Source organism: Pseudocercospora fijiensis (assembly GCF_000340215.1).
Source record: "Pseudocercospora fijiensis CIRAD86 unplaced genomic scaffold MYCFIscaffold_7, whole genome shotgun sequence".
NCBI lineage: Eukaryota > Fungi > Ascomycota > Dothideomycetes > Mycosphaerellales > Mycosphaerellaceae > Pseudocercospora > Pseudocercospora fijiensis.
Genome location: NW_006921538.1, coordinates 2300651 through 2403904, shown reverse-complemented (window position 1 = coordinate 2403904; position 103254 = coordinate 2300651). Strand labels below are relative to the sequence as shown.

Sequence of the window (103254 nt, the reverse complement as noted above, 5' to 3'; positions counted from 1 at the left end):
AGCGTACCTATACTTACATCTATTAACTACTCGGAAGGTATAGGTCTAATAGTTGTTGCTATCGACTCGAGCGGAGAAGGCTATAGCGAGATACTAATATAGTATAACCGTAAGGAGCTATCTTTGCGCTACCCTATCCGGTACGACTTAGGGCTATAGAAACCGATCGAGGCCTAGTACGATACTAGTAAACGAGAATGCCTTAGAGTCTATAAGGCTCTAAAGAAGTTCCGACTATAGCTCTTTAGTATATTCTTTCGCCTAGAAATCGATACTTAGACGCTAGTCTATTAGCTTAACCGTATAGCCTCCGACCTGCCTAACTCTACGATAGCTCGGTAGGTTGCCTAGATCTATTTGTTTAACTTCGACGTCTTCTACGTTCCTAGCAAGAAGTATACTAAACCGGATAGCCTTTCTAGAAGGCCCGCTATAGAAGAGGATATCGCCGAGATAATAGACGAAGAGGATATCGATATAGTAATTAACCGCACTTTCTTCGCTACCTTCTATATTAATGCTATACTAGCGATTACTAGGCCTGCTACTAACGACTAACCTAGTAGCTAGCCCGACGACGACCCTAATACTAACGGCTATAATAGCGATAACTAGGACGGTACTAAGGCGGATAGACTAGACAGGGATAATATCCTTAATAGGGTCTACTCCGATAACTCCTATTATATCGCCTACTTTCTAACCTATACGAAGAAAGCACCTAGTCTATTAAAGAGTTAATACTGCTATATTATTCGCTACTCTCGGAGGTTCCTTATTAAGGATCGTATCCTCTAGCGATAGGCTATAGTTAATGCACTACTCTAGCGTATTATTAACGACCTAGCAGCCCGATAAGAAATCCTTCGTTCCGTTTACGATAAGCTCGGCTACCGAGCGGTAGAGGGCACCTTCGATATCCTTCGTCGGCGGTACTAGTAGGATAGCGTATAGGCTAATGTCTCCTATTACTATAAGAGCTGTCCTAAGTGCAATTTTAGGAATAGCTACCGACGTCTAGGAGAACTACGTATTCCTACTACCTAATTAGTCGGGGAGCGGTAGTATAGCGATAGGGTCTATCTTAGCCGCAATAATAGCTTATACACTATTCGAGAGGGTCTTTCTCGATAGCCGGAGGCCTATTATTTCTATAAGGGCTACGGTGCTATTAATACTCGTAATATAGCTACCTTCCTATTTAAAGATCTGTTTTACCGCTAGGGAACACCTTACGAGATTATCTTAGACAACGCTACGAATAATATAGCTAAAGAAGTTTAAGCGCTACTTGTTTCGTATAGGGCGAAAAACGTTCGCATTTCCCTGTACTATCCCTAGTCGAATGCTATTGTTAAGCGTAGCTATCGGTCTTTAATTAATGCCCTGTCTAAGATAACTAATAGAGGGGATAGGTCGGTTCCTATCTCTATCCGCGTCCTAGCCCTTCTCTAGGCGGATCGGACTACTATTGTCGATACGACTAGACTTACGCTAGCGGAGCTTATAATCGGGAGGGACGCCGTTCTTCCTATTAAGTTGTCCTATCGTACGTATAGCGTTTACGATTAGGGGTCTGTTCGTACTAGGGTAGATCTTCTTACCCTATAGGCTAAGGCTCTTAAGGATATAACTACGACTTCTTAAGAGGGTCTTGCTCGATAACGGCGCCTTCGTAAAGAGACTAAGCAGTATTTTGATAACTATAATACTATTAATTAGGAACCTCTAAGGGTTAGCGATATAGTTCTTCTATACCGGTCCGAGTTAGAATATAGCTACTCCTATAAGCTAGCCTTTAAATAGAAAGGGCCTTATAGAGTATAGGAGGTCCTTTATAGTAGTTCTACGTACCGACTTTAGGAACTTAATAGTACTACCTTAAAGCACTCGTACCCCCGGGCTAACCTAAAGAAGATCGTCGAATTAAGAGAGCCTACCCGCTCTCCCCCGACCGAGGAGGAAGTTAGTGCCTCTACGGACCCTCTACCGACCTTAGATGCCTATCGAGAAGAGGATCCGGCCGCGATTATAGATCCTATTCTACCTAACAACTATACGCATTCCTAGATACGTCTTAGTAAGCTATTAGGAATAACTTATAAACAAAGGGAGGGTTATATACGTATTAATTGCGCGTAGAGCATTTCCGATATTAATTCCGATAGTAAACTAGACTTCTAGCTATCTAACTCTAACTCCGAGGAGGAACTCGACTAGTCTAGCGACGAAGACCGCCTAGAATTATAGCTAGACGATCCTAAGACTAAATAATTGCTTGTCTTTCCCTGCCTCTACTACGTTGCTTTCCTTGCCTCTATTAACCGTTCTCTGCGCTATTAATGCGGTACCGCCCTATAGCTTTAGTCCTTACTGCTTGTTCCTACGGATATTAAGGCTCTTAGTTGTTGCCCTCTTTTGCCTTTACTTTATCTATTGTTTTGCTCTTTAGCCTTCGATTAATATTGCTATAACTTTATTCCTTTGCTCTTATTTCCTTAGATAGAACTATACGAGGCGTGTTTTCCTAATAATACCCCGGGGGTAGTATTAGGAAGATAGCCGAACCTAACCCTCTACCCTTCTAGGACTACTTCTCTTTAAATTCCTAGACTCTAGCGACTACCCTTAAGTAACAACGATAATAAAATACTCTACTAGAGAATGTTCCTACCCTAATTAGTACTAGTTACATAGGATACTAAGAAAGGGAGGATCCCTCTCCCTTCCTAGCTCTTAGATAGATATAGCAACCTAGGCCTATAGCCTCTAAGAATAGGGACCTTAGGCTATTAAGCTTAGTGTTTAGAAGAAGGAAGAAGGTAAACGTATAGACTACCTTTACGTGCTTGCTAACGTAAAAGGTAATACTGTATCTATAACGGCAGTGCTATAGGCTAATATACTAACGAATTAGCTACGCTAGGCCTAGGCGACTTGCTCCTTATTACCGAGTATCTCTAGAGAAAAGCTAATACTACCCCAGGGGTATTATTAGTCCCGCTAGCTTTACTACTATAGACTTCTGCTAACAAGGGCTCGAACTAACTAGTTACATTTCGAGCGCGCGAGAATCTACGATAGCTAAAGGTTAATAGAGGCGCGTAGTCGCTACTAGCAATTAGCTAGATCGATTGTTAAACTTTAGCCTGCCCTAATAATAAAGAAGTCTCGTATATAGCTTTACTTTTATATATAGCCGTTATCCGTTTGCTTTACCGGAATATACAGACTACGTTACCTTCGTACTATATTTAAAGCGAGCCTCCTAAGCTCCTTCTTCTACTCGATTACTAACTAACTCCCTACTACCTAACTACCCCCCCTTCCTCTATCTAAACTCTTTAATTATTATTGCTAAATAACGAATACTTTGCAAGCTCGTTTCTAAGCCGCTTCGGTCGACTATGTCTTCTAGCGCCCTAAATCCGCTAGGCGCTAGTAGTAGCGGCGACCTACCTGCCCCTATTAACCTAAGCCTAGCCGCCCTAGTCCCGATCGAAGCCCTATCCGATAGCGCCTTAGCTGCTATAACTAGTCTCAAGTACTGCTTTTAGATCGTTACCGCCCTCGAAGATCCTTAAGAGAAAATCGAGAACGCTCGCACCCTACTACGCGTTATTAATAGGAATATTAAGAAGGCTACTATCTTAGTTGCGTACGGTATAAACAACCTACGTTAGTCTATCGGTAAGCGTATCTTTAAGCGCGACGTTCTTAACGATATAGATATTTAATAAGCCTTTCCTATCGTCTATAGCCTCGAGATAGCTAGTACCTAGATCCGCTTACGCTTTAAGACCCTCGATTAGGCCTTCGAATACTAGGGAGGACTAAGCAGTCTTCCTAAGAGCCTTATTAACTTCGCCTATAGTAGATAAGAGCGTACTAAGTAGGTCTCTTTGTTCGTTAATAAGTATAAAGTCCGTCGCTAAGGCGCCGAGCACCTTTCCTATACTATAATCTATCGTATATCTACCGCTAGCAAGAAGGTAGGCAAGCAGTTACTTAACTTGTCCTTTACGCTTAACGACTTTACGATAGCTTACTAGAAGCGGTATAACGATGCAATTGTCTAGGTCGATCTTAATATATAGATTACTAAGGATCTACTAAAAGAGAAGGGCTATCGTATTAATAGTATAGGCTTTATTATTAAAGGTTAAGAGGCTCCGATCGTTAATGTTCTTAAACGTAAGGTCCTTCGCCTAGAAATAGAGGCCGATATAGCTACTAGTCTTACGCTCGCTATAGAGATATAGGCTTAAGACCGTCGCTCGACTTGTAACCGTAAGGTCCCTTAAGAAGTTAAAAACGAGCGCGCTAAGGCTAAAGCAGCGCGTAAGAAGGCACTATACGCTTACTAGGCCCTCTATAAGGCTACTAAGAAGTCTAGCACTCCTTCTAGCACTAACTATAGTAACTCGGATATTAATATACTAGATACGCCGCTAGAAGATATCTCCTTCGAAGGCTCCTTTAGCGAGCGTAGGGATAGAGGCCTCTTGTGAGAAGGGTTATGTTAGCAGGTAGATAGGGTAGTAGTAAATTAGTTTAGTATTCGATAGAGATCTAGGAGGAGAGGGAGGAAGGCAGGAGAGTTGGCCTAACGCTAAGCGCTAAGCCCTGCCTAAGGCACTAAGACCCTAGCTTTACTTAGCCTAGTTATATGCTAACTACGTATAGCCTCTTTGGCCCTAATACACGCTTCCCTTCTAAAGGCCGCGCCCTCGTAGCCTGTCTATGTTCTACGACCTCTATTGCCGCTAACTTAGCAAGTCTAATAAGCTACTTAGTCCGCGCTAAATTAAACGTACAACTACCGATTATATAACTATATTAAACCTCACCTCTAATATAGCACAATGTCTAACTCTAACTGCGCTATCCTTGCATACAATAAGGTAAAGGGATATAAGGCTATAAGAATTAAGGACTATCGACTAATTATAATACGAGCGCACCTTCCCTACTATAATAGGTAGGTATACGGGGTATTGTAGTACTACCTCCGCTCTAAGTAATATCGTTCCGAGTTCTTTGCGTCTACTCTAAAAGACCTAGCAATGTCCGCTTCCGAGGGTTTGTCCGCTTCCGAGGGTTATTGTTCTTATTATTACAAGGGCTATTATTTACTGTCGTAGTTTCACTAGCCCTAATTAGTTAGGTTTGGCAGCCTTTAAGTGTCAACCAATTATATCTTTTTAAAAAACTCAGTTCTTCTAGTTTCTACAGGTAAAGGCTATTATAAGTGCAGTAGTAGAGGTTCGCCTCGCTTAAAGGGTTAGATAGATCGAGGAGTAACCTATTGTCCGTAAGATCGACCCCGGCTAGCTTAGCTCTATAGTTTTTACCCTTAGTTAGTTAGTCTATTAGTCTACTTAATCTTTTAAGCGGCTCAAAGTTTTGACTCGGCCTTAAAGTTTTAATGCAGGTAAGGTTAATAATAGTAGCGACTAGGTAATATTAATAACGGCGGCGCTAGCCGTCTTAGCGCTAACTTTACCTTGCTTCCGGTTTCCTTCTTTAACTAACAACAACTCGGCAACACCGTTACTAATATAGCTGTATCCTTCCTTTCTTAATAGCAACAAACTCCGTAACACCGTTACTAATATAGCCGCGCCGGCCTCGCCGATTGCCTAGGCCTCGGGGCCTCGATAGAATAAAGGAACAAGAGGGGGACCTAAATACTAGGAGAAGGGCCTCGTAGGGCGCGTTAGTAGAGAGGTAGTTTCCTAAAAGAGCAGCGAATAGTTAACGCGTTATAGCGCGCTTGTTGACACTCGTTGCGCGTTTACTATAGTAGTATAGTCTTATTGTCCTTTGTTGCCGACAATTGCTTGCCTCTAATTAGTTAGCTAATAGCACCCCGGGGGTAGCATTGTTCCTAGGCTTAGTAGTAACATTATAGGCATTATAAGCTCTTAGCCTTCTTTGTGTTCTTTACGCTAGTCTAATACTTATCTAACAACTTAGTTATATCCTTAAACGAGTCTTTAGCCTCCTATGAGTCCTATTTAGGTAAATAGCCTTACTATCTTAATAGGTACTCCTTCTTGCCTTTCCTAGTCCGGTGCTATAGGATACGTTCTATAGACTATAGCTCTTTACTATTAGCTAGTATGTCCTCGGATTTAGTAGGTGCTTTATCCCCTTCGCGTAGGTAGTACGGCTTAAGGAGGGATATATAGAAGGTGTTATAGATAGTGTAATAAGGTAGAAGCTATAACTAATAGGCCTGTATGCCCTTAGCCTCTCGGATACGGAATAGACTAATGTATCTTAGTGCAAGCTTAGGCCTTGTTTTGCTATTAGGTAATAGGTGTTTGCGGATACGGAGGTTCTTAGTACTTAACATAACTAGGTCGCCTTGCTTGAAGGTTATTAGCGTATAGTGTTTGTTATAATAGGTCTTCTAATAGGCCTAGGCCTTTGCTAGTTTGTTAGCTATCTTAGCGTGAATCTCTCGCATCTTTTAAACCCTCTTAATCGCCGCTAGTGTTTTAGGGGTTGGTACTTAATACGCTTCCCTTCCCTTACGCTCGGCCTCGAGCGAGGTAAATAGATCTTGTAGTAAGGCAGCGTTCTAGCCTATTATAGCGAAATAAGGTAACACCTTAGTAGATAAGTAGATACTGTTATTGTATACGAATTCGGCTAGTTATAGGAGATTGACCTAGTTATTAGGGTTCTTATTAATGTAGCTACGTAGGTACTGCTATAGCGTAGCATTCTGCCTTTCGGTCTAACTATCTGTTTGTAGATAGAATGCTATAGACAGGCGATGCTTGAGTCTTAGCTATAGGCAAATCTTACTCTAATAATAAGATATAAATGTCGAGCCTCGGTTAGAGACTATCCCTTTAGGGGTCCCCTAGTAGGTATAGAAGATGTTGTTCTATAGCGCTTCTACTATATTAATAGCAGTCTAATCTTTCCGCGCCGGAATATATCGAGCGCCCTTAGTAAACTAGTCTACAACGACTAGGATAGCGTTAAAGATGTCTTTGCTTCCTCTTCGCTTAGTAGGGGGAAGACCTGTAATAAAATCTATTATAAGCTCTGCAAATAGCTTGTAAGGGATTAGTAAGGAGGACAACTCGCTAAAAGGCTAATGCTTTAGTGCCTTAACATGTTAGCATACGGCATACGTATTAACGTATTCCTTTATATCCCGCTTACTATTTAGCTAGTAGTATATGCGCGATAGTAGCTCGTACGACCTCTCTATGCTATAGTAACTGGCAAGCTTACCGTTATAGTGTCGCTTAAGAAGTTCTTATTAGATCGAATGTTTAGCGGGGATATAGTATCTGCCCTTAAACTTTAAATAACCTTTATTATCGATCGACTAGTTACTCTTACTAGATCGAGTCGTTCGCCTACTTATAAGCTTATCGATACGTTTAGTAGCAAAGGCGTCCCTCTGCTAAGCACGTAACAGCTTATCTATAAACGATTAACTATCCCTATTTACAAGGTTATTTAACAGCACCCTCGCTATTAAACGAGGTACGTATTATATATATCTAATAGCACTAGTAGCCGGATTAACTATATTAGTGCTTTAATCGCTATTACTATATATAGCGATATCGACTAGGGAGTTATTATAACTTCTCCTATCTGTGTCCTTAGCCCTTGCCTTAACACGTACTATTAATATAGCAAGAGCATTAATATGCTTTAAGCCGTCGCGGAGTCCGGTAAGCCGCTTATCCTACGCTTGCTTATTAACAATACGGGCTATAGCAATCTTATACTATAGGGTTAGAAACAATGAATTAATGTATTAGGTCTCGCTATCGTAATTAGGTCGCCTCGATAGGCTATCGGTAGGGTTACTTACGCCTAGCCGGTATAATACATTAAAATCGAACCCGGCGAGGTAGACGGCCTATCTAGCCTATCGACTTATAACCCTAGTAACCTTAGTAATGCTACGGAGGTTGTTATAGTCTATATAGACCTATATTGTATATTAAGCCCTATCGAGGTAGTGCCTCTAATGCTTAAAGGCCTCGATAATAGCTAGGAGCTCTTGCTTGTAGGTCTCGTAGCGACGTTTAGCATTAATTATCTTCCTCGAGAAGAAGGCAATCGGGTGCTAGTAGGTATTATTAGCCTGCTGTAACATAATAGCTAATACAGCGAACTGTAAAGCGTTAGTCTCAATTCGGATCTGTTTGCTTAGTACGAAGTAGTACAATAAGGGGACTTTAGTAAATCGTTTCTTTAGACCGTTAAAAGCGGCTTGTGTCTTGTTAGTCTATTTGAATTCTCTAGTAGGGTTAGCCTTGGTTTTAGTAAGCCTAGTTAGGGGCATTACATACCGTAAATAGCCCTTAATAAAGCGGCGGTAGAAGTTAGTAAAACCGAGGAATAATTGAAGCTCTTTAATAGACGTAGGAATAGGCCATTTAGTGATTGTTTTGATCCGGTTAGGATTAGCCTTAACACCCTCGGTTAAAATAAGGAAGCTAAGGAATAACACCTCTTTAGTAGCAAAGGTGCATTTAGAAGGCTTGCAATATAAGCTATAGGCTCGTAGGCGATCGAGCACCTTGCGGACTATAGCCTAGTACTCCGCAATGTTAGGGGAGTGTATGTAAACTAGGATGTTATCTAGGTAAACTACATAGAGGTAGTCTAATAGGCCCGAAAGGGCCCGATTAATATAGGACTAGAATGTTATAGGGGCATTAGCTAGACTAAATGGCATAACTAAGTACTCGAAATAGCTATAGCGAGTGCGAAAGGCTATCTTCTATTTATCGCCCTTGCGAATACAGATGCGGTAATAGGCGTCCTTAATGTCTAATATAGTATAGTAGTAGGCACTAGAAAGGCGGTTAAGGGTCTTATTAATAAGCGGGAGTAGACAGCGGTCTTTAATAGTAATAGCGTTAAGCCTACGATAGTCGATATATAGGCGTAGGCTACTATCCTTCTTTAGTACGAATAGGATAGGGGCGCTAGCAGGGCTGTTACTATACCGTATCCGGCTATTAGCTAGGTTCTCCTCTAGATACTTACGTAATATAGCAAGCTCTCGTTTACTAAGGTTGTAGAGGGGACTAAAGGGAACCTCCTTGCCCTCTATAATGTTAATCTTATAATCCGTCTCTTTAAACATAGGCAATGTCGATGCTAAGTAGTATTTAAATACATTAATATAGGTCTCTCGAATAGGCTCTAGTATACGAGCAAGCTAATTAGGGTCTATACTATTAGGGGGCATAGGTTTATCGTTATCTCTACCGAGAAGATTAGCTATCGGATTAGCTAAGGCAGGTGTTAGGTTGCTAATAAACAGGACCCTAATATTATTAGGACACTCGCTAATGTCGATATGTTTAATGTCCTCTCTCCTAGCGATTCTAAATCGCTATTATTAACTGCCTAAGTCTATAACTATAGCATAGTGCTTAAGAACAGGGTTGCTAATAACAATAGTAGCTCCCCTATACAGGTAGTCTATATCTACTACGTAGGCAGTAAAGTCTAGTAGGCGTTTATTTCCGAGGTCGTCCTTTAGAGCTATAGGAACATAGTAGGCCCTATAGGTTAAGTGCCGAGCGTTATTAAACTAAGCAAGGGTTAGTAGGTTAGTCCTCGGCAGTTATCGAAGGTCTAATTGCTTAGCTAGGCGATAGCTAATAAGGGCACTAACTGAATTTCCTAGATCTAGTATAACCTTGGTTTAATAGCTAGTACCCTTCGTGTCCTATACAAGGTAGGAGCGTGTTATAGCTAGTACAATATCGATAGTCTTACGCCGTATAAGGCTAATAGTTAGTGCGGCGCTTATTCTTTTTTCGACTGATTAGAAGGTTGGCCTATAGGGGTAGCGTTAGCTACTAAGAGATGCTTTCGGTACTTAGCGGTAGTACGGTCGACTCGGGCCTAATCCCTAGGTTTGTCGCATTAGCCTAGTAGATAGCTAGTGCTGTCGCAATTGAAGCACTTCAATCCAGTTAGGAGGTTGCTATAGCTGCTATTAGTCGAGCGGTTAGTGTTATAGGGATACGAGCCCCTTCTACGGCCCCTATTACGGCCTCCTCTATATAGCCGTCGGCTACGACCTCTTCCGCGGTCGTTACTGTTCCTATTGTTAGTATTATTGTCTTAGTAGGAACCTTAGTTTCCTCCGCGGCTACGGTTGCTACGGTTGCTAGCAGGTCGGATCCTTAATTCTAGTCGTTACTAGAGCTAGACAGCTCGTTTAGTAGTTTCGACTTCAACTATAAATTGAATGCGTATAAGATTGGCCTGTTTAAACACACGGCAGCGGTCCAATTTAAGGACCAATTCCTATCTTAATTTAGGGCGTATCTCGGAGATCTAGATAGAATTAGTTTTAGTCGGAAGGTCGTCTTCGAGGGTCTTTAAATAGGCCTTAAATAAGCGAGCCGATTAATTAGTCTTTTGTTTGGCTCGAAGGTACTAGTCCTAAGCGTATTGTTGCCTTAGTATAGGGTTTCTAAGGGTGTCTAGCATAATAGTTTTGTAGGTCTGCTACTAAATAGCAGTCTAGTTATTAAGGGAGTCGAAATAGTTATCCTAGGTGCGTTTTAGGTCGCCGTTAATATACTGCATAGCATAGACGACTAGTAAATAGTCATTTAGTAGAGCCCTTAGTGCGTTTCGTTAGTTAAGCTTACAGTTACGAATATAGTCGTTGTATTGTTTCCGACTAGAGCTATTAAATACGGTACAGTCCTTAAGTTTAGCATCCTTCTTTTAGACTAAAACAGATAGAGAGGAAGGCCCTACTATTAGTTAAGTATTAGTTGCTAGGGCTTCTTATAGGCGGCGAATTTCGAGGAGATTATCCTTTAGCTATTGTTCTTAGCGCAAGGCAGTAAGCCTGTTTTAAGTAGCTCCTTAAAGTCTCGCTACTAGTTAGGGCCTAAAGGCTAGTTAGCTATATCGACGGTTAATAATATTGCTAAGAATGTCGTTAACGGGCAACGATAGGTTATCCCTTTCGATTATAGGTTCTTTAGTAGGCCCTCTAGTAGGCTCTTTAGCAGGCACCTTAGCAGGAGGCACTTCGGCAGGCACTTTAGTAGGAGGCGCTTTAGTAGACACTGTGCCGCTAGCGTTGTCGTTGCTAGCGCTACTAGTAGCAGCACGGTTGTTGTTTCGTAATAAACCGGCTATTATAAGGGGCGACACTAATAATGTATTATTAGCCCCTAAGATACGGATATAGCGGAATTAGTAGATATCGGCCTAGTACACTTAACTTGGTATAATAGGCCGTATAGAAGGCCTTGCTTAATAATTGGTACGGTTGTTTTAATAGAATAGTACGTATAGGTCCCGTTCTTCGGGCGTAATATAATTAAATTAATAGTTTTCGTAGCTATACCGCTAAAAGCTTAAAATGAGGACTGTCTAGCTACTACCCTTAAAGGGTGGATCGAATACTGTATAAGAAGGGTTATATTAGCAGGTAGATAGGGTAGTAGTGAATTAGTTTAGTATTCGATAGAGATCTAGGAGAAGAGGGAGGAAGGTAGGAGAGTTAGCCTAACGCTAAGCGCTAAGCCCTACCTAAGGCACTAGGACCCTGGCTTTACTTGGCCTAGTTGCGTACTAACTACGTGTAGCCTCTTTAGCCCTAACACCTCTCGCCGATCCTATTAACTAAGAATATCTATAGTTCTTGCAAGGGCGACTCTATTACGTACCTTATTACTAAGATCGATATAGTTCCTAAGGCCGATATAGGCAAAGCTCCTACTGCCTTATCTATCTATTAATAGCTCGACGACCTTAGTAAGCTAGGTAAGGAGCGGTTTACTATATATACTAACTATATTAAGAAGGCCGCTAAGGTCTATAGTCTCTACGCTAGTGCTAAGACGAGTATTCTTATTAGCCGCCTATTAAAGATTAGACGCGAGATTGCTAATTAGGATGCCTTTACTACCCTTAAGACTAACTATACTAACTAGTTTCCTAGACGTCCTACTGCCGCGCTAACCTCCTTAAGACTCTACGCATTTAACCCTACTAGCGCTATTACTCGCGATCTTACGCTAACTAATCGTCGGTACAAGTTAATCGCTAGTATTCTTAGCTAAGGCACCTCCTTCGACCGCTTTCGCTAGACTAGCAATACTATCTTCCCTCGAGTCTTTAGTTAGATACAATCGCCTCGTAGAGCGCACCTTTCTCCTATCGTCGACCTAATATAGGAGGAATTTCGTATATACTTTTAGTATATACGTAAGCTGCCTAAGTCTAAGTAGGAAGGCTATAATACTCTTTAAACCTATAGAGTAAGCAACTAAATCGTCCGTTAGCATCCCGCCTTATAGCTCTTAGCCGTTGCCCTTCGACCTAATTACCTATACGAGCTTATCTCCGTCCCTAAGCCTACTAAGTACTTTAAGGTAGGTAAAGGCGGTTATAAGAACTGCCCTACTAAGGAGACTTCTCGTCTTAGATAAGACGTAGTTAAGCTCGTAGCTAGTAAGGGTACTAGCTATCTACGTATTAAGGTTTCCCTTATATCTAAAGATAAGACCGCCTATTTAACTATTATTAAGGGTATATACGAACTAGAGGTCTTCGACAACTAGGTTAAGAAACTTATAGGCCGTAACCTAGTTCTACTAAGTAAGATCGGCAAGCTTACTAATAAGTACCTTACCGATAACAACCTCGAGCATATATTCGATAGTTAGCCTAACGAAGGCGAGGCAGCTTAGTAGATCCTTAACCCTCTAAAGGAGTACGAAGTCTCTATTTAGATACTATACCTTCTATATAGTAATCTAAAGGCTAAGAGCGACCGTATATTAATCGACCTAGGCTACTCTCGCGTTATCGACGGTACTAAGATTAAAGGCTACGATAACTTAACTATCTCTAAGGTTGCTAAGGCGTACCGCAATCTAACCGCTCTTCTAGGTTCGAATACCTTCGTACTATTCGCCTTCCCTATAGCTATCTTAGTCGAAGGCCTTAGTTACATTTCCGATGCCCTAGTTAGTAGAATCCCTTAGTTAAGTTACGTTATTTAGAACGAAGTTAAATAAATACTCTAGTTTAGTAAGGAGGAGCTTAGGGAATATCTACTCGAGTAGGAGAACGCTACGTAGGACAAGGCTACTAACCTCCTCGTTAATTAGGCTTACTACGAGGCCGAGTACTTCGGTGCTAATAGCTTTAATACCTATAGAGGAGTTTAGGAGAATCGACTAGCTAATAAGGTTATTACTAGTAAGGATTACAGTACATTAAAGCAACAGTAAGGCGTAGTAGATTAGTTGCTTAGGAAGTTGTTTTTATATATTAATAGAATCTAGGAACAATACTACCCCGGGGGTGTTATTATAGAGTCTCTAAAAAATAGCCTTAGCTTAGATGCCTAAGGTTACTATATAACTGTTTGTTTTAAGCGCGTATTGTAATACGTGTCTAGTTAGATACGAAGAAAGGGAGGGATATTAGCTAGTAACCGGCCCTATACCTATAGGCTAAGTTTGAGCCTATATAAGAGGCCTCCTTCGGCATAGTAGATAGATTATTAACCTCGTATAGCACATTGTTTATGTTATACTTCTATAATGCCTATGTTATAGGGCTCTAGTTACTAGTCTAAGCGACAGTCTCGTTATCCTATTATACTAAATATAGCTGCCTATATTGCTATAGGTTATATTACCCTCGGTTGCCTATACTATTACTACTAGTAGTAGTAGTAGTATTAGTTTCCGTCTTTTAGTAGAAAAAGGGAAAGATATTGCGACGATCTCGTTAGTCGGTTATTAAGCTTATTAACTAATAACGAAGTTAAGGTAGTCTAGCTTACGATTCCTAGCGTTACCGTATAATCTGTAAGTGCGGTTACTACCGACTCGTATACCTCGACTATCTATCGTACGCGTTTAATCGTTTATACTAGGTAGGCGATCTCTAATTCGGTTAGCTAGTACCGTCGCTCTATACTAGAAAGGGTTTTTAATAAAAACAAAATTAGTTGCGTTTTCGTCCTACTAGGATTTTTAGTAATAGCGTCGCCCTCGACGTAGGCTACTATCGCTCTAAAGCCTCGTTTCTTAGATACGTCGATATATATATAGCGGTCGATTTCTCGCGAAATAATATAGTATCGTTAGTTTAGTAAAGGCCTCTTGTAGGGCTTAAAACGCAGCTAGTCGTTCCTCCGTTTCCTCGATTAGTATCGTCGCTATATAATATCGACGTGCCTAGCTAGTAGCAGGTACACCCTTTAGTCTCTTAGTCTTAATCTTCTAGAGCGGTTCCGCTAGTTAAGCGTAGTACTTAATATATATTCTTAGCTATCTAGTTAATCTAAGATAATGCTCTAGGTCCTTTAGCGTTCGTAGAAACTTAAGCTTAGCAATAGCCGCTAGTTTGTTAGCCGGCGTCGTAGTACCTAAGGCGTCGACTCGTTATCCTAGTAGCTAGATCGATAGGTACCCGATAGAAGCCTTTTCGGGTGCTACAGTTAGCTAGTATCGGTTTAAGGCATTAAATACCTAGTCGAGATAGCGTAGGTATTCCTCTAGCGTCTTGCTATAAATTACGATATCGTTAATAAAGGCCTTAGCGAACCTGTTAAGTCCTTCCGTTCGTAGGATCCTATTAATTTGTCGCTATATATAGGGCGGCGCGTTCTTATAGCCTGTTACGGCGACGTTATACATTTCCTAGCCTCTATAGGAGACTACTAAGAGCTTATGTCGGTTTTCTGCTTTTACTAACTATTAGTAGAAGAAAGACTTTATATCGATTATAGAGATATATTTAGCGCCTTAGATAGCGGCTAAAACGTCGCCCTATAGTAGTATCGGGTAGGCGTCCGTTATCGTAATACGATTAAGTCCGCGGATATCGACAACCGCTCTACCCTTACGGCCGTTCTTTAATTCCTTCTAGACTACGAACGTAGGGAACCTAAAAGGCGTTAGTTCCTTTGTCTAGGACATCCGTCCTTAGTCGTATAGCTTATCGTAAACGCTATCGATAATTTCTCGTTCCTTTAGGCCTATAAGGTATACCTTATATACTAATTTAGCGCTAGCTGCCTTCTAATCGCTAACTAGGGGAATCGTTATCTAGTCTTCTTTAGGAACCTTAGCGAAACGGCTATTATTAATAAACAACTGCTTATATTTCTCTAGTAAGGCGTTGTATTTAGCTCTCGTTTCGTTATCGCTATATAGTATAGCGCCTATTAGGCCTAGCTTCTCCTTTGCTCCTAGTTACGCTAGCGGCGGCGACTCGTCGTCTTCTTCTTATTTAGTAGTTACTATAAAGTATAGTAACACTCGGGCTCGTCCCTTCTAAGTAATATTTATCGTTACTGCGGTACTATTAGGGAATTGCATTTACTTATTAGCAAAAGATAAAACTAACTTCTCTTTTTCTATAAGGCGCGTTCCTAATAGTACCCTAGCCGGCAGCTTATTAATTAAATATACTCTTATCGATATCGTAACCCTGTTGTTAAAAACTATATTAATAGGCATCTTGTTAGATAGGCTCGTAATCTTATTACCTACTCCTCGGATCCGCTATAGGCGCGTTACCTTTAAAGGAACTCTATTAGGGTATCGCTATTAGGCTAATATTCGATCTATAAGAGTAATTAGGTTACTACTATCTAGGTATATTTCTGTTGCTATATTGTTTATCTAAGCTAATACTATTACGTATCTAGTAGTTATACCCGTTAGCTTATCGGATCTAGTAGCTACTAGGATTTTTATCCCTGTCCTTTATAGTATTCTATCCGTAAGTGCGAATAGAGCTAGTTAGACGTTTTAAACTCCTAACGGTATATAGTATAGGTATATTTAGGTTCTAGACTTAGGTATCCTATATCGAAGATATCTACTATATTAGCGTCTATATTAGTATCGTCGTCGCCTCCTTTATTAGATAAGTACTCGTTAGAGTCGACGTAGTTAGTATCCTACTATTCCTCGCCCTCTAACTCTAGCTCCTTATCGACCTAATAAGAGTCCTACTTCTTACACTAAGCGAAGGGCTTTATAAGCTAAGGCTTAGCCTTATTAAAGGTCTTCTTAGCGCCCCTTAATTATAACTTGTCGCTTACTAATTCTTAACGGTCTTAAGGCTTCTAAAAGCGTTAGTCGCTTCGACCTTAGTTGTAGCGAGGCGGCGGCGGCTATAAAGAACGTATAGAGTTAGTCTAAGGCTTCCTAGAGCCTTCCTATCGATCCGTCTATTAACGGCTCGGTCGGAAGTCCTAGTCTCGATTACGCTACAGTTACTTACCCGCTAAGCGGGTAGGGAATAGTCTCGATAAAGAACCGGTAATAGCAGTTGTATTGCGGCGGTTTAGTCGTCGTACTAGTTTAACCTACGCTAGTTGCTCCTCTTTAAGCCTCTATCTAAATAATATAATCGTATCCTCTTCTCTTAGTAGCCGAATGCTACGTCGTAGCTCTACATCGATGCTATTCTATATATACGTTAGCTACTAGCTCTTATTAACTAGGCCGGCGTTGCGTATATAGCGTATTACCTCGCTAAGGTAGGTATCGGTACTACGTCGGTTACCTACGTTAGATAACGTATACTTAAGCCGCGTTAGCTCGCTAAGGGACTTAGATAGTAGCGTCTAGAAGTTTTCTCGTAGCGTTATAAACTAGTAGTCTAGACCTAGTACGTAGCGAAGGCCTTATTTCGCTAGATTGTCTAGCGTATTAGTATACTAGGTTAAGGCCGTTCCTTATAGTAGTACGGGGATTCTAGACTTAACTCGATCGTTGCTACGATACGCTATAATATCCTTAAGTCGTTTAATAAAGATATTAATATCTCGGAAGAAGGTATTAGATCCTATAACTATCGGGTCGTCCTCTCCCTTTAGTAAGTCGGGCTAGAAGAAGCTAATTTCCTAGTCCCGTATTCGGTCTAGGTTGCTAGCCTCGTTAAAGATAGGCGTACTGTTTCTATTTCCGTTACCTATAGTAGGTACTACTCCCGGTGTCTAGCTTGCTAGTGCTTATACTACTACCGCCTAAATAGCGGCTATTATTTCCGTAGAGATAGCCTCTCTTTATTCCGCTATAGTAGGAGGCTAGACGCTCGTTGCCTAAGTAGTTACTATTATAGGTCGAGCCGTTAACGCGGTCGAAGGTCGTATACTTATAGTAGAGGTTGTTATTATTACGTCTAGCGATTACTATAGGGGCTATTATAACTGCTATAGCGATCTAGACGTAGCTACTCTTAATTTAGAAAGTAACTTCCCCTTTACGGATAAGTGCCTTCTAGACCTACTAGCTAAAGTAGAAGCAGTCGTAGATAGTAAATTTAGCCTATATCTTCTCCTATAGAACTATAGGAACGAGTTCTACGTAGGCTATCGGTATACTAGTAAGTCGAGCTACTTAGGGGAATAGGTCTCTATCGCCTAGAAGTCCTATAGAAAGGGTCCTAGATAAGACCTAACCTCCGTGTTAGTAATCCGGTTAGTTCGCGTATATATAGCGAAAGCGTAGTCGTCGTCTATAGGGCTTATATAGATATACGTTACTCTATATATATAGTCGTAATAAAGTAGTAAGGGGAAGTAGTTAGGCTCTTAGTCGGATTAGCCCCGATCTAGTTACCTCGTCCTAGTAGCGTCTTAAATAACTCCTAGTAGCGCGAGGGTTTAGTACAAGTAGTACTACTAATTGTTATAAAGTTAAGATTAAAGATAATTATATAAAGGAGGAAGGCTAATTATAAAGGTAGAGCCGTCGCTCTATTAGTTAGCTAACCCCTAGACTGTTACTTCCTTGTTCCGTAATAGGAATATACGGATTTAAGCCCTCGCTCGGTAGAGTGCCTATCGGCGGAGTAGGGGTGTCTATATTCTAGTACCGCTAAGGCCGTACGTTCCTTCGGAAGTACGCGTTTCCTAATAATTATAACGAAACGTACCTATTTCTAGCTCTTCTTTAGGAATAGCGTAGCACCGCTAGTACCGCTAGTACCGCTAGCACCTACTATCGCCGCCGCCGGTACTAGTTCAAAATAAAGCTAAAGTATTAGTAAGGCATTAATAGTATAGCAAAATATAGGTATTATTAACGCGCTCTTACTTGTCTATCTATCTGCCTTGCTATCGCTATTGCTATCTAGCTACCTTACTATCGCTATCGCTATTGTCGCACTCGCTCTACCTACTCTTCTAATGCCTTATTAGTTAGCGCCTATAGTAGCTGTCTATCGTAGTGCTCTTACGCGCCTATCTATAGATTATAGTATAGATTAAAGCGGCGGTTCTACTATTATACGTCTGCGTTAGGCGGTAGTCGAATTAGTATATTCTACGGAAGGTTCTCGGACTAGCTATCGCTCGTAGTGTCGATAGTAGTATTATATCGCAAATAGCTCGGTATAGAAGGTGCGAATAGCGTAGAAGGTAGTATTTGCGCTAGGTATCGTATTAATAAGTAGTCTTTACTTTTTAACGTATATAGACTAATATATTCTACGTTGCCGCCGGCGGTTAACTAGAAGCTGTCTAATACGCGCGTAGTACGCTAAGTCGTAATAAAGGGTTATAATAAGAATAATAGCAGCGGCGGCGCCTACGTACTAAGCCTAGTCTTACTTATATAAGTAGCTTCTACTAGATTAGCTATTAAGCTAAGAACCTGCTCGTCGATATTGTCGTCGTTAACTATGTCGCTATTAAGGAAGTTATCGCATGTCTAGTTAATTTGCGCCTATAGGTTATTATTATTGTCGGCTAAGTTTACATTCTCGAGCTACTATTTAATTAATAACTGCTAAACGGCCTTACCGACGACCTTCGAATAGTGCTTATAGAGGTACTAAATGTAGTTATTATAGTCCTTCTTCGAGAGGTCGTTTATTAACTGCGCCGCTCTTACTAGACAGTAGAAGTCTTCCTTAAAGTTGTTAATAATGTTATAAAGGAGAATATAGTAGTTACACTCTAATACGCCGTTGCTAGCCCCTTCTAGCTTGTCCTATATAATAAGGTCGTCGATAGGTATACAGTTGCTATTAAACTAGTCCTTATAGACCGTAGAAGCGTTATTTAAGCCTTATCCGCTATCTATTAACTTCTAGCGGTTAATATACTTATTAACCTGCTTCTGTAATAGCTAATTGTCCTTAAACTCGCTATTAAACAGTATATAGTTATAGGGCTAGTACTAGCTAAGGAAGAATAGGCAAGGGCACTCCGAAGGCGTCTCTCCGTCGACTGTAGATTTAGGCTGTAACTAAGTAATAGCACCTCGCTTAAGGCGAGAGCGTGCGATATTATACTGCTTAGCAATCTTCTTCTATAGGAAGTAGGGTAGTTCTTAAAGCCTCGAATAGCTAAGGTTACAGAAGAGAGGCAATTAAAGCATAGAGGCTTCGCTATCGTCGGTATTATAATACTAGTAATCGTTAATATTAAGGGAGTATATAAGGGCGCCTACGAGTAACTAGTTATAGATTATCGTCTCGTTACCGCGCTTATAATAGGCATAGTAGCCCTCGATATAGCTAGTCGTACGATCCTTCGAGGTAAATTAGCTCTACCTAATATACTATAATAGGACTAAATAGCTATATTTACCTATAAAACGCGTAGATTGCCCCGGCGTGCGTATATATACTAGAGCTCGGTATACTAAATAGTCTACTCTCGTTAGAAGTAGGCGAATAATAGGTCCTGTCGTCTACCTAGTAGCGAGACCTCTATAGCCTATATCTATTAAGTAGCCTCTTTACGATCTTCCGCAAAGTATAGAGCGCTAAATAGAGCCTCTTGCGTCTTTTTATAACTACGTTTAATACTAAACTTCTTCCTTATTATCTCGACGATATAGCGCTAGCAAAGGAATATCGTAATATTACTATTAAAAGCAATCTAGAAAGCAGCTTGTTCGCTTATAGAGTTATTAGTAATAGTCTATCGGAGGTGCTAACTACTAGGCTTCTTATAATCGGCCTACGAAGACAAGTGCTAGAAGCTAGTCGCAAGAACGATAGTATACTAACTCTTAACTAGTATATAGGCAATAGGAAGCTAGTTATTAGCTTTATCTCGTACGAAGAGGTTAACTAAGAAGAAGCCGGCATTGTTAGTATCGTATATAGCGTCTTGCGATAAGAACTAGCTATATCTCTTTAGTAGTTTAATGCCCTTCTTAGTCGCATAGACAATGCTATATTTAAGCCCTTTAGAAGTCGGTACGTAGAAGACCTAGTACCGATAGCTACGATTGATCGTACGCTCTTCCGCCTCTTAAACTTGCTATATAATAGCGCTCTTGCTAGGTATAACGTACCGCTTATTACGGTAATAATGTAGCGACTAGCGGCTAAGGTTATATAGCGTTTAATAGCTAGTCGACTTTCTACTAATATTAGCGTAGTTATTAGTAAGGAAATCCTTTACTCGACTCGTCCGTAGTAACTAATCTAGCAACTTCTAGCCTGTTTCTTTAAGATAGGCATTCGACCGCCGTATATCGTATTATTAGAGGGTATAGGTATACTAGTAGCGATAATCGGAGCGCTTAATAACAATATTAATAAAAGAGCCCTGCTTACTATCTTAATATATGTCTACTACTAGGCTAACCTTGTAATAGTCGTTAGCAGCAAACTCGGGTTTATAATAGCTACTAGTAGTACCTTCTATACTCTTCTTTATACCTACTGCCGTCCGTTTCGACTTAATATAACGATAGTATGCCTTAGAAATAAACCTGCTACTAGTACGATCTACCTTTACGTTAGTAACCTTATTATAACTATATATATTAGGTGTAGGCTTTATGCTAGCTAGGAAATCGTCGTACGGTAATAGAATATCCTTCTCGGCGAAGAATAGCGCTTCTCGAAGAGCCTTAAAGTTAGTGTAGCTATTAGTAGGCGCTAGTTCTAGTTCTACTATTGTAGCGATATTGCTAAAGTGGTAGAGGCGATAAAGTACTGGACGTTCTGGAAAGCCCAAAATTATGCCTCGAACGCGTGCAAATTCGTGGGTCTTGGCGGGAACACAGAAACGTTATCAATTTCGGATTCTCTACGGACCGACTTAAGCGAGATTTGGCGAGGTGCCAGTATACAGATACCTGTTGGCTGCACTAGAGATGGCACCCCAAGCTTCCGTGCTGTCGCGGGACCTCTAGCAAACACTTTGGAAGATGTGACCGGGACTCAGCAGCACACATTGTACATAAATCGAGACGACAAAATGCGTGCTTCTCATCATCCATTTCCCTCGTGTCTATATATCTTTTATCTCGAACTCGAACTTATTCCTTCTTGATCGGCAGAGCTGGAAGCGAAATCACACCACCGCGCTGCGAAAACGTCTGGATCGCCTGGTCAAAATCCCCATCGATCTGACGAGCAATGAGTGGTCCAAATTCCTTATATGGCGACGCAAGTTTGGCAGTAATAGCAGTACCGAGCTCATCGCTGTAACCCTGGAACAGAAAGAAAGAGAGAAGAAAAAAAAAGTCATTAAACGATATTTCGGCAAGAAATTTTCAAGTTTTTTTTTTCTCACATACCTTCTGCTCCGTCTCAAAGTCTGCTTAGAATAATCTGCTGCGAAACCGAGATGATCGCAACAACGCTATCAAACGCAGATTTCTTCGATTGCGGGTTTGTAAGGAAAGATTGCAAGCTATCCTTGAGCGCTAGCACAGCAGCCGCGACCTGGTTGTTCAGGGTGCTGGTGGAATTATCTGCCGGGATAGGTTGGGATGCTTGAGCGGTCGAAGTTGCGGACTTGACTGCGTTGCCCACGTCGGTGGATTGTAGTTGGATTTTCAGGACTTTGAGTAAGCCGTCGAGGTCGCCTTGGTGGAAGGAAGTCACGGTGCTGTTGAGGGTGGTGAGTTTGGATTGGAGGGTTTTGACGGCGCTGGGGATGCTGGCGGCGTCTCGTTTCTCGATAGTAGCTGGTGGGATGGCTGAGGCGATGGTGAGCAAGCTGCTCACGAGCAATGTGCCGAAACGCATGGTGGATGGTAGGAGTGGTGTTGAGTGAAGAGGTTCGTCGGGAAGTCTGATCGAAAGAAAGCTTGACTGCTATTAAATCGTACCGAACATGAGGATGTCTCTCATCAACATATATCGGATAGCCTCACGACGTGGTATGCACTATTTTGCGGGGCTCCGCGAAGATCCGAAGCTTGGCCTCTCACATGATGCCCGGAACGAAGTAGGTGAATGTCGAGTTGGTTTCCCATGTCAGCCAGCTGTTTCTTGAGATCCTGAGCATTGTCGCCACAGCGCAAGAAATACACATGGGAAGAGAAATATTAATTGAATGTTGCCTCGGTGTCCGAACTATATGCTGACCGCTCCACTTTTTCCTTCCAGGCAAGATGCAGCGGAGCAGCATGCCACCAATGCACGGGCAGCCGGTGACACAAGGCCGCAGGACCAAATTGTTCAAGAAACTATGCAGGATCTTAAGGACCAATGTGCAGCAAGCCATGCCAGCGGTGCTAGCTCAGGACCAGCGAGTACTGGTGCAACCAAAGGACTTTCGCCAGCTCCATTGGGAGGGTCATCGTCCGGCCCTGGGGACTCACTGGCCTCAAATCTTCTCCGCGCCACGAATGCCCTCGATTGTGCTAATCCTCTTGGCGGAGGCAGCGGCGGCGGAGATAGTGGCCCTCTGAGCGGTCTCCGCGGCAGTCTCGTACCTCAAAGCACTAGCTACACGGAAGCATTGATCGATCAGAAAGGATGATATCAAGTTCAGGCGGTCGCCATATCTTTAGCTATAGTGAGGAGCGGATGATGCAGGATTCCAGGCTGCTCCAGGTGGAAAAATTGGCTCCAGTGCTTGGTTTCATCTAGAACGCAATCATTCTTCGTCCACTCAGAATACCTGCCACACCTTTCTGAACTTGATTGAACCTCGTAGCCCCGCAGCTCTCGCTCTCAAGATGGTTGAATAGCTGTGCTATGGCAGAGAATTGCTTTCCGCACTTCCTGCCAAAGCAGTGATAGACCTTCTGCTTGTGGAGTGGCGAGCTGAGGTGCTGATTCAATGAGTTCAGGGAAGCGAAGTCTCTGTGGCACAAGTAGCACTCGTACGCGTAGCCGTTCCAGCAAGCATCGTTTGCAACGTAATCGTTGTTTTCTTCGGAGCGCCATGTCAGCTGCTTGTTGGTGATCAAGCCGGTGGTGTCCCTCGAATTGATGATGTTGTAAACCGTCTCGCGATTCAGATTGCGTGCTTTTGGGCAAGATCCTGTCTCGACATGGTGTGCCACGCCGCTCGCGGTAGTATGAGGCTTCTTGCAGAAGGGACAAGAGATGCTTCCAGCTCGATGTGTGGCGCCACGCAAATGCTGTGCCATGCGAGTGTCAATGACTGTTCTTGTCTGATCAGATGGAGCTAGCCTACCTGTTGTAAATTGTTTGCGTTCTGGAATCCTCGCTCGCAATCCTCGCACCAATGCTTTCTCCAGTGGCTGGTAGTATTCATGTGCGAGATTGCTTCGGCATTACTCCAGAAGCGTCGAGTGCACGCCTCACACTCAAATTGTGGTTGCCAATGGTCACATGTATCCATGTGATCGTCCGTCCGCCACTCTTGCAGCGACGAGAAACTGCAAGTCTGACACTCAAATCGCTGTCCCCAATGGCCGAGAGCGTTCATGTGCTGTTTACATGCCTGCTCGGAGCCAAACTCGCGACTGCAGGTGTCACACTCCCAATACATGATTGCTGATCGGCTTCTGCCAGGAGGTTTGTGTAGTAGAGTAGGCAGCAGGACCACGGAGAGAGAAAGTGAGACGTCGTCCAGGAAAGTTGATGTATCAAACGGCCAGGCGCTACAGGGTTCAGCTTAGTCACCACGACCCCGCAACTCAAACTAAAATTGGATTCGTGGGCAAGCGTGAATTTGGAAGTTTCCTCTTGAGGGATCCTTGCCAAGCCTGGGTCAATTACTGGGATCATCTTGGCAGTCAAAATGAGTCAGATGGTATTTGGAAGACCAACAGTATTGGCAATATAATGTAGACTAGCTCCTATTGTGAAAATCAAGCCCCAGCAGCAGAGATCTCCCACTCTCGATCCCAGCTGGAGATGGACCATGCTTTGGAGCGTGTAAATACAGCACTAGGACCAAGGAAAGACTGCGGCCTCCTTCGCAGCACATTTGCTTGACCAATCTCGTCTCTCCCTCATCGATCATGATCACCCTCCCCAATACCGTCGTGCCCTTCACTGGGACCAGTATCGGTCTTCCCTCCGGTCTTGTGGTTCTTCGCCGCACGACAGTCCGTGTGCACACTCATGGAATTGTCCATCTGAAAACACATCCGATTGTGCGACTCCGTGTATTTATTCACTACATTCCCTTTGCAATGCTTCTCATCGTAGAACGTGATATTGCAGCGCGTGAAAGAGTCGCGATAGTCGGTGCCTTGGTACCAGTTTGGGATATGAAAGATGCCATAGCCCTCGCCATTGCTTATCTTCTATGACTGCATACATTGTGAGCGTATGTTGACAAGGTCCAGAGCAAGGGACAGGCAGGTGTACTTTGCAGGTGTGGGCTTTGATTTCGTCTTTGCTGAGGAATGTAACGATTTCTTTGCCTTGCTCGTTCTTAGGTTTGGGACAGGTTGCGTGATCATTTGGGCAATTTTCGAGGAAGCCTGGACAAGTATTTCCCCACTACGAAAACCGAAGGGTACGAGGTTAGCAAGTATCTCAGATATGGTGCATGTGTTAGATTCACCAGACTTACCCAGTATCGAACCATCGTCATCTTCTGGTTACCAGCTAGGGCGGAGGTGATTATGCCCGCCAGAAGGCAGAAGCTCGTAATGCTGATAAGCTGCATGTTGCTTTGTCGCCTCGATTGATGGTGTTGCTGAAGTTCGACAGAAGTTGTGAATTTCTCAAAGAATGCGAATGAGGATGGGTTGTCTAGATTGGTGATAAAAACCTAAGATCGCGAGATCGAACTCTTAGCTTTCTGCGGCATGAGCTCGTTGAAGGCAGCGGCGCGTCGCCCATCTGCGCCTACTTTAATGTGACTGCCGCATCGCTTCTCTCTCGCTCATTGCCGCCTTTCCCACTGGCAGCCGCTCTACGCCACCCTTCTCAGCATGGCGACGACAACAACTCCCGTCGTTCATCACAGCCTCCGCCAAAAGGGGTGTGTGGTGTTATTCCACGCCTGTAATCGCATCAAGTCTTCACAGCATCGACAATGGCCCAAAATTCGGAATACTGCGCCGATGTCTGATGTCCTTCGGCTGGTCGGCTTTCATACCATGTGGCTCGGTAGCAAAAAGTTCGCGATGCCTTCCTTCACAGCATACTCATGTTCACAGTTACCGCAAGCCAGCTTTCCAGAAGCCACACTCGTCTCCATGAGTAGCGTGTGAAGATCTTTGAGTGTCTGCGAAGGATTCCCGTCTGCTCCAACAAGTTCATCCTCTGATGGGGTCTCAGCGGGCAAATTTGGCAGGCCAAGCTGGACCCAGATCAGCATGCGTCTCCCAATCATGCATACACATCACTATCATACCTCCTGCGTCAGCTGCTTCATGGCTTCCCAGTCTAATTTTGGCAAGATGTTCTTGATAAAAGTCGGATTTATCTCAAGCTCGACCTGCTCAAGTTCTGCTTCCTTAGGATGCAGTGGGAACGCCGCTGGCGACGACTTGCATGTCTTTCTCGCGCAAGTCAAGAAGTTCAACGTAAGGATCTTCATGTTTGCTGAAGAAAAGTGTCGATGACAGTGACGAAGTTGAGAAGGTCGTGATTTCTTGATCGTTAAGTTTTCTGAAGTCTTCGGCATGAGGTGCCGAAAGCATAACTCTGTTTTGAACCAATCATATTTTCCGCCAAGGCTGCAGTGTCAAGGCAAACAAACGCTTCACCAGCAACAGCGTTATCGACATCACACTCATCGACACCATGTCAGCAGAGCCAGAGTCAGCGCCAAATGGCGACAGTGGAGATGCTCGCGATCCTTCCGGCTTCTTGAGCGAAATCATCGGCGCGCCTGTCACGGTGAAGCTTAATTCTGGAGTGGTATACAAAGGTCAGCTTGACACCGCGAAAGGCAAGCAGTCATACTGACACAATGATAGGCGAACTCCAGTCCGTGGACGGGTATATGAACATTGCATTGGAGGACAGCAAAGAATTCGTGGACGGGAAGCTGAGAAGAAATTATGGAGATGCGTTCATACGAGGGAATAATGGTATGCGGCGGCCCTGTTATGAGCATAGCATGGCTTGAGGCTAATTCCAAATGCAGTGATGTACATTTCTGCAGATGCAGCGCAATGAGTGGGCAGAATATGCCGTAGGGTGTCCAGATAACTACTGGCCGAGCAACATAGTGATGCGGTCTAATTCTATGGACGCATATGCCACGATGAAATGGCGAGACTCAGTTTCTGACCATCGCCAAATCAAGTTCCAGGCCGCTCGACCCCAGTCAAGCTCTCGCGTCCCTCAGCTGGAATTTTAGTCGTCCAGACCAGATATGTATTGCCGTGAACGACAACATTACCAGCATCTCTCTCCACATCGGGTGCGCCAATAGCGTCCATGAATGTCTTCTTCGTCTTTTCCAGCTTCTCATCTCTCAAAACAGATATATACCCCAGCGTTCGATATCTTTCCCAGACCTTGTCTACAGGTAACGCCACCTGCCATGGCTCATGGTACTCAGCGATGGGTAGACTAAACAGCTGATCATCGCTCGCCTTGATTAGTGACAGGGGTGTCATTTTTATCTGCTCATCGAAGACCTTCTTCCATTGCAGATGTCTGAATCTTGGCTCTTGATCGCCAAGCTCCTCAGACACCTGCCATGTTAAGTCTTTCGCCGTCTGCTCCCAGGCCGAGGAAGGCTTGTGCTTTTTGGAATTGTTGTAATCCTCGATATTCCAGATCAGGCCCAGTGCGCCATGGGATTGCAGCACACGATGTATCTCCTTCAAGGCGGACATAGTTGCGAACCAATGAAATGCCTGAACAGACGGAAGTAGGAATTCTTTAGCTTACATTCTAGCAAGATGAGACCACGGGCACCTACCTGTCCAACCACAACAGCATCCACGGTTCCATCTCTAACATTCTCCATATTCTCTGCCGTGCCACTTACTACCTCAACTCCCTTCAGTTGTTTGGCCGCCAAGACTTGTCTCATGTCATCGTGAGGCTCCACTGCGACGATCTTGTAGCCCTCATCTCGACTTGCGAGAACTTCAGTGAGCTTTCCAGTTCCAGCTGCTAGGTCGAGAATTGTTGCACCCTTCTTGTCAGCTACACCCAGTTGTTCAAGAAGATATTGGACATGTTCGGGAGAGTAAGTCGGGCGATGCTGGTCGTAGGATTTTGCATTAGCGAAGCCCGCCTGGGCTCGCGAGTTAATTTGCGGTGCTGTTGATGACATCTCCGCTGGTCAGTTTATCTTGTGACCAAGTCGATGTTTGGCGAAACTTAGGTTGAGTTGATGTTCGGCCTTCCGTGTTCGTTGGAGAGCGATGACGGAAGGAAGGTCAGCCGGCTCAACCCTTCGGTGGGCACCTTTAGTGATTCTTCACTATTTGGTGGCGCCGAGAGGACAATAGCAGGCCATATACTGCTATTGTAATCGGTTTCACGAAGAGCGCCTTTACGCGGAGAACTTAAGGGATATACAGCGGACCTTCTTACAACCTCTAGGCCTATCTAAGAGGGTCGGATAACACGCTAGCTAAATAGCTCTTTATATATAAACCCCCCGACGGAAGCCTACTAGACTAGAGCCCTTAGGAGCGTCTAGAGGCCCTTTAAGGCCTACTCTCCTTCCCTTTTCTCCTCCTCCGCGGTACAGGTATAGCGGCGGTAGCGGCAATACCGGCTATAACGAAAGGGGCCTAGTAAAGAGATTTTTAGGGGCGTCCGAAAGGGGTACCGAAATTAGGGTTAGTAGTACCCCTTAGCGACGGTAGAATCGCCTAAAAGCCTCTAAAGTTATATTAATAAAGATAATAGAATACTCTCGTAACGTAAGACCTAGCCTTAGCTATACTTTACGCCCGCCTTCGAGTATTTAACAATCTTTATTAAATTTGTTAGTTACTAGTCTATCTAAGGAAGCTAGTAGACGCTTACGCAAGAATTAGCTAGATACTACTAGTAATAGTAAGTCCGCGAACGACTTAGACGCTACTCTAAGTCCGAGTAAACAGTTAGAGACTAATGCCTTCGTAGCAAGTTTCCTAAGGATAGCGCGCTAAGATCTAGGGGATTAGGCCGATAAGCCCTAAAAGGTCGAGGACTAACGTACCGCAAAGAAGGAACGGAAGAGTAAGAAGAAGGAGAAGCGGGAGGCTAATAAGACTAAGAGAGCTAAAACTATTGCTACCGAAGGCTCTAATAGTAAGGCTCTAACTCGGCTATATAGACGCAATAGGTATACGAGCCTAAAGTACCTCCCGGCCGACTACCCTAGTAGTAAACTAATCTCTAGTAAAATAGAGATTAATAATTAAGCTGCTACCTAACCGACGCCGCGCCCGTTAACCCCTAACGCTTCTGCTTTTAAGCCGTTACTAATTAGACGAAAGAGGGGAACTACACCTTTAATAGTAGGCTCCCCTTAAGTAGAAGTACCGAGGAAGAAGAGTAAAGCACCGAAGGATAGGCCCTAGAAGGCCTACTCCGAGAGCCGCGGTCGCTCTTTAAATATTAAGGACGTTACGTAGTCCTTATTAGAGACGTCTATCTTAGGATCGAGCTCCTCTAGAGCCGCTAGCTCTACTACGGCCCGACTAATACCGGCTATTTATAAGCTAAAGGCTACTCTTACTAAAACGTCTATAAGGGCGAAGAACGTTTCGAGTAGTCTTTTAGATAATACGGCTTATTAGTATACTAATAGAAGGCACCTATTTATTAGGTAGCTGTCCGCTCTATCGGACGACCCGCCTAAACGACTATACCCTTTTATTAAGGCGGCTTTTCGATCTAGTATAGTACTAGTCGGTAGGATCGAGGAGGCGGTATACTAGGTAGGGGGCTTTATTGTCGGTTTATACCGAGTTAAGGACGCCTGGAGAGCGTTAGGGAAAGACTTTAACTGTAATAGTTATCGGATAGAGGTTAGTCTGTTTCGGACTAGCGGACCTAGGGTATTCTACTATAAGAACGCCCTGCCCTCGAGTAGTTACCTAATTGCTACTACAATTGCTAGCCTTAAAGAGCGTCTAAAGGATATCTCCTTTTAGTTAGGTTAGCAAGTCGGCTTTAGTGCCTGTATAGGCTAATTTGTTCTTTGTTTTAATAGGGTTTGTAGTATCTAATAGGTTAAGATTCCCCTAGGGAAGGCTAACCTAGGATACACTAAACTATTTATAGCTCTCTTTATAGCGGCAAAGCTTGACTAGTCCTATAATGTTTGTAATAAGGCTTACCCTACCCTAGCCTATCTAGAGGTAGAAACAGTTATCCTTACAAATAAATAGGGGGTCGAGTCGATGCTACCTTTCAAACCTAAGTTATAAAGGGACTTAATATACGTATTTGCTCTTTAAATGTTAACTCGGTACGCAATCCCGCTAGATTCCGTACGGTCTATAAGTTTATAAGAAGCCGCTAGTTTAATATTATATTGCTTTAGGATACGCGCCTAAGTAATAAAATGTCTTTATATTATAAGCTAATGTTCCTAGGTATCCTCTTCCTTAATAACCCGTCGGTTGCGGATAGAGGAGGCGTAGGTATCCTAGTTAATAGCTTTACTACTGCGTTTGCTAAAGGCTTACCCCTTTACGCGGACCTAGATAGGAGGCTTTTAGTTTATAGGTTAATCTGTAAAGAGGTCGTATTTACTGTCTCCTATATATACGCCCTAGCGAACATTAGACCGAGGCTTAAGTACTTTAACTAAGCGTCGATAAGATTAAGTAAGTTAGCAGAACCTATTAACTGTAACATAGTTAGAGGGGACTGGAACTAGTGCTCCCTAGGCATTAATAGAAGGAGCGGGGCTCCTAGTCGGGTTTCGGTAGTCTTAGCTATAAAGCAATTTATAGGTAAACTGCGATCTAATAATACTAACTTTATTAATAGATAGAGAGAGCTCTATCCTAACCGCATTGAATTTACGTATTTTATTCTATCCTCCGGGATATCGAGGATTGACCGTATTTACGTACAGGCTAACTAGTTTAGTAGGATAGCTTAATAGCGAATACTATTAAATAGCGGGATTTCCGACTATAAGGCGGTATCTATTAAAATTGGACGGCCTGAATCTAATAAACGAGGACTAGGGAGATAGCGGTTATACCTATTAATACTAGACAAAAGATAGGTAGTAGCTAGCTACTACTAAGCTCTTGTCCTATTACCCTATAAGGACCTTATTAGTAAATAGCCTAAGTATAAAGCGGGCATTTAAGCCTGCCTTCGCCTAATAATAGAGGAGCGGTATAAACGATTACGCAAGCTCTCTAGGAATTTGACGAGGTAGCGCTCGACTTTAATAAGTAAGCGAAGGTCTAAAGTAGTAGATCGAGACCTAGAGCTTAGGATCGAGGCTATAGAGGTAAAGGAAAGTTACCTCGCTAAGTAGCAATTTAAGAACTACTCTTACTACGCCCTAGCTAAGTACTTGCTACTAGGAGAGCGGCCTACTAAGTAGTTCTTCTCTTTATATAAGGCAATAACGTACACCTATATCTCTAGCCTATTAGACAATAAAGGTATAGTTCGAACTAAACCTAAGGAACTCTTAGCTATTGCCGGACAGTTTTATAAGGAGTTATATACTAAAAAGCTATCGGCTAGGTAGGCCCGCAATAGGATCTTGAACTATTTAGATAAAAGGATTAGTACGAAATTGGCAGAGGACTATATCGACCTTAACTATATAGATAAGGTTTAGTCATCGCTTAAAAGAGCGGCCGTAGGGAGGTTGCCGGGGTTTAATAGCTTACCTGCTAAGTATTATAAAGCTCTTATCCGCGCAGAACCGAGTACCGTACGAATTGGGACTAATAGGAAAGTAGAACAAGAACCGCTACTAATTGCCTACCGGATCGCTAAGGTTAGTAAGCAAATAATGGTTAGGAACGAGCTCCTAAAGGGATAGACAGACGGTATCCTTACCCTTCTCTATAAGGAAAAGGGCTCTCCTAAGGAGCTAAAGAATTACCGACCGCTATCTATAATAAACGTTAATTATAAGATCTTTACTAAGGTTCTTATACAAAGGATAGTATACGCATTAAAGGATGTTATCGGCCCCTATTAAAGTGCCTTTTTACTAGGGCGCTTAATTAACGACAATGTTAGGACAGTTTAGTTCCTAATCGACCAATACCGACCTCGAGGTAATAGACCCCCGATTAATGAAGAGCCTATCGCTATCCTCTTCCTAGATTAGGAGAAAGCCTACGACAGAGTTAGCTATACTTTCCTTTAGGCGGTATTAAGCAAACTCGGCTTCCTAGACTAGTTTATTAGGTGGATTAAGCTATTGTACTCTAATGCACGTACTCGGGTTTACTTAAACGGCTTCCTTAGAGATTCGATTCAGGTTTACTATAGCGTACGCTAAGGTAACCCTATAAGTTGTCCTCTCTATATCGTAGCTATTAAGGGATTGGCCTAACTTATCCTAAGGGACCTAGAGATTTCTAGGGTCTTTACGAAGGGACAGGTTATTAAGCTAATAATGTATATAGATAATACGGCGGTAGTTCTGCGTAATTAATTAGAGGCAAACGCCCTAATAAAAGCGCTTAATATATACTCCGTAGTATTAGGTGCAAAGGTTAACTAGGATAAATTATACATCCTCTATATCGGCAATATCTAACTATTAGCTTTACCTAGTGTCTAGGTAGTCTCTCCGGAGCACCCCTATAAACACTTAGGGATCCTAGTAGGGATAGACATCGATATATAATTAAAGGACTTCTAGGTAAAGATCTAGGACAAGTTCGAAACGGTAGCCTCCTAATAGTTAAAATATTACCTATCTTTGAAAGGGAGAGTGTTAGTAGCGAATGCCCTAATAATGTCCTTGCCCCGATACGCGATAAGGTTCCTTAAAGTCCCTACATTAACGAGAAAGGCGTTAGAAAAGGAGTACTATCGCCTAGTATAGGATAGCCGGAGACACACGATTACTAACCTAAAAGCCTACTACGCGAGAAAGGAAGGCGGCTTAGGCTATATAGATATTAACTCTATTATTAATAGTAGTGTTACTGCTACTATAATACGAGCCACTACTAGACCTAGTCTAGTATAGGCCTCTCTAGCGAACGAGGTATTAGTGGGATGCGCTAGTACCTAGTCTATTAATAATACAGTTACTAACCCCTAGATCTAGGCCTTCTCTTCGCGAGTTTAGGCGGTTCTAGGTTCGGTAGGTTACTTTTAGAGAAGGTAGAGTTCACTCTATAACTTTACTAAGGAGGACTGTATTATTATAATAGACCCGCCGAAGACTCGTAATAATATACTATCTACCGCATTGTTCTACTACCCCCTAATCTCTCCGGGACTAGGGGCGGGGGCAAGGCGGTAGAATAGCAAGGGATAGAAGCTACTCTAGAATGTAGGGGCTCGGCTATTAGGGGACGTATAGGACCCTAATAAAAGAGCCCCTAATATTCCTGCTATAATTGTTAGTAGAAGTAACATTAATAGGGCCCGTAAGGCTATTAGGGGCTTAATTAAAGCCCTACCGACGGATTGGCGGGCCCTACTTAATAAGAGGGATAGACCTTAGAGATCTCGGCCTCGTTATAAATACAAGTTTAGAACCTATAGCGACCCGGCTAAGCTTAGCAAATTCGGCTTCGCTACGGCGTATAGGACTTTCGTTACGAGGCGCCTAAAGGGATATAGCTTTAATAGGCTAACCTAGAGGTATCTCTAGGCATATAAGTTAATAACGGGATATAAAATAGACCTAGAGGACCTCTAGAAATCACTCCGCCTCCTATACGGCACGCTAAAGGTAGGTAACCTGCTCTAGCGGATCGTATATAGAAAGGTCTAATCGGGCTCTTAGCTTACCTAAATCGAACCGGTATAGCAGATATGCCCGGTAGACGGGAGGGATCTCTCCCTAAACTATATTTAGCTAGACTGTAAGGTCTCTAAGGCGGTTTAAGAGGAGTTCTACTTAATATAGTATAGAGTCTCCTCGGTTTAAGTTCTAGAGGTAAGGACGTTAGACGGGCTAGTAGTCTTAACCGCCTTTTTACTAAACCTCCGTAGATTAGATAAAAGGCGCTAGCTCGTACTAAGCTAGGCTCTAGTATAGGGTTTATAGAAGTGTTACCTATTATACTCCTTTACTAAGCCGGTTAACTATTAGCGTATCGATACGGCAGTTAAGTTTTTTAGGATATTAATTAGGAAACAGGTCTACGTTAATCGGATAGCCTGCTTAACTAATAAGTATACAGGAAAGAAGTATAACGCGAGGACCTTTAAGTAACTCTAGGGGTAGGAACCGAAGCAGGTTAGGATCCGACGGGAGCCTCGGATCCTTTAGTAGGTATATATTACTAGAGGGCCCTTCTAGGCTTTAGTATTATTGGATTTGGAAAGGATTATATAGGATTAAAGTAGCGTAGTATTCCAGTCCTCGTACGCTCTTCCCTTGAATTGAGTAGGTACGGTACTAATTACTATCGACGGAAGATAGTATATAGGGGAGCGATAGTAGAAGGGTTCGACTCTCTTAACGAGCTACCGGTGCCGGGTATCTCCTCTATAGCAGTTGATAAATAGCAGATAAGGTGGTAGCTAGCTGCTATATAGTTAGCTGCTGAAATAAAAACAATCTTATTGCTCGAAGGTCAGCCGGCTCAAGCTCCAGTTATCAAGCCAAGACCTGCTAAGCCCTTTCAAGGCCAACTTGGAAGAAGACTACTGATCTCGAATTTCGAGCTGATCTTACAATTTGGATATTGAACGGAACAATGGCATTCGAGGAAGTTGCGATTATTGGTGCCGGTCTCTGTGGCTTGACTCTGGCCATCGCTCTGCAACGCAGCGGTATCAAAGCCACCATCTACGAGACCCGTTCCGTTCCGAATATGGATCAAATACACCAGGAGCAATTATGCTGTCTCCAAACGGACTGCGATCTCTCGATCACATAGGCGTATATGATCGAATCGAGGACAACAGCTACTCCTTCTCATATGGCTACTTCCGATCTAATGACCATATAGTTGTCGGCGAATACGAAATGGGAAATGCCAAACGATACGAATACGATGCGATGCGGATATATCGGAAAGTCCTACTCGATGAATTGCGACTAATGGCGCAGGAAGCCGGCGTGCAAATTCAGTATGGAAAGAAGTTAGCCCGTATCATCAGCGAGGATGATTCTGGTGTACAATTTGCTTGTGTCGATGGCCAGGAACACCGAGCAGATTTGTTGGTCGGTGCCGATGGCATACATAGCACAGTTCGACGCCATCTTTGTCCGGACGTGGAGACTGTGTTTTCCAACGTCTTATCGATAATTACTGCAGTCCCGACATCTGCAGTGAAGTTTCCTTTTGAGCCATACGACTTGCCATCATCCATCCATCACGAAAGCGGTGCATTCATCTTGGCTCCTCAAGGTGCGCACGGCGAAGAATTGCTGCTCGCCACCCAGCAGGTCACGCATGAGAGAGATAGAGCTGGATGGGTTGCGCTTGTGAACGACAAGGAGCACTTGTACAGTTTGATGAGACAGGATTATGGAAAGTGGAACTCCAGTGTCCAGAATGCGCTCGATGCAGTAGATCCGGAGAAGATATTCGTGTGGCCTTTCTACTCAGTGCCAAAGCTCCCGAGTTGGAGGTCTGAAGCTGGGAAGGTCGTCATGCTGGGAGATGCTGATCATGCAATCCGTAAGTCACCAATCTGCATGGATCTACTGCTCTTCTCCTGACATTATGACTTACAGCACCTGCTGCGGGCCAAGGTATCAACAAAGGCTTCGAAGACGTCGAGTCCTTAGCTCTTCTGGTCGCCGCAGCGAGCGAGAAAAATGTGCCCTGGGATGAGTGCTTGAAATGGTGGCAGCAATACCGAGAGGGGCGTATCGACCATGTGACCTGGCTTACCAACGAGATGAATAGACGTCGCATGCCTGGTTGGGATGGCACCGACGTGGACCCCATCGACAACAGCGAGCTGTTTGGTCAACGACGTGCAGAAGTGGCTGGATAGTCGACAACCCTGACATCGCGAGTGAGCACCAAGCTGAATACCCACGAAATGCTCCCCAGCATCAATCCCTTCGCGGCGTCATGAGCACTGACTGCGTAATACCATGTCGATTCACCCAAGTCATTTCGGGTTGTGAGAAGAGGAAGCCCAAGCGGTGTCCAGGAGTGAAGCACCGCCCATATTTTAGGCGCCTCAGGCACACGCCCCAGGCTGACAAACTTTGCGGGGCACTATTAAAGTTCCAAGACCCCGTCACTCTGTTCACATGCATTGAATTATTTGCACGAGCCGCGACATCATACACGAGATTTTGCTGTTGTTCGAGTTCCGTGCTGCGCATACAACAGACCATCAAGCTCGACCACCGCTTCAAGAGCCAAGACCTGAACTTCTCCACTAGACATGGCGACAGCAACATCGACAGCTCCAACCGCAGACGGCGCGGGAGAAAATCAGCCCAGAGGCGGACATCGAGGTAGAGGGAGAGGGAGAGGGCAGAGAAGTGGTGAACGAGGCGGCTATCCGGGAATCTCAAATGACCGAGGCGAAGATAGGACCGCTGTCGATACAGGCAGAGGTCGTGGAGGTCGAGTTCGAGGTCGTGGCAGAGGAGGACGCGGCGGAAGAGGAAATCGAGACAGAGCGGCCAGCAACTCGCAGCAGGACTCAGCCGCGCTACAGCCACCACCCCAGCCCGGCGGAAACGGCGTCTTTGGTGCTCGCCTGACCAAAGACGCCGAGGAAAAGAATACCCAACAAGGCGAGAAGAATGAGGGTGCGGATGTTGCTGGGGATGATGTTGAGGCCGAGGTCTGCTTCATCTGCGCTTCTTCAGTCGCACATCAAAGTGTGGCTCCATGTAACCACCGCACCTGCCACATCTGTGCTCTGAGACTGCGAGCATTGTACAAGACGAAAGCGTGCGCGCATTGCAGAACCGAGGCCGCGACTGTGATATTTACCGATGACCCAGAGAAGAGATATGAGGATTACGATGCCAGCAAGGACTTCTTTCGGGAAGACAAGAACTTGGGAATATGCTATGAGAAGCCGGAGATCTTCGAGGATACTGTCATTCTGCTTCGGTACAACTGTCCCGAGGATGACTGCGATAGCGCTTGCTTGGGCTGGCCCGACCTGCACCGGCATGTAAGAAGTGTGCACTCGAAATGGATGTGCGACCTATGCACGCGAAACAAGAAAGTCTTCACACACGAGCATGAGCTGTTTACGAAACAGGAATTGCAGCGACATGAGAAGTTCGGGGACGACAAGCCCGGTGCCATCAACCAGAGTGGTTTCAAGGGACATCCGGAGTGCGGATTCTGTCGTCAACGATTCTACGGCGACGATGAACTGTTTGCGCATTGCAGAGACCGACATGAGAGATGTCATTTGTGCGACAGGCGTACGGGAGGAAACAACCCACAGTACTATTTGAATTACGAAGCCTTGGAGCAGCATTTTGGGAAAGAACATTATCCGTGTTTGGATTCTGAATGCTTGGAAAAGAAATTTGTGGTGTTTGACTCGGAGATGGATCTCAAGGCTCATCAGCTGGAGAATCATCCAAATGGTTTGTCAAAGGATGCCCGACGTGATGCACGACGAGTTGACATTTCCGCATTCAACTATCGGCCACAGTACGAGGAACCACGACGGGGCGGGAGACGAGGTGGTCGAGGTCGCGATCCGAACGCCGAGCCCACGCCTGCATCTTCTGGTGGGCACATGAGTCGTGCTGAGCTTGCCCACCAGCGAGAGCGTGAAATCCATTCTGCCCAATCTGTGACTGCAAGATCCTTTGGTGGCTCGCTATCGCAGCCGGACCCTACTCCAGCGCAGGTGCAGCGTCCAGCACCGAGTCCCAGGCCTGCAAACGCCCAGCCTGTAGCACCGCCTACTGCACCGCAATCGCCTAGGCCTGCCCCCGCCTTGACGCCAGCAGATCAAGCAAGACAGCTACGACATAACGCTGTTACTGAGCGAGCCTCGAATCTCCTGCGCAACGATAAGGTCAAACTCGATGAGTTCCGCGAACGAATATCATCTTACACGAAAGGCGCAATCAGTGCTGGAGACTTGATCGATGCTTTCTTCGCTCTCTTCGACACAGCATCAGATCAATTAGGCAAGCTCATCAAAGAACTTGCTGACATCTTCGAGATACCCGCAAAGCGAGAAGGCCTCCTCAAGGCTTGGTCGGACTGGAAGGCAATCAACGAAGATTACCCATCTTTACCAGCTCCGGCAGGCGCTAATGCTACAGCTGCCGGCGTACTTGGTTCTGGCCTCGGCAGCTCTCGTGTGTTGAAGCTCAAGAGCTCAACTGCACAGAGCTCGCGATCCGGAGTTGCAAGACGATACAATTCGGCTGCAGCCTCAAATTCTGCGAATCAATTCCCATCGCTGCCTCCACGCCACGGTGGTCCCGCGCCTAAAGGTCCCGCACCACTCGCGCCAACTCCCAGCTGGCTTGCCGCACATCCACCTACATCTACACCTACATCGCTTTCTATCACACCCTCTGGATCTGCTCGAGCCTCGCCAGCGCCCAGCAGAGCTCAATCTACTGCCAACTTGAGCGGAGCGAATGCGTTCCCTGCATTGCCTGTAGCGAAGAAGCCAACCAGCACAGTCTTCAGTCCCGGCTACACTGGAAGAGGAGTCATTAGAGCTGACTCCAACTACACCGGTGCCAATGCCTGGACTCCCGGTGGCGCTGCAAATGGAAGCGGTCCAACAGGTCCTCCGCCAGAGGATGAGAATGTTACACGGAAAGGCAAGAAGGGCAAGCAGATTGTCTTCAAATGGGGCTGATCTAGTACGCCGACCCCATCGAAATATCACGGATCACGAAGGCTTCAGCTTGTCAGCGATGCATTGAGTGACCGCTTATCCAAAGGCACATGAAATGTGAAACACAGCCTGAGGGCGTCCATGACGCACGGGTCGACGAGCTTGCAAAATCATTTCGAGCAGCTCACCGTTGACAGGGCACCAGCAAGCCTGAAGTCCATCAGTAAAACGATGATCGATCGACAGAAGCTACGGTGATTTGGAAGATTCTCACGTTGAAACTTTTTTATAGCAAGTACGGCATTCCGACACTGTATATATCCTCAAATAATGAGGCCCTTGAGAAGGAAGATCACGTTTGATCGCGACACTGCAGCAAAACCTTCCGTTGCGCCAAGCTCCACTTCCCTTTTCCCTCTTTGCCGGGAGATCTGCATGACGTGAAGCCTCACCTCCACAGCCTCGGATCAGATCGAACGTATGCTAAACACCAACTATACCATGAACAAATCACAGCGAAGGAATTGCGAGGAGCTCAATTACATTCCTCTAGTCTCTTCTCATTCGTTCCAACCTCTCGAGAACTTCATGCGAGGAGTACAAAGAAACCATAGACTTTCCGCGTTCACCAATCAGTATCAAAAGAAAGCACAACCCCGTAACTCAACACAAACGTCTCCAGCATGGCCGACCAAGGCGCCTGGCTTGCCTCCCAAATGCCCAAAGAATGTCTCCACGACTTCGAACAGCATCCATGGATCCAAAAAAATCCTATCCGATCCATCATGCAAAGAAATCCCCTTCCAATCCCGAACCATACCCCGGAATTCCAGTATCCATTCCCTCTTCAACCGCACACTCGCCACTCTCGATACTCTTCGAGCCTGTCAAGCTTTCCTCTGGATTCGCGATTGTAGAGAAAACGAAACTCCGGACTCTGATGATGGGAAACGGAAGAAAGAATGTCTTTTACTCGCTTCTATGGGACGTGGATTAGATGGACATCCCGGAATGGCGCATGGGGGAACGATTGCTACGTTGTTTGATGAGGGATTGAGTCTTGGTTAGCCTAATATTTTCTACTTCTGTGATTGATCTTTTATTGAGGGCTGGAGGACTGACTGACGTTTCTTGAGCAGGTGCATTACAAGTTCTGGAGAAGGCTTTTGTAACTGGACAGAGTACGATCAAGTATAAAGCTGCGGTGTCGACTCCTGGGATTGTTTTGGTGAGGTGTTGGTGTGGTAGGTTTGAGGGGAGGAAGGCTTGGGTTAAAGGGACGATGGAGGATGGGGAGGGGAAGGTTTATGCTGAGGCTGAGAGTTTGTTTATTATGGTTAAGGAGAAGCTGTGAGACATTCAAATTTAAAATTATCTGAATGAGAGATCGTTCGTACGGTACAGCATATAGCTGGGGAAGCAGAGTGAGGTGAGGTAAAGGTGATATTCACACCTAGCAGCAGCTCAGCTTGATTAAACATGGGACAACAACTGGGCCAGATACCAGTACCACTGCAGCATTTCTACACCCAGTGGTATTTTCAATCGACGCCCAACTGCCTCTCACACTGACTTCCTGACTGACCTCGAGCGATAGCTGAGGCTCCCTACCAGTTTCCTACAGCTTCTCAACGTTATACAGCATGCTGACTCCACTCTTAATCGGGCTCGTGGCTCTATATATCGGAAGCCGGGCATACAACGCCGCACGAGCAAGGCAGATATGTAAATAGAGCGAGACGGAAATAATGCCCAAGTTGATAGCTCCTGACATTCGATAGGCCGATGCTGCGTTCGCCGCGCAAAAGGGCTGCCAGGATCACTTGATGTAACTGATGTAATTAGGAAGAAGGACTAATCTATCTGGAAGTCCGAAGATGAAGTGCAGCAGTTGCAGCCTTAGGCATCAGGCACGTAATGGACCCTGACACCTGGACACACACTCCAAGTCACCCCCTCAGCACGTGCATATCGCCATAGAATGAAGCAAACCAAACACAATAGCTATTTAGTTGGCGAAGCAAACAGGGGTATTAGGTAAGCAGAAATAGGTGAACAAACTAGACCACTCTCAGGTTAAACAGACAAAGCAAACAAAGGCTCTTTCTTCTTAGTACTTAGCAGCTAGCTTTATAGCGCTCTTAATAGCGGCCTTGCAATCTACTAGGTTCAGTTGTTTAACAAAGCGGCCGTGCTTGATCTTGTTAAGCGGCTTAGTAAAGCTATCGGCTATCTAATTATATATACTAACCTATTAGACGATAATAGTACTATTAGCAATCTTCTCTCGAATATAGTAAACACGAGCATCTATATGCTTCGTACGGCTATCAATGCTAGTCGACTTAGTAATAGCAATAGCGGACTAATTGTCCTTATAGAGCGTAACTAGAAGAATATAGCCCTTATAGCCAATTTCCTTTAATAAGCGAGCTAAGGCAACTGCTTCCTTAGCCCCTATAGTAAGTTAAATATACTTAGCTTCAGTTAATAACAGTGTGACGAGTGTCTAGCGGCCGGACTTATATAATAGAGGTCCGCCTGCAATAGTAAAGTAGAAGCCGCCTATAGAGCGGCGGGTAACTAGATCGTTAGCCTATAAGGCATTATAGTATCTAGCAAAATTGAGCTTATCGTTTTGTGTGCCTTAGAAGCGCATGCTACGACTAAGGGTACTAACTAGGTACTTAATCAGCTAAAGGAGTGCGGCATAATGCTCTTTAGTAGGGTTAGAGATAAATCGTAACAATAGGCCTATAGTATAGCAAGCATTAGGTCGCGCAATTATAGCTAGCTACAGTGCCTTACTAACACCTTCTTAATACTAAGTCTTAAAGGCGGCACTAGCTATATAGCCCTTAGGTGCGCGTTAAATAGACGTCTTAATATAGCGAGGCGCTATTAGAGTAGCTAGACCGATACGGCTACGCATACTATATTTCTTACTAAGCCTATTCAAATAGGCATCTTAAACGACGTGAATAGTGCGCTAACCGCGGTTACGGATGATCCGCATACCGAGATAGTAGTATAGGTCGCCTAGTTCTCGCATATTAAAACGGTCCTTTAGCAACTAAGCTACTGCCTCTAGTGCTAACAGAGTATAAGCGATAATAATTATATCGTCGATATAGATAACAACAATAGAGCCGCTAATAACGTGTTTAAACATACACATATTAGCTATTATTAGCACAAAGTCTAGGCTCTTTAGGTACTTTCGAAGCTCTTCGTACTATAGCATTAGCGACTGTTTCAGACTATATAGTGCCTTTAGTAATAGGCAAACTATGCCCTTTCTACTACGGTCCTTAAAACCGTATAGCTGTTCGACGTAGATCTTATACTTATTACCGATAAGCGTATTAAGGAAGGCCGTTAGAATATTATACTGCTTAGCCTCTAGGTCGTAATAAGCGATTAGTGCAAACAGCGCTCGTAGCGTAGACGGCTTAGCTACAGCCGTATAGGTCTTATTATAGTCCTATCCTTTAACCTATATAAAGCTACGGACGACCTATTAAGCCTTAAACCGGCTTACCTTGCTATTAGCGTCACGCTTAATAGTAAAGACCTATCGACTACGAACAACCTTCCTGCCTTCTAGCACCTCTAACCGAGATATATATACCTATATATAGTTGTCGATTAGTAACTTGTATTTAGCCTTATAGGCCTCCTTCTATTATAGCTAGTATAGCGACTAAGTCGCCTCCTTGTAGCTCTTTGGAATAGGAATAGTGTCCTTAGGCTTATTAGGCTGTTTAGCAATGTAGTAGGAAGCTATAAAGCCCTTTATATAGGCTATCGGTATATTAGCTATTATGCGTCGAGTCGACCGCTTAATACTACAATTAGCTAGATAGCTACGCAATAGGTTACGAGCCGACTTGTTGCTCCGTATCTTGCGCGTAGAACGATTACTAACAGCTTCAGCTGGTCGCTTAAACTCAGGCAACTAGCCTAGCTCGCCCTTCTTAGCGTTTAGATTATATACTAGCTCTTCCTCGGCTAACTAAAAGCTATCTTTATTACTTAAAGCTAGTGGTTGAACGTCTAGAAGGTCGTTATCGATTAGTAATGGATTAGCGACCTTATTAGCTATTTCCTGTATAGGTCCTTGTACAGGCTGTTCTTCTTGCTAAGCTAGAAGACGCTAGACTATACTAGTAGCCTCGGCAGGCGACGGAGCCTCGTTGCTTATAGAATTAAACAAAGCCGGCATAACCGACTCGAGTGTAACAAACTCGTTCTTAGCTAGATTATTAGGATTGGCGTATAGGTTTATATCCTCTAGAAGCGACAACTTGTCGTCTTCTAACTTAATAAACTGGACATCCTTCGAGGCAACAACCTTGTATTCGTTAGACAAGTAGATTATGTATTTGCTAGAGTCTACTAAGCCCTTCGTATAACTAACTAGTTTGCTAAGCTTTCTACGAGCGTCAAACTTCTTGCTACGAGCTATACTATAGTCGTAGACAATAGCAGTATAGCTATAGGCTCGAAGGTGCTAAAGACGCGGCTGTGTTCGTAACTAATTAAGCTCCTTAGCGACAATAGTATATAGGCTTCCTCCGTTAGCGGTTAGCGTAATATTAAGGACCTGTATAGCGGAGGCAATAGCATATAGCTATAGGAACTTAGGAAGGTTAGCCTGCAGCATTATCTTTCTCGCAGTCGTGTATACGATGTAATTGCTGACCTTAGTAAGGCTATTCTAAGTAGAAGAATAAGGAGCTGTAACCTGCAGTACAATGCCCTAATTACGGGCCTAGCTTAATAGCTGATTTCCGCTGTATTCACCCCCTCTATCGAGGCGGTAGATTGGGATCGAATAGCTAGTCTATGTACGGACATATATACGATAGTCCTTAATAGCTACTATAGCCCCTAACTTAAGCGTGCTAGCATATTCGTGTCGATAGCCTAACTTGGCGCATATAAACAGTGTGAAATAGCGCTCCTATAATAGACTAGGATTAGTAATAGTAACTACATCTACATAGACAATGTAATAGATCGTAGATAGTCGTACGCGTAGCAGCCGATTGTATTCCTTGTATAACATAGCTATGCGATAGGCAATACAGTTGCGGAAGTCCTTCTTAGTACTAGTAATAACAATTTGACCCTCAGATTCCATCCTTAGTAGCTTGCGGTAATAAATATAGCTATATCGCAGATGCTATTTATCTATAGTGCCTGTAGGCACCCCCTTCTTAGGCACCCCCTTCTTTAATATAAGGGCAACTACCTTACTATCTAGACTAGAGGTTGGTATATAGAGGTAGGGAAGACTATTCTTACGGTATGTCTAAGCAATAGTAACTTCCGAGCCGTTAATAATAGTAAACAGCACGCGCTTGTTATTCCGATAGAAACAGCCCTTATCGGCAAGCTTCTTAGTAGACAGGAGGTTAGCTACTAGACCTAGCATATATAGTGTATCGGACAACTTTATGTTGCTTACACTACGCTTATTAACAACCTCAGTCTAAGCTATACCAACTATCGTAGCGTGCTTCGTGTTGCTACTAAACCGGACAGGAATGTAACAGCCTTTATATTTAATAAGTAATAAAGGGTCGTTAACTATATATATGCTAGTACCTAAGTCGACAACCTAATTAGTAGTACGAGTGCTAGCAGTAAGAGCCGTAGAAACCTAGTCGCTAATAGTAACTATAGTGTTTATAGTAAAGGCGTAATTGTGGTTTAGGTCTAATAACACCCCCGGGGTAGCATTAGCCGTATATAGGCCCTAAGTACTATTCTAACTAGATAGTAGTTGCTATTGCTACTAAGCAGTTAACGCCTGTTATTGCTTCTTCTTAGCCTTCTGCTTCTCGCGACGAAGACGGTCTTCTTCCTTTAGGTAAGGGTATTTAGTATAGCACCGATCGGATAGGTAAGCGCCTTAGCAGTATAAGCACTTCTTACGATTCTAACTATTCTAGTTGTTTCCACTACGACTACGACTATTGTTGTTTCCGCGGCTACTACGACCGCTACGGTTCGAGTTACCTCGACCGTTGTTATTGCTATTACTACCTTATTGTTGTAGTTAGCGCTAAAGGCCAAAGAAGCCGTTGTATTAGGCCTAGTTCAATTAAGCTACATTCTTATTAAGTAACGCGCTAATAATGTTGTTAAGGGTACTGTTATTAATAGTGTATTCCGAGGCGCGCATTTGCTTACGGCGCATCTATACGAAAGCCTCGTAGAATAGAGAGATCTATATAATAAACATATAGACAGCCTAGTATTAGCTAATAGCTAATTTAGTATCCTTTAAGGCACTAAGCTTCTTCTTGTACTTATTATAGAACTTCTTAATGTCCTTGCTATTATACCGAAGGGTAATATATTCCTAGTAGAGCATGAATTTAGTAGACCTACCTTTACTAGTATATTTCTTCTTAAGGAAGTCCTATACTTCCTAGGATGTAGATAGACTAAGCAGTAATTGTTAAATATTACTAATATAATTAGCAAAGATCTAGGTACGCGCTGTTTGATCTTTAGAGTCCTATTTATCTTAGCGGTCTTTAAACTCTTTAGAAGACTTACTAGAGGCCTTAGAAAGGGGTCGCTAGCGGGTGCCTTATATATAGCGCTATACCGACATACCTTTAAGAGCGCCTTTAGCGGCGTAGGCCTATACTAGATAATTCTCCTTGTTCTTTAGCTTAGGGATGTTGCTTATATAAGCGTTAGTAGTTGTAGGGGGAGCTATTACGGACAGCGACGGCGATATAGAAAGAGACTATAGACTTGTCTTAAGAGGCCGCCGATAGGCGCGCCTTTATTGTATTAGTATAGCGGATAGCCGACACTATTATTAGGAACTAGTATAGCGGACAGCTAACACGGATAGTAACCGACTCGAGTCGGACTAGCACCTGCTAGAACACTTAAGGGCGGCGAGGATAGCGGCGACGATAATAGTATCGGCGCAATTTTTAGTAACGAGCGCTATCTACGTAGCAGTCGGATTAACTATTAGAATACGTATAGAATGCGTTAGAAACGTAGGGGGCTTATAACTACTTGATGTAACTGATGTAATTAGGAAGAAGGACTAATCTATCTGGAAGTCCGAAGATAAAGTGCAGCAGTTGCAGCCTCAGGCATCAGGCACGTGATGGACCCTGACACCTGGACACACACTCCAAGTGGATCCAATCCACCGACACTCGACAACGGCCGGTGGCCTTTGGGGCTTGAGCTGATCACCAAAGCTTTCCGTGCAGCCAGTGAGCAGCGATTGCTCCGACTGATGCTCGAAATTGTCGAAAAGACAGGGCCCACTTTCGAGCAAAAGCTGCTAGGGTTTCGTGGCATCGATACCGTGGATCCAGTGAACACCGAGGCTGTTCTTAGCAAGCAGTTCACCGGTCAGTCCTATCTCTGATCCTATGGTAGCATAGTGATCTGAGTTGCACACAGACTTCGGGCTCGGCGAACGTCGACTTGTGTTTGCGCCGCTGCTCGGCGATGGCATCTTTACTCAAGATGGCAAGTTCTGGGAAAAGTCTCGAGCTCTCTTGCCGGACTTTCGCCTTTGTCGAGCTGGGTGGTTCTGGTGTAGAGTGATACAGGTGAAGAGGTGGTCGAAGGATGCAGACATGCTAGATACCGGTATACTCAAGAGCTAGAGATTGAAATATAGTGTAGATTTGGTTGTGGTTGATCGGTGAGTTTGTATAGGAGTATAGGCTTTGGGTACAGATGTCGATGAGAGTTTTGAAGGCTTTCCTCGTGCGTTTGCTGCGTTGAAAGAGGCACCTGAGTGGGTCCATGTGGTTGCTAGCTTGTTTCAGAGTTGAGTCGAGCGTTGGGGAAGCTAACACATCATTCTCGCACAATCGAGAAGTAGGTCTCGGTTCTTTATGTATCTCTGTGGTAACTTCGCAGCATCACTATGCAAGCCATCGATCGAAAGATGGTCGCTGCAAAGACACTTTCAAATAGTAAGTAACCTCCCCCATCCCATATTCTGACAATGTAAAAAGCAAATCCTATCCCACTAACGCCCGTGCACATATACACGTATAAGAGATCGCTCGGTATCCATATCAAATCAATCAAAATCGCACCGATTTCTTACTCAACCACGGCATCCTCCTGCCCGCTCTCCTGGATCCACTTCAATTCCTGCTCTCGTGGCTTCCTATTGGGCGCGATTGCGTCGAACACCGCCATGCCGATATCCTCTCGTAGTCGGAGATGCTGCCGAAGACGTTGGTCAAGTGCTTGAGCCTGACTGTGGGCAATAGCGGCCATTCGCATCCACTCATCGCGAGCAGTGAGAAGGTGGACCTCAGTCTTCTGGAAGGCGGACGCTTGCATACCGTAAGGCGTCAAGTTGCCCCAAGACTGTTCGCTGCGAAAGGTGGGAGCGGCCGGGAGAGCCTGAGCATGAGTCTGACTTGGATAGCGTGGTGCCAGTCGTGGAGTCGGGTGATTGGACGCTCCGAGTGTCACGGTCCCTCGCCGCTCAGAATGCTGCTGGAAGTGAAGAGGCTCAGTCGGACTAACCGCACGCTCGGTCTTCTGCTGAAGCGGGAATTCCTCGGTATGGTTCGGGAACATAGTGCTCATCGTCTTGTTGCTCAATTTCAGCTTCTTCGCAGCCTCGAAATCACCCTGGTTCGCTCTGACTTTCAACTTGTGTGCACGTCGCTTGGAAGCTTCTCGGCCATTTTCCTTCCGCTGTTCGATTCGAGCGAGCAGATTCTCATCATCGATAGGTGTGTCCATCGCCGTCGGAACGCCGCGTCGCAACTTGTCCTGGTTGAAGAGAACGGTCATGCGCTCGACACTCCAGCCAAGCTTGAGAGCTGCTTCGATGCTGCCACCTTCAGCTTGAGCCCGCAGGTCGCGGATATGCTTCGTGCTATTCTCGCCGAGTGAGCGACCTTTGCGACTTCTTGGTGGCGCAACCGGCGCCGGGGCCATAGACTCGCGATTATCATCGATGTCGATTGGATCTTCTTTCGACCCTGTGTTGACGGATGGTGTAAGGCTTGGATGTCTCTCTTCACGAAAAGAGTGTTGTGCCGTTGGAGGCGAGGAGTGTGGTGACTGCTTGATAAAAAGTGCTGACGATCCTGATCCGTGGTCTTCGTGGTCTGGCGTTACTTCTGGTGTGTTCCGGGATGGTGTTGCTGGATCACTGAACTGCTCCACCTTGTATTGAGGCGCATTGCTACTGGGAATCATGGCAGCAAGATCAGCCGCCACCTGAGTTGGTCTGGCTCCGCGACAAGGCATGTCTGCGTGGTCGGAGCGCTCTGGAGGAATGTAAAAGCCTTGCTGGTATGTGGTCGCGAAGACGTCTTGTCCATTGATGGCTTCTTGGAAGGCGTCCATCTTGATGGTAGATATGGTGGTGCGACGTGTTGGTGGCGTGACTATGTGGTCATGCAGTATGGTGGTGGGTAAGCGTGATGGTGGACGAGTGGTCGCAAACAAAGCGACTGCGTGGCCTGAAGTACTAATAGCCGTATGTGATGCATGTGCCACCGAAGTGACGAGGAAGTGTCGGCCTCACTTGAATGCGCAAAGTGGACACCGCGACCATTGACTGAGAAGGCAGGATGTGATTTTGTGCAGGAGCTATTGTTCCGTTGCTGACCAGCGACTGCTTCACAATATATGCGAAAGCAACAATGAGACGACGCCAATGGATGGCGGATAAGGAGTGTAATATCTGTACAATATGAATAGTAGGTCATGTCTCATCTATTATTGACACATTTACGCTATGCAAAGGATCGCAGTCGGGGTATCGTGTAGGTAAAAATATCAATCTCGTTCCATCGTCGCTCTTACACATTCTGTTCGCCTTCCTCCTCATCAGTATCGATCAGTCGGCCAGTCGCATTGCCAGAACCAACTGGAGTATGGTCTGGCTTGAGTCCAGCTATCCAAACACCGTGAAGTGGAGCTACCAGACTGGGATTGATGAACGGTAGGTTTCTCTCCCTCGCTGTGCCTTGTTCATTGTGGCTGCCTGTAGCTCTCGCGAGCTCGTCTCCTATCAGGCCGTCGGCAGTAACACCTGCTCGTGTTCCTGCCCAGATGCTCGTCTCTGGGGCTAGATTCGTGCTGTTCAGGCTTTGGGCGTCCCAAGGCGTCTGGTGGTCTTGATACGTCTCGCCGCGCTTGACAGCAGAAAGCGCGATGAACTTCATTAGCGGCTTGTAAGTCTTGCCGTAGACAATCATTGTCCAAATGGTCGCGACTGTGAGTGGAACCATCATCACTGACCGGGCAAACGCCTGCTTTAGAATGAGCTGACCCGCAGTCGTGATCTGGAAGAAGATCATGCCGATGAAGATGCGGTCGCAGATCATGCCCCAGCTTCTGCCAGATGTCTGCTGACGGTGATCCATTGCGTAAAGCAGCTGGTATTTGTAGCAAAAATGCCCAAGGCTGAAGTATAATAAGCCCGCAAGGAGAACCTGCCAGCTGTTTCGGAGAACAGAGTAGACCAGGCAAATGATGAAGATCAGAAGAGCATTCGGGAGGTAGAAGCCATACGAGAATACCGGAGGCTGAACAAGTTCCGCATAATCGCGAGGCGTTTTGGCACCAAGCAGCATGATTGGATAGAGTGAAACCGAGCCAACTTCGAGAAGACGGAATGGAAACAAGCCGACTCCTTGGAGGATGATGAAGTTGACGTAGAATCCGAGGAGCTTGCTGAGAGATAGAGCCAAAGTCCAAGCAACTTTCTGGATATCGCGAATGGCATCACCAAACTTGGTGAAGATGGCGTAGAACTTGGATGCTGTGCCGAGGATTGTAAGCACAACGAAGAAGTTGAAGAAGGCGAAGAAGAAATTTTTCGAAATCGCCGACAGTTCGATATCACCACGCGAGATCTGGCCTTGGTACCATGAAAGCCAGTAGTACAGGTAGGGCACGAGGACGATCAGCAATGAAGAGATCAGGGTCGGCAATTGTGTGCTGATCAAGGAGCGGATATTCTTATGATCCTCCAGCACATCCGCAAGACCAGGAAAGACTTTGCCAATCGTTTCCACGTTCAGTACTGCGGCGACTGGAACTAGTATCGCAGACCAGAAGACCGTGAGAAACACAATGATCGTGGTTATCGTCCAATTGCGGATCACTCGATTTCTCCTCGACAGGTAAGTGTTCTCCCATATCACATCTGCAGGTTCAGGGCTCTGGTTGGCAATCAGCTGTAGTGGCGAGGGATCCAGGACTGCTTGGATCGCCATTTGACAAGCTGCGACCGAGTCCATGGTGACGAAGGCCAGCGGGGTCGGCTGGAATTCTTTCGCACGCAGCTCTCGTATTTGCTCATTCGCTTGTCGTAGCAGCTCCTCGTAATAGTCAATCGCATCCACTTTTTTACTCTTCAGCTTCAACCATCCATACCTGATTGTAGCCATGGGTCTTGCCTTGGCATACGGACGAATGAGATCGCCGTCACCTCCAAGCAAGTTATCAGCCTGCGACGCCTCTTCACTGCTGGCCACTCCATTCGGCTCGGGGGGCGAAGGCTGAGCAATTGGCAAAGTCTCTCTATTCCTCTCGATCCGCCGGTGTCCCATGTGAACGGTATACGCCTCTTCCAACCTCCGCAAAATGTCCATTCTGCGATTTGTCGCCTTGTCCAACTCTTTCCAGTTTCGACAAAGCACCACCCGTTCGACTTTGCCAATATCCAGGCTCTCGATGAACTCCTTGATCTTGTCTTCATCTTGCAGATCTTTCGGGATTCCGGAAAGGCGTATCGTCCGATCCGTTACCGTTGTCTGTGTACCCAGAAACTCCTGCCGTACCTCGATGATTCGCCTTGTCTCGGAAATCATGAGGTATATCAAGATCGCTGAGAACAGATACGCGAACACGACGTACATCCAGAGGTAGTCTGTTTCCAGGTTCTCGGGGAAGAATGGCACGTATGGTTTTGTGCCGTTACCCTCCATCCAGCTCTTCTGCACCATCTTGACGGACCTCTTCAGGCCGATTCGAACAATCTTCCCAGCCATATCTGTATCTGTACCATTTTTCTTGTGGTGCTTATCATCATCGTCGTCATCGTCATCGTCGTCGTCTGGATATGCATCATGGACTGGTTTGATCACAACTAGCGAGAACAGGAGTGTCGTCAAGAGGAACTTCATTGCCATCTTGAAGAATGCCAGGAAGACATACGCATCCAAACCAGCACTCGCAAGAACCTGCTGGTCTGTGATCCTCCATAGTGGTAAGATCCATCCGAACAAAGTGCTCGGCAGCTCAGGGAGTGCTGTCGCTTCGCCTTTTTGTCTTTTCCTCGCAGCATACAATCCCGCCCATCTCGGTCGCAGTACGCAAAAAGCTAGAAATGCAGTGACTCCGAGCGTTACTGATATTGCAATCTGGATAGTCGTGTCGCGCGGATCGGACGAGCCCACCAGCTTTCCATAATCTGGCTGTCCATCATCGTCGTCGTCCTTCCCAAACGTCACGAAGTCGTCCATCGTGAATGCATAGGGAATAGTAGTGGTATGGTTCGATGCGCGTGGTGTTGATGGGAAGACGCGATGTTTGCGAAACCGCCGGACGATCTGAACGCTGGTTTGCAGAAGCGATCCCTGCCCTGCGTGATGATGTCGCCAGAGTGGGTTGAGAATTTTGGCGGTTATGCTCCGCCGTAGACTTCCATTACCAGCGGAGCGGAGCGCCACGCCACCACCGCCACCACCGCCGGCACCTCCTTTCTTTTCCTTGAAACGCACTGGCACTGCGACAATGTGGGTCAACTACTGCACGGCCACGGCTCGATTCGCGGGCGGATAGTGGTAGATTGGTGGGAGGATGGACGGGCTAGAAAGCACAGTGTTGCAGCTCCTTCTTCTCTCCTTTGTTATCATCAAAACACCAGTTCGCCAGGAATGCTCGCTGGCAGTAGTCGCAAGACTCTGTGCATCATCGTGGCACTGCTGAATTTGGCCGGGTTGTACTATCTGCAGGCACCAGCGAAGCGTTTCCTGAGTCAATGGTCAGGCACAGCGACTGGCTATATCCATGACATTGCAGCTGATCCGCCACCTCCAGATGCACCGTATGGAGCTGTAGTGGCGGCAGGGAGCTCAGGCATTGATCTATCATGGATGAGGCAGACACAATTCCAAGCAGAGTGAGGCCGAACGTGATCGATTCTTGATCCAATGCTGACATGGCGCAGCTGGACTACGTATCCATATGATGTTGACAAGCCGAATCAACTCGACGAAAGACTGCGCATACCTTTGAACAAGGGTCATGAGGCCATGCCTTACCTCTCCTGGCTGATCGACAGCTATGACGACCTTCCATGGATGGCAGTGTTCGTTCACGGCCACTTCACGTCCTGGCATCAGTCAGACACCATTACCAACCTTATCAGGACTCTCAATCGAACATCGTTAGCACATGTCGGCTACATTCCTCTGCGGTGTGACTGGTATCCGTCTTGCAGCAAAGAGATACGCCCACAGCACCATGATGCTGTCTTTTGGGGTCCTGGGGTCAGGCGGAAGGAAACCGAGTTTGCCATTGCTGGGAACTGGAGGCAACTTTTCCCGGGCGAGAAATTGCCAGAGACTATCAGTAGCGTATGCTGTGCACAGTTTGCCGTGACCCGGGCAGCCATTAAACGAAGACCCAAGAACGACTATGTCCGGATGCGAGAATGGCTGGTCAACACTCTTCTGACAGACGATGTGAGCGGTAGAGTCTTGGAAAAGCTCTGGGGCTATATCTTCACGGGTGAAGCAGTCCACTGTCCTCCACCGCAGCAGTGCGCATGCGAGTATTTTGGACAATGCGAGAAGCATGAATGGGCGCAACCCCCGGAACACAGTGAGATGAGGATACCTGATTGGCCTTGAGAATCTATCTTGAGTGCATACACAATAGTGGTGTACTTGGGGCTCCGCATCGGACGGCATTTTGGACGATGGACGATGACTTTGAAATCATAGACTCACAGAGGTTGGAAAGAGGACAATAAACTTAGCTGGGCAAGGACGACTTGAGGAAGGCACAACGCGTCCCAGGCTGCCGACCCACCCCAATTTCGACATCGCCACTCTTCTTCTCAACTGCACCTCATCTGACTGCATTTCTGCATTCCAAGCTTGGCTCACTTTTATAATCCTGAATACTGCCGGACACGCACCAGACAGCAGCGACACCAAGCATGGCCCGCCCGATGATGCTCACACCAACGCTTCACGTCGAGGTGCTGCTCAATTGCAAAGCATCTGCGAATGTGTCTCTCCTCCAGAAGCAGATCTGCAATGAGGTTGCTGAAAGCTTTCGGGGCAACTATGCTTCGGTCCAAGTGGGAACCAGGATTCAGCACTATGATTACATCAAAACTGCCAAATACATCGAAGCCGTAGACGTGGTGGATTACACCGGGCCAACAGTGCCCGTCGGCTTCTACAAGCTCGAAGACGTTGAGCTCGATGTGAGTGTATACGCAAAGCACGAGACTCCTGGCCTGCTCGCTGCGAATGGCTAACAGCTTTCAGGTTGTAGCGTACGCTCTCAAGAGTGACGAAGAAGCTCGACCGCGTCGACATATCAGTCAAAATGGAGACACAGATGACATTCCGCAGGCTCGTGTCTTATCACTCCCAAATGTCGCGTTAAGGGATGACTGGGACTCGCTGATTTACGACGACGCACTGCCATCTCAACTGCTGAGATATCTCACACGCATGCTTGGCGTGATGAAACAGCCTGGACTGAACCTCAGCACATTCAACTGGAACCGTCTTTGCCTCCTCCACGGACCACCCGGCAGCGGTAAGAGCACGCTCTGTCGCGCACTAGCACAGAAACTCAGCATTCGTCTCTCGGAATTCTTCCCACAAGCCGTGCTCGTCGAAATCAACACCAACGCCATGCTCAGCAAATATTTCGGCGAAAGCGGCAAACTCATCGGCTCCATGTTCGAAAAGATCCATTCCATGGCGCAATCACCTACAACACTGGTATGCGTAGTCATGGACGAAGTCGAAACTATCGCCTCGTCCCGGGAAAAGGCATCTTTGGCAGGCGAGTGCGGCGATGGTGTTCGCGCTACGAATCAACTCCTCACAGCACTCGATCGACTTCGAACTCTGCCAAATCTCATCGTCCTGTGCACCTCCAATTTGCTTGCCTCCATCGACCCGGCTTTCCTTGATAGAGTCGATATCAAGCAGCTCATCCCATCTCCCTCGCCGGCAGCGATTTACAACATTTTCCGCTCATGTCTCAACGAGCTTATTCGTGCCAGTCTCGTCCATGCCGCTGCTGAGTCGTCTCCTGCGAAGTCTGCAACCGAAGAAGATGCGGGAAATGGCTCAGATACCGAAGAGTCAGATGCGCTGGCGACGGTATGTGAAGCCTACCGCATACTTTCCTTCTCTACTACGCCATCACTTCGGAACCATTCATTCACGAATATCGAAAACTGATACATACTCTTCTTCTTTCTAGTTCACCTTCATCCTCCCACCTCCAATCCCGACTCTTGCAGAAATGCATATTCGCTTTTACACTCAAACCTCCTCTCCTGCTCGTCGTGTCTGGGATCTAGCTAACAAGTGCGAGGGTCTGAGTGGTCGGACTCTTCGCCGGCTTCCGATTCTGGGGCTCGCGATGTATACCTGGGGTGGAAATTGTTCGATTGACGAGGCTGTGAGTGCGCTGGAGGCTAGTGTTGAGCAGGAATTGCTTGTGAAGAAGAAGTAGCTAGTGCTGTGTGCTCGGTTCTGAATTGCTGTTTCTCCCCCAAGTCGCTCGCTTGGCTGCTGTTCAAGTCAGCGTCTTCATTGCAGACAACTTATTCCTGAGAGCGACCACTAGATATCAAACTTTTGGTATCTTTTATTCCACATCTTTTTATTATTTCCATGTCCTTTTCCAGGCCTTCCATGTCTTCACCCCCCTCGTCCTACCTCCCTCTCCAACCCTGTCCTGTATTTACTCAACACCCCTACTCCTACTCTTATTCCTACTCCAAAAACCTCCCCTCCACCCACCCCCTCCTCTTAACCCCCAACTCCACCGCCGCGGCGCCCCAATCCTCCCCATGATTATGTCCCTGTTGCGCCTCATCGATCCCCGCCCTCTCCAACCCTTGCTCTTCGGTCAAAAGCGTCAACAACCCAAAAACAACCGGAACCCCCAAATCCAATTGTACCCGCATGAGTCCGTGACTCACGGCATCCGAAATGTATTCGAAATGCATGGTGGAACCTTTGATCAATGCTCCGATGGCTATGATTGCGTCGAAAGGTTGGTTTGAGGAAGCGGAAGCGGGTTTTTGTGCTTGTTTGGTGGGGAGAGAAGTTAGGTCGGTGGTTGAAGAGGAGAGGAGGTCGGTTGCGGAGGCCAAGAGGCCGGTTGTGCTGGATTGGGATTGGGAGGCTGTGTACCTGTTGGCGAAAACTTAGCGCGAGCGGTCGTGCAAAGTGAAGGATTCCTTACATCCTCTGGACTGCGTACGGAAGCTCGTAAGACCCCGGCACCGATTGAATCACGATGTTTTCCTCTTTTACGCCGGAGGATTTTAGGGATTTTACGGTTCCTTGTACTAAGGCGTCGATGATTTTCGTGTTCCAGCGTGCGTGGATGATGCCGATGCGGAGGGGTGAGCCGTCGTAGGTTTTTGCTTCCCCGGGGCCTTTGAGGGTCGCCATGATGCTGTTTGATGTGTCGTGGGATTTGAAATGCGGTGGTTGCTATGTTTGTTGGGAGGATGTTGTGTTGTGGTGTTTTGGTAGAGAGAGGTAATAAGGTAAGCTGTGCTGTCACGCTTCTGCAGGTCAATGGGACGGAGCTGGAGGGGATCGGTGGGGCAATGACGAGAGAAAGCTTGGCGAAAGTTAAATGAAATTGGCATGTGATGGGACTAGGATTTGGACTTGTGCGCGGTCCGAGTATCATCGACATGTCTTTAGTATATATACATTATCGTGTCGTCTATGCTACAATGCCCTCAAATGCATTCATAGCCTACGATGACAGCGTGATCAGCATGATGAAGTGTTCAGCCTCACTCACGACTACTCGCTGTCGTCTTCGGATTCTTCGCTTCCATCGATCTCAGCGCCTGCCATATCATCCGTCGCTTCCTCAACGGCAGAGTGCTGACCATCGAGCAAGAAAGCGCCTAGACAAGTGATACGATTTCCCGCCTCCTTGGTTGCCAGCAACTTTGCAACTTGTATGGGAGTTGCAGGCTTTGGGTCTTTCAGCAGATCCCCTGCCCAGCCATGAGGAAGACTCCATAGTCGAATTGCACCATCGCTACTCGCTGTCACAACGAGCCTGTGCCCCAAAGGAGACCCATTTTCCGCCAGCTCAACCACCTCAAAGTCCTTGATTCGGCCTTGCACTCCAGCTGCTTGACCTCCAATCTGTGCATCAGGCTGCAATCGTCGTAGTTTCTTGACATCTGAGGCTTCAGCAATGTGGGTTAGATCATAAAGAAGTATGCGACCGTCCTCGGTTGAGATTGCCAGTATGCTATCTTCATCTCGTTCGGGTGGCATGAATCTCATCTGATGGATCTTCGTGCCAGGTTGGATTACTGCTTTCGGTTTGCAGTCAATGCCAAAGACAGCCGCACCTCTCTCGAACGCGACCACGTAGTTCTCGCCAGCCTGATCCCAGGTCACACGCCGTCCTTCGCCGCTACTGAACTTGCTCTCGCCCACTTGAGACAGTAGTTCCCGCTCAAAGTTTAGTGCTTGCGCCTTCTTTCCTGTCATCAGATTCCACAGTCGTATGCACTTCTCGCCACGACCGACGGTAAGCATCAGCTTTTGTGAAGGATGAATGGCAAAGTCGTTGACACCGGCTGGTATCTCGCCAGGGCCTGCAGTATCTCCGGATGGGCGTCCGTGGGGCTTTGGGATGGGTGCTTTGAGGGATGTAAGTACAGTCCAGTCACGAGTCCTTGATATACAGATCGTAGCATCCTCGGCTGCGCTGAAGAGTCGGTTCTTGTCGAGGAAATGAAGCCTGGTAATTGCACGGTCATGATGTAGCAGGCTTCCGAGAGATTTGTTCCGAGGATTCTCTGCAGTGGCCGCACCAGACAGCGAAGGCCAATTCGGCTTGGAAGCGGGTTTGGGTGGTGGCGCCGTCGACAAGCTGTAGACATTGATGCGCTCGTCCGAGGAGCCAGTTGCTAAGAAGCGCTTATCTGCCTCCTTGCCGGCAGGAGAAATGGCCAGACAGCGGATCGCTGAAGCATGTGCGGCGAACAGGAATGTGTCGTGAAACTCGACGGTCTCGTCATCGTTTGTGCCACTATGCGGTCGTTAGTCATTGCCCGAGAAAGCAGCATACTGCCACATACTGGAAGGCGGAAGGCGGGATGGTTGCTGCAATGCCGTGTAGGGTCCTCTCATAGCTGCCTGTGACGATGTGGAGGTGTATGGGAGCAGAGCTGCCGTGTCCGTTGGCTTGGGAAGACTTTGGGGGCTCGACGGCCTGCTTTTTGACGGGCTTGGCGCTGGCGGCCACGTCGATGCGCTTTCTCTTGACTCCGTTCGCAGTCGCCATACCATCGATATACGGTCAGCTCTTCTTTCTCGCTGTGCTGTGCAAACGACGTGAAAATTTGATGCTTTCGAGCGTTCTGAAGGTTGCGGCAGAACGGGTGACTGGCGAGCTTGCAGCCAACGGAGAGGCCTGCTGGGGCGAGTGGGCAGCGGGCAGCGTGATTGGCGGCCGCTTGGAATCTCTCCAGAACCCCCAAGCCAAGCGCAGCAGACTGCAGCACATCCGCAACCGCACGACGCAGCGACGAGGGCGACGACGGGCTACACAACGGCCGACGTGATTCGCAAAACTCCGCCGCAACATTCTTCGCACACGCACGCTTGCAGCGCGTCGCCGTCGTCTGTTGTTCTTCATTGAATAGCAGATGCGGCGCCCTTCTTCGCGACAAGTTCATGTCCCTTCTCGACAGCCGACGCCTGATCGAGACCGAGAAAAGGCGGCATGAGTTGGTGAGTGGCCCTTTGCTGCAATACTCTCCATATTCACACACGGCCATCTTACGCCTATCCTCCATCGACTGTCCAATTCTCACGATGCTATCGCGAGAAATGCGTGTGTTCTGATGCTTCGAACAGCTCTCCCTCGCCGACGCACATCGTCGCAATCTGCGCGCCCTCTACAACGTCACCGCGCTCGGTCAAGGCCGCGGTCGCGTCGGATGCACGTCCGCTTCGAAGATTAGCGTGGCAAGCAGAAGGTGAAGGAGATCAACATACGTGGACAAGTGGTATTTTTGTAAGAATTCCGCTTCATCTCCCGTTGGCTCGTGGTCTAAGTCAAAAGGCGGAGTGAGAAGTGACGCGACCGCGGCCTTGACCTTTCGACCCGCATCATCAACATCGACACAACAACACGACAATAGCGCGTCCATATCTACCGAGAAACCCAATAGTGTACCTGCAGAATCATCTCGACCTGCGGCGGATGTCGAAAGTGCTTCTGCGACGCCGACACCATGCATTGTGACCGCGAAGCCTGACCATCCGACTTCTGCTGACCCTGTCACCGTTTCTACTTCGGAAACCCCTGCATCTGGCCCACCAAATGTTATTCCTGATGCATCTGCTTCGCTTCCTGCTTCTCGCAAGGCCTCTGCTCAACCAGAAGACGTGTCGCCAGCCAACGCAGCACTTCCACAGCCTGAGGAAGAAGCGCGCTTGTCTGAGACTGCCGAGCAACTTGTCGACCAGCAAGAGCCCTCTACTCCAGCTAAAGTTGTTCCCCTGCCGTCGGAGGAAGTCCAAGAAGAGAGGTTGCGCGAACGAGAAGCGGAGGAAGTGCGACGTAGCTCTGAACCGGAGATCAAGTCTGGTCAACGTCTAGTCGCGCCTCAACCCGATATCGCATCTTCCCCTTCGTCTACCGTTGGGGCGTACTCAGCTGCGACTCCACAGCCTCCGCAGGATAGTCCCGACACGTCGCCCGACTCGGAAACTGCGCAAGTTGAAGTTCTGCCTCCCAAGGACCTCCAGCCATCTCCGCAGCAGCAGCGCGAGAAGGAGGAGCACGATCGCATATTGGAAGCCCAGAAAGAGATTGCACGAAAGCAAGCGCTTGGGGATGTCGCGACGCCAGACGAGCAGCTCAAATGGGAGGAACGCGAGGCAGCAGCTCGAGAAGCAGAAGAGCGCGCAGCTCGGGAGAGTGTAGGCGGCCCTGAGCCTACTTCGAAGCTCGCAAGAGATTCCACCGAGGCTGAGCAAGCAGTTGAACAGATCGAGGCTGAGAGTAATGTCGTCGACACTGCTGAGACAAAGCCCGACGAAGAGTTGCCCGATGCGAGGCCCGCACCGCCAATTAAACCTGAGAGTGATACCGACAATAGCATTGTCACGTCTACTGTGAGGGCACTACCTTCAGAAGTTGACAAGAAGCAGGCAGCACCCGCCGCGCTCACGGAGAAGCAGTCTTCGCCAGCTGCGCCTCGGCCTCCACGGATGACGACTCGAGTCTCGTCTGGTGCCATGCGACAAAAATCGGTCTCGGAAATACTTGGACAGGACCGCGACAGATCACACTCTACTGAAAATGGCTCTCAAGCGCGGAAGGATGCCATTCTCTCGCCAGAAGCCGTGTCTCCCATGACGCTACGGCATCCGCAAGATGCTGCCAGTACTCGCGTCAGAGCACCGCTCGCCACGCAGACTTCACATCAGCCGCGCCTTCTCAATCACTTCCGACAACCAAGTCAAGTTGACTCTGCTATGGCACAACTAGAATCCCTCAAAGGCGCAGCAGAAGATCCTGATCGCGACTATCTCGAGCCGCTCTTCAGGATCCAAGCTCATGAGTCGCCCAACTCCAAAACGAAAACTCTTCCCGACCTCATCAGAAATGGATCCAAGGCACTTTCGACGGAAGACCACTTCACTTCTCTGCATGAACGGCTGGACTTTCGAATGCTCCGACGCATATATCAGCTACAAAACGCCAACAAGTGGTCGCTTCGTCAGATGGAAAAGGCAAAGGAGCCTGAGCAGCCTTTCACACATCATGATCACATGATGGAAGAAATGAAATGGATGCGCAAAGATTTCAGAGCTGAGCGAAAGATGAAGAAGAGCGTGTGTGCATGGCTGGCGCAAAGATGTGCAGATTACTATCACGCAAGTGCCGCAGAGAAGCAAAAATTACGAGTCAAGGTAAAGGCCGAGGATGCGAACGCTGGTAATGGAACACCAGACCTCGAGAACGCCGGTGACTCAGCATCTGAGGATGATGTCAGTCCACGAACGCCTCGCTCACAATCGCCAATACCGATCACTCTCGTCGTGCCGCCCGAGCTTACTGGTGTCGTGGAGGATCTGCAACGGAGTGGTAAGCTTTCCAAAGCCGTAGATGCACTTCCGAAGACTGGCTTTCTCGAGCCTTCGCGCCAGCACAGGGTACAGCCCGAGACGCCAGTTTCGAAGTTTGTTGAAGGCAAGATTCTGCCACGCGTGCGTGGTCCTTCCCGCAAGCGAAGTCGATACGAATACGAAGATGAGGCTGAAGTAGCGGCACATCACCCTCGCAGCAGCAAGCGATTATGTGAAGACCTGCCTCCAGAAGACCAAGAATGCGCGCTGTTCCATCCGGACAACAAGCACATTCGCGATCGACTGCATGCGAACAACGCTTTCAGACCTCCTTCAGAGTTCCTCATGCCGACAACTCACTTCTACGAGTTTAGAAACGGATCTCAGTGGATATGGGAAGACGATCAAAAGTTGCGCAGACTGGCCAAAGACTACTCGTTCAATTGGTCTCTTATTGCGGATGAGATGGCACTTCCGACGCGATATAAGAGCTCTGCCGAACGTCGCACGCCGTGGGAATGCTTTGAACGATGGGTCGAGCTGGAGTCATTGCCTGCCGACATGAAGAAGACGGTATACTTCAAGACGTGGTATCAACGGCTTGAGCAATCCCACCAGGCATCCGAGCGCCGATATCAAGCCCAGGTTCAAGCCATTCAAGCCCAAGCAGCGCAAAATGGTGGACCTTCGCATGTACCTATGCGTCGCAGGTCAATGCCTACACGTGTCGAGAAGCGACGATCGACGAGATACTTATGGATGGTCGAGGGCTTCAGGAAGCTGGCGAAGAAGAAGGAGCAGGCACAGTGGAAAGCAGCTGAAACCGCCCGCGCTGCAGCTCAACGAAAGTCACAAACCGAAAACACCCAGACACAACGCGTCAAGATGACACCTCAAGAGTTTAGCAAGAAGCGCCACGAACGAGACTTGCAAATTGCCGAAGCGCAAAGACAGCATCGCGCCAAGATCATTGAGGCTCAGCAACGGCAAATCCAGATGGCCCGGGCAGCTCAGGCTCAAGCACAGCAAGGTGGTCAGCCTGGTCCCAACGCAGCACCGGGACAACAACGACCTCCAGGTGCCAACATGCCCGCACAACAAGCACAAATGCAAGCGAACGGACAGCAAATGCCCAATCAAGCTGGAAAAGTCGCGGCTCAGCAGCAAATTCGACAACAAGCTCAAATCGCCACCAGGCATGGACTCTTGGCACCGCCAGTCAATGGTGCCAATATGCCTCAGCAAGCACAGATGCAAGCCGCAGCGGCACAAATGCGCAACCCAAGCATGCAACCCAGACAACAGCAGAGCAACCCACAAATGATGGCCGCTCCATACGCAGGCCAGTACCAGATGCCGAACGGAAGCATGCCCAGCCCGGGAAGCGGTTTGACGACTCAGCAGCACCTGCAAACCAATCAAGCTTTGCTGCAAGCCTTGCAGCAGCAGCAGCAGCAGCAGCAGCAGAACGGGATCAACAACCAGAATCTCGGCCAGCACACACAGATGATCGCCTCGCCCAGCATGCCACCCCCTCCAACGCCGCAAAGCAGTAACGGTCCACAGCAGCTTTCATCCGGTCACGTCCCGCAAATCTTACAGATCACGAGCCAACTCAGATCTTCACATCCAAATTTGTCGGAGGATCAACTGAAAATCTTGGCCAGTCAGCACTTGCAACAGCGTTCTGCTGCCGCTTCCCAGCAGGCCAGGCAGAATGCGACAGTTGCTGCTGCCGGTATAAATAGTCAGTCTATCAACACGTATCGCTAATGTGCTTTTGCTCACAAACATACAGCATACCAGAACAATCGACCGATGTCTAATGGCATGAATGGCACGTACAATCAAGTCAATATGAACGGCGATGGAAGTCAGCAGCAGAGTGCATCAAGCATGTCGCCCCAAGGACAGAACGCAAGTCCGAATCAGACGCAGCAGTACGCGCAAAGGATGAAAATGCAGCAAATGCAAATGATGCAACAGATGCAGATGCAAAGCCCGAACGCGGTGCACGCGCAGCTCAACGGCAGTCCTGGAGTGGCGCACGCAAGTCCGAACATGACGCCTGGGTCGCCTTCGATGCAGTACGCGAATATGCAGATGGCGGGCATGCAAAACATGAATGGGCAACGACCATCCTCTCGGTCAAACACACCGCAAATGCAGCGTATCAACTCAAATGGTAGTGGCATCGCTATGAGCAGCAATGGCATGCAGAGTCCGGGATCGATGGGACAGGTGCAAGGAAGTCCACGAAACGTGCAAGCGAGTATGGCGAGATAGAATTCGTCAAGCGGCGTCGGTGGTGGTGGTGGGCTATGGTTGCCACATTGACTGATGTCGACGGTGCGACTCACACCAGATGACAGCTCCAGATGAGCACGAGGAGCCGAGTAGCATAGATGACCTTCATGATCAGTATATATTATATACGAATCGGAGCGACGCTCGCCAAGTCCCTCAGGACTGGACTTATACACGTCCCCTTCCAAAATACGCTTGAGACATGCCCCGACGCTCTGAAGTCTACCTTGCAGACCAGCGATGATTATACGAACGTCCACTCTTCGTTCCGTTGCAGCCACAAGTCCCAGTCGAAGCAGAAGTCTTCTGGGAAGAAGTCGTCAAGTCTGTCAGCTACCATCGCTTCAGCACTGGCACTGGTGCTGGCCACGAACATTTCCAGAGAAGGAGCTGCTTTGCCCAGTGCACACCACTTTTGCCATTTGGCAAGCAGTCGATGCACACTTTTCAAGACCCGAGCAGTGCTGGCCCATAGGCATCCGAGCCGCATTACCTTCCATGATATCTTTGCAAATGGCTAAGATTCCACACACAACTTGGCGTGCAGGTGGGAGGTAAGGTACGCCCTGGATTTTCAGACCGTCGGCGGCAGCAAGGAAGTTTGCCAGCACAAGCTCTAGGTCATCTGTCCGGCTCTCACCGTGCTTCACTAGAAAGCGTCCTCGACAGACATATGGGGTCCGCGTACATCAAGAGCAAGAGCGCACAGTAGCGTGAGCAGAAGGATTTCCGAGAGGTTCTCGGGGCCGATCTCATTGCTTGCCAGTAATTTATCATGAAGGCTGGGAAGTCTTGGGATCTCAGGAAAATGCAACCTGTGCCAGACCAGCAACTGGTCGAGCCGATCAATCAGCTGTCTATCCAGCAAACTGGAGATGTTCTTTACGCCTCGATCTCGACTTGTCGGCAACGCTATTGCGATGTCCTTGTCCCTCAGTAGCAGCATTGAAAGGAGATACGGCACGCTTGTCATGGCACGTCCGCAGGAGCCAGACGACAATGGCCTTCTGATATGGGAGGACTATCATCTTTTGCCCTTGGCTTCACCAGGAGGTATTCACCAACGGCCCCAGAACCATCGTCAGATATGTTGTCTGGATCTCGACCTGAATCCCAAGGCGCCTCGTGCTTGCCTGCATTTCTGTTGGTGTGCATTGACATTCTCGGTCGTTTGCTCGGTCGTCCAAGGATCGTGTGGTCTACAACACAATCAAGTCCCTTCAGAACACATCTTTGGCAAGACAATGTGCCGGGAGTCGTTCTGCTCGCCAATACCCGCTCCCACATTTTCTGGCAGTCTGCATTTTATTGTACGCCTCCGACAATTCAAGCAAATGAACTTGGCGTAAGAGCCTCTTTGACAACTAGATGGCATCTGGAACTGTCGTGTCTGGTAGCCAAACGACGGAAGCGGGACTAATAAGTGTGGCTGCGCGAAGAGGAAAGAGGAAGACGCGGAACCACATTGCGCAGGTAGAACTGTTCGAAGGATGCGAACGCGAGGAGTTGGAGCTACTACAGTACAATATGCCAGAAGCAGCTTCGTTGGTTGACCAAGTGCTACAAAGAGGAGTGTGGTTGCACAACGGCCACTCTATCACATCTTTTTAAACACCTCCGCTCTCACAACTTTGCAAAATTTTACGATCGGATGATGAGATGCCTCGAGATGCTTCAATCTGTAGAGTTGAAGAGAAGTATATAAGCTGAAGCTTAACCTGCTTGTGCTCACTCACATACATCACATAGTCTTCGCTCTAATTTGATCCATCCTTCTCGAAAGTCGCGGGTTCGAAATCAGATCCTCTTCTGATTCTCCCTCACTGAAGCAGAAAGGAAAGTCTTATATAAGTAAAGACTTCGCAATCTTAACCGTGCTTATCTTACGTAGGCGTAGCCGCGTAGATTTTATTGTAGGTAAAGACTCCTAGTTCTACGTTCTAAAGCGCTCTAAAATAGAGCACGTCCTAGTAGTAAGTAGTTGTCGTTTTATTAGCCCTATATAGTAGTTTAATTACGAGGCTGATTTTATAGCTAATTATAGGCTATCCTTACTCGATACTTTTATTTCGATTTTATAATAGTTACGGGGAGGTCTAGCTTAGAAATTATAACTACTACCGACTCGATCTTAAGAGCTAAGCATACCGGCTATAATATACTCTTACTCGACTCTACTTTTATCTTAATGTTATAATAATAGCGGGAAGATCTAGCTTTAAAAATACAACTACTCCTAGACTCGGAATTATCTTATAGAAACGTAGATCTTAAGACTATTAAGTTACAAGATTATACTCTATTACTCTCTAAATCGTAGCGAGATTTAGCGAGTATTAGTTATTATATCGTTAGCCTAGTAAGGCTATTTTAGAATTAAGTAGAGCTAGGAGGTAATTATAGTTAAGCCTTACTTCGTAGTGTTACGGTTACTCGCGACAGATCGTTAGGTAACTTCTTATTACGTACAAGCCGAGGCTTCTTTAGAGAGGCTAATATAAGCGGGAGGTAGAGATAGAATAATTGGTATAAAGGTAATTCCAATTAGTAAGTAGGTAATATAAGTTAAACGCCTCGAGCTATAAGGGTATTCCGGCGTTCCTAAATATAAAGGAGACATCTTATCTGTAGTCGTAAGCGACGTAAGCGACGCTGTCGCTCTCGACCGCTCCTATCGCTCCTAGTAAGATAGAGCGACAGCTTAGCCTACTAGTCTTAGCGTCGCTCTAAGATTATATAAGGACTCTAACTAATTAGATCCGTAATACTATCCCCCTCCTTAAGCGGAATAGTCCCTTATTCCGGAACTTTCTAATTCTAACTTCTTTGTTATACTAAAGTTATCTAAGGATTTGTCTTCTCGCTAGCGTAAGGAAAATATCGCAAATAATATCCTCGCCGACTGCCTCGAAATACCGATCCGCTACTTTTATTGCGAATAGGCCGGTAAACCCTATAAAGTCGATCTTCGTTCCGGTCGCTACTCTAAGTACGCCCTATACGGCTAGTCCTATAATATACAAGTTACTCGTATAGAGTATAAAAAAATCCGGAAGGCGCGCCTAAAGATAGCTAAAGATCTCGAAGCGGCCGAAGAGGAGGAGGACCTCCTTACGCGGAAGCTTTTCGAGTACCGCGTAAAGGTCCGTCGCTTATATAAGTCGCTGCGTATAAAGGAGGATCGGGAGATACAAGCTCTTAAGGCAGAGGAAGCCTCTATTTAATAGGCGGAGGAGCTCGAAAGAGAGCTAGGCTCTTCGCCTATAGAGCCGATATTATTCTCGTTACCTACTAACGAGCCGTTTCCCCTAGATAACCGATTATAGATATCGCCTTATAACTAGAGTCGTCTAGATAGGACATCCTAGCCCGTCTCTAAAATCCCTAGTAGGAGTGCCGAGAGTCTAGTGTCCTAAAGGTATATATTTTTAATGTTTCCTATCTATTTTATCTTCTAGCTAGTTAGTCTAGTAGTATAATTCTTAGCTATAAAAGACATAGTTACTAGGTACGCTATTAGAGTCCCCGCTCCTCGAGCTATACTACCCTAGGTCGTTAAGAACTCTAAGGCGCTATAATCGATAGGGTCTAAGAGGTCGTAGGTTCAATTCCTATACTAGTTATTTCTTTTTTGTCCGGTTTTGATATTTTTTAATTATCTGCTAACAGTTCTATAGGTTTTCTTTTAGTTCCTAAGTGTTTTCTAAATGTAGGTATCCTTTCTATTTAATAAGGTATTTCTAACCTTGCTAGTCTAGGATTTTCTCGACTTTAAACTTATTTTCTTCCTTAGGTTAGAAGTGAAATATTTCTTAGTACGGTGTTTCGGCGTCTATAGGTTCTAGTATAGAGATATAGAATACTAGGTAGATTTTCGCATCGTCCGGTAGTTTAAGTCGGTAATTAACTAGTCCTTTAGGCTTATTAATCAAAAATGGCCCGACTTTAACGTAGTCTAGTTTCTTAGTCGATCTTAGGGTTTTTAGATTCTTTATTAGGAGGTAGACCTTATCCCCCTTTTTTAGCTAAGGTACTATTTTTCGTTTAGTATTATATAGTCCCGTAATCTTTTCTTAAGACTCGGCAATTGCCCTTTGCAATTCTTTATATACCTGCTTTAAGTCTTCTAAAGCGGCTATCGCTTTATCCGCGTATAGATGCTATAAATGCTATTCCCCGAACAGCTACAGATAATTCCTAAAATTAGCGAAGAATAGTGTCTCTTTCGTAGTCTTAGATTGTTAGTTGTTTAGTGCAAGTTGTACTATAGGCAATAGCGATACCTAATTATTTTGTACGTAATTGACGTAGTACCGTAAGTACACCTCTAAGGCCTAATTCTTAACTTCCGTTTAGCCGTCTGTCTATAGATAGTATGCCGTTAATAGCTTGTGCTTAATTCTAAGTGTCGCTATAAGCGTCTTCTAGTAGTTTAACGTAAAGAGCTTGTCTCTGTCCGTAATATAGGTCTTTAGAAATCCGTAGTATCGTACAAGTCTATCTAGTACGAGGTATCCGAGTTGCTCTACCGTACTTGCTTCGTTAGTAGGAATAAAGTATATATATTTCGTAAGCCTATCGACTATAATAAGTATTATATCGTAGCTATATCCTATAACCGGATCCTTAGACTTCGGTAGTTTCGTAATAAAGTCTATTATAACTTCGTCCTATAGTTTATCTAGTAGCGTCCTAAATTGGATATATCTATATCTAGCGTGTCTATTAGCCTTATTACGATAACATTGTAGATATTTCTTAATATATTCTAGAACTCGTTATCGTATATATAGGAATCCGAAGCTTCGCTTAACTAGTTCTATTGTTTTTGAAACTCTAGGGTGTCCAATTTCTAGTCCGTTATAGTGTTGTCGTATATACTCCGTAACTCGTTCCTTAGGTACTTAGTGTTTCCTATATTCGATTAGGAACTGTTCTTCTATGTCCTAAAGAACTCGTATAATATAGTTGAATTCTTTTATATTAGTACTAAGGCTTCTGTCTTAGTTTGCTTTTAATATCTGCTGCTATACTAGTTCGTAACCCTCTATATAGTCGCTACGGCGGCTTAGTGCGTCGGCTCGTCCGTTCTCGCGTCCTAGGGTATAGCGGATTTCGAACTTGTACTATCTTAGTAGCTCCGACTAGCGGGCCTGTCTTCGGGTTAGTACTTTAGTCGTAGTAAAGTAAGTCAGATTCTTATAATTAGAAAGAATCGTAAGACTTAGTACTCCTTCCGCGTATACTCGCTAGTATTATAGTAATGCAACTATTGTAAGTAGCTCCTTATTATAGATATCGTAGTTCTGTTCCGCGGGTAATATCTTTCTCGAGTAATAGGCTACCGGATATCGTTTCCCGTTATACTCCTATATAAGGCATGCTCCTATAGCCCTATCCGACGCGTCTGTTTCTATCTAGACCGCCTTATTCCTATCGAATAATCGTAGCGTTAGCGTAGAAACGCATTGCTTCTTTAGCTACCTAAACGCTTCGTCTTCCTTCGTGCTCTAGTTCTATTTCTTGTCTTTCTTTATAAGCTCCGTAAGGGGTGCCGCTATCTTAGAGTAGCCCTCGATGAATTTTCTGTTATAGTTAGCTAATCCTAGGAATAATTGTACGTCTTTAACGCATATAGGCGTTAGCTATTCCTATATTAACTTGGTTTTTTCTAGATCGATCCTAATTCCTATAGTGCTAATAATAAATCCTAGGAACTTAACTTCCTTCTTATAGAATTCGCATTTCTTAGGTGTAGTCTTAAATCCTACTTAAGTAAATCGTTCAAAGACGTCCTACACTATTCGTATATAGTCCGCGAGAGCTCCCTTAGTATAGACTAAGATATCGTCTATATATGCGATAACGTATATATCTAGAAGGTCTCGGAGGACTTCGTTTACAAGGTCTTAATATAACGCTAGGGCATTTATAAGTCCTATAGGCATAACTAAGAATTCGTAAAGCCTGTGTCTTGTTCGGAATGCTGTTATCTATTCGTATCTAGCTGCTATACGTATTGCGTAAAACGCATCGCGTAGGTCAATCTTCGTATACTAGTCTAATCTAGTTAATCGGTCTTGCATTTCTTCGATGTTCGGTAGTAGGTACCGATTCTTAATTGTAATATCGTTAAGTCGTCTAAAATCGACTACTAGCCGTCCTTCGTCTAATCCGCCTTTCGGAACGAACATTACTAGTAAGGCTACCGAGGATATCGACTTCTATATCTAGCCTTTCTCTAATTTCTCTTTTAGCTACTTGTCTAGGGTTTTAAGCTCTTTCTTAGACATTGCGTATAAGGGTCCCTATAGAGGCTCTTTCCTAGGCTATAAGTATATCTTATAATCCTATAGTTAGTATTTAGGTAAGGCTACCTTGCCTCTCTCCTTTTTAAAGAGTCGCTTCTACTTACTATACTCTTTAGGAATGTCTAGGTCCGAGATTCTAGTTTTATTCTTCGATAGCGTATAACTTCTATCCTTCCCGTAATTATTATTATAACCCTCCTAACCTAACGGTAGTATCGATCCGGGTTGAATACGGTTCTCCGTAATTCCTATCGACGTAAACGTCTTACGAGTCGCTCTGCGTTTATTAATCTTATCTGCCTGCGAACGCTGCCGCTATATAGGTTAAATGCCGATTATATAGTCGCATTCCTTAAATATAAGTACTCCTCTTCTCTAGTCTACGACTAGGTTATACTTTCTTAACTAAGGTATACCTAATATAATATTATAACTAGCTATATTAGTAATATCTAAGACAATCTCCTCGTAATACTATTAGATAGCTAGTAGTAACGGTATCGTTTCTCGTTCTATACTAGGTAGCGGTAACCTATCTACTACTATAAGTTTATACGCTCCTTCTCTTCTACTTCGGGTTACGATCCCTCGGCTTTTAACGAATAATTCGGAGGTAAAGTTCCCGCTCGCTCCGGAATCTATTAATACACTCGTCGGATGCCCGTTAACGATAACTTTTATATAGAAGACTACTATTAATGCTTGAGCGCTTTCGGTATTAAAGAACTCTCTTAGAACGCTCTAATCTAGAGAGTTGGTCCGTTTCCCGACTAATTAGTAGCCTAACGTTGTTCTAACTAGTTACGGATCCGTAGTCCTACCGTTCGTGCTTCTTCGGTATATAATTTTTCCTCGAGGGTATCGTTATATATATCCCGTCCCTACGCTACTATAGCCTTTCGGTATTGCTAATTTAATCGCTAGATCGTCTAACGTATATCTTAAGTAATAATCGTCCTTTCGTCGGGTAGGACGTATCCGTAGGGCGTAATTATACTTCCTATCGGTACTCGCTCCGTAATAAAGTTATAGTACGTATAGTCTATAGGTATCCGGGGGTAATTCTAGAATTTTGCCCGTAAGCTTATCTAGAAATAATTAAATTGGATAGGATCTACCTTCTGTTATCCGTTAACCTTTAGAAACATTTCCTCGTATTTGTATACTAGATATAAGGCGATTGTTCGCGCTGCTATAGGTGTATCTATTATAAACGTAAGGATCGTATCGTCGTTAATCCCGAATTCGTCTTTACTTTCTTTATTCGTAGTTTCTTCCTCGGTATCTAGACTTCCTTCTAAATCTTCTTGCTATTCCTCCTCTTACTAAGAGGACTCCGGTACTTCTAGGATAGCTCCTAACTCCTCCCCGGGAGGGAATAAAGCTTCCGGATCTCGGTTTTCTTTATCGTCGGTATCTAAGCAAGATTTATTAATCGTTTCTTCTTCTAACTAAGATTTCGCATCTTCTCGTACGAGTCGCCTAATCTAAGGGAAGAATCCTGCTTCTACTTTAGTAGAATAATAAATTTGGTATTAGTCGTCGTAATAGAATCTCTAGTAAAGGGTTCTATATACGGGTTCTTATCGTCGTGCTATTATATAGATTTGTCGTAGCTCTTTCTTTACGACCTCTACGTAGGTTCTCGGCGCGTTATTAATAGAGTATAGCTCTACTATTATTCGGTAGCCTTCTCTACCCGAGTCCTTTCGTTATATTATATTGAACTGTTCGCGTCGCACTATGTTCTTGCTACGGCAGTTCCGTGCTATATAGCCTTCCTTGCTATATATATAGCAAGTTAATCTTCCTGCTTTCTTAGGCGAACTCTTGCCTTTTCTTCCTTTAATTGCTCGACCCTTCTAGGTAGCGTCTAGCTCTATTAGTTGCGTACTATAGTAGTTGTTCCCCTTTTGTTTATCGTAGGTACTATAGTTTCGTCTATTATCGTATCTAGGAGTATAACTAGCTTTTCTAGAAGTCTTAGAATCGTAGCGTCGTTCTAAAGCTCGTTCGTAGAGCCTATCGTCGAGATCGATCGTAACCTTAACTAATGTTCCTATATTATCTATTTTTCTACCGTCGCGTATAAGCTCGTCTTTAACGTTATCCTTAAGACCTCGCCGATATATTGTTATAAGAGCTTCGTCGTCCTAATCCGTAAGTTAGGCGTATTCCTAAAATTTAGCGGCGTAATCGGCATATAACCCCTTCTAAGTTAAGTATTAGATAACCCTAACTACGGTAGCAACCTCGTTAGAAGATCTAAAGACCTTCTTTATCGTACGCTTAAGATTTTCGTAGCTTGCGAAGATTCTATCCGAATTGTCGGTCCCGTTGCTATCTAGATAGGTCCTAAGAAATAGTTTAACCTAATACTAAGCCCTACCTCGTATAAACGTCGTTACGAAGACTGGCTTTAAGTTGTCTTAAACCTAGTTAAATATAAAATATATATCTATCTAGCTAACCTAGGTATCGAACTTGTCTCGGTCGCCGTAATAAAAGTCTAGCTTTCCGATCTTAAGAGAATCGTTTCCGGTATAGGTTCCTAGTGCATTGCTAGTACTAGAGGTAGTACGTCGAGTACTGCCTGTCTCGCTAGGGGCGGGAGTTCCCCTTCCGACTTGTAATAAGGCACTTATCCTAAGGACGTTTAAAGTGTTACGGTTACTCGCGACAGATCGTTAGGTAACTTCTTATTACGTATAAGCCGAGGCTTCTTTAGAGAGGCTAATATAAGCGGGAGGCAGAGATAGAATAATTGGTATAAAGGTAATTCTAATTAGTAAGTAGGTAACATAAGTTGAACGCCTCGAGCTATAAGGGCATTCCGGCGTTCCTAAATACAAAGGAGACATCTTGTCTATAGTCGTAAGCGACGTAAGCGACGCTGTCGCTCTCGACCGCTCCTATCGCTCCTAGTAAGATAGAGCGACAGCTTAGCCTACTAGTCTTAGTGTCGCTCTAAGATTATATAAGGACTCTAACTAATAAGATCCGTAATACGTAGTTGTGTTTCGATAGTATAGTCGCTAATAAAAAGACTTAGGCAGATAGCGAGGACTATAGTAGGAGGCTTCTTAGAAGAGCGGTTCCCTCTATCTGCCTTAGAGATTGTAAGAAGGGTTATATTAGCAGGTAGATAGGGTAGTAGTAGGTATAGGTAGTATTCGATAAGGATCTAGGAGGAGAGGGAGGAAGGCAGGCTAGTTAGCCTAACACTAAGCGCTAAGCCCTGCCTAAGGCACTAAGACCCTAGCTTTACTTAGCCTAGTTATATGCTAATTACATATAGCCCCTTTAGCCCTAATATACGCTTCCCTTCTAAAGGCCGCGCCCTCGTAGCCTTTCTATATTCCGATCTCGACCTCCGCTACTAACTTAGCGAATCTAATAAGCTACTTAGCCTACGCTAAATTAAACACTTAACTACCTACGAAATAATTAGCTAAGAAATTTCGCAGAAGTAATATACAATCAAAGATTAAAGGGAAATTTGACTTACCCCGGATTTTAGCGTAGAACGTTAATCGAGACAAAGATTGAAGCGGAATTTAACTTACCCCGGATTTCTTAGCTTATTAGCTAGGGTATTAGCTTAATAGTAGTAATATTTAATTAAAGATTCAAGTACATTTCCTATTAATTGCGTATAAAGGTATTAGCTTAATAGTAGTAATATTTAATTAAAGATTTAAGTACATTTCCTATTAATTGCGTATAAAGGTATTAGCTTGATAGTAGTAATATTTAATTAAAGATTTAAGTACATTTCCTATTAATTGCGTATAAAGGTCTTAGCTTAATAGTAGTAATATTTAATTAAAGATTTAAGTACATTTCCTATTAATTGCGTATAAAGGTATTAGCTTAATAGTAGTAATATTTAATTAAACATTTAAGTACATTTCCTATTAATTGCGTAGTAGTAATATTTAATTAAAGATTTAAGTACATTTCCTATTAATTACGTATAAATAAAAAAAATAGCTAGTATAGGACTCGAACCTACGACCTCTTAACCCCTATCGATCTTATAACTCCTTTAAGATATATGCCTTTATATAGCGGGGACTATATTAAGTAGTATAGCCGGGAGAAATGGAATTATTAATAGTTAAGAATTAAGTTAGAGCTAATACTAGCTAATACCTACTAATACTAAATTCGAAGGTCGTCGATTTATATAAAAATTTCACGTTCTATAGAACCGACCCGCGCGGTTCTAACGGTATAATTTTTATTGAAATCGGATTAGTATTTATCGAGATATATATAGGATACTCCGTATTCTATAGCTATCTAGTCTAGAGGCGCCCTAATATAATAGCCTATAGGGTACTAAGTATTAGCCTAATCGGGGGGGCGATAGTAAGGCTCTAGGGCGTCTAGTAGGTATATCGACTTTTTTTTTATACTAGATATATAATTTTCGCTAAGTCTACGAGTTAGTTTCGAGGAGGAGGAGTACTTTATATATTAATCTACTATATATAGTTTTATGCTTAGACGGCGTCTAGGATAGAAGGTAGTAGTACTACTATATCGGAGTTAGGTTTTAACTTTCGGGGAGGAGGAGTACTTTATATATTAATCTACTATATATAGTTTTGTACTTAGACGGCGTTTAGAATAGACTATAACTACTAAGAGGAAATTCTATTATCGAGTTCCTATCTAAGTAACTTAACAGGTTGCTAGACTATTATACTAACTCGCGCGGCTCTAATTCTATAATTTAAGTAAACGTATATATTTCTTTAATTTTCGAATATATCTAGGTTACATAACGGACTAAGTTGTCCGGTAATAACGGTATAGTTTCTACTAATATTAGCCTAATCTATCCTAATACTCTTATAATATATTATATACTAGCATTATAAATATATTATATATACCTATAACTAGTATATTTACTTTCTATATATACGTTTATATATACTCTCTACTATATATACTATCTTATATATATATATATATATAGACTTCGAAAAAAAACCCCTTTCCTAAAAAGTAAAAAAAAGGGATCGTAAAATATTTAATTTAACACCTTAAACTGTGCTATTATTATAGCGAGGTCTAAAGTATCAAATAGTCTGCCGCCGGAGGATTACAACGCTATATAGTAGCCGGACACCCCTGCTCCCGAAAATTTCAGGCCCTTAATAAAGTGTACAAGGACACTCGTTAAACAGCAAACTAATTCAAATAATTAGATACCGGGTTGGAATTTAAGTTCGTATATAGAGTATACACCGTACCTAGGAAATCCGGGGTAGCCTAGGTTAGGGAGGTACTTACTGCCGGCTTTTTTTAAGCAACGCTAAGCCGAAAATTTTCGAACGTAGATAACCTCTGCGCTGCTACTCTTAGAACGCGCCCGCGGTCTATAACACTTCCTAGTTGTTATAAGGACTATTATTTACTATCGTAGTTTCACTAGCCCTAATTAGTTAGGTTTAGTAGCCTTTAATTGTTAATCTTATCTTATCTTTTTAAAAAACACAGTTCGTCTAGTTTCTATAGGTAAAGGCTATTATAAGTGTAATAGTTAAGGTTCGCCTCGCTTAAAGAATCGGAAAGATCGAGGAGTAATCTATTATCCGCAAGATCGACCCCGGCTAGCTTAGCTCTATAGTTTTTGCCCTTAGTTAGTCTATTAGTCGCTTAATCTTTGAAGCGGCTCTTAGTGTTTTAACTTAGCCTTAAAGTTTTAATTAGCCCTTTAATATAGCTATTCTTTTAACTTAACCGGTATAGCGCGCTCCGGCTCGCGGTATAGGTAAGGTTGTGTCTATAGGCGTAGCGACAATAGCAGGTAATATTAATAATAGCGGCGAGTAGGTAATGTTAGCAATCGCGGCGCTAGCCGTCTTAGCGCTAACTTTACCTTATTCCTTCCTCGTTTCCTTTCTTAACTAGCAACACACCTCGCAATACTGTTACTAATATAGCCGCGCCGGCTGCGCCGTCGTTATTATTATTATTACTATCCGCGCGCGCTATCCCCGCCGACCGCCTAGGCCTCGAGATCTCGGTAGAATAAGAGAGGGCGCTAAGAGAAGGGTCTTATAGGGTACGCTAGTAAAGAGGTAGTTTCCTAAAAGAGTAGCAAATAGTTAACGCGTTATAGCGCGCTTATTAACACTTAGTACCCGTTTACTATAGTAGTATAGTCTTATTGTCCTAGTTTGCCGGCCTCTAATTAGTTAGCTAATAGCACCCTAGGGGTAGCATTATTCCTAGGCGATATTACAGGCCCTTAGCCTTCTTCTTGTTCTTTATACTAGTCTAATAGTTATCTAACAACTTAGTTATATCCTCGAAGGAACCTTTAGCTTCCTATAAGTCCTAATTAGGCGAATAGCCTTGCTATCTTAATAGGTATTCCTTCTTACCTTACCTAGTCCGGTGCTTTAGAATGCGTTCTATAGACTATAGCTCTTTACTATCGGCTAAGACTTCTTCTAACTTAGTAGGCGCTTTATCGCCTTCGCGCTAATAGTATAGTTTAAGAAGGGATACGTAGAAGGTGTTATAGATAGTATAATAAGGGGGAAGCTACAACTAATAGGCCTATACGGAGGAGCCTTTAACTTCTCGCATGCGGAATAGGCTAATATATCTCCGTACGAGCTTAGGCCTTGTTTTGCTATTAGGGGATAGGTGTTTGCGGATATAGAGGTTCTTCGTACTAAGCATAACTATATCGCCTTGTTTAAAGGTTATTAGCGTATAGTGTTTGTTATAATAAGCCTTCTAATAGGCCTAGGCCTTTGCTGGTTTGTTAGCTATCTTAGCGTGAATTTCTCGCATCTTTTAAACCCTCTTAATAGCCGCTAGTGTCTTAGGTTAACCCGCTAGTGTCTTAGGTTAACCCGCTAGTGTCTTAGGTTAACCCGCTTCCCTTTCTTTACGCTCGGCCTCGAGCGATAGGGGGTCTTATAGTATAGCGGCGTTCTAGCCTATTATAGCTATATAGGGTAAGACCTTAGTTAATAAGTATATACTATTATTATATACGAATTCTATAAGCTATAGGAGGTTAACCTAGTCGTTAGGGTTCTTATTAATATAGCTACGTAGGTACTGCTATAGAGTAGCATTCTGCCTCTCGGTCTAACTATCTGTTTATAGGTAGAATGCTATAGACAGGCGATACTAAAGTCTTAGCTATAGGCAAATCTTACTCTAATAATATAATATAAATGTCGAGCCTCGATCGGAGACTATCCCCTTAGGGGTTCCCTAATAGCTACAGAAGATGTTATTCTATAGGGACTTAGCTAGGTTAATAGCCGTCTAATCCTTCAGAGCGGGGATATAGCGAGCACCCTTAGTAAATCGGTCTATAACGACTAGTATAGCGTTAAAGACGTCTCTGCTTCCTCTTCGCTTAGCAGGGGGAAGACCTATAATAAAATCTATTATAAGCTCTATAAATAGCTTCTTTAGAATAGGGAGTAAAGACAACTCGCTAAATAGTAGGTGCTTTAGTGCCTTAATACGCTAGTATACTGCGTAGGTCTGCACGTATTCTTTTATATACCGTTTACTATTTAGCTAGTAGTATATACGCGATAGTAGCTCGTACGACCTCTCTATACTATAGTAACTAGCAAGCTTACTATTATAGTGTTGCTTTAAAAGCTCTTATCTAATCGATTGTTTAGCGGGGATATAGTATCTGCCCTTAAACTTTAGGTAACCCTTATCGTCGATCGACTAGTTACTTTTGCTAGATCGAGTCGTTCGCCTACTTATAAGCTTATTAATACGTTTAGTAGCAAAGGCGTCCCTCTACTAAGCACGTAATAGCTTATCTATAAACGATTAACTATTCCTATTTGCAAGGTTACTTAATAGCACCCTCGCTATTAAACGAGGTACGTATTATATATATTATTAGCTAGTAACCGGCCCTATACCTATAGGCCAGTTTTGAGCCTATATAAGAGGCCTCCTTCTATAGAGTAGACAGATTACTAACCTCGTATAGTATATTGTTTATGTTACACTTCTACAATGCCTATATTGTAGGGCTCTAGTTATTAGCCTAAGCAACCGTCTTGTTATCCTATTATACTAAATATAGCTGCCTATATTGCTATAGGTTATGTTACCCTCGGTAGCCTATACTATTACTGCTAGTAGTAGTAGTAGTTTTGGTTTCCGTCCTTTATTAGAGCTAAAGGTAGGGCTATCTCTTTATATCTAATAGGTTCGGGTATGTTAAAGGTAGTCTCTAGGCACGAATAGCTATAACCGGAGCGAGGGCACGATAAGAGCCTACGATACGGACGATACCGAAGTATCTTAAGAGGCCGTTACGACAAGCAGAGAAACCTCTTAACGAGGGCATCGCTTTAACCCCGAAAAGCTACAAACCCTTAGGACTGTTACAGCTTAGGGCCTAGTCTATAACTATAGCTAGCTTCTAAGGACTCGGCTCCGGGTCGAAGACCTATTTAGTACCGCTTGCTCGAGATGAGCCCCGCCTAAGGAGGAGATAGACTAATTACCTATCGGCCTTGCTTAGTTTGCTAAGACTATCTATACGATAGCAATTTCTAGATTATAGGTCGGATGCCTAGACAGTTCCCCTATTAACCGGGTAGATTGTTTCGGGATTCGCTACCTCGTTCGGATAGTGCTTAGCCTTCTACTAGGAAAAGAAGGTCCCCGCCCCCTATCTAGCTAAAGGAGATAACGATAGTTAGTAAAGTAGCTAGTTTCTAGGATCCAGGTGTAAATAGAGATTGCAGTTCCTTCCTCCGAGCGGCTTTTATCTAAATTTACTAAATTAAAGCTCCTAGGGGTATCTAGGCGACCCCTAGGAGGCTAAACTCTAATGCTACCCTAGGGGTAATATTAGAAGAAAACAGCCTAGTACACTATTTTCTCGTATAGCAATATCGAACCAAACCTATAACATATACTAAAAACACTTTCCTATAGCATTTCATTTTAACTACTTTATAACAATCGAATAAGCTCTAGCGAAAGCGAGCATTACGAATTAGCGGAATCTTCGGAATCTAATAACCTACCGGACCCTATTAACGAAGAAATCAGGCGACGACTAGTTATTATAAGCGCTATCGAACTAGGGGCTATCGAGCCTTCTACGCCCGAGGCTCTCTATAATATCGTTATAAAGATAATTTAAGGGCAAACTAACCTTCTCCGTTAGAACAGGCGTCGCCCGCTAGAGCCGGGAAGTAGTAGGAACCCTTTGTTCGAAGGGTAGAACGCTACGGCGTACGTAGAACGCTTTAAGGATAACTTAACCGAGTACGGACTCGAAGAGGAGTCGGACTAGTACAAGGTCCGGTCCCTTACGAGGACTACTATTACTAAGCTTTACCGAACCCTTAGAACCCTAGTTAGCTACCTAGAAAAGGACGACAAGTCTAATGCCGACTAGGAGGTCTTTAAGTAGGCCTTTATAAGGGAGTATCGGAATCGCGATAGCCGTCGTATTAAAGGTAGTCGTACGTAGCTTAAGAACCTCTATATAGAGAGGCGTACCGAAGATAACGACCTAAAGGAGTACGTCCGCGAGTTTATTAAGTTAGCGGACGGCATTAACTAGCAGGACCTCGAGAATTCTTAGAGAACGAGGCTACTCCTTAAAGGGTTGCCGTAGTCTACGGCTAAGCGTATCTTCCGTCGCTATAAGCTTAGCGAAGCTAATCCCGAGACCTTTAGGAAGTATAAAGAGGTCCTAGAGGCTATTAAGGACGACATTAATAGCTCCGCTAACGCAAAGAAGTTTATTTACGGCGAGGACCGGAATAACCTAGCCTAGGTAAAGAGCGACGCCTCGGGAAGCAGAGGACCTAAGTTCCTTCCTAAGTCGTAGAGCGGTCCTAAGACCGTAACTCCTACTATTACTAAGCACTCTTGAGACGTTACGGACTTGGCTAAGTCCCTAGCCTAGCTCAACCTTAATACGAAAGCACTATAGCGAGTTAGGGAGGTTATTAATACTAGCATACTAAAGGATATGCTACCGGTCTACTAGATTTCCGATCCTAACTACCCGGAGGCCCCTTTAGTTAACGTCTACGCTATACGAAAGATCCATTCTAACTTAGATAGCAAGTGCTAGATATGCGGCGGTTTTAAATATATTTAATTAGACTGCCCTATCTAGAAAGAGCTTCTTAAGAGGAAGCTCGTTATATAAGTAAATAGTCGGTTCTACTATACCGATACTAGCGACAAGATTAACTTCGAGTAGGATCGTAGAGCTCCGAAGCTGCCTCAACTTAGGAGTCTTCTAGAGAAGAAGTATAGTAGCAAGATCGAGTTTAAGGATACTAGGAATAGTACCCTCGCCGCTATTGCTAAACGAGAAACTTAGAAGGTTAGGGCAAAACAGGTTAAGGAGCGGAGCAGTAATAGTACTACTAAGCCTATTAAAGTCAACTTTGTGTCTTAGGACCCGGACGCAGTTACTAATATTTACGCGGTTACTAAGAATAGTGTAGATGTCTACGCTACTATAAGGTCCTAAACTTAGTCGTCCTAAACCTAGTCCTAGGGCAAGGGTAAGAGCCCGTAGAACCCTACCCGCCCTAGTGCGGCAGCCCCCACTAGGATACTTAAGAAGCAGGTAGCTAACAAGGCTAAGAAACAGCGAGAATTAGTCGCTAAGACTAAGACACTCTAGATAGCTAAAGACCGTGCAACCCGAGCTAGTATAGCTACTCCGGAGGTACTAGAAACTCTAGATATCGATATAGAGGATGCTACTACCGACCTTAGTAGTACCCTAGGCCTAGCTAACCCGCCGGCCTACAAACGAAAGTTAGCCGACCTAAAGAGCTTTCGCTTTAATAGGTATATAAAGAAGTATAGTGCCGGGCCTACTAACTCTTACGATACAAAGGCAAATACTCTCTTCTAGGCTTTATAGTTCCTAGACCTTAAGTCTAACGTGTCTATAGGGGAGCTTCTAGTATACAGTTTGCCTACTAACCTGTTCTAGAGCCGGATTCCTAACGATACTACCTTTATAAAAGACCTTATAGCCCTCTAACGTAAATAGGGGCGAGAGGACTATATCGACGTCTCTTCCCTATAGTTCCTTCCTGAATTTTTAGGGGCCTAGGAGTTAGTAGAAGGCGAATTAGTAACCTACGAGAGCTAGGAGACTATCGATAATACTAACGAAGAGGGGATTAAGGAGATAGGCCGAGGGGATAATAATAATGCCGACTCTGCTTCGGTTTTAGTTTCTATTAAGGCTGTCCGATTTACTAGCTAACAAATCGGTCGAGTAGGACCTCCTCGACCTAAGGAACTTTACTCTATCCCTAATAATGTAGACCTTTCCGTAGTTACCCGTTCCTTCGCCGTCGTTCCCGCTATCTACATTTAAGTTACTATCGGAAGCTATAGTTAGCAGTTGCTAGCAATACTTAATAATGGTTTAGAGTCACTTATTATAAGTAAGCGCTAGGCTAAACAGCTCCGACTGCTAATAAATAGAGATATTTCCCTTAGTATATAGAGAGTAAATAGGGAGGTTGCGCTAGTAGGTGCCTACTACAATATTATAGTAGACGCTTTCGGCATATACTTTTCCTTTACCTTCTAGATTGCCGCTAACCCGAACACGCTAATTATTCTAGGTCGACTATAGTCTCGTATAACCCGGGGTATCTAGCGCAACTGCGACGATAGCTCCTAGGAAGGAACTATCGCTAACTAGAAGGGTAACCGAGTCGTGTTTACTAGTTATGTCGGAAACACTAGCTACAAGTCCTACGAGGATATCCTTGCTACTTCTAAGCGCTCTTCGGGAAACGGTATAGCGCGGTTATAAGACCGGCAATCTACGCTATAAGTTAGTATAGCTTAAATAGGTTATATCTAGAGGTACGCCGCTCCGTACGTTAAGGTAAGTTTCTAGGCTCTATACTAAGGAGGCGAATGCTCGAAGCGATAGCGAGTATAACAATACGGCAACGATAACCTAGTATACGAATCTCGGTAATAATGCTATCGTAGGCATCGCCGCCGGAAGCGGATCTACCTAAGCCCGAATCCGAACTAACTAATTAGAGCGCCGAGCTAATGCTACCCCGGGGGTGTTATTAGGAATCTAACGTTTTCGCCGGAATTATAAATCAGGATTACTAGCTATATACCTACCGACTTAAGGAGACTTCTAATAAAGTTTACGCGCTGTTCTATTACGCCAATCTCCGGGCCTAACGTTAAAGAGAGAGGGCTCGGGTATTACGAGCGGTTAGTATATATACCCTATATAAGAGGGTAGCTAATAAGATTAAGCCCGTAAAGGGCAGCGTATATATAACCGATAGGTCCAATCCTAGCGGAAATCCTAACTAGCGACAAAAGTGCCTTAACCGCAAAGCGATATTAACACCTAGGGATAGTCTATACGACTAGAGGTATATTACTAAAAAGTTCTCCGCTATTCCTAGGGGATCGAGGCTAACGCCGGAGAGACTAGCGAATATCAAACCTAGCATCGAGCTTTCGGATCTTGAACTAGATTTGCTATACGAGCTTCTGTATAACCGCGAAGCCGTATTAGTATATAACTTTACGTATCTAGGCAGGATTAACCCGGAGGTTGCCCCTCTATAGAGGATCCGAACGATCGAGTATAAGCCTTAGGCTTACCTAGGGTTTAAGCTAAACCTAAGCCTAAGAGGTATAGTTAAGGACATAATACGGCAGCGTGTAAAGGCTAGTACCTTAGAGCCTTCCTATGCCTCGTATCGCAACCTATACTTCCTAGTTTAGAAGAAGACAGCTCCTAGGGAACTAAAGAAGTACCGTCTAATTAACGCTATACAAAAGTTTAACGTAGTTACGATTAGAGATGCTAACCTCCCTCCGGAGACTAATAGGTTCTCGGAAGCTTTTGCTAACTATGTTATAGCCTTACTAGTTAATGTTTTCTCGGGCTACGACTAGATCCCTCTCTATCCTAATAGCCGCGACCTTACTAGTTTCGAGACACCTCTTAGGCTATACAGACAAACTACCCTTCTATAAGGGGCAACTAACTCCGTAGCCTAGTTCGTTCGCATTATAAACTAAGTCCTCGCGGCCTATATCTCCTATATAGCGATGCCTTTCCTTAACGACATCGGCATTAAGGGCCCTAAAACTAGGTACGATAATAAAGAAGTAGAGCCTAGCATCCGTAGGTTCTTTCTCGAATACATTTAGAACCTCGATAGTATCCTCTGCGACCTAGAGCGAGCTAACCTAACGGTATATAGGGAGAAGCTCTAGCTCCTATATAAACGAATAAACATTGTCGGGTTTATAACTAATAAGAACGGCCGCTATCCTAACAATGTACGGGTCCTAAAGATTGTGTCCTAGCCCGACCCTACCTATTAGAAAGATATCCGGATCTAGCTTAGAGTAGTCTCCTACTTCCGCATCTAGGTCGAAAACTTTGCGTTAGTATACAAGCCTCTATACGCCTTGCTTAAGAAGGATATAGAGTTTAAATGGACCTCCGTTTACTAAGCCGCTAAGGATAAGATTACTAAGGCGCTTGTTAGCGCGCCTACGCTTACCTCTATTAACTACTCGGAAGACGCAGGTCTACTAATTGTTACTATCGACTCGAGCGGGGAAGGCTACGGCGAGATACTAATATAGTATAATCGTAAGGAGCCCTCCTTACGTTACCCTATCCGGTACGAGTCTAGTCTATAGAAACCTATCGAGGCCCGATACGATACTAGCAAGCGAGAGTGCCTTAGTGTCTATAAGGCTCTTAAGAAGTTCCGACCCTAGCTTTTTAGAGTATTCTTTCGCCTAGAAGTCGACGCTTAGACGCTAGTCTATTAACTTAACCGTATAGCCTCCGACCTGCCTAACTCTACGATAGCTCGGTAGGTTGCCTAGATCCATTTGTTTGATTTCGACGTCTTCTATATTCCTAGTAAGAAGCATACTAGACCGGATAGCCTTTCTAGAAGGCCTGCTATAGAAGAAGACATCGCCGAGATAATAGAAGAAGAGGATGTCGATGCGGTTATTAACCGCACCTTCTTTACTGCCTTCTATATTAACGCTATGCCGGTAATTACTAGGTCTACTACCGACGACTAACCTAGTAACTAGCCTAACGAGGACCCTACTACTAACGGCGAGGACTAGGACGATGCTAAGGCGGGCAAACTAGGCAGGGATAATATCCTTAATAGGGTCTACTCCGACGACTCCTATAATATCGCCTACTTCCTTACCTATACGAAGAGAGCTCCTAGTCTATTAAGGAGTTAATACCGTCGTATTATTCGCTATTCCCGGAGGTTCCTTGTTAAAGATCGTATCCTTTAGCGATAGGCTATAATTAATGCACCGCTCTAGCGTATTATTAACGATCTAGCAGCCCGACAAGAAATCCTTCGCTCCGTTTACGATAAGCTCGGCTACCGGGCGGCGGAGGGCACCTTCGATGTCCTTCGTCGACGCTACTAGTAGGACGGCGTATAGGCTAATGTCTCCCGCTACTATAAGAGCCATCCTAAGTGCAACTTTAGGAACAGCTACCGGCGTCTAGGAGAGCTACGTATCCCTGCTACCTAGTTAGTTAGGGAGCGGTAGTATAGCAATAGGGTCTATCTTAGCCGCAATAATAGCCTATATATTATTCGAGAGGGTCTTTCTCGATAGCCGGAGGCCTATTATTTCTATAAAGGTTGCGGTGCTATTAATGCCCGTAATATAGCTACCTTCCTATTTAAGGATCTGTTTTACCGCTAGGGAACACCTTACGAGGTTATCTTAGATAACGCTACGAACAATATAGCTAAGGAGGTTTAAGCGCTACTTGTTTCGTACGGGGCGAAGAACGTTCGCATCTCCCTATACTATCTCTAGTCGAATGCTATTATTAAGCGCGGCTATCGGTCTTTAATTAATGCCCTATCTAAGATAACTAATAGTAGCGATAGATTAGTTCCTATTTCTACCCGCGTCCTAGCCCTTCTCTAGGCGGATCGAACTACTATTGTCGATACGACTAGACTTATACTAGCGGAACTTATAATTAGGAGGGACGCCGTTCTTCCTATTAAATTGTCCTGTCGTACGTATAGCGTTTACGATTAGGGGTCTATTCGTACTAGAGCAGACCTTCTTGCCCTACGGGCTAAGGCTCTTAAGGATATAACTACGACTTCTTAAGAGGGTCTTGCTCGACAACGTCGGCTTCGGGAAGAGGCTAAGCAGTATTTTAATAACTATAATGCTGTTAATTGGGAACCTCTAAAGGTTAGCGATATAGTCCTTCTATACCGGTCCGAACTAGAGTATAGTTACTCCTACAAGCTAGCCTTTAAGTAGAAGGGTCCTTATAGAGTAAAGGAGGTCCTTTACTCGGGTTCCGTATACCTTCTTTAGGAGCTAGATAGTACTGCCTTAAAGCACTCTTACCCTCGGGCTAATCTAAAGAAGATCGTTAAGTTACGCGAACCTACCCGCCCTCCGCCGACCGAGGAGGAAGTTAGTGCCTCTATAGACCCTCTGCCGTCCTTAGATGCCTATCGGGAGGAGGATCCTACCGCTATTATAGATCCTGTTCTGCCTAAGAACTATACCTATCCCTAGATTCGTCTTAGTAAGCTATTAGGAATAACTTAAGAATAAAGGGAGGGTTATATACGGATTAACTATATATAGAGCGTTTCCGATGTTAATTCCGATTCTAATAGTAAACTAGACTTCTAGCTATCTAACTCTAACTCCGAGGAACCTAACTAGTCTAGCGATAAAGACTGCCTAGAATTATAGCTAGACGACCCCGAGACTAAATAATCGCATATCCTTTCCTGCCTCTACTACGTTGCTTCCTTGCTCTTGTTAATCGTTCTCCGCGCTATTAATATAGTGCCGCCCTATACCTTTAGTCCTTACCTACTATCCGTTCCTACTAATGTTTATACTCTCGTTTGTTGCTTTTAGTTTATCTTATTGTTGTCCTTTGCTTTGCCTTTGCTTTCGATTAATATTGCTATAACTTTATTACTTTGCTCTTATTTCCTTAGATAGAACTATACGAGGCGTGTTTTCCTGAATCCTAATAATACCCCGGGGGTAGCATTAGGAAAATAGCCGAACCTAACCCTCTACCCTTCTAGGACTACTTCCCTCTAGGTTCCTAGACTCTAGCAACTACCCTTAAGTAGCAACGATAATAAGGTACTCTACTAGAGGATGTTCCTGCTATAATTAGCACTAGTCACGTAGAACACTAAGAAAGGGAGGATCCCTCTCCCTTCCTAGCTCTTAGATAGACGTAGTAACCTAGGCCTATAGCCTCTAAGGATAGGGACCTTAGGCCGCTAAGCTTAGTGTCTAGAAGAAAGAAGAACGTACGGGCTACGTTTATATACCTGCTACTGTAAAAGGTAATGCTGCATCTATAACGACAGTGCTATAGGCTAATACAAGCTGCGCTAGGCCTAGGCGATTTGCTCCTAGTTGCCGAGCATCTCTAGAGAAAAGCTAATACTACCCCGAGGGTGCTATTAGTCCCGCTAGCCTTACTACTATAGATTACTACTAGGTACTCGAACTAACTAGTTACATTTCGAGTGCGCGGGAATCTACTAAAGCTAGAGGTTAACAAAGGCACGTAGTCGCTACTAGCAATTAGCTAGATCGATTATTAAACTTTAGCCTGCCCTACTAATAAAGGAGTCTCGTATACAGCTTTACTTTTTTAGGGTCTATATATAATCGTTATCCGTTTGCTTTACCGGAACATACGGACTACGCTACCTTCGTACCCTATTTAAGGCGAGCCTTCTAAGCTCTTTCTTCTACTCGAACACTAACTAACTTACTACCGCCTACCCCCCCCCCCCCCTCTTCTATCTAAACCCTTTAATTATTATTAACAAGCTACGAACGTTTTTGCAAGCTCGTTACTAACTCCTTTCTACTCCGGTCGACTAAGATGTCTTCCGGCGCCCTAAATCCGCTAGGCGCTAGTAGTAGTAGCAACCTACTAGCTCTAAACCTAGGCGTACTAGTCCCGATCGAAGCCCCCTCCGATAGCGCCTTAGCTACTGTAACTAGCCTCGAGCACTGCTTCTAGATCGTTACCGCCCTTAAAGACCCTTAAGAGAAGATCTAGAACGCTCGTACCCTGCTACGCGTTATTAATAGGAATATTAAGAAGGCTGCTATCTTAGTTACGTATAGTATAAACAACTTGCGTTAGTCTATCGGTAAGCGTATCTTTAAGCGCGAGGTTCTTAACGATATAGACATCAAACAAGCCTTTCCTATCGTTTATAGCCTCGAGACGGCCGGCACCTAGATTCGTTTGCGCTTTAAGACTCTCGACTAGGCCTTCGAATATTAGGGAGGACTAAGCAGTCTTCCTAAGAGCCTTATTAACTTCGCCTACGGTAGATAAGAGCGTACTAAGTAGGTCTCTTCGTTCGTTAATAAGTATAAGGTCCGTCGTTAAGGCGCCGAGTATCTTTCCCGTATAATAATCTATTGTATGTCTACCGCTAATAAGAAGGTAGGCAAGCAGTTACTTAACTTGTCCTTTGCGCTTAACGACTTTACGATAGCCTACTAGAAGAAGCACTACGATGCGATTGTCTAGGTCGATCTTAACGTATAGACAACTAAGGATCTACTAAAAGAGAAGGGCTGTCGTATTAATAGTATAGGCTTTATTGTTAAAGGTTAAGAGGCTCCTATCGTTAATGTCCTTAAACGTAAGGCTCTTCGCCTAGAAACCGAGGCCGATACGGCTGCTAGTCTTACGCTCGCTATAGAAATGTAGGCTAAAGATCGTCGCTCGACCCGTAACCGCAAGGTCCCTTAAGAAGTTTAAGACGAGCGCGCTAAGGCCGAAGCAGCGCGTAAGAAGGCATTATATACTCGCTAGGCCCTCCGTAAGGCTAGCAAGAAGTACAGCACTCCTTCTAGTACCGACTATAGTACTAACTATAGTTCTAACTATAGTAACTCGGATGTTAATATACTAGATATACTACTAGAAGATGTCTCCTCCGAAGGCTCCTTTAGCGAGCGTAGAGATAGAGGCCTCTCGCCGATCCTATTAACTAAGAATATCTATAGTTCTTGTAAGGGCGACTCTATTGCGCACCTTATTACTAAGATCGATATAGTTCCTAAAGCCGATATAGGCAAAGCTCCTACCGCCCTGTCTATCTATTAATAGCTCGACGACCTTAGTAAGCTAGGTAAAGAGCGGTTTACTATATATGCTAACTATGTTAAGAAGGCTGCTAAGGTCTGTAGTCTCTATACTAGTGCTAAGACGAGTGTCCTTATTAGCCGCCTATTAAAGATTAGACGTAATGTCGCTAATTAAGATGCCTTCGCTGCCCTTAAGGCTAATTAGGCCTATGCTAACTGGTTTCCTAGACGCCCTATTGCCGCCCCGACATCTCTGGGACTCTACGCGTTCAACCCTACTAGTACTATTACTCGCGCCCTTACGCCGACGGATCGCTAGAGCAAGTTCGTTACCGGCATCCTTAGCTAAGGTACCTCCTTCGACCGCTTTCGCTAGACTAGCAATGCTATCTTCCCTTAAGTCTTTAGTTAGTTATAAGAGCCTCGTAGAGCATATCTTCCTTTCCTTATCGACCTAATATAGGAGGAGTTTAAAATGTACCTTTAGTATATACGTACGATGCCTAAGTCTAAGTAAGAAGGCCGCAATGCCCTTTAAACTTATAGTATAAGCAACTAAATCGTCCGCTAGTACCCTACCCTATAGCTCTTAGCTGTCGCCCTTCGACCTAATTACGTATACGAGCTTATCTCTATCCCTAAGCCTACTAAGTTCTTTAAGGTTAGCGGTACTTATAAAAACTGTCCTTCTAAGGAGTCTGCTCGTCTTAGACAAGATATAGTTAAGCTCGCAGCTAGCGAGGGTGCTAGCTACCTACGTATTAAGGTCTGCCTTATGTCTAAGGATAAGACTAGCTGCTCTACTATTATCGAAGGCATATATTAGCCCGAGGTCTTTGCGAACTAGGTTAAGAAGCTTAAGGCTCGTAGCCTAGTCCTACTAAGCAAGATTGGCAAGCTTACTAATAAGTACCTTACCGACGACGACCTCGACTATATATTCGATAGTTAGCCTAATAGTAAGGGGCGTAAGGCGGAGTAGATCCTTAACCCTCTAAAGGAGTGCGAGGTCTCTATTTAGATGCTATACCTGCTATATAGTAATCTAAAGACCGAGAGCAACCGTATATTAATTAACCTAGGCTACTCTCGCGTTATTAATAGCACTAAGGTTAAGGGTTACGAGAACTTAACAGTCTCCTAGGTTGCTAAAGCGTACCGCAATCTAACCGCCCTCCCGGCCTCTAACTCCTTCGTACTATTCGCTTTCCCTACAGCGATCTTAGTCGAAGGCCTCGGCTGTATCTCCGACGCTCTAGTTAGTAGGATTCCTTAGTTAAGTTACGTTGTTTAGAACGAAGTTGAACAGATCCTCTAGCTTAATAACGAGGGACTTAAGGAATATCTATATAATTAGGAGAATGCTACGACGGAAAAGGCTGCTAACCTCCTCGTTAATTAAGCTTTCTACGAGGGACAGTACTTCGGTACTAACAGCTTTAACGTATGCGGAGGAGATTTCGAGAGCCGACTAGCAGATAAGGTTATTGCTAGTAAGGATTACGGCGCGTTAAAGCAATAGTAGGTCTATATAGTATTACTTAGGAAGTTGTTTTTGCATAATTATAGTATCTAGGATTAATGTTACCCCGGGGGTGTTATTGCGGAGTTCTAAAAATAGCCTTAGCTAAGAACGCTAAGGATACATATATGTTTGTTTTAAGCGCGCAATGTAAAGCGTGTCTAGTTAGATACGAAGAAAGGGAGGGATATTAGCTAGTAACCGGCCCTATACCTATAGGCCAGTTTTAAGCCTATATAAGAGGCCTCCTTCTATAGAGTAGACAGATCACTAACCTCGTATAGTACATTATTTATGTCACACTTCTACAATGCCTATGTTGCAGGGCTCTAGTTATTAGCCTAAGTGACCGTCTTGTTATCCTATTATGCTAAACATAGCTGCCTATATTGCTATAGGTTATGTTACCCTCGGTGGCCTATACTATTACTGCTAGTAGTAGTAGTAGTTTTGGTTTCCGTCCTTTAATATCTAATAGTACTAGTAGCCGGATTAACTGCAACCTCTTTTATAGTGCTATCGCTATAGATAGCAATATCTTTAATCGAGTCGTTATAGCTCGAGCGATCTACGTCCTTTTTAACGTATACTAGAAGAACGATAACTCCGCTATAGTATTTGTTGCCGCCGCGGGGTCCGGAAGTCCGCTTATCCTACGCTTGCTTTACAGCAAGGTCTATAGCAATCTTATACTATAGGGTTAGAAACAAAGAATTAATGTGTTAGGTCTCGCTATTGTAATTAGGTCGCCTCGATAGGCTATCGGTAGAGTTACTTACGCCTAGCCGGTATAATATATTAAAATCGAACCTAGCGAGGTAGACGGCCTATCTAGCCTGTCGACCTATAACCCTAGTAACCTTAGTAATGCTACGGAGGTTGTTATAGTCTATATAGACCTATATCGTATATTAAGCCCTATCGAGGTAGTGCCTCTAATACTTAAAGGCTTCTACGATTGCTAAGAGCTCTTACTCGTAGGTCTTGTAACGACGTTCTATATCGATTATCTTTTGTAAGAAGAAGGCAATTAGGTGCTAGTAGGTGTTATTAGCCTATTATAATATAATAGCTAATATAGCGAACTATAAAGCGTTAGTCTCAATTCGGATCTACTTGCTTAGTACAAAATAGTGCAATAAGGGAACTTTAGTAAAGCGTTACTTTAGACCGTTAAAAGCGGCTTATACTCTGTTAGTCTATTTAAACTCTCTAGATAGATTGGCCTTAGTTTTAGTAAGCTTAGTTAGGGGCATTATATGCCGTAAATAGCCCTTAATAAAGCGACGATAGAAATTAGCGAATCTGAGGAACGACTATAGCTCCTTAATTAACGTAGGAATAGGCTATTTAGTGATAGTTCTGATCCGATTAGGATTAGCCTTAATACCCTCAGTTAATACGAGGAAGCTAAGGAAGGCTACCTCCTTAGTAGCGAAGGTGCATTTAGAAGGCTTGTAATATAGCCTATAGGCCCTTAGGCGATCGAGTACCTTACGGACTATAGCCTAGTACTCCGCAATATTAGGTAAATAGGTATAAACTAGGATATTATCTAGGTAAACTATATAGAGGTAGTCTAATAGGCCTAATAGGGCCCGATTAATATAGGACTAGAATATAGTAGAGGCATTAGCTAAGCCGAATAGCATAACTAAGTACTCGAAATAGCTATAGCGAGTACGGAAGGCCGTCTTCTATTCGTCGCCCTTGCGAATATAGATGCGGTAATAGGCGTGTTTAATATCTAATATAGTATAGTAGTAGGTACTAGAAAGGCGGTCGAGGGTTTTATTAATAAGCGGAAGTAGATAGCGGTCTTTAATAGTAATAGTATTAAGTCTACGGTAATTAATATATAGGCGTAGGCTACTATCCTTCTTTAGTACGAATAGAATAGGGGCGCTAGTAGGGCTATTACTATACTGCATCCGGCTATTAGCTAGGTTTTTATCTAGGTACTTACGCAATATAGCAAGCTCTCGTTTACTAAGGTTGTAGAGGGGACTAAAAGGGACCTCCTTGCCCTCTACGATATCGATCTTATAGTCCGTCTCTTTAAATATAGGTAATATCGATACTAGGTAGTATTTAAACATATTAATATAGGTTTCTCGAATAGGCTCTAGTATACGCTCGAGCTGTTTAGGATCTATATATAAGAAGGGTTATATTAGCAGGTAGATAGGGTAGTAGTAGGTACGAGTAGTATTCGATAGAGAACTAGGAGGAGAAGGAGGAAGGCAGGCTAGTTAGCCTAACGCTAAGCGCTAAGCCCTGCCTAAGGCACTAAGACCCTAGCTTCACTCGAGCTAGTTATATACTAATTACGTATAGCCTCTAATATACGCTTCCCTTCTAAAGGCCGCGCCCTTGTAGCCTTTCTATATTCTAACCTCGACCTCCGTTGCTACTAACTTAGCAAGTCTAACAAGCTGCTTAGCCGCGCTGAATTAAACACTTAACTACCTAATTATGTAACTATATCAAACCTCACCTTCTAATACAATGTCTAACTTCTAACTGCGCTATCCCTATATATAATAAACTATAAAGTAATATATATCTATAAGAATTAAGGGCCTTCGACTAATTACAATACAAGCGCGTCTTCCCTACTATAATAGGTAGACGTACGAGGTATTGCAGCCCTGCCTCCGCTCTAAGTGATATCGTACCGAGTTCTTTGCGTCTACTCTTAAAAGACCTAGCAATGTCCGCTCCCGAGGGTTTGTCCGCTTCCGAGGGTTATTATTTGCTATCGTAGTTTTACTAGCCTAAATTAGTTAGGTTTAGTAGCCTTTAAGTATTAACTAACTATATCTTTTTAAAAAACTCAGTTCTTCTAGTTTCTATAGGTAAAGGCTATTATAAGTATAATAGTTAAGGTTCGCCTCGCTTAAAGGGTCGGAAAGATCGAGGAGTAACCTATTGTCCGCAAGATCGACCCCGGCTAGCTTAGCTCTATAGTTTTTGCCCTTAGTTAGTCTATTAGTCGCTCAATCTTTTAACTTAGTTAGAGTTTTGACTCGGCCTCAAAGTTTTAATTAAAGTTTTAATTAAAGGTGCCTTAGGCTCGTAGTATAGGCAAGGTTGTCTCTATAAGTGTAGTAGTAATAGCAGGTAATGTTTAATAATAGCGGCGCTAGTCGTCTTAGCGCTAACTTTACCTTCTTCTAACTTCCTTCTTTAACTAATAACAACTCGGCAACACTGTTACTAATATAGCCGTATCCGTCCTTTCTTAATAGTAATACACTCCGCAATACTATTACTAATATAGCCGCGCCGGCCGCGCCGTCCTCGCCGATTGCCTAGGCCTCGAGGCCTCGATAGAATAAGGGAACAAGAGGGGGACCTAAATACTAGGAGAAGGGCCTTATAGGGCGCGTTAGTAGAGAGGCAGTTTCCTAAAAGAGCAGCGGATAGTTAACGCGTTATAGCGCGCTTGTTAACACTCGGTGCGCGTTTACTATAGTAGTATAGTCTTATTGTCCTAGTTTGCTGGCCTCTAATTAGTTAGCTAATAGTACCCCGGGGGTAGCATTATTCCTAGGCGATATTATAGGCCCTTAGCCTTCTTCTTATTCTTTATACTAGTCTAATACTTATCTAACAACTTAGTTATATCTTTAAAAGAGGCTTTAGCTTCCTACGAGTCCTATTTAGGTAAATAGCCTTACTACCTTAATAGGTATTCCTTCTTGCCTTGTCTAGTCTAGTGCTTTAGGACACGTTCTATAGACTACAGTTCTTTACTATTAGCTAGTATGTCCTCGGATTTAGTAGGTGCTTCATCCCCTTCGCGTAGGTAGTACGGCTTAAGGAGGGATATATAGAAGGTGTTATAGATAGTATAATAAGGTAGAAGCTATAACTAATAGGCCTAGGTGCCCCTAGGTTCTCGGATACAGAAAGGGCTAATATACCTTAGTGCGAGTTTAGGCCTTGTTTTGCTATTAGGCGAGGGGTGTTTGCGGATACGGAGGTTCTTCGTGCTAAGCATAACTAGGTCGCCTTGCTTAAAGGTTATTAGAAGGTGGTGTTTGTTATAGTAGGCCTTCTAATAGGCCTAGGCCTTTACTAGTTTATTAGCTATCTTAGCGTAAATTTCTCGCATCTTTTAAACCCTCTTAATAGCCGCTAGTGTCTTAGGTTGACCCGCTTCCCTTTCCTTGCGCTCGGCCTCGAGCGATAGGGGGTCTTATAGTAGCGTAGGGTTGCTTCCTATTATAGCGAAATAAGGTAACACCTTAGTAGATAAGTAGACACTGTTATTATATACGAATTCGGCTAGTTATAGGAGATTGACCTAGTTATCGGGGTTCTTATTAATATAGCTACGTAGGTACTACTATAGGGTAGCATTCTGTCTCTCTGTTTAACCGTTAGTCTATAGATAGAAGGCTGTTAATAGCCGATACTTTAGTCTTAGCTATAGGCATATTTCGCTCTAATAGTACGATATGAATATCGAGCCCCTATCGGAGACTATCCCCTTAGGGGTTCCCTAATAGGTATAGAAGATGTTAGTCTATAGCGCCTCTACTATATTAATAGCAGTCTAATCCTTACGCGCCGGGATGTATCGAGCGCCTTTAGTAAATCGATCTACTATAACAAGGATAGCATTATATACGTCCTTACTACCTCTACGCTTAGCAGGCGGAAGGCCTATAATAAAGTCTATTATAAGCTCTGTAAATGGCTTGTAAGGGATTGGTAAAGAGGACAACTCGCTAAAAGGCTAATGCTTTAGTGCCTTAATACGTTAGTATACGGCATACGTGTTTACGTAGTCCTTTATATCCCGCTTACTATTTAGCTAGTAGTATATACGCGATAGTAGCTCGTGCGACCTCTCTATACTATAGTAACCGGCAAGCTTACTATTATAGTATCGCTTAAGAAGCTCTTATCTAATCGATTGTTTAGCGGGGACATAGTATCTACCCTTAAACTTTAAGTAACCCTTGTCGTCGATCGACTAATTGTTGTTACTCTTGCTAGATCGAGTCTTTCGCCTACTTACAAGCTTGTCGATACGTTTAGTAGTAAAGGCGTCCCACTACTAAGCACGTAATAGCTTATCTATAAACGATTGACTATCCCTATTTGCAAGGTTATTTAATAGCACCCTCGCTATTAAACGAGGTACGTATTATATATATCTAATAGTACTAGCAGCCGGATTAACTATATTAGTGCTTTAATCGCTATTACTATATATAGCGATATCGACTAGGGAGTTATTATAACTTCTCCTATCTGTGTCCTTAGCCCTTGCCTTAACACGCACTATTAATATAGCAAGAGTATTAATATGCTTTAAGCCGTCGCGGAGTCCGGTAAGCCGCTTATCCTACGCTTGCTTATTAACAATACGGGCTATAGCAATCTTATACTGCAGGGTTAGAAACAAAGAATTGATATGTTAGGTCTCGCTATCGTAATTAGGTCGCCTCGATAGGCTATTAGCAGGGTTGCTTACGCCTAGCCGATATAATACATTAAAATTAAACCTAGCGAGGTAGACGGCCTATCTAGCCTATCGACCTATAACCCTAGTAACCTTCGTGATTCTACGGAGGTTGTTATAGTCTATATAGACCTATATTGTATATTAAGCCCTATCGAGGTAGTGCCTCTAATACTTAAAGGCCTCGACAATAGCTAGGAGCTCTTGCTCGTAGGTCTCGTAGCGACGCTTAGCATTAATTATCTTCCGCGAGAAGAAGGCAATCGGGTACTAGTAATAGTTATTATCTGATTGCTAGGACATAATAGCCGATATAGCGAACTATAAAGCGTTAGTCTCAATTCGGATCTGCTTGCTTAGTACGAAATAGTATAATAAGGGGACTTTAGTAAATCGCTTCTTTAGACCGTTAAAAGCGGCTTGTGTTTTGTTAGTCTACCTGAACTCTCTAGAAGGGTTTGCCTTAGTCTTAGTAAGCTTAGTTAATAGTATTATATGCCTCGAATAGCCCTTAATAAAACGGCGGTAGAAATTAGCGAAGCCGAGGAACGATTAAAGCTCCTTAATACTAGTAGGTATTAGCTACTTAGTAATAGTCTTAATCCGATTAGGATTAGCCTTAACACCCTCGGTTAATACGAGGAAGCCGAGGAATAATACCTCTTTAGCAGCAAAGGTGCATTTAGAAGGTTTGCAATATAGTCTATAGGCTTATAGGCGGTCGAGGACCTTACGTACTACAGCCTAGTGTTCTACAATATTAGGTAAATGTGTATAAACTAGGATGTTATCTAGGTAAACTATACAGAGATAGTCTAATAGGCCCGAAAGGGCCCGATTAATATAGGACTAGAATGTTATAGGGGCATTAGCTAGCCTAAATAGTATAACTAAGTACTCGAAATAGCTATAGCGAGTACGGAAGGCTGTCTTCTATTTATCGCCCTTGCGAATACAGATGCGGTAATAGGCGTCCTTAATGTCTAATATAGTATAGTAGTAGGTACTAGAAAGGCGGTTAAGGGTCTTATTAATAAGCGGGAGTAGGCAGCGGTCTTTAATAGTAATAGCGTTAAGCCTACGATAGTCGACACATAGGCGTAGGCTACTATCCTTCTTTAGTACGAATAGGATAGGGGCGCTAGTAGGGCTGTTACTATACCGAATGCGACTATTAGCTAGGTTTTCCTCTAGGTACTTACGTAACATAGTAAGCTCTCGTTTACTAAGGTTGTAGAGGGGACTAAAAGGAACCTCCTTGCCCTCTATAATATTAATCTTATAATCCGTCTCTTTAAACATAGGCAATATCGATGCTAGGTAGTGTTCAAACACATTAATATAGGTCTCTCGGATAGGCTCTAGTGTGCGAGTAAGCTAATTAGGATTATTAGGGGGCATAGGTTCATCGTTATTACTACCGAGCAAATCGGCAGTTAGATTAGCTAAGGCGGAGGCTAGTATTAGGTTGCTAATAAACAGGACCCTAATATCGTTAGAGCACTCGCTAACATCGATATGTTTAATATCCTCTTTCCTAGCGATTCTAAATCGCTATTGTTAACTGCCTAAGTCTATAACTATAGTATAGTACTTAAGAACAGGGTTGCTAATAACAATGTTAGATAGGAGGCTGTCTATGTCTACTACGTAGGCAGTAAAGTTTAGTAGGCGCTTATTACCGAGGTCGTCTCTTAGGGCTATATAGATATAGTAGGCTCCGTAGGTTAAGTGCCGAGCGTTATTAAACTAAGCAAGGGTTGGCAGGTTAGTCCTAGGCAGTTGTCGAAGGTCTAATTGCTTAGCTAGGCGATAGCTAATAAGGGCACTAACTAAATTTCCTAGATCTAGTGTAACCTTAGTCTTGTAGTTAGTTCTATACGTATCCGATACGAGACAGGTACGTATAATAGCTAGCACAATGTCGATAGTCTTACGCCGTACAAGGCTAATAGTTAGTGCGGCGCTTATTCTTTTTTCGAATAGTTAGAAGGGCTAATAGGGGTAGCATTAGCGGCTAAGAGGCGCTTTCGGTATTCGGCGGTAGTACGATCGACTCGGGCCTAGTCTCGAGGCCTATTATATTAGCTTAGTAAATGAGTAGTGCTATTATAATTAAAGCACTTGTATCTAGTTAGGGCGCTGCTAGGTCCGCTCGGATTAGTGCTAGAATTTAATAAACGATTAGGGGTATATAGAAATGAGCCCCTTCCTTGCCCTCTTCCTCGCTAGGGGTTTCTACCGTAGTATCGGCCCCTACCTCTTCTACGTTAGTAGTCGTTACTGTTTCTATTATTAGCAGTGTTCGTTTAGGGAGTACTTCCTCCTTGGTTTCTACCGCGGCTACGGTTAGTAGATAGTCGTATCTTAGATTCTAACCGTTACTATAGCTATACTATACGCTCTATAGTTTCTACTTCGATTATAAATTGAATTCGCGTAAGATTAGCCTGTTCGAACACACGGCGGCGGTCTAATTTAAGGACAAGCTCCTACCTTAGTTTAGGGCGTATTTCGGAGATCTATATAGAGTCGGTTTTAGCCGGAAGGTTATCTTCGAGGGTCTTTAAATAGGCTTTAAATAAGCGAGCCGATTGATTAGTCTTCTGTTTAGCTCGAAGGTACTAGTCCTAAGCATATTATTACCTTAGTATAGGGTTTCTAAGGGTGTTTAGCATAACGGTCTTATAGTCTTGCTATTAAATAGCGGTCTAGTCGTAAAGGGAATTAAAATAGTTATCCTATATACGTTTTAGGTCGCTATTAATATACTGTATAGCGTGTACGACTAAGGAATAGTCGTCTAGTAGCGCTCTTAGTGCATTGCGCTAGTCAAGCTTATAGTTACGAATATAATCGTTATACTGCTTTCGGCTAGAGCTATTAAATACGGTATAGTCCTTAAGCTTAGCATCCTTCTTTTGAATTAGGACTAATAGTAAGGAAGGCCCTATTATCGGCTCGGTACTAGTTGTTAGGGCTTCCTATAGGCGGCGAATCTCGAGGAGATTATCCTTTAGCTATTGTTCTTAACGTAGGGCAGTAAGTCTGTTTTAAGTAGCTTCTTAAAGTCTCCCTACTAGTTAAGGGCTAAAGGCTAGCTAGCTATATCGTCGATTAACAATATTATTAAGAATGTCGTTAACAGGCAATTCCAGATTATTACCTAGAATTATAGGTTCTTTTTTAATAGGCTCTCTAGTAGGCTCTTTAGTAGGAGGCACTTTAGTAGGCACTTCGTTACGAAAACTTTTTTTCTAATCGCGTCGATCCTATCGATCCTATCGATCCTAAGCGATCCTAAGCGATCCTAAGCGATCCTAAGCGATCCTAAGCGACCGAGTCGCGACCCGACTCGTGCCTAGATCGCTTAGGATCGATAGGATCGATAGGATCGATACGGTAAATTTTTATATATATAGGATCGCTCTAGGTCGCTCGCAGTCGCAGTCGTTAGTAGTGTTTATACCATTCGTATAGTACTATATCAATACTTATCGACTCGTCGACTCGGTCGTATTAGTCGACTCGGTCTAAACTAGAATATACTAGTAGTACTATAGTTTCAAGTGTATTACTGTTATATTAACCGTCGTTACTATATGTCGCTATATCCTGTCTTACACGTTCTCTATGAACTGTAAAATCATTCTTCGCCGCCTTAGTATTATTGTCCTCTGTGTTTCGGAGGTACGATTTCTATATACTCTATACGGCACGTTGCCTTTTTATTACTCGCCCGTAAGCCTTTATAGCTCGCATTTCCTTATCCTTTTATTCCTCGTCGTAAATTGTATTATACGTCTCGAAATCAACTGTACTGTTAATATAGCGAGTCCTATACGGGGCGCCTTCGTCTACGGGCATAGCGTATAATGTGTAATAGACTAGTAGTAGGCTATATACCCGTCGCCCTTTAAGTCTACTATAGTACGGTAAAAGACGCCGTAGCCGGATTGTCGTTAGACTATGCGCATCCTTGTACTCGCTCTTGTCGTTAATATAGTCGTAAAGCTTAATAAAAACGCCTATAACGGGCCTCCGTTTCGTCCTAAGCCCCTTCCTATATTTGATTCCTATTTCTATGTTAATCGAGATTACGTACTTTAGTTAAGCTAGTAGGCGACCGCCGAATCGAACCGCTAATTTATTAGGTGTTTCTACACAATTAACGTTATATTCCTATACCTATATAAAATCATAACGTCTGTTGCCGTAGAGCCCCTCCTAGTTTAGTATACATCTCGCGAAGTCGGCTGCTACTGCGTTAGGATGTTCTATATCCTTACCCGTAGGCTTCTAGTATCGGATTCTACCGTAGAAGCAGATCTCTATATCTAGGACGTATGTATAGTCCGTTACGATATCGTTAGGGTCGGCTGCGGTGCTTAATGCGCTATTCTTATCGTAGGCACCCTATTGCCGTACGAATACCGCAATCGCTTATTAGAAGTCGCGACCTAAGTTCTCTTCTATTACAGCTATAGCCTCCCTTATCGTAATCTACTTAACCGATTTCTTTCCGTCCCTCTATTTCTCGGGCTAGTATCCTAGGATATCCTCTACTAGCCGTGCTATAGTTAGCATTATTAGCTATTGCGTATACTCCTTAATAGTGCGAGCATTTGTAGGGATTGCTATATATTCTTTGTCGTCTTCGGCCTGTATGTTTAATCTGTTAGCATCGCTATCTAGTATACTTTCTTCCTAGCTAGGCTTCTTGTTTATTAGCCGAAATGCAAGCTTTAGTAGTTTATAGTGTTTGTGCTCGAAATGGCTAGTATTTAAGTCTAGAAGATTGCCGAACGTCTCAATACAGCTTAGGGCATATATTATACCGTAGAATTTCGGTATGTTAAAGTGCCCTTCTATTTGTGTTATTATTAGCTCGTTAGCTTCGTCGTCCTTGTTTATTGTAACTGCATCGTCGTTATTTAGGTCGTTCGTTCTTCGCGTAGCAGCCTTCGCCTCCCGCTAGGCCCTCTTCTATACCTTTATTACCCTATATAGGCGAAACACATTCTTCTATTCGTTTATCCGGTATAATGCTATCCTAAGATACTTAACTGTTTTGTCGTTATAGCATCTATATATCGCTAGAACGGTAAAGTCTACTAGTATACGCAGAAATCTTATCGCCTACGGTTAACGGACCTCTTCGAGTAGTAGTATAAATACAACTAATAAGACTCGTAGGACGCTTTGCTACTCTTAGCCTATCTACTAAGTAACTGCTAAGTAGTAGCAGAACTTGCGAAGATTAGTATATACGGGCATATACGCGAACCGTCTATCTAGTATCGTGTCGATAATCCCTTATACTACTGTTTTCCCTAGCTTTCTTGTTTTAGTAGATAGGCCCCTATTCGGGGTCGAGTCGGTAACTAGTCGGTATCTCCTCGTTTTTATATAGCTTATCTTGTCTACTAGTAGGTCCGTAGTCTATTAGATTGCGTATATTAGCACTCCTTTTAGTAGCTAGTGCAGTATGTCTACTACTAAAGACCGGTATATATCGACGTGTTTCTAGCGCTATATAAAGCAATCGATATTGTAGACGTTCTACGGATCCTTCGCTATATATTCGCCTTTACGTTGCCTTAGATGTCGCTGCTTCGTAGATTTATATAACCGCTATTCTGCTATAATATCGAGGTGCTCTCGTTCTATCGGGTGCACTAGGCAACTTAGGCAATATATGTTTGTCTTAACTCCGGTAATTGCAACTTGCTCTTTATAGTCTACTAATATTACTACTAAGATTAGAAAGTACCTACGCGTCGCGCTATCTACGTATATAATGTCCTAGCCCTCGCCGTCGGCCGCTTTTATAGCAGAGCGAAATATATATACTATCGACATATAATATACACTGTTTTTAGTGAAACTATCGCTATCCTTAACGACCGGTAGTAGTCCTAGTAAGATCGTACCGGGTCTATTATTCGCGTTGCGTGCTCGTACGTATAGGTTTCCGATAGTAAGGTATATAGGGTATGCTATTAAGTTACCTTAGTAGTTAGTTATCTGCGTTTTATCGGTTAATACGATTAGAGGTACGATCGTTGCGCCGTCTATGTTTATCTTACTCTAGGTATCCTACTACTAGTCTGCTAACGCTATATTAGAGTAGATTCGCTATAGTAGGTCGTTAGTCGTCTACGCTCGATATAGCTTATATACTAGATTATTCCTAAAGCTACTATAACCTATTAAGAACATTACTGCTTTCTTAACGGATCGGCATCGTAGTACTAGCTCCGTACTACCGCAACCCGTTCGACTTGTCGGAAGGCATAGCTTTCGAACCTTTATTTAACCTAATGCCCTCGATAGTAGTATACCGCCGGCTCGCAGTTTCGACGTTATAGCCTTTATACTTTTCTAGCTTAGTAGATCGTATAGTAGTACTAGCCTCTCGTCTTCGAAAAGCCTCGCAATTGCATATCCGGATATTCTCTCTTTCTTTAAGAATTGCGCAAAGCTTATATCGAACAGTAACTTAAATGTTCCGTACTCGCCCGAAGTATCTTGTATTCGTATTTCAACGCTGCTTATAGATTAGGCGCTTGTATTCACTCTACTATACTAAACTGTAATTATGCTATACCTAGCTATAGGCTTGCTAGCGGTACGGCTAGTGTATTCGGTAAATACATCGATATTATCCGCGGTACGGTAGCCTTTTAGTATTAGCCGTAATCTTATTGACTTCTAGCTTCCTAGCGTTATTATCGTTCCGGCGGCAGTTGCCTATACGCTTTCTATTTCGTCTTCGTCCGCTAGGCTATCCTATATATCGAATTCCGGTGATTTAAGATATCTATCCTATTTAATGCTATCTACACTTCCCTTGTCTTCCTATAGCGCTAGTACTATTAGCGTTAATGTCGTTGCTAGAATAGCTTCTATTGTGCCTTCTTTATTTACGTCTTGCTATATGCCTTCTAGTGTCGATCTGTCGTCGGCTTGTTCGGCGCTTTAGTTACTACCTTAGATCGTATATAAGTTAAGTCGGGCTCGCTTCGCGGTATTGTTTATAGTAGAATCGTGCTCGGCAAATTCTTTTAGTACGACGCGTTTCTCGCACTTATTTCTGTATTACTTATAGCCGTAGGAGCTTTTAAGCAGCCGGTTGTATAACCCGCATTCGATATAGTAAGACATTACTATGCATATAGTTAGCTTTCGATAATAGGCGCTAGTGCTATAGCTACTATAGGGTTGCCGTGTATCGACGTATACGAAGTTACTAAGGCTCTACTACTACGAAGTTAGGTATAAGTCGGGGTCCGACTCGATGTCGATTCGTAGCCCGCGGATTCGGCAAAATCTTAGATTTATCCCGTTCGATTATACTAACTTAATGTTACTCTACTAGCGCCTCTTGCGATAATATTTGAATACTGATTTGTATACCGACTCGCCGTCCGACTCGGCTACTAGTTAGGACTAATCGGAAAATTAATACTAAATATAAACGACCGTACTATACTTCGACTAGACTTCTACGTTACTTCTAACGCCCTAAGGCCTATATATTATACCGTAAAATGCGTTGTATATGTTCAATTCTGTATACGTATAGGAGTAGCATTGCTCCGGTTTGATACTGCCCCGTAGTATTATTAATTACGTTAAATTCGCCCAGTACTACTAAGGCTTGCTCTAGTTATATTATAGCTAGGTTGTATTCCTAAGCAAAGTGAACGAATAGCGCTCGAGTGACTACTAGTAAGTATTGCTTAGCCGACTTAGTAACGACGTCGTTTAAGGCGGCATCTAATAAGCGGTTTATGTTAAATCTAAGGCCTCTAAGACTCGTAGCAGTTACGACCACCCTGTCGGTACGCCTATTAGATAGAAGTATAAAGCCTTATCCTGTCGACTCTATTTGATTTTTATACACACGCCATTACATATACGCTATCACATACACGCTATTATACAGACCTACACGCCGACTTATTAATATTATCCTATGTCTTAACCTCTAGCGCAGCTAAGTATCGGGTCTCGCGTCGCTCTAGGGATAGTGCGCTAGTTATCCGCTCCCTAGCTAATAGCACTATTCTATTAGCTAGAGCCCGCGGCTCTAACCCGCTTTAGGGTTCTAGGTATTAAGGTCGGCTAGGTGTGTTTCCGGTCGGGGTCGAATTGCCCTTATACTAGACTGTATCTTCGACGTAGCGAGATCTAGAGCTAATCGTATCGATATAGGTGCTTTAGCCGGGTATTACCTACTCGCTCGCCTATACTTAATAGGATATTGTAGGTTATAACCTAGAGTTGATCGGCTTTCTATACTAGTAGGCCGGGGAGGGTAACAATGCTCGCGTCTACTGTTTTCTAGTCGGTAGCAATTATACTACTACTAGTGCCTCTTTCTATTTTACAGGCTAGTTCGCTAATAAGGATTTGCTACTCGATCGCTCGTACCTAGAAGACTAGTTTACATACCTCCTATGCGATCTAGTTCTAGCTAATACTAAGCTCGCCGACTATATTATGTTTCCGGACGGCAGTATATTAGACTAGGACGCTAGTAAGGATCGTGCTATTGCTTTAGTCCGCGGCGTAGATAAGCAGTATATCGATAGTATCTAGAGAAGTACGTTTTACTATAACTCGAATGTTTAGCTACCGCTAACTCTAAGTAGCACGATAAACGTTTACTACGGTCGGCTTAAGGTAGTATTGTATGCTATCGCAGGATAGCGTGCGAGCACTGCTAGTCTAGTATAGACATATATATTATTTATATATAGGGTTGCTAAGTTCGGGGTCGATTAATAATTTAGGGGCGGATTAATACTACGACTCGGCATCTTAGAGTTAGCCTACACTTTTCGGTAATACTATTAACATATCAAACTTATATCCTACTATATTACGATGCTATTTTCCAGTATTACCGTCTTCGTGTTAGACGCTCGGTTAGCGCTAGACTGACCTATATCCTATATACTAGCGGCAACTACGCTTTCGCGGATTGTCGAATTACCTAGAAGTAACTTAAAACATTCCGGTATACATAGCGACTAATTTGATTATAGATACGTATGCCTATGCATTTTATCGCGATAGGCCTTAATGTAGATTAATGTAGTGCCGAAGAGTTTAGCTACTACTAGTTAAAATTATTGTCCTAGCTACTATCCTAGTATTCTACTGCTACTGCTACTGCTACCGACTCGCTATAGATAGCCTACTTAGCCTCGATTCGTATAAGTTCCGCACTGCTTAACTTTCCGATATCTAGTTTCCTTGTCCGATCTAGCCTCCCGGCTACTAGATCTATATCCTATTGCTACTATTACTGCTACCGACTTACTATAGATGCCCTACTCGGCCTAGAGTCGCATAAGTTCCGTACTGCTTTACTTCCCGCTATCTAGTTTCCTTGTCTTATCTAGCCTCCCGGCTATTAGATCTATATCCTATTGCTATTGTTACTACTACCGACTCGCGGCGGATACCCTACTCGGCCTAGAGTCGTATAAGTTCCGTACTGCTTTACTTCCCGCTATCTAGTTTCCTTGTCTTATCTAGCCTCCCGGCTACTAGATTTATATCCTATTACTACTATTACTACTACCGACTCGCGGCGGATAGCCTACTCGGCCTAGAGTCGCACGAGTTCCGTACTGCTTTACTTTCCGCTATCTAGTTTCCTTGTCCTATCTAGCCTCTCGGCTACTAGATCTATATCCTATTACTACTGTTACTGCTACCGACTCGCGGCGGATAGCCTAATTAGTCTCGACTCGCACGAGTTCCGCACTGCTTTAGGTTCCGCTATATAGTTTCTTATCTTTTATAGCATCTCGTTATAATTCTCGGTAGAAGTACTATAGGATTTTCGTCGCCGTCGTAGTTATATCGTAGTTAACGAAGGTCGAGGCTAACAACGCCGCAGGCTCGGATCTAGTACCGGCATATTAAAAGGGCATATAAGGCTGCAATTATCATTAAGTAGCTAACCTCTTCGTTATAGGTAGAGCTATTGGCCTTCGC

General features: G+C 44.3%; 17 protein-coding genes across 17 annotated transcripts; 8 read left to right on the top strand and 9 right to left on the bottom strand.

The window, feature by feature from the left end:
- Positions 1 to 21299: 21299 nt before the first annotated feature.
- On the bottom strand, positions 21300 to 22014 carry MYCFIDRAFT_31034 (uncharacterized protein; the record flags this gene model as incomplete). Its single annotated transcript, XM_007930572.1, has 2 exons — positions 21300 to 21473; positions 21607 to 22014. The coding sequence occupies 2 exons, from the start codon at positions 22012 to 22014 to the stop codon at positions 21300 to 21302; spliced, it is 582 nt and encodes a 193-aa protein (XP_007928763.1).
- Positions 22015 to 22318: 304 nt separating this feature from the next.
- On the bottom strand, positions 22319 to 23788 carry MYCFIDRAFT_56702 (uncharacterized protein). Its single transcript, XM_007930669.1, has 2 exons — positions 23417 to 23788; positions 22319 to 23360 (listed from the first exon to the last, which is right to left on the bottom strand). Exons 1-2 carry the CDS (start codon positions 23732 to 23734, stop codon positions 22860 to 22862), a joined length of 819 nt encoding a protein of 272 aa, XP_007928860.1. The 5' UTR covers positions 23735 to 23788; the 3' UTR covers positions 22319 to 22859.
- MYCFIDRAFT_208541 (uncharacterized protein) lies at positions 22349 to 23047 on the top strand (the record flags this gene model as incomplete). The annotated part of the gene is made up of 3 exons (XM_007931084.1): positions 22349 to 22421; positions 22455 to 22670; positions 22699 to 23047. The coding sequence occupies 3 exons, from the start codon at positions 22349 to 22351 to the stop codon at positions 22734 to 22736; spliced, it is 327 nt and encodes a 108-aa protein (XP_007929275.1). The 3' UTR covers positions 22737 to 23047.
- Positions 23789 to 24933: 1145 nt separating the features above from the next.
- MYCFIDRAFT_86837 (uncharacterized protein) lies at positions 24934 to 25765 on the bottom strand. The gene is made up of 2 exons (XM_007931083.1): positions 25559 to 25765; positions 24934 to 25504 (listed from the first exon to the last, which is right to left on the bottom strand). The coding sequence occupies exons 1-2, from the start codon at positions 25742 to 25744 to the stop codon at positions 25295 to 25297; spliced, it is 396 nt and encodes a 131-aa protein (XP_007929274.1). The 5' UTR covers positions 25745 to 25765; the 3' UTR covers positions 24934 to 25294.
- A 185-nt stretch (positions 25766 to 25950) lies between these two features.
- Positions 25951 to 26328, top strand: MYCFIDRAFT_189882 (uncharacterized protein; the record flags this gene model as incomplete). The annotated part of the gene is made up of 3 exons (XM_007931082.1): positions 25951 to 26077; positions 26127 to 26240; positions 26297 to 26328. 3 exons carry the CDS (start codon positions 25951 to 25953, stop codon positions 26326 to 26328), a joined length of 273 nt encoding a protein of 90 aa, XP_007929273.1.
- Positions 26329 to 26453: 125 nt separating this feature from the next.
- MYCFIDRAFT_31560 (uncharacterized protein) lies at positions 26454 to 27442 on the bottom strand (the record flags this gene model as incomplete). The annotated part of the gene is made up of 2 exons (XM_007930593.1): positions 26454 to 27017; positions 27083 to 27442. The coding sequence occupies 2 exons, from the start codon at positions 27440 to 27442 to the stop codon at positions 26454 to 26456; spliced, it is 924 nt and encodes a 307-aa protein (XP_007928784.1).
- A 6541-nt stretch (positions 27443 to 33983) lies between these two features.
- Positions 33984 to 35235, top strand: MYCFIDRAFT_189880 (uncharacterized protein; the record flags this gene model as incomplete). The annotated part of the gene is made up of 3 exons (XM_007931081.1): positions 33984 to 34059; positions 34119 to 34913; positions 34970 to 35235. 3 exons carry the CDS (start codon positions 33984 to 33986, stop codon positions 35233 to 35235), a joined length of 1137 nt encoding a protein of 378 aa, XP_007929272.1.
- Positions 35236 to 35637: 402 nt separating this feature from the next.
- Positions 35638 to 38055, top strand: MYCFIDRAFT_189879 (uncharacterized protein; the record flags this gene model as incomplete). Its single annotated transcript, XM_007931080.1, has 2 exons — positions 35638 to 35749; positions 35807 to 38055. The coding sequence occupies 2 exons, from the start codon at positions 35638 to 35640 to the stop codon at positions 38053 to 38055; spliced, it is 2361 nt and encodes a 786-aa protein (XP_007929271.1).
- A 567-nt stretch (positions 38056 to 38622) lies between these two features.
- On the top strand, positions 38623 to 39388 carry MYCFIDRAFT_31325 (uncharacterized protein; the record flags this gene model as incomplete). The annotated part of the gene is made up of 2 exons (XM_007930585.1): positions 38623 to 39097; positions 39171 to 39388. The coding sequence occupies 2 exons, from the start codon at positions 38623 to 38625 to the stop codon at positions 39386 to 39388; spliced, it is 693 nt and encodes a 230-aa protein (XP_007928776.1).
- Positions 39389 to 45016: 5628 nt separating this feature from the next.
- On the bottom strand, positions 45017 to 47412 carry MYCFIDRAFT_78033 (uncharacterized protein; the record flags this gene model as incomplete). Its single annotated transcript, XM_007930736.1, has 3 exons — positions 45017 to 45036; positions 45485 to 45609; positions 46148 to 47412. 3 exons carry the CDS (start codon positions 47410 to 47412, stop codon positions 45017 to 45019), a joined length of 1410 nt encoding a protein of 469 aa, XP_007928927.1.
- Positions 47413 to 47870: 458 nt separating this feature from the next.
- MYCFIDRAFT_30854 (uncharacterized protein) lies at positions 47871 to 50543 on the bottom strand (the record flags this gene model as incomplete). The annotated part of the gene is made up of 3 exons (XM_007930565.1): positions 47871 to 48150; positions 48196 to 49961; positions 50055 to 50543. The coding sequence occupies 3 exons, from the start codon at positions 50541 to 50543 to the stop codon at positions 47871 to 47873; spliced, it is 2535 nt and encodes an 844-aa protein (XP_007928756.1).
- Positions 50544 to 51302: 759 nt separating this feature from the next.
- On the top strand, positions 51303 to 51875 carry MYCFIDRAFT_15923 (uncharacterized protein; the record flags this gene model as incomplete). The annotated part of the gene is made up of 1 exon (XM_007930550.1): positions 51303 to 51875. A coding segment is annotated over one exon (573 nt), but the record flags the coding sequence as incomplete, so codon positions are not given.
- Positions 51876 to 52565: 690 nt separating this feature from the next.
- On the top strand, positions 52566 to 53793 carry MYCFIDRAFT_31276 (uncharacterized protein; the record flags this gene model as incomplete). The annotated part of the gene is made up of 2 exons (XM_007930583.1): positions 52566 to 53435; positions 53647 to 53793. 2 exons carry the CDS (start codon positions 52566 to 52568, stop codon positions 53791 to 53793), a joined length of 1017 nt encoding a protein of 338 aa, XP_007928774.1.
- Positions 53794 to 53907: 114 nt separating this feature from the next.
- On the bottom strand, positions 53908 to 54833 carry MYCFIDRAFT_70604 (uncharacterized protein). The gene is made up of 2 exons (XM_007930693.1): positions 54532 to 54833; positions 53908 to 54479 (listed from the first exon to the last, which is right to left on the bottom strand). Exons 1-2 carry the CDS (start codon positions 54741 to 54743, stop codon positions 54056 to 54058), a joined length of 636 nt encoding a protein of 211 aa, XP_007928884.1. The 5' UTR covers positions 54744 to 54833; the 3' UTR covers positions 53908 to 54055.
- A 291-nt stretch (positions 54834 to 55124) lies between these two features.
- Positions 55125 to 56484, bottom strand: MYCFIDRAFT_117612 (uncharacterized protein; the record flags this gene model as incomplete). Its single annotated transcript, XM_007931079.1, has 2 exons — positions 55125 to 56361; positions 56411 to 56484. Coding segments are annotated over 2 exons (1311 nt in total), but the record flags the coding sequence as incomplete, so codon positions are not given.
- A 524-nt stretch (positions 56485 to 57008) lies between these two features.
- MYCFIDRAFT_216165 (uncharacterized protein) lies at positions 57009 to 61895 on the top strand (the record flags this gene model as incomplete). The annotated part of the gene is made up of 4 exons (XM_007931078.1): positions 57009 to 57065; positions 57192 to 57313; positions 57479 to 61161; positions 61213 to 61895. The coding sequence occupies 4 exons, from the start codon at positions 57009 to 57011 to the stop codon at positions 61698 to 61700; spliced, it is 4350 nt and encodes a 1449-aa protein (XP_007929269.1). The 3' UTR covers positions 61701 to 61895.
- Positions 61896 to 61943: 48 nt separating this feature from the next.
- Positions 61944 to 81174, bottom strand: MYCFIDRAFT_177236 (uncharacterized protein; the record flags this gene model as incomplete). The annotated part of the gene is made up of 12 exons (XM_007931077.1): positions 61944 to 62054; positions 62079 to 62133; positions 62166 to 62356; positions 62389 to 62590; positions 62622 to 62653; positions 62686 to 62742; positions 62769 to 62920; positions 62949 to 63315; positions 63349 to 63433; positions 63467 to 63540; positions 73176 to 73221; positions 81170 to 81174. 12 exons carry the CDS (start codon positions 81172 to 81174, stop codon positions 61944 to 61946), a joined length of 1377 nt encoding a protein of 458 aa, XP_007929268.1.
- Between the last annotated feature and the right edge of the window lie 22080 nt (positions 81175 to 103254).

Excerpts from the sequence above, each read along its gene's own strand:
- MYCFIDRAFT_86837 (XM_007931083.1), bottom strand. The coding sequence starts at position 25,744 with ATGAAGATCCTTACGTTGAACTTCTTGACTTGCGCGAGAAAGACATGC. Across the intron at positions 25,505-25,558 it reads TGAAGCAGCTGACGCAGGAG|CTTGGCCTGCCAAATTTGCC; the intron begins GTATGATAGTGA and ends ATCTGGGTCCAG.
- MYCFIDRAFT_70604 (XM_007930693.1), bottom strand. The coding sequence starts at position 54,743 with ATGGCGACCCTCAAAGGCCCCGGGGAAGCAAAAACCTACGACGGCTCA. Across the intron at positions 54,480-54,531 it reads CCGTACGCAGTCCAGAGGAT|GTACACAGCCTCCCAATCCC; the intron begins GTAAGGAATCCT and ends TTTCGCCAACAG.
- MYCFIDRAFT_56702 (XM_007930669.1), bottom strand. The coding sequence starts at position 23,734 with ATGTATTGGGAGTGTGACACCTGCAGTCGCGAGTTTGGCTCCGAGCAG. Across the intron at positions 23,361-23,416 it reads ACGCAAACAATTTACAACAG|CATTTGCGTGGCGCCACACA; the intron begins GTAGGCTAGCTC and ends CGCATGGCACAG.